The sequence below is a fragment of the Watersipora subatra genome, chromosome 2 (genome assembly GCF_963576615.1).
Source record: "Watersipora subatra chromosome 2, tzWatSuba1.1, whole genome shotgun sequence".
Lineage (NCBI taxonomy): Eukaryota > Metazoa > Bryozoa > Gymnolaemata > Cheilostomatida > Watersiporidae > Watersipora > Watersipora subatra.
In genome coordinates, this window is record NC_088709.1 from 32,213,838 (window position 1) to 32,358,016 (window position 144,179).

General features: G+C 35.6%; 4 protein-coding genes across 9 annotated transcripts; 3 read left to right on the forward strand and 1 right to left on the reverse strand.

Moving 5' to 3' along the window:
* The first annotated feature begins 6,453 nt into the window (after window positions 1-6,453).
* On the forward strand, window positions 6,454-6,879 carry LOC137388133 (uncharacterized). Its single transcript, XM_068074643.1, has one exon. It carries the CDS (start codon window positions 6,454-6,456, stop codon window positions 6,877-6,879), a length of 426 nt encoding a protein of 141 aa, XP_067930744.1.
* Window positions 6,880-11,666: 4,787 nt separating this feature from the next.
* LOC137388869 (kelch domain-containing protein 4-like) lies at window positions 11,667-30,510 on the forward strand. Of its 3 annotated transcripts, none has more exons than XM_068075343.1 (11): window positions 11,667-11,759; window positions 16,085-16,230; window positions 16,868-17,042; window positions 20,741-20,935; window positions 22,061-22,233; window positions 22,628-22,737; window positions 25,577-25,729; window positions 26,929-27,106; window positions 28,285-28,398; window positions 30,034-30,170; window positions 30,356-30,510. In XM_068075343.1, exons 2-11 carry the CDS (start codon window positions 16,098-16,100, stop codon window positions 30,503-30,505), a joined length of 1,518 nt encoding a protein of 505 aa, XP_067931444.1. In that variant the 5' UTR covers window positions 11,667-11,759; window positions 16,085-16,097; the 3' UTR covers window positions 30,506-30,510. The 3 variants fall into 3 exon arrangements, with proteins under 3 accessions (XP_067931444.1, XP_067931443.1, XP_067931442.1); XM_068075342.1 differs by having other exon boundaries at window positions 11,758-11,776; XM_068075341.1 differs by lacking the exon at window positions 11,667-11,759 and adding an exon at window positions 13,101-13,189.
* A 685-nt stretch (window positions 30,511-31,195) lies between these two features.
* On the reverse strand, window positions 31,196-66,117 carry LOC137388870 (src kinase-associated phosphoprotein 2-like). 4 transcript variants are annotated; one of them, XM_068075347.1, is made up of 13 exons: window positions 66,045-66,117; window positions 58,131-58,202; window positions 57,735-57,839; window positions 53,547-53,648; window positions 48,776-48,856; window positions 44,914-45,039; window positions 42,499-42,593; window positions 39,392-39,503; window positions 39,080-39,157; window positions 37,398-37,471; window positions 34,229-34,276; window positions 34,043-34,115; window positions 31,196-31,548 (listed from the first exon to the last, which is right to left on the reverse strand). In XM_068075347.1, the coding sequence occupies exons 2-13, from the start codon at window positions 58,171-58,173 to the stop codon at window positions 31,196-31,198; spliced, it is 1,290 nt and encodes a 429-aa protein (XP_067931448.1). In that variant the 5' UTR covers window positions 58,174-58,202; window positions 66,045-66,117. The 4 variants fall into 4 exon arrangements, with proteins under 4 accessions (XP_067931448.1, XP_067931447.1, XP_067931445.1 ...); XM_068075346.1 differs by having other exon boundaries at window positions 34,043-34,112; window positions 53,505-53,648; window positions 66,045-66,116; XM_068075344.1 differs by having other exon boundaries at window positions 53,505-53,648; window positions 66,045-66,116.
* A 469-nt stretch (window positions 66,118-66,586) lies between these two features.
* LOC137387547 (transmembrane protein 205-like) lies at window positions 66,587-94,641 on the forward strand. The gene is made up of 5 exons (XM_068074001.1): window positions 66,587-66,720; window positions 71,424-71,587; window positions 74,555-74,709; window positions 89,599-89,789; window positions 94,101-94,641. The coding sequence occupies exons 1-5, from the start codon at window positions 66,698-66,700 to the stop codon at window positions 94,201-94,203; spliced, it is 636 nt and encodes a 211-aa protein (XP_067930102.1). The 5' UTR covers window positions 66,587-66,697; the 3' UTR covers window positions 94,204-94,641.
* The last annotated feature ends 49,538 nt before the right edge of the window (window positions 94,642-144,179 follow it).

Consider the following 144,179-nt stretch of genomic DNA (forward strand, 5'->3'; position numbering starts at 1 on the left):
TTTTGATTCTGCTGATTCCGATTTTGAGTACAAAATCGGAATCAGCGTGTCTAATTTACTTATAAAAACAATGAAAGCTGTTTGTGGCTGCTATGCTTTAATTAGGGTAAGGATACAATTATACATATACAAAACCAGTTTTCATGTAAAGCCTTTCATATGCATAACAATAGATCATATGTTAACTTTAAACAAGGAAAAGTTAATACGATGGTAAAAAAACAGTTTACCGTTAACAAGGCTGGTTTTGCCTATTAAGGATGCTTCTGCAGGCAGCACTGAAGCTTTCATGACAACATCCTTTGAAAGGAATGTGTTTTTTGATGCTCTAGCATGTTCCACACTGAGTTGACTTGGCTAAAAATAGCACAATATGCACCTATGAAACTCTATAGCATGTTATTGTTAAAAGACAAAATGAAACTGGGTCAATGTTATTGCGGTTTTAACTTTACAATAATATGACCAAGTACATGTACATATGAAATACTACTTTCTGGTAATATACTAAGCACAGCATATTCTAAAGACAGCATAGCAATGGCTATCTAATACCTGAAGAAAACTGGAGTTGCCTAGATGTGTCCTTGCTTGGCTTATTCTCTGGTCAGCACCACTTCGACTGCTCATAGACATTTCTGATGGTGAGGGTGACTTATCTAGTTCTTTTATAGGTATGTCAACCTGTCTGTTTTTATTTTTTCTTTTGTTTGATCGAGTATTTCTCTGGTATCCTGTAAAGTTCTTCACATTCCTCATAACATTCCTTTCAAGAACCTTCTGATTATCTCCATGTTTATTTTGCTTAGTAATGACATCCTGTAAGGACCCTGTAGGTGTGAAGGTAGCAAAGAGTTCATGGTGAAATGGAGATGTGTTCGGTAGTGATGGAAGAGAAATGTCAGAGCATGTCTTCCATGGTGCACACAGAGAGGTAGATTGCAGGTTACCATCTTGCATAATTCTGTAGCTGCTGCTCTCACCTGTTTCATTGTAAACTGAGTCAATGTCTGATCGAGTCTCTTCTCTATCGAAGTGCTTTTTTTGTATCCCATCACCGTGACTACTGATGTTGGCAATGGAAAAATTAGCATTAGTCGATTCCGCCAAAATGCTTTCATCTTTTGAGATTTCGGTTTGGTTGCGAGTACAAATAACTTTTCTTCCCTTGTTTGGTGTCCTGTTTGTTTTGTAATCAGGCTCAACTTTATTGACAAATGCGAGTTGACTAGTTACTTCAGAAATGGACTTTCTGTTGCGGGTAATTGAAAGTGAAGTGCTATCACCGGCAGAGAAGTTGGTTAGTGTTAGGGGAAGATGAGCGGATGACTCACTATGTACAGAGCTAAAGTGAATTTCATTTTCTTCACAGTTGGCCATAGATAAACACTCTGCTGACTTGGTATATCCTCTTTTGATCGTCTTCTTGACTTTTCTGGTTTTTATTGTATTTTGATTCCCATTCATTACTTTGCGATTAACAGTATTGCTATGTTTCAAAACTAATGATAGATTCTTGATAGCTGTAGTTGCAGACCGAGCTTTTTGAAAAGCAACTTTTTTCATAGAAGGCAATGCGCATCTTTTATAGTCAGCTGTTGAATGTGAAAACGACTCAGCTTTGCCATTTATAATTTCTTGCTTGACTATATTCCGGACATCAGGGTGTTTCCGTGTTTGGTTTCGTTTCACTGTACTTCGGTTAATATCAGCTGAACTAAATTGTTCAAGTTCATTTGTTGGGCCTTTTGATAATTTAACTCCATTTTTCCATATAGAGGTGAAACACAAACTCCTCTTAATACTTGGCAAAGAGATCAGTTTGCCGACTTTCTTTAAACTTGACTTTTTGTTACCTGATGAATCATATGTAGAATTTGTGTTAGAGACTGGTTGAACGGATGATCGTTGACAGTTTGCTCTGACACGACTAGGTAAGCGCTCTTCATGCTCAAAGGCCAGAGAGTAAATATCCACACCAAGCAATTGTTTAAGAAGAAGGATCTTTGAATGAATCACATAGTCCAAAAGAGAGTTGGAGTGTAAGTTAACAATATTCATACTCAGATGAGTAGCTATGAGGCAGCCTGTGATGAAGGACTTATAATTAAAGTAGAATAACAATGCATTTCCATCACATTTCAGAGCTATAACCGTTGTTTACATTGTTATCTTAAGGTAAACATTCCTAATGACCTTACTGTATTAGTTTTGTAAATAGTGATACAACATCTACTAGTTTATTTTCACACTCAGCTAGTTTTAGTGTGGTAGGTGCTAGCCGACCCTGTGTCCCTGTAGACAATCGGCTCATTTTGACTCAACTGGAAACTGAATGATGGGACTTCTAAAAAGACGACCAAAAGGGTCTGCAAGAAATTATTGATGTTTTCAAATTATACCACACACAGTGATTAAAATATACACACGGTTATTATTTATAATGAAAAGTATACTGTAGAACACCATTGATGTTTTCAAGTTATACCACACACAGTGATTATATTGGATTATCTAAATTATACCACACACAGTGATTATTTTGGACTATCTAAATTATACCACACACAGGGATAGTGAGCCATCTTTAAAGTCACAATATATATAGAAGTATAAGTTCTAATACGGAACATAAATTGTACATACTTTTAGTATGTAATAAGTTAGAAATTATTATCTAAATACTCCTGCGCTGTTTAACTACTAATATTCAAAATACTAGCGGCATAAACAGCTACAGACCTCATAAGTGATTAGCAGCATAAAATCAAACAATGAATTAAAGAGACGACGAAAGCACCTTCACTCCTTCCACAAAAGTTGTAATGTACATAGCCATTCTTTCCTGTTCAAATTAAATAACAGGGTATATAGTATTGTTTGTTAATTATTCGTTTCTAGTTGTAGGTTTGCTCAAATCATTTTTCACAGTCATAAGGATTGCGCTAGTAGTTTGGTGAATTTACCATCCTACTTTGCATCTTATACAACCTGATGGTCATCCTTGGTAATACTGAAAGGTTTTTGTATCATCTTTTTCATGTCTTTAGTCTTTTTACAGTAAAGATACTTAGCAGTTGAAAACCTAGTAAATTTGTATTTTGTTTATAAAGAGTGGCAGTCAGCTGTATTGCATCAGAACAGATGAGAAGACCAGTGAGTGACTAACCAGTGAGTGACTTAGTTTTATTTTCAAAAAGTATGACAACTCCATTGTACTGACAGAGTGCCAGGTATGCAACACAGATTGACCTTCTTTGTGTGCCAAGTTATGTTACACCAGTTTATTCTATCCGGTAGAATTGGTAGTCGGTACTCAAATGTTTACACAGCATTTGGAGAAAGTGAGTTAGACAAATTTTCAACTTTTGTTATTTGAGGCCTTTGAAACATTCATAATAATGTACCTGTAGCGGGGTTTAAAATTTGATTCTAACCAACATGAGCAATTACTCAATAAAATATATGCCAATAGAGCCGCGTAGGACTAGACTTTTATCACAAATAGCCGATGTGAATACGAGATATATTGACAGATAAATCACACGTGACATCATTGTGGGCAAGTCTGGGCATGTTTTTTTGGCCTGAGCGTTTTTACGGCAATCAGATTTTTTGGATTTTAATCTTCAAATATCTTGGCAATGAGATCGCCTAACACAGCAAACAACATATCAACTGATAGAGAAAAAAAATGCTGTCTTTTAAAATCAACTCAAATTTGACGCAACCACATCTTTAACGGGGATCTCTGGTTAATGCACCTCTATACATAATCTATTCATCGGTTTTACACAAAAATCACGTGATCCCTGGTTAGCGCGCCTCTTTACAGTGCCCAACAGCACTGTTCCGTTTTAAACCGCAAAGTTGCTGCCGTGTTAAAAAGCACCATCCTAAGTTCTGCAGCCTACACAAAGGTGCCTATACAGCTATACAAATGTACTACTCATTAAATTAATGAATAGTAATTTACATGCGATTAATATTTACTGCCAACGTGTACCAAGGTCACACGAACGTTTGTTTCTTGCGGTCACTGGAAAAACGCAGTTCTCACCTACTAAATTTCTACATAAAAAGGTAAGTACTTCTTATGCAATGTTGTATTGTCTATGAATTGCCACACTTCCAATACATAACCCTTTCACTTGTGTCCATGTACAACTTTAGTTATCGGCCTACTGCCAGCCATTTTGCCGATATTGCTTCATATGTATAAAAAAAATTTTTCCAATTTCAAACTCCATTTGGAACGTATTTTTTGGATTTATATTTCATTTTGCCAACATGTTAACAAGCACTGCTATGCAAAAAAAATCATTGTATCTATACTTTGTGCATTGGTAAAGCGATGTGAAGCTACAAAGCAAAACGATCCTCTACAATGTTCCTTATTCTTACAAAACCATTACTTTCACCACCATCAGAGTCAGTGCTGCTATTGCTATTTTAATTATCTATGTAATCACAAAAATCTGAATCGATTATAATGTCATCAACATAAGTAGTTATTTGTTTTCTAACTCAGACGCATTTAATGAACTTGCACAAAAAATCTTCGTTTTTAAGTTATAAATTCTCGAACAAAAATTTAAAATTAAACTTTAGGCTAATTTTGTAGAGAAATCTTAGGACTACACTGTCACTACCATAAAATTCCTAAAGATCGTTGGTTATGTTATCAACAATAATAAAATTTAGTTACTGGCAATTGCTGGTAAAATCGCAAAAATAAGGCTACGCGGTCGACCATAGAAAACGCATAAATGAGTCTACTTTAGTGAAAGGGTTGAAAACGTTGGATTTGCCACTGTTTGTGATAGTAAACATGTTCATTTCCTTCTGAGTTACTTTTACTTTTTTTAAAGCTACGAGTGCTACAGAACTACAGCTACTACAGAACTTGCACGGGTACTGCTACTGCGTTTTATATCGAAAAGGTTAGTACTTCTTATTCAATGTTCTATTGTCTATGAATTGCCACACCTCCACTACTTAAAAACGTTAGATTTGCAACTGTTCGTGATAGTAAGCATGTTCATTTCCTTCCGTAGCTGACTTACTTTTACTCTTTTTCCAGCTACGAGTACTACAGAACTACAGCTACTACAGAACTTACACGGGCACTCCGAGCGTTGCGATAGGCGACTGTGAGAAGAAAGCAAGCAGCGTATATTACAGAAAAGCACACCATCTCATTCACTTTTAAACTTCGGCATTGTACTACTTCACGCTTGAAGCGGTACAATGCCTCCCAAAAAGCCTACTGCCCAAATGCAAAAACAGATTGATTCCCATAGAGAAAGAGACCGAATTTGCAAAGCAGCAGCTAGACGAGCAGAAACTGCAGAGCAAACACAGCTACGCCCACAACGAAACAGAACTGCCACTGTAGCTGCTAGAAGTGCAAAAACTGCAAAGCAAACACAGCTACGCCTACAACAAAACAGAATAGCTACTGATTCTATGAAATCTACTATATAAACTACATATATGGCCTTTCGCCGTTCCAACGTAAAGCATTACATCTGGGGCATTTTTGGACATTCGTCCCATAGAAAAATTCGGCCCTATACAGTGTTGCAGAACTGTAGTCAAGTGCGAAGTTTTCTGCCCATACACAGCGCCTGGTAGCAGCTGCTGTAGTTAGTGCATCTTGCTCTTGTTGCCGTTTAATCTGCTCTGCTCGAAGTGCAGAAACTGCAGAGCAAACACAGCTACGCCTACAACGAAACAAAATAGCAGCTGCTAGAAAAGCAGAAACCGCTGAACAAACACAGGTACATTACATCGAGAGCAGGCCAGAATAGATGCTGCAGCTGCTAGAAGTGCAGAGACTGCTGAGCCGACCCAGCAGCGACTCAAACGGCTCGGAGCAGCCGCTACAGCAGCCAGGCCTGCAGAAACCTCCGAGCAGATGCAGCAGTGACATGAACATGATGCATTAGTTACAACAGCTGCTCGGCGAGCTGAATTTTCAGAAACTTTCAGTTTGACTTTTCCATTATATACAGTGGTGTGAAAAATAAATGGACCACCTTATAAAACTTGATCATTGCTAGCGCTCAGCACTCAAGGTGATTAAATCCCTCATTAAGCTCTTGATATTGAGTATAACCTATACATAGTATACATCAAAAAAAAGCTTAGAATGAGTAGAACTTGATGAAACTAATTTTAGCTTGAAAAAACAATGTTAGATAAGTTTTAGAGAGAGTCAAATTTAGCAATTATTTTTGGCATTTTCACTCATTTTGAATAAAATTAAACCTCTATTTTATTTATGTTCAAACTTGAAGCAGTGATGCTACTCAGATCAAAGACGTTGTGTGAAACAATCCTCATGTTGTAACGTTTTGCACAACAGAATAATTTGTCTTTGAAGTTGCTAACTTGCTATAAAAGTGAACTTCTAGCGTTGGCGGATTCATTCAGTCAAACATCGACATCATGCCTCGTCATCTTACAGAAGCAAAGCGAGCAGTCATCGTACACCTTTACCAGGAAAGCAAATCACAGCGGGAGATTGCTAAAGAAGTAAAGGTTGCTAAAAGTACTGTTTGTAACACCATCAAACGGTTTGGTGAGCAAGGTGACTTACAGGAAAGAAAGGGTAGAGGACGGAAAAAGACAGTTAGGCTACGTGCAGAAAGAACATTAGTGCGGCTTAGCACAAGAAATCGGCGCCTTAACAGTGTAGAATTGTGTAGAGGACTAAAGGAATCTACTGGTAAAGACGTCTGCCCTTCTACAGTCAGAAGAGTTCTAATAAGAAACGGACTCAAAGGCTGCAAACCACGCAAAAAGCCGTTTCTCACCGAAGTTCACAGAAAAAGGCGTTTAGAATGGGCAAAAGGCATGCCTACCAAGTACTAACAGCATCCCAAACCAACCCAAACAGCCTTTTTCAGGGCCACCAACTTATGCAGAGTTTGTTCACAGCAATTTATATCAAAATGAATAAGTTAAAACTGTAGCAATGTTAGTACGCTAGTTGGCAAAACTATTCTGATTTTCAGTATTTGTGCTACTAAGCTGCCCAAGCTTGAATTTTAAGTGTTAAACTACCTCAAATAAGTTTTTCATAGCATATCTGAATAGAGGAGACTCTTAGCTTCATTTTGATATATAAAAAGTTAAATTTGAACACATTGGCTGGCAGCTACTACAACATATCTAGGGCAGTCCGTTTATTTTTCACACCACTGTATATATAAAAATGTACCTGCCAATCAAATCATATACGTACCAAAATGTCTAAATTAAAATCATCATTGTCAATGTCAACAACATCAGTATTGGAGGTTGTTAGAAGTGATTTCAGAATGAAAAACTGAGAGTAACTTTTAGGAAGACGATGCCACACTGACTTCTGAAGAAATTGTGACAACCTTGAATAAATTGGTGAAGATTTGTGATGCATTGACAATGGTCACAAGTCTAGCCCTTAGCAATGAATACAAAAATGTTTGTAATTCAGCTATGTTTACTGACTTCACCTGGCAACTCGTTTTATATTTATATAGTAATTAGTCTCTCTTTTTTTTAAAAAGCCGACAGCTCAAATTATTTGCTAATTTTAACCATTTGAGAAAATCTGCAAATTCACAAAGTATTAAATCCAGCAAATAATATCCTCATGTAGGGTAATCTATATATATATAAATCTCAGTGTTTGGCGCCAGTCCAAATTTAAAGATTAAAATTTAGGAAGAAAAAATCGCCATCGCAAAGGTTTGGATCTCGGAACTTTCCGGTCGGCAAAGTGGGTTTAACTGCAAAGTATGTTTTCAGTTAAAACCATCAAAATATGGTTTTTAGCTGCAAAAAACAGCTTTTGCTTTGTTGCAAAGAACAGCTGTTAAAATTACTTTGATCCCCAATCATCTACTCAAGGCAAATTTATATATTTTGTTTAATTACTATAAAAATGAAGATTAAAAACATTAATTACATTCATAACATTGCTCTGCATGCTCATCATTAAATGCGCATGTAATGCAATTTAATAATTTTGGCGTTACAAATATTGATATGATATGTATTGATACTGTATTGATATAAGTATTGATATGTTTTATTTCTTAGTTAAAAGCGTGTGTGTGAGTGTGCTTGTATATGTGTGCCTGTGCGTATACATATTTATGAATAGCTATAGCATATATACACTATATATGCTGTATACTATATATGTATATATATACTGTATACATACTTATACACATACCATGCATGTATTTATATACTTTGTAGCTGTATTGCACATTACTTATTGATGTATTTTTCGCATAGAAGAGATAACAGGATCTGATCTAAAGATGCTTTATTTACATATACAATAAATATTAAATCTACACACACATACAAAACATACATTCAACCTGTCATTCCTTATTTTATACGCCACAAAATGCAGGTGTAATATTTTAGATCAGGGGTGGGCAAAGTTTTTTCTCAAAGAGCCAAATTTCAAAGTTGCAAGGTTTTTGGGCACTGCATAATATGTGTATTACAGTATAACATTTCATACTGATAATACAAGCTTGGTAGTTGTATTGTAATTAAATTTATTTATTACAATACTTTTAAAATAGCATTGAATAATGCTGAAGTAAGCCTAAAGAGCTTTGTCTAACTTAAAGGTTAGTGAGATACATGGAATTGTTTATGGCTGCTCATTGTTTCTTGGTAATCTGGCTCTTTACTGCAGCATGCTATTCTCAGGAGCTGACACAAATGATCTTGGGTCAAAGTGGATCTCAACTTGCTCTTGATATTATTCATGTATGAAAATGCCGATTCACGTATATATGTGGCAGAAAACACAGTGTACAACCATCCTCCTATTTGAGCAAGCTGTGGATATTCAGCCTTTGTTGAAGCTTGCAAGTAGAAGCCTTCCTCAATTTTATCTATATCTGTACCTTTGAGGTTACGCAACTCTAGTTGCAGAGATGAGGCATTAACACTCTTCAATGGCAACTGAGTAACCCACTCTCCATTAGGCTTTGCCTTCTGAGGGGCTTTTACCGGTATGAGTTGTATGATGTATTTCAAAGATTGAAGCTGACTAAATCGATTGTTAAACTTTTATTGAAGCTTGTCTATAAAGTGAGTGTAATCAGCTGTACTAGAGGCCTGTTCTTCATTCTCATCTAAAAATGCTTCTAGAGTAAGAAAGTGAAGCCCATCACCTTACACATCCACTAGAAACAATCCCAACTTATGGAGACGGCTTAAACAGCTGGTTGTGTATCAATGATAGTCTTGTTCTTCCCTTGAAGCTTGAGGTTCAGATCATTCAAATGGCCACAGATGTCAACAAGGATGACAAGGTTACTCATATCTTTAGAAAAGCTCATCATCTCTTGAAACTGTCTTGCATTCAGGCTTGTTCATGTATTTAAAAGTGGGGTCAGTTCCTGACGAATGCTTCACAACCTCGACAAAACATTTTCCTTACTTATCCATCTAATGTTAGAGAGTATCTGAAGTAATATGAAGATACCTCTCCACAAGTGGAGAGATATCTTCATATTATCAAGTCCTTTAACGAGTTCATCATAGATAGCCTGGCCAGTGGTTTCTCCTTCTAATCCAACTAAAGAAGGAAGCTCCTCCTACATTTTTTCACCATCAAAGAATATTTAACACAGGGTATAGGAATAAAGCATAATACTATGCTTTATAAAGAAACATACTGATGCTTTATAAAGAAGCATATAGTATAGATGTGTGGGTTAGTAATTTTGAAACAAATATTATAAAATTGGTACATTTTTTCTATTTGGAGTTATGTTCTCTCTTTACTGTCTCTTAACATGCACTTGTATGATTTCAGCTTGCAACGACGTGGTAAAAATGATATTACCAGTTGTTAGTGTACACGCAGTAGCCTACATACCTTACAGAAACTGCTAATTGAGCTACATCCATTATATCAGTAGATTCATCGATAGCTGTGAAAAGTAATCTGCCTGGTCTATATGGTTTAGCAAAGTCATACTGAGATAATCATTAATGCTTTCAATTCTACCAGTAGCAATTTTCCTAAAAAGTGGTAGCCTATTGCCTTGACTTTACCAATAACATTACGCTTATCTGGAAAAAGTGTTTTCATAGCCTCAACCATGCATTATTTACAATCTCAGCATGAGAATAGGGCAGCATTGCTTTTGCTGGAATCTTTGAGACTCGTAGAGAAGCTTCTGTAGCGCGTTTATCATCAGTTGTGAAAGAAGCTAGCATATTTTCTGAAAAACTTAGTGATTTCTGAAGTTTATCTAACTTTTGATGTCTAGCTACAGATCCAAGTAAAAATGCAGTAGTAAACTCTCTGTGCTTCGTCTCATGACGTCTTTTGATGTTCGTCTTCTTGTTAAAGATGGACACCTATTACAGGGTCCACTCATCTTGGAATTCTCTTGTAGATTCCTTTCTATTTCATTTACTTTGTGAGGCTCTCATTGTAACTCTGGAAATGGTTCGTTGACGTTGCCATTGCCATTGCTACTCCCTCTGCATTAATTGGCTTAATTGCAAATGACATGTTCAACTAAGAGACAGCATCTTATATAAGCCAGCATTATGAAATCATGATAAAACTACATGTAATTCCTGATGAAATTTCCAGAGCATTCTAATTTTGTGATCATTAGGTCAACAACTGGCGTTATTACATCGGAAAAGCTACATGTGCATGATGCCATGAATTATGACCAGGCCTGCCAGCTCCCATGCATTGGGCGTGAGAAACACGCAATTGCCCCATGCCTCACGCATTTCACCCCCCTCCCTGTGTCACGCAATTGCCCATTTTACCCAAGCAAACCTGTTTTTTTTGCCCCAATCTTCAAGTAGCCATATGGTGTAATAATATTTTTCGCTGTGGTGTTCTATACGTTATGAAAATTTACCCCGCTTATCAAATCTTCGCGTTTTCATTGCCCCCAAAATAGACTCTCACTCCTTTCCCCACTCCAGGATTGAAAGGCCTTATTATGACTCATGATGCATGTGTAGGCTATATACATGTATAATGCAGTAATAGTGCACTTTTAAATAAGCCTAATTTGTCGCAATGCATGTAGCTTTGTACAGTATATTAGAAGGATATTTTTATATACATTGAAAGAATTTGAATTTTCACAGAGTTAAAATAGCCGCAACGAAATTTGCAAAAAGCTGCACTTTGCCCAGCCCTGTCCTCAATGGTAAGCATAATCTCTCAGCTTGTAGGCGTGATCTTCTGTGAGCAAAAATAACTTATATAAGCAAAATAATTTGTAAGCATGACCTCTCATAGCACACAGTCTCATAGGCATGATTGCTAGATACCTATGAAATGAAAGATACGATCAAATACTATATTTACGGATATACATGTAACAGTACCGTATTGAGGACGGCACTGTGTAGTGGCAGTGTCGTAAAGGTCCCTATATCGCCTGTCTTGACAAACTGTGTTTTTTGCGGAGTTGTCCCCCGGCGAGCAGGGCGAGCAAAACAACACCGGGCAAACGACACCCGCCCTGCTCAACGGGGGACAACTCCGCAAAAACAACAGGTTGTCAAGAAAGGCTAGTCCTTATACGACACTGTGTAGTGGTAGCCTCCGCGACACCGCGCTGGGCTATAAGATTTTAAAAACCATTTCCGGTCAAAGAACAACCTCCTCCACGCGTGTTTACATTTGTCGGTACCCTTTCAGCTGATAAACTTGCGTTGTATTGTTGTTGATGGTGATTACACTAACGGTACATATTATAGCACTGTTAGTTTGTTTTGCAAGTTTGAAGCTACTGTTTTCAGCTAGCTTTTAAGATTCCGTTTTATCGTATGAGCATACAAGAATCGAATATCATAACCATTGTTAACCATAGCTTTACTATTTTAGCCAACACAATGAAGAGCTCCACGACGTCTGGACCTTAACGTTTTTACGCAAATATTAAATGCAAATTTCTAATGTGAAAGCTGACAAAATAAGTTAAAAGGATATATTTTTCCTGATGTCTAATTGATCAGCTTGACTGTAAATAATTTATTGCCAAAATGAAAATTATCTTAGACTGGCTATTAATGACTGAGTTCTCTCTCTAGCGATGAAATGACCAAATGCATAGTAGTTTGAAGAGTTTATGACGGAAAAGATCGTTAGGCAATGTTCCATAACTAATAAAACAAGGAAAAAAATAAAAGAGAATGATTACTTTTTGCATTCGGGGCTACTCATTAATTCAACGTGCTAAATTTCCATTTGTTTTATTCATTTTAACGTGTTACCGATTGATGTGATGTTATCTATAAATAGGCTTGAAATATTGGATAAATAGGTCAAATTTCATGTTGCTTCCATTTTTATTGTATTATATATGCAAAGTTTATAAAACGTTATTGCCAAAAAACACAGAGTATTTCTTTTTTGAAGCTGACGAAAGATTACTAGGCTGACACTATAATAATCCTACCAAATGTACCAAAAGTTAGCTTTAATTTTGGGACCACAGAGCTTATATATTAGCTTCTGGATAACTTTCCAGGCATTCACAGCAGATATACGCTCTTGCATTGTGAAAGGAGCCTATTTAGGCAATCTTATGAGCTTGCATTAGTAGATGGCCTTATGTCTTCTTTTTCAAATCCGGTACTTTTTGAAAACAACTGCTAAGATTTTTCAGTCCATTTCTATGAGTTCCCAAGCCTTGCCTCAAATTTCTATAAAATTCCAGCTTTTATAGTTTAACAGCGAAAATATATCCAAACATTGCTTGAGTATTTTGGAACAAAATTGAATTTATCGTCATATGTGTGGGTGTACATTTTATTTTTTTTACAACATAAGGGTAAACATGCACTCCCATTAGTTGTTAAAAGTGAATTGCCAACAAACTCAGGTATGAATTATAGTGAATAACTTGCAACAAACTTCATTTATAGCTGAACAAAACATTGGAAAAAAACTTCAGACATTTGTTGATAGAAAATCAGTTCTAAAAATTTTGGCAAAATGATTGCTTTGGCTGTTTTTATGTCATCAATATTGTGAAGGAAATCGGAAAGAATCCTTCACTTTAAGATGAATCTCATCAAATCTCGATCAACAAAAAGCTGTGTTCAAGATAGATACATGTATGTTTGCATATAAAGATAGATTGCAGTCATACACACATACATGCATTTCAAGGTGCAAATATGCTCTTCTCTCTCATGCGAGTCTCCTTATATGCTATTAGCTCCGCCTTTTTCCGAGATATTTAGTCATTAGTATGGCGGTTTGAGCCGAGAGTTGGCTCAGATGGGATGCAAGGTCGGTTAGCTGCTACCATACCATTACAGTGCTGACCAGTAGCTTTACAAGGGTGGAAACATTAATGTTGGTATCAATGTGAAAACTAATAATAATAAAATGTGCAAACTATCAGTAATAAATTACTGAAACTACTGTATCTTTACATCACCAAAAACTACTATTTCAGTAATTAAATATGTCTTACCGACAACAAATCATTTCTCTACATTTCACGAAGATTTGGAGAGATCCTTATTGAGTAACAGTAGCTTTAAGTTATGCATTAGCAAACTCTGGATTTACATCACTGCTTGAAGATATTTAACTTACCTCTAACTTGTCAAAGATCTCTAAATAAATATGCATCGGGAGCCGAGAAATACCTCTACCAGTTAATATCTATCGCTTGAAATTAATCTGCAATGATATTCTAGCCTGTGTCTGGCTTCGAAATTGTTGGAGCTTTATATTTTTTATTTCATTCTCAATTTTAAGGCATATTTTTATTTTATAATTATTTTTAACAATGCTGCGTGAAAGCTCATTGCTCTCATTGATATGTTTGCTACATTTGCAGCCAAAATGGCTTTCAATGCGCAATAGAAGACGAGTTATGAGCGTCGATCTATTGCAAGCCGTGTTGAGATAACCGGAAGGATACTCCCAAATAATATGCTATAAATCTGCAAATTTATAACTTGTATAATAATAATCTATGAAGTGCTACAAATGTATATTCAAGCACAAGTGACATAGACAAACCATATTTATAATACATGCAGGAACAAAAATTTACATTTTTGAAACAATATTTGCGTCATTTGCTCGGCCAGTTGCGTTCTGATTGTTGCTTTCGATGGAATGAATATTTTCTGACTGTTGAATACCTTCCGCAATGTCTTCAGATCTCAACTCTTCTGCACTGCAGAACTAGTCGATATTAACGTCTTAACATTATTTTCAGCCGAGCAAAACTTTCACATATTGTATTTCGCACAAATGATAAGCTTTTAGCCGCACAGGCACTAAATGCAACTTTAACCTAAAGCTATTTGTTCATAAACCATCGTGAATGTGAACAGTTTTTTACATTTTTTACTGTTTTTTTTTACCTCAAAGTAACAAAACCGTGTTAAACAAGGAACTACTATTGACCCGATACAGTTATTAATTTTGTATTTTTATGGTGTTGCTTTCTAAGTTTTAACGGAAAAAAAGGAAAGCTTCGGAGTTGCAAAACAGACTTCGATATACGCAGAAACAACGAGAGAATTGTTGCTGATTTATTGTTATTGATGACTTTGTGGACACTTTTCTATTGATCACTTGCTGTTATTGATTTGTAAGGATCAAAGAATGTCAAAGTGGTGGTCAAATGGGGCTGGCGTTCAATTAAAGAGTGGCTTTCTATTTTTCAACCCTTCTCTTATAGTGGTGGTCGAATGGAAGTGGCATTCAAATAAAGGCGGCCTTCAGATAAAGGTGGCGTTAAGTTAGAGGTTTCATGGTATATTTTGATCAAAACATACCAAACATTTTTAAAGATAACATTTTTCTTCTGTGGCAATATAACCAGATTTTGCAACTTTCAATCCTATAACAACCAACACGAAATTGTTCGTGAGAAAAGCGTAATTTTTCTAATTGTAGTCCTGTTATTTACAATGTTTGGCTTTGAGACTAGTTTGTGCACATGACAAAACTAGTACAAATTATAATTCTCAATACGATAGACGCTCCTCTACAATGTGAATAATATGTTCTAGGAACGTTTACATTACCGGGAATTGGTGGTACACGAGCAGTAAAATACATGTAAATCGTATGATTCATTCTAAAGTTTTCCCTTTCGCACTTCGACAAAGAAGAACTAGACTTAATTTTTTTATTTAATGACTGTACAGTAACTATGGTGTTATTGGTGTGTATCAACAACTTTTCTCTTTTTTCTTATCACTTTTTGCTTAATTTAAAGTCCATCATTACAGTAATTTAACAATAATTTAACTGAATGCTTCAATGTCAATATAAATTATTTTTTAAACTTATTTTTAGACTACAAGGTCTACGCTGCAAACAATCATAAAAATAATGTGTCTCAAATAAAGTAAGACAAAAATAAATCTCTACTATAATAAGAGCGGTATCTTTCTGTCTATTTGTCTATCTGTCGTCAGGTTAGTGGTTGAAAAGAGATTGCTTTCAACAAGACTCCAACTCGTGACACGCGGATTGGCGAACTGACCCTCTATCATTTGCACCAATTGGCTGCCTTTTAGAATTTCTGAGTACTTGTGCAATTACTTATTTTCTATGCTTGGTTGACATACCTCAAAATCTCTTGCGGAGCACTTGGCTGTCAGGGTACTGGTATATATAATAGAAATAACCCTATACATCTTTTCTCTTGCGAGTCGGGCAAGAGAGAAAACAATATTTTTGGGCTAACTATAGGATTCTCATTATTCAAATTTAAAGTGAGAACTTGCACTGACCCAAAGTTTTACATCTGTGTGGATTTTCATGTAGTACGAAGCAACAACCTTTTCATAAATTCTTTACGCTATGTGTACTATAGAGGTTATAGCTACTTCAGCAAAATTTGGGTTACTGTGTTTTGATTTTATGGATTGAAAAAGTATATCTTTAAAAATCTTCTGTCACATACAGTGAGTTCAGTTAGCTAGCCAAACTTGACTAGCTATGTTTGGCTAGCTAACTATGCTAAACTAGTAGCAAAAATTTTGTACATAATACTTACGAAATTCTCAAAATAGTAATGCTTATTAGGGGTGACGTAACCATGGGTAAGAAGAAAGACAAGAAGAAAGGGCATGGTGCTGAGAAGACTGCTAGCAAAACTGATAAAAAGTTAAGCAAAAAAGAGAAGAAAGATTTAGCTGCACGAGGAGAGGATGATATTGAGTCCATTCTCGGTAACAGATGACTAATGTATTCATTAGATGTACTGTTAGCAAATACCTGTATTGTAGAGTCATATCTCGACATACGAGCTTAATGCGTTCCGGGACTGAGCTCGTATGTCTCTATTGTATGTCTCTCGTATGTCTTGTATTCTCTCTTATCTCAAAGCAATATTTTTTATATAAAATAATTAAATGCATACGGATTCGTTCTTATCCTCTAATAAGCACCTAAGACAATATAATATGGTGGAAAATATGTTTTCGTTCTTTTAAGGTAGGGAACTGCATAGCGTATATTGTCATTCTGTCATTCATACTGCCATTCCTACTCTTTCAAACACAATGGTAACACTTGATGCATTGTATGAGGTAATTAAGTGAATATTAAAAGCTGCCAAAGATGCACTGTAACGAAAGTGAAAGCTGCCAAGGATACACTGTAGCGAAAGTGAAAGCTCTAAATATGAATAATCGATGCAGAAAGTTTTCCGTCCTGGCCTTGGGAGTTTGCCAATTATTAAATATGAAGCCTTTTTTGCTTTCATATTGCCTTGATTTTGCAGTTTTAATAATTTTATTAATTCAACTTTTTTCAAGCATAGATGAATACTTTTGGTTCTTCTGTACGCTGTATGGTAATTTATAGCTGAACTTACTAAGGAAGATGAGAGAAGAATAGAGGTGACAGTATGTAGGTGTAGTCAGCCATCTCCGAGGAGTAACATGACACTCTGCGCTCATCCTGAGAGACCTGAACTGTTCATGTTCGGTGGTGAATATTGCTCTGGTAACAAGACCTTCCTTTACAACCACCTGTTTCTGTAAGTTACAGGACCTTTACAACCACCTGTTTCCAAATGTCGCAATGCTTTCCCATACAACCACCTGTTTCCATATGTCACAAAGCTTTCCCTTACAACCACCTGTTTCTGTAAGTTACAGGACCTTTACAACCACCTGTTTCCATGTCACTAAGCTTTCCCTTACAACCACCTGTTTCTGTAAGTTACAGGACCTTTACAACCACCTGTTTCCATATGTCACAAAGCTTTCCCTTACAACCACCCGTTTCTGCGAGTTGAAAGAATTTCCTTGACAACCACTTGTTTTGCAAGTCATCAAGCAGGCTTATTTCTTTGAGTGTTTGCTGTAATATAAGTATAATACATACAATATCTTAGCCTGAACTATTATAGGGTTGACTCATCTATACAAACTTGAAATAATGGTTTCATGTAAAATTTTAAAATCAGGTTTGCTATTGCTAGGGGCATATTATTAGCGTGTCTTATAGTCTAGGTGTTATTAATTAAAAGTTCGAAATACTATTTACTGCAGTCATACAAGTAGCTATGCCAAAAACATAGAATTACTGTAAAACCTATTTGAACGTCATGTTGTTGTCTTTTTCTACCCTTTTATTTTAGTGGCATTTTATTAGAGGTGACGTTCAGATAGAGACTAGCGCTGTATTTTTTGGCTAGCTGGTCAGAATTATGGGAAGATTAATCTCGGGCGAAAATTATTAGCCGGATGCATTTATTGATCATCTCGATAGTGTCGCTTTCAAAGTTTAAAAAAAAAGGAAAACTTTGAGTTAAAAAATGGATTTCGATATGTCATAACAATGAATGTTATTAAGTTGTATGGTGTTCCTCAAAAGTGTTCTCATCGCTCATCAAAACACTTCAAAGTCTTCATGTCAGGTTGTAAACCACATTATGGACGATTCGGAAGACAATAGATCGGGGTTAGACCCTAGTGATTTCAAGTCAGGGTGTAGTTTTGATGATTGTGTCGATCAATCTTCTCAGGTATACCGTCATTAAATCCATGGCAACCACTACATCAACATCGAAAGAATTAATTGTTATTGAAATAACAGTCATTATTAGTACTGTTTTGTAGACACTTTTTATGGACCACTTGCTATTATGGGTTTGTAAAACTTAAAGGTTTACTTGCAAAAAATTCACATTGCAGTTATTTGTTATCAAAAGGCTCACCATGTCTTACTCTGTTGTGTTGTAGGTGCAAGATATGTGGAAATGTGATTAAAAGCTCTTTAAAGCTAAAAAACGAACAGTAAATTGCAGCCATCACGAAAACGCCATAGTTTGGAAGCTCTTTATTTTGATGACGTTCTCAAACATTGTAGTTATTTTGACACGTGATGTTATCATGTGAAATGAAAGGCCAATAAAAGGCTTGATATAAAACGTCTCGTAGCACTAGTTTGTGACCAACACTTCGGGTTCTACCAATAAGCTCGTATCAAATATAGATGCTCGCTACTTTACAGTTTTTTTCGGCTTGGTATAATCATCTAGTCTTCATCTGATCATGTGACCCATAGTTCCTGCAAACAGCACAAACAAAACAAGTTCTACAGCATTTTTTTACTATCACAGGTGACCAACAGGCTCGTCATGTTTATCACAGGATGATATGCACTCCTTCGAGCTAAGGTTAACAAATTAAACGAATTTTTACAGTAGGTTTTGAGATATCAGTGCTCAAAATGACAGCATTACGATGATAATAAAATAGACGCGTAATGACAATAGACATGGTTTTATTTAATGTGTTAAGTATATTTGTGAAAATATTTCTACGAATGAGGTTGCATGAAAGTGTAAACAGAAGCCATCGTGTTCAACTACGTCCCATTTGAGCCGTTTTGGAGAGAGATTCCAATCTATGGCGTTTTCGTGATGGCTGCGATTAGCTGTTCGTTTTTGAAAAGCTTGTAATCGATATATTACAAGCACAGACACATTTCCGCATATTTTGCACCTACAACACAGCAGAGTAAGACATGGTGAATCTTTTGATACCAAATAACTGTAATGTGAATTTTGTTGCAAGTCAACCTTAAAAGAATGTCAAAGTGGTGATCAAATGGAGGTAGCGTTCAATTAAAGGGTTGCTCTGTATTTTTCAACACTTGTCCTGTAGTGGTGTTCCATTAGAAGTTGCGTTCAAATAAAGGTTTTATGCTATGTAAGTTGTCATAACATTGTTTTTGGTTTGTTTTGAAAGGTTAAACATTTGGTCAAACATCTACTGACAATCTATTTCAACATGTAAAGTTCACGAATTACGATGTAAAATTAGAGTATAAATACTCTAAAATATTAAAATATATATAAAATTAAATTTAAATTAATTAATAATATCTATTAAAGTATATAATATATAAATAAATACTCTAAAATACTCTAAATATTAAATACTAAAACATTAGTATTTAATTTTACACTCAAAGTAATTTCTATGAAACATCTCTGAAATGTTCCTGAAACTGCAATTTTGCAAGTTAATGTGAAAAAGAGGTGAAAAGTACAAATGCTCAAATAATATATAAATAACATTAATTATACATGTAAAGTAAGTTAGGCCTTGTATCTGTCTAAACACCTCTACTCCCAAACCTACGCATTTCCAGGCCACTTTGTAACTTCTGTCTCCTCGGTTAAGGGAAATCATAACTTCTATTATTATTATTCAATTAAATATAGTTTTTATGTATAATTTAATTTTCTACATTTTGTCTTTATATAGATTTTTATGATGCATTTGTTTCAAAGCAGTGTGATTTACCTTCAATATTTAGTAGAGTGCCGTTTGCTTTGAATCAAAACTTTGAATCCTACAATACTGGTACCTCTCGATACTGGTACAAGCGTAAAATTGATATATCGGACTGTCTTTGTCTGACTGAATGGAGAGAGAATGTAGAGGCTATTCCTACTTGAGATCATACTATTGTCTGCATGAAAAGCCTTGACCGCGATGTAGCAATTGAACCTTACAAAAAACCGGAAATATGAGTTCACGAAAACATGAAAAAGCATCGCGTTTCATTGAGTTAATAGAATTTCAATATATACGTCATTTAGCGTGTGCAATCGAAAAAAAAGGTGTACAGAGTATATAGTAAGAGTTATGAATTGTAAGAGCTTCCGTAGGCTCATGGTTAAAAATTGGATCGCAAACCTGCAGTTGCAATCTTCATGAGTTCAAGTCCAGCGAAATTTTAATGCCCAGATTTTAATAGCTGTAGCTGGACATACCGAAGAATGACAGACAACAAACGGAAAAACATATATAGATTTGTTGATCTATACATGAAAAGTAACTTTGGTTATTTATTTTAATATCCTTCCTTAAGGTTGAGTATGCTCTGCAATGTAACGGGTAAACATAGCTGAATTCACCGGTCAATACTGGTCAATTTTAATTCCAAGATTTTAATAGCTGTAGCTGGACATACTGAAGGACAGACAGATGACGAAGTTTGAAATTTATATATATAGATCACTGCCACTTACTATGGTTCATAGGAATACTTACTCTAACATACTATTTTTATGCCATTGAACGTGGATCCTGAATGAATCAACGTGGTATGTAGAGTTGGACTGTATTTCAAATGTTGCTAGCATTTACCTTTATGCTGTTTGATCAACTATTCATTATTTTGTCGTATGAGTTTTCAATTGACATGCTGATGTAGGTACAACATGAAGAAGCAGGAATGGAGCCAGATAACCTCCCCGAACACACCTCCTCCCAGATGTTCCCATCAGGCTGTCATGCTTCCTCAGGGCGGCGGACAGATGTGGGTTTTTGGCGGCGAGTTTGCCAGTCCCACTCAGTCCCAGTTCTACCACTACAAAGACCTTTGGGTCTTCCATGTCAGGGATTGTAGGTAATACTGGCAAGCTTTGCCTTGCTGCACCCTGTGATGCCCCGCCATTATTATGTTACCGACAGGTGCTTACCAGCCCGTGATTTGCTGATAATTTGAAGGCTCAACATATGATTGTAAAATTTACCAAAATATTTTTTTCCCTATCCACAGTAAGTTTCAACATAAAATGTATAAAGTTTCTATAAGCCTTTGTATAAGTTTTGTAAATAAAAGTAAAGAAAAGTTGTAAAAGTTTAAAATAACTAGTAGGACAATAAAAATAACAAATAACTTTATTCATTATCCAAAGTAAGGTTCAACGTAGGATGTTTGAAGTTTCTATAAATCTTATAGTTTTGTAAATGAAAGTAAAAAAAGTTTAAAATTTTAAAAAAAGTTTAAAATAACTTGTAGGATAGTAATAGAAAACTTATTAGGTTGATTTAAATTTTACTCAGTCTTAGTTGAAATAAACACTCTGCATTTATCTATCACTCTACCTCTTCTACCTTTTTATGTTTCCGTCAGGTGAAGTAACAACGAACCCTCCTTTAAGTTTTTGCATATGGATAGTTAATTTACATGTGTTAATAATTATTTTATCTTTACTGGTTTTTTGTGATTCAGTTATGGCAAAGCTGTGTGAAGTATTTGTCATCACAAGTTTTTGAGCTGTGGAACAAAATTTTTATTAGCTCCAACATATGGTCCAGTTTTAACAAATGAAGCGTAAGAAGTAAACGTCGTGTGTCGAGATTTGACGGTATTAGTTTTAGCACGCTGATTTATTTATTTAAGAGTTAGCAGTTCTTTACAAAGGACGTTCTTATTTAGAATCTTGTATCAACTGTTATCCCTGTTAAATTTTTTCCCAATGGTGGTCAACTTCTTTTTAAAACATTATAATAGATTAATAGGTTAGAAGTACACTTGTACGAATGGTCAATTACTCATGTTTCATATCTGAGTTTTGGCATTAGCTAATGGTTTTGGTAACTGTGTTGTAAGTTCATTGCACTTTTCAAAGTGAAGTGCAATGAACTTCATTAATTTGTTTTTTGGGTTACGACTCCAAAGCATGCAAGTCTGAAAGTTATTGTGATAGTGTCATTGTTGACAGTCTTCTCTTTGATCGGTACTTAGGTGGGAGCATGTACAGGTGAAAGGAGGGCCATCAGCTCGCAGTGGGCACAGGATGGTCGCGTTTCGAAAATCTCTCATCGTGTTTGGTGGCTTCCATGATAACCTCAGAGAATACAAATACTACAACGATGTGCACATCTTTAACTTGGAAACTAGAATATGGACCAAAATAGGTTGGACGCTGTTCATGTATTTTCAAAGTTCTGTCAAGAGATCTATTTATTCTGATCACTTTTTTCAACATTATGGCAATTGTGGTGGATTAATTAGAAACCTACTAAATATGTTTGGAGTTTTCTTTTCCTTTTTGCTTTGCACATCCATGTTTGGCTCTATAGAACATGAACCTTCAGGAGAAACATTTAGATAGCCAAGTTGGTAAAAGTAGGAGAGTCGTTTTAGGATTCAAGGCCTCAGTCTATGCTGTTCCAAAGTTTTAGTGCAATTCCCACTCTCTATTGCTAGCTAGTCTTTGGATATTTCTTTAGAACTAAATACTACTATAGGGACGTGGTAGGAGACAACTTTCCGCATATTTGATGACAGTCATTTTGATTAACATTACAGAGCCATCTGGTATTTCTCCTCTACCGCGGTCTGCCTGTCACCTCTGGTCACATCCAGATTCAGCAAGAATTGTAATGTGGGCTGGCTACAGCAAGGAACAAGTTAAAAAGGTTGTTCAACATACACTATAAATAGCACATTTCTTATTTCTATGCAAAAGGTATCTACATTTTGGTTCTTGATACAATTAGTTACGGTGTTATGGCAGTCATTACTATTGGTCCCCAGGTTATGATAGTTGATAAGACTCTCAGTCTGTTTTTTCCAAACAGGTGGTTCTCAGGCTAGGATAACCTATACAGACATTCCACAGTTTGTACTAGTCATTGCTTTTAACGCTAATCAAATCAATTAGTTACCAATCTGTTACTCTTAATGACTATGTTTCTATTGTACGGATGATGTGAATTTAGAGTTGTGCACACGCTGAGTTACTGAGTGACAAGTGTTTTAACCCTTTGGCTTGGGAAATGACCGAAGTGTCATTTATAGGTTCCGCGAAGAAACGGCTTTTCCGTTGTTTTCGGTAGACGCTTATAAAGCTGTCGCCTATTAGCAATAAACAAAGAATATAAATGCTAGTAAATCTTATATAGTATCGACAAGATGTTGGTCGATGAATTACAATATGAAACGATTATCTGAGAGGCGTAGCTTTGTGCTGAAAGTTAAAAAAAGCGTGACTCCTGTGAAAAAATGGAAGTTGGAAAACCAGTCAACATACGGCTCGAGGTTCAAAATGGAAAAATAATAATTTCTTTGATCCCACGATCGTTCGTGATCTTTTGTCTGATCAGTATGATGATAATTCGGATGATGGAAGTGATTTAACCTCTGAAGACTGAATATACAGAGAAAAGTGATCGTTTTGGTAGCTCGGACGATGCTACTTGCGTTAGCTACGCTGTGGCGTTAGACTCTGCCGAAAGGAATGCTTCTAAGCATTTCATACATAGACCATTGTACAAAGCCGTAGCTTTTTTTGTAGTAGTACATATTTCAATGAATGTTTATGTTCAAAAGATTCTGTTAATAGAAATAAATTTCTGTTTGATCAATGTATGTTCATAGAATACCGATTTTATTGAGTTTTCGAAAATAAATTACACCATCTTCGGTTGTTTATGCGGGGCTTTTACCTAGCCAAAGGGTTAATGGACACTAGCATGTTGCGAATTAAAGTGGGCACTTTGTTAGAAAGATGATGATTTCTTTGCCACAGGTCATAGCGACAAATTCGGGACTGCTTAAATCGAAATGAGATTGACTGGATTGTGGAAAATGTTTAAATCAAATAGATTGCATGGCGGTTTTTTGCATATCATTTGCAAGTGCCATTTCCATCTTTCGTAATCCTGAAGCATTGGATTTTTGGTGTTGCCATTTTGCCGACGATGTAAACTTGCTGATTAACCGCTTCATGGGAACATATGTAGTTTATATAAGCCACTCTGAGGTTATAGTTATCACTTCAAACCATCTCCAGACTGCAAGGCAGTCAATAAACATTTTTCTCAAATATATGGAGGGCTTCTTACAGCTTATTCAAGCTTAATCTCCAAAAACATGATCCAAAAATTGATAAAACAATGTGTTTGAGTGTAATACGGGACATTGAAAACTAGGCTATAATAACCTTGCATTCATCATATACGAGGTCTGATCCAAAAGTTCCCGGAAGGGAGTTGTATGCACTCATATATTTGCTCGATGGAAAAACCCATTGCAGCGTTTGCCGGGAAACACCTTCGGAGTGTTGTCACAAAATTTCAGGTTGCTATGACAACCCGTTCTCACGTGAGCCGACAATTTGTCAAGGTCTGTCAGATGCTTTTGGCGATTTTTTAACAAATTTATCGTCATGTCGAACCGACGGGAACATCGTATTTGGATTAAATTTTGTGTGAAATTAGAGAAAACCAGTACTCAGACAGTTGAATGTTAAATATTGCTTTTGGAGATACTGCTCTAAAGAAAACACAAGTTGAGTGGCATAAACGTTTTTGTGAAGGTAGAGACAGCACTGAAGGTGATGCGAGGTCTGGCAGACTAGCCTCGGCAAGAACTTGCTCGTCAATCGACCGTGTGAGGTCACTAGTCATGGCAGATCGTGGTTTAACCATTAGAGAGATATCTGGAGAGACTGGGCTTAGTTTTGGAACTGTTCAAAGGGTTTTAACTGACGATTTAAACATGAGAAGAGTCGCAGCAAAGTTTGTGTCACGATTGCTAACTGATGACTAGAAGGAGCTCAGGATGCATGCTTGCAACCATTTTGAGGAAGCTTTAAAGAATGATAAAAACTTTCTTTCGAAGGTCATAATATACTTGTTTTCCTTAGTTTCACAGAAAATTTAATGTAAATACGCTGTTCCCTTTGATTAGACATGATGATGGATTTTTTTAATCGCCATAAGCACCTGACAGACCTTGACTCGGCTCACATGAGAACGCGCTGTCATAGCAACCTGAAATTTGTGACAACACTCCGGAGGTGTTTCCCGGCAAACGCCGCAATGGATTTTTTCATCATGCAAATATGCAAGTGTATACAACTCCATTCCGGGAACTTTTGGATCAGACCTCGTATCTGGATAATAGCTTTGCTAGTTGATGTTTGGCAGCTCAAGAGAGACTTTGGAATATGGATACGATATATGAATATCTGGATATGTTCTAATACGATGATATTAATATATAATATGGTGCTGGTCTGTCATACAAGAACAACATTTGCCTCTTAAAAAATTGTTTTAAATTTTTCTAGACATGCAAACATTTCCTTGCTAAGTAGCAGTGAACGATTATACCGTGTTATCTGTCAGTTGTCCTCTCTTTGACCTGTGTCATGTACAGTGTAGGTGTATGCACTCAATTGTAAGATTGTTAGTTTGAGGTTATCTAGCAAATGGAATAAAGGTTAGTTTCAAGTTCTGTATTTTTGCTCAGGAAGTAGAAAAAGGAATTGTGCACTCAGACATGTATGCTCTCACCCTTGAAGACAAGAGGTCGCCAGAGTCAGCACCCTTGAAGTGGAAATGGCAGCTGCTCAAACCGGGAGGAGATAAGCCTTGCCCTAGATCTGGTGCAGCTTCAGTAGCGGTATAGTCCTATGTGCAACATATCTGCATCTGGTTACTTTCACTTTCATTTATCTCCTTCTGTACTTTATACAGTATGTACGTCTAGTACCCTCTGACTTCCTCTTTATATAGATTCTTCTAGTACCCTCTCACCTTTCACTCTATGTACATTCATCTAGGACCTTCTGACCTTTCTCTCTATGTACATAAATCCAGGATTGGCTCGGTTTAAACCGAGTGGTTTAAACCAGCCCGAAAAAAACCAGTTTTTATGGGTTTTTTTTATTATTTTTGTGAAAAACATAATATTTTAAGCTCCATCAGCTGTGGAAGTTTATTTAGGACACAGTAGTAAAGTGATTGCAGAGTTCAAGTCGAAACTACATGAAATCCTAGCGCAACAATGAATTAGTGAATTTCATGTGAGAAAGGATTACTTATAATTAGAAATTAAAACAATAAAATCTTTTTGGGCAAAAGCTTCAAGTTTGCAAACTAATATTTTATTTATTGGGCACAAGCCAAAGTAGTTGGATTGTTATAATTCAGTTTATTAAGTTTGTTGTGTTTTGAAAAGTTTTGAAAGGCAAAGGTTTTAAGGCAAAACGTAATAGGTGTGCTGTCGTAACGCGAGGTCACGCAGATAGGCTTAAAGCTCACGTAGCAAAATGTCAAGCTGAAAACACCAATTAAGACAGTGATGCTAGTATTCAGGTGATAGAAGTTGAGTCATCTGCCACAGCTCAAAACACTAGCAATGCATCTGCATTATGCTCTGCTCTACACTACCACACGACTAATCACTGGGATTAAAGTTTCTACTTATACATAGAGCTGTATATAAAATATTCACTTAATGTGATAAGATTTCTGCTCTGTATTTCATCGATCATGTTTGATTTGTGACTCATTCTGAAATTTCCATATGTTTTCTCTCTCTTTCTCCATAACAACTCCCACAGTGCCATCTTTAACAGATGATTCCACATATGTATGTTCAATACTCAATCATGCAGCTATAGTAAGTGATGTTAATTAGACTTAAAATTGTAAAAACCTTAGTAAAATTATAAAAACCATTAAAACCGGTTTAAACCAAAAAAACCTGGTTCTTTCATAAAAACCGTGGTTTTTTTCAACCCTGCATACATCTAGTACCTTCTGACCAGCCAACTACTGGTTCAGAAACTGTAGAACAGCTAAATGTTGTATCTCTAGCTGGGCAACAATAGAGTCATGCTCTTCGGTGGTGTCGTGGATGTTGAAGACGACGAAGAAACCTTGGAGTCCCAGTTCTATAATGACCAATATATATTTGATATGGAAAAATCTCGCTGGCACCTCCTACAGCTAAATGGACCTAAGGCTCAAGTAACCAAAGAAGCTCAGCATAAGGGTCAGTTATATCTCATGGTTTACTAATAATTATTGATATGCCTAAATTAAATTATTGATATGTTATCCCGTTTCAATCCTTGCGTGCCTTGCAGCTAGAAATCCTGTTGCGATTTTCGAGTCTCAATTGATTTGTTGATATGCATAATTGCATAACCTGGCTCATTTATGTGGATGCTGGCATTTAGAGCAGGGATCGCTAAACATATTATGGAAATGTTTACTTTTCCATATCCATTTTCATAAACATAAATATTTCCATAATTTTATAGAAATGGATACGGAAATTTTGTTTTAGAAATATGGAAATGTTATGGAAATGGAAATAAATTATGGAAATGTTATGGAAGTGAATTATGGAAATGTTATGGAAATGGAAATAATAATTATGGAAATGAATTATGGAAATGTTATGGAAATGGAAATAATATGGAAATGAATTATGGAAATGGAAATGAATTATGGAAATGAATTATGGAAATAAATTATGGAAATGAATTATGGAAATGAATTATGGAAATGTTATGGAAATGAACTAAGGAAATGTTATGGAAATGGAAATAATATGGAAATGGAAATTGTGACATACACGTAATCCGTGATTTAGAGCCTCTGCCTATAAATGCCATTGTATATCTCCATAAGTACTAGTTTATATCTTTCTATAGAAACTAGTTTATATCTCTCTATAGACACTAGTTTATATCTTTCTATAGACACTAGTTTATATCTCTCTATAGACACTAGTTTATATCTCTCTATAGACACTAGTTTATATCTGTAGATACTAGTTTATATCTCTCTATAGACACTAGTTTATATCTCTCACTAGACACTAGTTTATATCTCTCTATAGACACTAGTTTATATCTCTCTATAGACACTAGTTTATATCTCTCTATAGACACTAGTTTATATCTGTAGATACTAGTTTATAACTCTCTATAGACACTAGTTTATATCTCTCACTAGACACTAGTTTATATCTCTCTATAGACACTAGTTTATATCTCTCTATAGACACTAGTTTATATCTGTAGATACTAGTTTATATCTCTCTATAGACACTAGTTTATATCTCTCTATAGACACTAGTTTATATTTCTATATAGACACTAGTTTATATCTCTCTGTAGACATCATTTTTTATTTCTGTAAACACGACTTATCTCATCGCAGAGGTAGAGGACGCAATGGAGACAGATGAGCCTCCTGCAGAGCCCCAACAAGAAGAAGTTGTGCATGATGATGGAGTATTCACATTGAGGATAGGGCCTTCCGGTCAAACCATGGGTATGACTGTCACTCTTATTAGTAGGTCAGCATTGAAGTCATCACAATATAATTGGATTGAGTTGACCCACTTTAATCTATTGAGCTGTCTTCGCGCCACATTTCCTTGTGTCAAGGCCTGGCTTCACACTACACGCACACCACACACACACCGACGAAATGCATAGTTGACACTAGTTATTTTCTATGGCTGCACACACTGATGAAACTAAACGATGCGTCGGTCACGTTGACAAATAGATTGACCAATGATAATTGCCCTCATTCGTGTGAAGCACATGTCGTCCTTGCTGGATTTCCAGCACATTTATTTAGGTATCATCAGGATGTGCAATTATCAGAATATATTATCTAATACGGATATTTAAAACTTTGTAGCAGCAGTAATATTTGTATAAGTATTTTTATTGCTATATTACTATACGAAAATAAATATATATCTACATGTATGAATATTGTAGTTGTTTGTATGAAGCTCTGATGTCAAGGTCGTTCAAAAGCTAATCTTGGAGGCAACTTGTTGTGAAGGAATAAAATTTAAGCGAGATCATTATAATAAACTATTTAATAATAATATTAAATTATTATTATTATAATATACTATTTAAGCCTATCACGGCTGTTAGTTTTAATCTGTAGCCTATCACGGCTGTTAGTTTTAATCTGTAGCCTATCACGGCTGTTAGTTTTAATCTGTAGCCTATCACAGCTGTTAGTTTTAATCTGTAGCCTATCACAGCTGTTAGTTTTAATCTGTAGCCTATCACGGCTGTTAGTTTTAATCTGTAGCCTATCACAGCTATTAGTTTTAATCTGTAGCCTATCACAGCTGTTAGTTTTAATCTGTAGCCTATCACGGCTGTTAGTTTTAATCTGTAGCGGTGGAGAAAAGTGTATCCGTTGATAAAACAACGCATCTTCAACATGTTCCCAATGCATCCCCAATGCTTTGTCTAAGCAAACGACGCTTTTCGTTGGTGGGTGTAGCCTGACATGATCACTATTAACTATCAGTCATGAGTTTGTTTGTGTTAGAATTGTCGAGTCTTTTGATAAACGTGTTCTTGTAAGATTGTAGAAGGGTGCATGTAAATGGTAGTGTGGAGAAAGTTGAACAAACCTCACTGGCAGGTTGTGAATGCTACATTTACAACTGATAAAATGGGTCACTGATAATGGTCCACTATTTATTGATACCAGCTCGGATCAATCTCTTTAGCTACATTTAAAATTAGATTGAAAGCTCTTCAGTGTTGTCTACTCATCTGTGAGCTTGCAGTGCTACGTCTTCTTTAGATCTTAGACATGGTCTGTTCTAGTTTTTTTTACTAAAAGGCATCCAAATAAATGGGACCAACACCACTGGCTCAGTGGCCTAGAACTTGGGTTTTCTCCTGGTAATTTCCATCATCGCATAGCAGAATTTCCATAAAACCAAAAGGAGCTTCCAATTGTAAATTAACTGACGGCAAAATGGCGGAGTCATAAATACTGTTATATTGTTTGTCTTTTGAAGATGCCAGCGAAATCCTCAGATATAAATTGATATAATTTGGCCGTATATGCCATGTGATTATCTACTACACGTAGATACTGTCGGGTTGCTCTTTGTTCTGTAGAAAAGTGTATTTCTAGACTGCGGAGAATCTGAGGCCTCAGCTGGTTCATCATCAATAGCCTATGTACCTAAGCCTAGGATGAACTGCATTCTCGCTCACAAACAAAACATAGTATATTTATATGGAGGATTGTATGAACCGGATGAGAAACAGGTTGGTCGAACAAGTAGTAAATTCAATAAGTAGTAAATAGATGAAAATTCGCTTATGTACTTCATATTGCATCTCAGCGCTCGCTTAATGGAGCATGACCTTTGAACCTTTATGAAGTTTACCGGTAATAGCCAGTGACCAATTCTCAGCCAATGGACAGCTAGTTCTAGTTTCTCTGTTGCTAGGTAACATTGGATGACTTCTACAGCTTAGACACGAGTTCTATGACTGAGTGGAGGCAACTCAGCCAGGGCACTTATGACCAGCAGGTCTGGGAGGAGTCGGACAGCAGTGAAGACGATAGTGAAGAAGACAGCGACGCTGATATTGAATGAATTCGGTTACAAGTCATGCGACAGCGGCAACAATTATAAGATTTGACTCAGACTGCAGGGATGCGATGCTTTAGCCATATACGTAGACGGACTCCAACATTTTAGGAGTTCTAGATATCAAGGTGGCTATTTTCAGTATTTTATAGCTGGTCTTAATAGTATATTGGTTTTCTATCCTTGATGCACATTGACCATGTATGTCTCTTTGGTTCTCAAGTCTTTATAGCAATCTTGTTTTGTTATAGATGACCAGCATCACTGGCCATTTACTTTATAATGTAACTTATGTGCAGATTTCATCGTCTAATGGCATATCTCACTTGTTAGCAAATTACCCACCAGGCTGGAGAGACTACATTTCAGTAGGTCAATCACTTACTGGTTTTGGTATGACTGCCTCGACTACTTACTGAAACACTTTGCACCTCGGGCTATGCCACTTTCTTATTTAGTGCCATCAGACATATTTGCATGGAAATATGCAAATCTGACTCTCATACCCGCGAATTCAAATTTAAACAGCAGTCAAACTATTTATATAAGGAAAACAGATTTATTTGTCGAGCGATGCTAAATATCAATAAAAATAATTGGTATTTGGTTTCTAACTATGTATTGTAGGATTGTCAGACGGTAGTTGTTCTTTTTAAAAACAATTTGCAGCTCACCGACTAGTTGCCAGCTAAACCGCTAGGCAGCAGCATAGGCAGCAGTCAAGAATGATTTAGGCACAAGGCCAATTTTTCCATTGAGAAGGCCAGTCCACCAACCAGAATTTTCATACTCTTTATCAACGATATGAATGATATCACCAGAGCTGAAGGAGAGTTCATGATCGAGGCGAGTCTCGCAGTCCCAGAGACCATAGAACATGTTCTCGTAGTCTTCACTGCTAGCTGTGACAGTCTTCTGAGCTGGCGGAGGTGGAGGGAGTGGTCTGTTCGCAGGTTCCCCGGGCAAAGGTGGCTGAGGTATGGCGCGTCTAGTCCTACCTCCCGAAGGGATTTTAGGCAAAGCCTTTGCAGGTTGGGGTGCTTCCTCCTCTACAAGTAGACATGTATGAATGGAAGAATTATATAACATGTATCTAATAGCTGACTACAAGTGTGGATTACATGCTATGGTTTGGTTAGTTCTATTACATTACTATAATGCATCTTATCTTTCATGTTCGTTGGCTTGTACAACCATTCTTAAAAATAATGGGCTTCCAGCGGCCCAGCCTATTTTGCATTGTAACCCGACTAACAGTAGCAGGAATACTATGTATACTTCTAATAGAACTATTTGTCTGTGCTTACTGTTGCATTGTTTCACAATGTCACAAGCATTATTACAGAGAATTGTAACGCTTTGCAGTAGACAAAACAATTAGGCAGCACTCCAACTTATGCAAACAGCTTTATTGTTTAACTAATCTTCTTACAGTAGCTAATTGAGACCAAGTTTAATTTGTGTGTGATATCTACATTGCATTGACTATGAATAATAAAGCTTAAAGAAAACAGTTTTGTCCAGAAAAAACTGAATATAAACCATGTGCTTTTAGTTAGGTTCGATGATACGTAGGGCCAGTGTCATGGTGTAGGGTTGCTCCACCAGAATGATAAGTGATTATGTCATGACATTATTAATAACTCGGCAATGAGTATTTTACATGAACCCAAAAAATATATCTTTATTAAACAAATAATTCAAAAATTGAGTTAAAGTTCCTTGTTAAATCAATATTGTAATCTTTTTTGGAATGCTCTCGACTTCTCAACAGTCTCTGAAATATTCATGCAATGATGCCATCAAGCAACAATTGAGTATGTCAATGCTTCTAAACCAAAGTGAGAGCCTGAAAGCACCTGCCATAGGGTGTCATTACCAGAAGGATGTATCAGCTGCTGGTAAAGCCCTAGCAGTGCTAATCCTACTAGTCAATCATGACTTAATTGTAAGCTAACAGAACTACATCTACTACTAGCTTCAACTAACTATACTGGAGAGATGGCAACCACTGATGCATATTTTTATAACCAACTACGCTGGCAGCCCTGTGCGCCCGTGAGAGATTGCCATGTGAATCACAGTATGAGCGCAATTACTCTTTGTTGCTGCAAGGTGGTCTAGTGGTGCAGTTGTAGCGCACCTGGCTGCAAAGCAGGATATTAGAGTTGAATTCCTGTGTGATGCATAGTTTTTCCTAGCCACTAACCATGGTGATGAACAGATGGACATGGCTCTTATTATAGCAAAGAGTTTTAGATTGTACTGTTATTTTAAACAGAGTCAGCAGTGTTTACTGCTACAAAAAAGGGTGAGAGAACAGGTGAGGTGGGAGAGAACAGGTGAGGTGGGAGAGAACAGGCGGAGTGGGAGAGAACAGGCGGGGTGGGAGGGAACAGGCGGGGTGGGAGGGAATAGGCGGGGTGGGAGGGAACAGGTGCCATTGGAGGTTGGTTCAAGCCTAGATTTACTAGCTCATAGTAGTCAAAGTGGAAAATCATGAAGCAGTGTTCATCAATAAATAAAACTATGTTGTGATCTTGTAAGAAGTGACAATACTGATTGACTGTCTTTCTTACTACAAGTCTGCATCCAAGTATTAATTATTCAACAAGCCTGTAGATAATCAAAAATTCAAAAAGATCTGATTAGGTTGTCAAAGCCGCAAATGATTTGTTTGATATCCAATTTTTCAAATGGCACTAGGCAGCACTGTAGACTGTAATACTACCAGTGTAAACCAATTGAGAGTGTATATTACCTCTCCCGATATGCATCTATCTGCATGTCGGTAAAACAAGGCCATCAAACCATCACGAACCAACAAAACAGAACTACCATCATGGAGATGGTACATGTAGTTGTTTGCACCCTACTACACACATTAATTTATCAGTGTTTCACCAAACATGGAATGTAAAGAATGACCAATAACTATACGATAAAATCGCAAGTAGTGTAACTGTGGCAGCTGTTAAACATGAAAGAAGCAGTGACAAGCTGACTAGAGAAAGCGAATTCAGGCAGCACTTGCCCTGACATGATTTTAGCGCTATAATAAGAATTCCAGTCAGTGGTAAGACTTTGTATAATCAACCCAATTCCAGCATGGCTGTGTATGAGAGTACGATTTTTCATCATGAAAATTTTGTGTAAAATTGTGTTGAATTGGCGGCAGCAATAAACTCGTGACACTGGGATTTCCTTTCAGCCGATATTATTCACGCCATGACTCACCCGGAGGTTATTAAAATATTTGTGATTAAATGAATGATTCTTATATTTCTTTCAATGGTACAGTATTCAAGCAGTGTCATTAGCAATATTTTAAAGATTATTTAAGGGTGTCCGTATGGAATCTTGAAGCATCCTAAGAAGCTAATATCGATTTTTAGGTTGTAGAATGAATTAAACGAATTACAGTGCATGCTCATAAATAGATTTTTGTTCAGAGATGCAGTTCATACTATAAAATAAAGCTGAAAATAAATAAACCCGCTAGTTGTAGGTGTGACAACATCGCTATTGAATGGAAACACTTACCAACGGCATCATAAGTCTCCTCTTCAATACCGGCCTCATCATATATTTCTTCCAGCACTGGTGCAGCTTTCTGCTGATGAAAAGCAAGACATGTACACTGACAAGAGAAGATAACTTCCCTGAGTAAAGTTATTGCATTGAGGCAACAAGCTATTTAGCCGGGCGCATATATGTAGCTGTACTTACTGCAGAGGGGCTTGCGATTCCAGCCTCATCGTACATCTCTTGGTCGGCCTACAAGAACCAGATAAAGCATGATTAGCATAAATTGAATCATGTTTATGACATCTAAAATGTCAAGACTGAGTGAGACAAGTGCCCCCAATACAAATTTGTAGGATAGCTCTTCAAATTGAATGTTGCTAACTGTAAACAAAGTGTGACATAAATCTCCTCTCTTTACAAGGAACTGTGCTTCTGCTAATTTGGGCTAAAACAAGTACATCTGGATATGCACAACTTTGAATTTTATATCCTCGATGTGTTAAAGAGATGCTGCCTATGCAAGCATATAGTACTGTAGATCATGTAAAAATACTCAACAACTGTGCCATTATTGTGACAGACTTTAAAAGCTTGTCAGCCACAAACCTTGTTGAGTCTCGAATTGCAGAGAGCGTGATTGTAACAATCAGGGCACATATGAGCGACTTGCGGTTTTAGCATGGCAACTTAAAGACATGGAATTTGGCAGCAGGGCACCGGACATATGACAAACATCATGTTAGTTACTCTGTTAACATTTAGAGTGCTTTCGAGTTTTTATGACTTACTCTGAATACACCCCAAAGATTTTGCACCGAAAAACCTTGACGATATCCTATACACACAGTTCTAGCCATAGATATGGTCCTCGCTTTATGGAGTAAACATTGACGAATCCATTAACAAAGTTTTTGCATTAGCTGAACATATCTATATTGTTGTAAGCTGTTTGTTACCGTAGCCTACAAGCATTTCACCTTAATGAAGATCTCAGGCTACATTTTTCAATGATGCTTGTAGAAGCATATGCATACCCCCTGTCCAGAGGCCACAAAACATTTGACCCAAGCGTGTAAATGAGTGAAAACTACAGTAACTCTTCTATCATAATGTGAGAGGTGATTTAAAGCTAAATAGATTGCGCTTGCTTGCTATGCATTTAATGTCCACTGAAAATTTGAAATAGGTTTTAGCAAAGTCCACAAAGGTAGCAGGTATAGATATATAGTAAAGCATAACTTACTACAAACATACAAATGAAATTTAAGAGAAGTTGTCTTCCCTCAATTATTTTTGCAAATTGGTAATGTTTGCTACCTCTCATATCTCAGGATCTGCCAATTTACAACAAGGTAATTCAAGTACCTATATTTCAGTTTAGTTATGGTTTGTAACAAAAACTAGCCATAGGAAATACTGATTACTACTTTTTAGTAAGAGAGAGAGAGCTTGCAATGTTAACTATTAACTATGTAAATGTTAAAGGTTGACTTGCAACAAAATTCACATTACAGCTATTTGGTATCAAAAAATTCACCATGTCTTACTCTGTTGTGTTGTAGGTGCCAAATGTGTGGAAATGTGATTACAAGCTCTTAAAAGCTCAAAAACGAAAAGCCGCCATAGATTGGAATCTGTTTATTTATCTGACGTAGTCATTCCAGTTTGGTTATCGTCTTGTCACGTATGTTCTCACGTGAATTGAAAGGCCAATAAAAAGCTTAATGTAAAACTTATCGTAGCACTAGTTTATGACAAACACTTCGGGTTTTACCGAAGACCCCATATCAAATATAGATGCTCGCTACTTTACAGTTTTCTTTCAGCATTATTCAATCGTCAAGTCGTAATCTGATCACGTGACCCAATACTTGGCAAATAATTTTTGCAGCTCTTTTCGATTATCACAGGTAACCAACAGGCTCATCATGATTATCAGACAATGATATATATTCCTTCGAGGTAAGGTTAAAAAGTTTAACGATTTTTTACGGTAAGTTATAAGATATCAGTGCTAAAAGTGACAGCATTACAATGACGATAAAACAGACGCGTAAAAACAATAGACATGGTTTTATTGAATGCGTGAAGTATATTTGTGAAAATATTTCGACGAATGAGGTTGCACGAAAGTGTAAACAGAAACCATCCTGTAACAACTATGTCCCATTTGAGCCGTTTTGGAAAGCGAATCCAAACTACGGCGGTCTAGTGTGGCTGCGATTAACTGTTCGTTTTTGAGCTTTTAAGAGCTTGTAATCCCATTTCCATATATTTTGCACCTACAACACAACAGAGTAAGACATGGTGAATCTTATGATACCAAATAACTGTAATGTGAATTTTGTTGCAAGTCAACCTTTAAACTATGTAAATGCTTGAGATACGGCGCTCTTGCGACGAGCTCGTATATCAATTTACTCGTATCTCAAATTAATTTTTCTTATATCAAACAACTAAATACAAATTAATTCGTTTCCACTTTCTGAAAGAGGGCAAAAATTAATTAATAATGGAAAAACATGTTTTTAATTCTTTTAATTCTCCACATATGCTCACAATGTAACAAACACCTAACTAATGGTTACAACCTGCAATAAAACGTGCCATTATTATCTGCAGTACTGTATGGAGTTCTTATTTTCGAGACAGACGGTAGCGGTTAACGGTGGTGTTAGAAACTTGACTACATGTTCAGTACGCTACACTTCTGTGAGACTATATATTATAACATAAACTTTAAATTTACTTTTGCGATAAATAAACTTATCTTACAACGCAAAGATAAGATTATTCTTACACTAAACTTAATTCCAATGTTATTTGCATTTTGTTCTTCTCGCCTGGCTCATTTTGGCCCGCTCTTAGACTCATTTTTTCCTTTACTTTTAGTCAACCTTTTCAAATACTTTTGTTCAGACAAGAAAGACTGAGTGATGCTGTTATCATAAGCAGTCTCTTGCATACTCAGCCACCTAGCAGCGGCATTGAGAACCGTGTTGTATACTTGTATTTCAATTTTGTCTCGTATATCAAGGCAAAAATTTACTCGGGAGTTTTCCTCGTCTTTCAAAGTTTTTGTATGCCGGGGCACTTGTAACTCAAAGTAATGCAGTACCTTTCATTAGGCCAGGGCTTGACCAAATTCTAGAATATTATCTTTGGTAAATGAGCTAATGGTTCAACAGCAGTCCTTCCCCTAGGCTAAACTCTTTAGTAAACAGAGGCGAGACGCCAATGCTTAATGCTCTCTCTAATGATGCTAAGATCTGTAGCATATGTTTCAGCAGAAGGCAAACAGAGAATCTACCTTAGTAGATATGCTTCTGGTATTTACAAAACTACAATTAAACACATTCATTCTACCAACCTCTGCATCATCGTAGATTTCTTGAGGCACAGGAAGTGCTTTTCTAGCCTTGGATCCTGGTGAGGCATCAGGTTCTATAACACGATACATGGTGCTAGCATCTCTTCTGAATAAAACTTATTGGCTGTATAAGTGAGCAATTATTATTATAGATGGCAAAAGGCAAGTTATGAGCAACCCAAAACAAGGACAGCAGGTTGCACAGGAAGGATAACCACTTTATTAATCACAACATGTTATAAAAGCAAAAGCTTTACCTGATGTACATGTTTGCATATGGAGTCAAACTAACCTAAATGCTAAACTGCTAACAAAAAAAAACAAGATATAATTCATGTGAATCAGTGAGTAGATACGAGGCGGCTTCCTTTGAATGTTTAATATTTTATATTTGCAAATAAAATATATGACAAATATATATGTCCAGTTTTACTAAAATATAAGTTGAAAATGTGACAGACTTGGCCCGTTTTACCACCATATAAATGAAATATGTGCCAGACCTGCCCAGATTTACAAAAATATAAATAAAATATGCGGCAGACCGGCCCAGTTTTACTAAAATATATATAAAATATACGACAGACCTGGCCAGTTTTACTAGTAGGCCTATATAGGCATTTTGTTACATTGTCTTTGAGTGTTCAACACTCATCAAATTTGTTGGTAGTGGAGAGAATATAAAACGCCTTTCTTTTAAATTTGTACAAGCCACCAATATCATCCATATATTGTAGACCTTATTCATGTGAACAAGTAGAAGCTATGAAATGCCAGGCATCACTAAGGTACAAGTGACTGGAAGATAACTTTTCCTCCAGCCCGTTTCTATCCACCGGCTAGGTTATAAGAAGGAAATTTTAATAAGGAAACATTTCATTATAAAAAGTGTTGCTACCAATTAACTAGGCTAAATATTTACAGAACACAGGCTGTAGTTGATATTTCATGTATTGTTACAGAAGACGGGCTGTAGCTGACATTTTATGTGTCATTACAGAACACAGGCTATTATTGATATGGCATGTGTTGTTACAGAACACAAGCCATATTTGACAGTTCATAACTCGCCAAAAGTGTTATGAAAATATTCTTTGGTAGGGGGAAACAACTCTCTTTTTTAAACATTTAGATAGTAAATTGCCATGGCAATGTTATCCATGACTATTAGCACTTTCAGTTCTAAATAATTGTATTTAATGCTCTCACTTGGTTGTTACTAATATACATTATAACACCTTGTTGCATAGTATCATATGTCTAATGAGTAAAAACAGATAATAAATTATTTCTACCTATATTGGAGTTTCAAATAAAATTGCGGGCATTTCATTTGAAGTGCTATATACATTTCATCAGCATCAAAATTACTAAACACCGGTTTATACTATTAACAGCATTTTGAGAGAAACAGCTTAAATAATTCAACATTTGTGTGCACTGCCAGCAGAGATAAGCAGAACATCGCCTTCATGTACCAAATTATCAAAATTAGTGCACCAAATTTGATGCAAAGCAGAAATAGAAATGTACATATTGGTAACCTGCTGAAAACCTCTGATTCTTTTCTTGTAAAACTTGTAATATCCTGCTGTACAACTTCTGACCCAAAGCAGGGCACAGGCTACAAACTATGAATGGCAGATCTTACGATACAATACTAAGGCTATGCATGCACTCACCAGCCTGCTCATCAAGGTTGGCCCCCGTCACGCTGATGGAGCCTGAGTCTGATCCAGATGATGCATCTTTACTCTTATCTAGATAAACAGAGAGCACCAGCAATGGTGAGACAAGAGAAGATTACTCCACATACATTATGTCCACAGGTACATGTAGTATTGCCAACTGGAGATAGATTTCAAAATTAAGTATTTTCTCAAGAAAAACCACATGCAAAAACCAGACAAGATGTACAATGCGACAAAGTTTCGAGAGTTTGTATCATTAGCATAATATTTCCCTACAAAATGTCTGACAACTTAATGACCAACCAATAGCATCTGCAGGTCTCGACAGCGTTGAAACATCAGGATGTGAAAAATCGCTCCACTCATCAACAGCGGCCAGCCATTCCTTCATCTCTTCAAAGTCTTTGGCTAAAAACTAAGAAAACAGCTAGGAAGCTAGTACATTGAAGAGTACATTTGAGGCGAGGCAGGGTCATACTGGTTTCCATACTAAACGAAGGTGAAAATAATGTAAGATGGTATATAAATACATTATATGGAAAAATTATATAAAAACAATTTAAGATGGTATATAATACTATATTTAGCAATAAAAGTGTCTTCTATAACATTGTCTTCCAACCATAAGGCTATCATTTTGGAATGCTGTGCTAGTCAAGATAGATCTATGTCATTGTAATGGCTGATATGGTAGTTGTTTCCTATTTGTTTTAGTTATCATTTGTCGTTGTTATTTTTCTCCCAAAACACAATAGAATAGAATTCTGAAGTATGAACAATAGATCTACTCTACATACGACACCTTTTAATACAAAATAAACACAATACTACATTAGCCTCTGATCTTAAACTTATTTATGATACACAACTATAGGTAAAGGATAAATAGAACATTCTAGATTCGCAGATGCTTATAGATATATGTCATCATACTTTAGTTTAAAATGATAAATTTATAGACATCTGAGTCTATTGGTGGTAGGAAAGTTTAAAGGTTAACTGATAGCAAAATATTTATCACATTAACAGCAGCGGATTAAAGACATTATAAACATGTAATATTATAGATAGGGGTTTCAATAATAGTTTTAAGTAATTTTAACCAGATACGAGGTCTTATCAACATTTTCAAGCTGTGAAAATGGAATTAAAGATTCGTGATCATAGCAAAATATCGACTGGAAACAGCTGCGATGCTATATAAACAAATTAAAATCGTTCACACAATGTACCCTAGGACACTTATGTATTCGCGGCATCTAACTTTCGCGTTTTCGCGGCAACAGCCTCTCGCGAAAATTTCATGAGCGAAACTAAACTATCATAACGAACGAGCGAAAACGCGAAAATAAATGGCTTTCTTCATTGATATTCACAATAAAATCGTCATATTAGAAATGCAGGCAATTTTCGTGTGTGGTTGGCTCATTGGGCAAGTTTTGCTAAACTCATTATAGCTAATACACCGACTGAGCAGCTTGGCAAAACAAATTAAGATAATAATTTTTTTTTGGAAAAGCCTAGACAAATGAAGAAGATGATGATATTAGTTTAGTCATTGAATTTGTAACTGTTGAGGATGACAGTCTGGTAGGAAAAGTCATAAAATTGAATAATAATTATTGTGGTGATGAATTTTATTACCAACCAAAAGCAATAACAACCCGGTGCCATGGCCACCGCGGCACCGCGTGCTATAAATCCTTGAATTCTAATATTGGTACCAATCAGTCACTGCGGCTTTGACGTCATTGATAGTCTAGGAAACAAATGGCAGCAAGCGATCAAATTACATTATTGATCTAGCCTACACATTTCTACCTGCGGTTCACAAATACAAACTACCGTACTTTTCGGACAATTAGCAGTTACTTTTTTCTGATGATTTGAGCCATGCGGCTTATAGGTAGGCCTACAAGGGTGCGGCTAATCACTGTGGCTTATTCTGTGGCTTTTTCTTTCACCGCTAGGGCGCACTAACGGGAATCTCCAATTAGTGCACTTTTAGCTGTGAAAGAAAATACGAAACAATGCCTCACGGTACTGTCTCGTTAGGCACTAAGTTAAAAAGCGTCGGATAATACGAAACTGTGCCGTTCTGCACTGTTCCGTTTTAAATGGCGTTAAAAAGCAGAGTCCTTAGTTCTGCGGCCTATAGTAAGGTGCGGCTTATGTATTGTTTTATTATCGTTTTTGGAAAATAAAGCACGTGTAGCTTATATAGAGGTGCGGTTTATAGTCCAAACAGTACGGTAGTCCCAAATTGAAAAATATTTCGTACCAGCGAACTGGACCTGAGGAATCTAATGTTTGTTCCACTGCATTTATTTTCACATCACTATATTTTCGCACTCATTAGAGCTGCGAAATTAAGTTCCAGCGAAATTTTACTCTGTATGCTACTCACGAAACTAAATACTAGCGAAATATAAGTGTCCTAGGGTAGATTTTCTGAAAATTGTTCGTTCAAATCCTCATGAAAGCAGACCATTCGTTGATAGGTATTAATCAGATGACTTCTGGGCTCAATGTTACAAATAATTTTTAAATTCCTTTTTTGTATGACAAAGGATTTCTTGCACTTAACATGTAGATACAAGCTGATTGGTGTAATTTTATAACCGCTGCTCGAAACTGAATGTGTGATGTATTAAAACGGTGTATATTTTTCAGTATTTGCGGAATCTGCTTTGACCTTGCGTTATAATTATTTGTCTACCGTATCAGGTAACCATAACAATGCAGCCTGGCAAACAGATGGAGCAAATGCTGACGACGGCCGACAGAAGCACTTTTGCCTCACACATTGGTCAATAATCAGCGTTGATGTCATAATTCATAAGTCTGTGTTTTGCCAAAAGGAATGCTTAGAACTTGCATTGCAAATGTTTTATCTCCAAAACTGGTTTTTGTTTTTCTAACATAAATAATCATTGCTAGAAAATATGATTATGTTGATACAAATAGATACAATTTTAAAATGTTTTCAGTTAATTTTTAAAGAAACTGCATGTCTGTGACAAGAGAAATTAGACTTGATGAGAAAGCCATGTCTATTACGATAGCTATACATAAAATTCGCTGAAACTGTCAAATAGACATCCATTCATTTGGAAAGACATTCACAACGATTCTGCAGAATCTTGTTAAAAAATTGACTAACTAACTAACAGCTAGCTGACAACTGACACGATTGAGAAACTTTGTAAAATGTTTATTGGTGCCATTGTGCCTTGTACACGAGGTGCAAAGAGCCCCACCCAGGCTGTTTCTTTTAATGCCCATAAAAATTAAATAACAGGACATTCAATTTTTGTACAGTTTTAAACATTTGAAAACGGCTGCTTCTAAAGAGGATCAAACTTTGCTAAAGGTTGCTGACGATTGTTAAAAAATCAAGCAGAAAATACCTGAAAAGATCTGGCGCCTGGTGAAACCATCTCAAACGAGCCTTCCTTTTTACTAACATTCTTGATCAGGTGGTAGGCTGGTCTTGCCTCATACTCTGATGAGTAAAATAAAATCATTAGCAACTGGATGCCAACTTCTCTAAGAGGAGTATGCAACTCCAAGTATGCTTTCACAACTCCAAGGAGAAAATATTGCAGAAAAAAGAATCAGCAGGACATACTGAAAATAAGTAATACTTCATTAATCCTTGGAACTAAGCTAAACAGTTTAATTTGCATACTTCAATCTATGAAGTTGGAGCTGTCTTAGTCAGCAGCCTTATTTATTGGTATACTGAAATACATAACTGCCAAATTAACACAGTATTTCTGTATCCTAAAAGTATACTGGAATACTGTGTTAATATATGTATGTCTTGACTCTCTAAACTTGCTGACCAAAGTAAATGTATTCAATAGTTATTGATCTCATTATTGCTAGACCTGCATAAGTTCACAAACTCATCGTCTGCAGTTGTACTCACTTTAAACCATGTGGGCATTTTATAAACAGCTTCCTTTCATGCCTTCCTTCCAAAAGATTTCATTAAAAACTACAACACTTAAGAATTATTTTACCTCCTTTAATTTCTTAAACAGAGTGAGTAGATGATCGAGTTTATAGAAAGAAATTTCATCATATTTAATTTTGATCACCAATTGATCACTCAATAGCAATTGAGAACACAAATTAAAACTGATTATAACAAAGAAAATCTCGATTCATTTGCAAAACCTTTAAAATCAATTGTTTAAAACCTACACTATGCAAGTTCACTGTGCTTCAGTTATAAACCTACACTATGCAAGTTCACTGTGCTTCAGTTATAAACCTACACTATGCAAGTTCACTGTGCTTCAGTTATAAACCTACACTATGCAAGTTCACTGTGCTTCAGTTATAAACCTACACTATGCAAGTTCACTGTGCTTCAGTTATAAACCTACACTATGCAAGTTCACTGTGCTTCAGTTATAAACCTACACTATGCAAGTCCACTATGCTTCAGTTATAAACCTACACTATGCAAGTTCACTGTGCTTCAGTTATAAACCTACACTATGCAAGTTCACTGTGCTTCAGTTATAAACCTACACTATGCAAGTTCACTGTGCTTCAGTTATAAACCTACACTATGCAAGCTCACTGTGCTTCAGTTATAAACCTACACTATGCAAGTTCACTGTGCTTCAGTTATAAACCTACACTATGCAAGTTCACTGTGCTTCAGTTATAAACCTACACTATGCAAGCTCACTGTGCTTCAGTTATAAACCTACACTATGCAAGTTCACTGTGCTTCAGTTATAAACCTACACTATGCAAGTCCACTATGCTTCAGTTATAAACCTACACTATGCAAGTTCACTGTGCTTCAGTTATGAACTTAATTTGTATTAAGGAGAGTTCAGCCAACAAAAAGCATAAACTTGTTATTATAATAGACCCCAATTCAATTGAGTTTAAAATAAAGTGTTTTTTTATTGTCGATTGGTTATTCTGCAGGGTTAAGCATTCAACAAAAGTGCTGCCACTATGAAATATGAACATATTATTGTGGTAAATTTGAATTTAGACAGAATTTTAAAGTTTCTTTTAATATGAAGACTTAGAATTAAGAAGTGTTATTATCACATAGTTCGATTTATTACAACAATCTCTCTGAATGGATTATATAAGCGAATAATGATCACAATACAGATCAAAAGCTTTTAAAATACATATTCACATATATTAGGATACCTTGATCAAAAGTCCAAGTATGAGTGTAACTGTGTCATAGGTAGCTGATATCTAGGATATTTATAGACAATCATAACATAATCGATTACTTGACAGGTTTATCTGTAACACGGTTGACACTTCTATACAGGAATAGATAGGTACAGAATCCGTTCTAAGATCCCCAATACATAAAACCATATTAAAAGGCGCCTTCGGCGCCGCAGGGGTGTTTAGTGATTCCATTAATTTAACCTTTATATTCTCACACACGCGCTTCATTTTTAAATTTGCGTCATTTTTTCACAAACTTTCAAAAGAGCTAATGATAACTCTTTGCTAAAACTGAGTACTTCTTAACTCTAGTACTTCTTAACTCTAGTACTTCTTAACTCTAAACCGCATACATCGAGATAACTCTAGAAGGATCTTACCAAGGATCTAGCACGAAAATGGTTACCTTATATAACTCTTCTATAACGTATACCTGCTATTCAATTCAGCATTCACCTAATAAGTTTTAAATAATTGACAAATGGCTGCTGCTCAATAACTATTTCCATTCCGGTGATTGTGTCAGCACAGACAAAAAACCGTTGCTATGAGTGGCAGGAAATTGACACGACTGTGAAATCAGCCATTGCTGATGTTACCTTTAATATGAAAAGCTCCACTTTGTTTCTTAGAAGCGGCCGTCTCAAAATAATAAAAGATACCCTCATGAATGGCACAGTAACGTTTCTGGTACGGACTCAACATCTTGGCCAGTTTGTTGTTCTCTGAGAAAATGAAGATTAAAACATTGATGAGTGCTGCTCATTAGTAGGTGACAGCAAACTACAGACTACAGACAGACAACTACTGACAGCTTCTGATGGAAGATGCTAGGAAGGCAGAGTAGCTGCCTGTTAACTTAAACCATAACTGTCACGAATAACTTTTATCGTATTTACTAGATAAATCAGACACGCTGATTCCGATTTTGTACTCAAAATAAAGATTAGTCCACTAACCTTCAAAGTCATTTAGGCTTTTTTAAAGCTTTTCGATATCCGTTTCGAAAACAACACAATCGGCATTACAAGCTCCGCCCATAAATATGTGACGAAACCTAGCTTTTTCAAGAACGGAAGTTAGGAATGTTTAGTCCGATTTAGAATAATAGAGATGGGTGTCTTAAAACCCATTATTATCTAAATCCAGCCTGTAAAATAATTTCAGTTTTTTTATGAAAGGGATATAAACTATTTAAAATTGCTCGTAGCTTGTTACATGACGTTTAAATGGGCTGGACGCCGAGAAAAATGAGCTCAAAAAGCGCGGTTTTATCAGAAGCTAGCGTTGTTATCGCGCTTTTTTAAATATGCAATGCTAAATAGCTTATGTACCTTTTAGAAAAGACTGATATTATTTTTAAGGCTGATTTAGAGATTAATGGATTTTAAAACACCCATCTCTATTATTCTAAATCGGTATAAACATCCCTACGTACCTTCTGTTTCTAAAAAGCTAGGTTACGTCACGCATTTATGGGCGGAGCTTGTTATGGCGATTGTGTTGTTTCCGAGACCGATATTTAAACGTTCTAAAAAAGCCTTCATTACTCTGAAAGTTAGTGGACTAATCTTTATTTTGAGTACAAAAACGGAATCAGCGTGTCTGATTTACCTAGTAAATTTGATAAAAGTTGTTCGTGACAGTTATGGTTTAAGCTGATAACAGCGTAATGACCTTAAAGTCTCAACAAACACAAGTTAAAACAAGTTTGTAGTTTTAATCTCTTGCAAGAACTCAGACAGGGCATACTTTCAGACAGTTTACAAGTAAAGGGAGTAGTGTTAGTTGATTGGAAGGGGAGGATGGTAGAACCATAGAGTTATCTCCCCCTAGAGTGATAACTGTGCCTTCAACAACACGAGCGTTTCCGGTGCCAACAAGGAGCGTTTAGGCCGCGCCCCTTTTTTGTGCTAGTCCATCGTAGTGATTGACAGAACGATAACATCAGCCATGAGAATGATCATGAATTTCCACAGTTAAGATAGTAATTATTGCTCATATTAAAGAAATGATGATTATAGTTTATTACTCTAATATATGCTTATTATTTAAAGCAATTCAATGTCTACATGCTTTGCAAAGGCACTGAATAGATAGTGTAAGTAAGTGAGTTAATGCAATCAATGATATACAGCCCCCACATGGGGGGCTGTACATCATTGGTTACTCATAGATAAGATAGATAGTCATACTGGGGTTGTATTACATTGGTGTGATGGGAATCTAATTGACTGCCATCAACTGAAAGTATTGACATTGTATGGTGATAGAGTGATTCATTGACACCACAGTCCACAAACAGCCCTTGCATGTAATATTAGATTTCAATACATATCAATCAAATACAAAGACTAGCTTGAAGCAAAGATGTCCACTAGTTGGTGGACATCTTTGCTTGATGTAAGCAAGCAAAAAGTTTGAAAGTTAGAGTGGCAAATGTTGTTATATGTTAAATAAAAATAAATTATACTTAATTATACTAAATTATAATTATTTAAAAATAAAATAGACTTTTTTATTACTTTATTTATTAAATAATTTTTTATTGTAATCATAGTTAAACAAATTATATTTAGCCATTACTTGCTAATTATTTCACATTTAAACACATTTACACTTTTATTTTTCTTCCTAATTTACATGTATTTCAACAAAACACTTCTTTCATGATATTAAATTTAAAAGTTGTAGTTGTTTGAAAAAGCTTGAAAACCTTTACAGTTGTTTTCTTTTCCTCTTAATTCATTTAAACTGCTTAAAAATATTTTCTCATGATATGAAGTTTAAAAGTTAGAATGGTAAATAAATGTTATATAAAAATAAATTTTCTTTCCAAAGACTTTTTTATAACTCGGGTAGTACAGCTCATAGTTGATGGCAGTCGATTAGCTTCCTATCACACTAATGTAATACAACCCCAGTATGACTATCTATCTTATCTATGAGTAACTGATTGCATTAACTCACTTACTTAACACTATCTATTGAGTGCCTTTGCAAGTCATGTAGGTATCAGGGATTACGTGTATGTCACAATTTCCATTTCCATAGTTCATTTCCATATTATTTCTATTTCCATAAAATTTCAATAATTAATTTCCATATTAATTCAACTTCCATAACATTTCCATAATTCATTTCCATATTATTTCCATTTCCATAAAATTTGCATAATTCATTTCCATATTAATTCCATTTCCATATTATTTCCATAACATTTTCCTACTTCATTTACATAGTATTTCCATAATTCGTTTCCATAATATTTCCATAACATTTCCCTACTTCATTTCCATATTATTTCCATTTCCATAGCATTTCCATAATTTATTTTCATATTATTTTTATTTCAATACCATTTCCATATTTCTAAAATAAAATTTCCATATCCATTTCCCTAAAATTATGGAAATATTTATGTTTATGGAAATGGATATGGAAAAGTAAACATTTCCATAATATGTTTAGCGATCCCTGGTAGGTATTAAATTGCTTTAAATAATAAGCATATATTAGAGTAATAAACTATAATCATCATTTCTTTAATATGAACATTAATTACTATCTTAACTGAAAATGCATGATCCTTGTTTAACCATTTTCATGGCTGATGTTATTGATCTAGTCAATCACTACGACTGACTAGCACAAAAAAGGGGCGTGGCCTAAACGCTCCTTGTTGGCACCGGAAACCCTCGTGTAGTTATCACTCTAGGGGGAGATAACTCTATGGGTAGAACAGCGAGTGAGGCATAACCTTCACATAACCTTCACAGCGGCATCATGAAATAATATGTCTAAGTTCTGCCTGATTTATATTCATCCTAAAACTATTTAACAGTCTAATTAAAACTGATCCCTATTTTCCCGCACAATGAATGCAAAATAATAAGCTTCCATAACATAATAACCAATCCGGCCAAAAAAGATAACTTTAAAATAACCTCAGAGATTTAAAACCTTTTTTGACAAAACAGTGTTCAAAATATGTTTTCATAACCTCAAAACTAAACATAATTTGCCATGCATGTTCACCCTCATTCAGCACCAATTATGTGCCAGGTCAATTGTATGAGTGATATCATAACCAGCAGCATAAAAGAAATGCTGCTGGAAGACTGCCATACTCAGGTTAATACATGCTCAATTAACCGCTAACAAAAATAACAATTAATAAAATGATGAAAATTAATTCCTTGCATCATTGTTCTTAAGAAAAAAATGGCTTCCATGGAGTACTCTCTCAATTTTTCAATATCATTAGAGATTTAAAGTAAATGATGTTCGCTAAAAAATCTAGTCGGTAGGAAAACAGAATAGCATCACAGTGAGAATTAACTATAACTAGAACGTAGCATTATTAAAACCTGTAGAAGGGACCATTTAAGAAACTGCCAATGACAATATCGACCAAACATGAAATTGACACGCTCGCCAATGTGTAGCTTTAATCCTTACCAGGACGTCGTTTTTCAATGTATCCTTGTTTAGTAGCATTGATTAGAGCCGACACTGCCACCTCAGCAATAAGGACATCCTCTAAAACAAAGGAACAGACCATCTTGTGTCCAAAGGTACGGGTACAAACAACTAACTCGCACCGCTAACCAGCATCGCTAACTACCATCACTACCTACCATTTAACTACTATCACTAACGACCATCGCTAACTAGCATCGCAAACTACCATCGCTAACTACCATCGCTAACTAGCATCGTTAACTACCATCGCTAACTACCATCGCTAACTACTATCGCTAACTACTATCATTAACTACCATCGCTAACTAGCATCGCTAACTACCATCGCTAACTACCATCGCTAACTACCATCGCTAACTACCATCGCAAACTACCATCGCTAACTACCATCGCTAACTAGCATCGCTAACTACCATCGCTAACTACCATCGCTAACTACTATCGCTAACTACCATCGCTAACTACCATCGCTAACTAGCATCACAAACTACCATCGCTAACTACCATCGCTAACTAGCATCGCTAACTAGCATCGCTAACTAGCATCGCTAACTAGCATCGCTAACTACCATTGCTAACTACTATCGCTAACTACCATCGCTAACTACTATCGCTAACTAGCATCGCAAACTACCATCGCTAACTACCATCGCTAACTACCATCGCAAACTACCATCGCTAACTAGCATCGCTAACTACCATCGCTAACTACCATCGCTAACTACTATCGCTAACTATCATCGCTAACTAGCATCGCAAACTACCATCGCTAATTACCATCGCTAACTACCATCGCTAACTACTATCGCTAACTACCATCGCTAACTACTATCGCTAATTACCATCACTAATTACCATAGCTAACTACCATCACTAACAACCATCGCTAACTACCATCGCTAACTACTATCGCTAACTACCATCACTAACTACCATCGCTAACTACTATCGCTAACTACCATCGCTAACTACCATCGCTAACTACCATCGCTAACTACCATCGCTTACTACCATCGCTAACTACCATCGCTAACTACCATCGCTAACTACCATCGCTAACTACCATCGCTAACTACCATCGCTAACTACCATCGCTTACTGCCATCGCTAACTACCATCGCTAACTACCATCGCTAACCAGGTGCATTAGCACCTGACTCGTATCAATTTAATAACTACAGTAAAAACTTTCTTTATGATGATAAAAACGTATGAGTTTTCCAAAAATTTAGGCAGCATTTAACCAACTGGATAAACTCGGAGTAATTGCCAACATCAAAGACATTCGACGTTTTCAGTTTCATAAGTGAAAACAAAAGAGCTGGTGAAAGTTAGAAATACAATATAAAATAATTACAAAAGGTAAATAAACCAAGCCAGTTCAGAATTCACCTAGTCAAAGCTAGAGAGAATCAAGTATCTCTATCACCATTTCTACCTCCACACTTAGACTTTTCGAGTGTACCTATACATATATATGTCGTTTTAAAGTAATCAAATTAAAAAAGAAAACAGAGAGTTGAATGTATTAAAACTAGACGGTGGTTACACAAATAAAACTTCCCGAGGGAGCTGGAGCACTGTTTGATGCTTAGCACTCGTCATGAAACAGCATTGTAGCCACTTGTAGTTATATAAAAATTGTCTAGTGATATATGGTAAAGTAACAATACATAGTTTTATTGATTAATATTACTTGACTAATTAAGTTGTTTAACGCATGGTTTATCAACAACAAGAGATGCGTATGTAAATCAAGTTAGTTTAGACCGAAGCTAGTACAAGAGGGTGAGTTACTCTGTATATCACTGTTGTCACCTCTGTTGTGCTGCAGGTGACACCGGCTCACCTCCGTTTTGTGTCTCTAGTAATGCATTATTAAAAAACTCTGTTAATTATTCTTTCATTAATAATTTATACTTTTTACATATAATTTAGTTTTTTAAAATTTTGATTGTTATAAGCATTTTTATTTAATGCATATGTTTCAATGCCGTCTGTAATTACTTAAAGTATCTAGTGTTAGGTTTGGCTTGTGATACGAAGTCAACAAAACACAGCATATTCTTACACTAACATTATTTCTAATAAAAGTGTTTGTAAATGGAAGCAACTCTCGAAAGGGTTTAACTTCGCATGTGAATATTTGACTGTTCAAGCAGAAGCAATCAAGCAGAAGCAATCTTTCAGATTGGTTCACATAGGTCGCTGTTCACACACAAAGCTGACAGAAAACCAATCAGATGTGCGTGTGAACATTGGTCTGAAAGACATATGATGCAAATGATTGGCTAGGTTAAGCCTTTTCGCTCAAGTGGACCAATATGAGTCCCCACGGTGAATGGGTGAAACTACGCAATGTTAAATGTAAACCAGTCTCTAGTCAAAGTGCAAAGGTACAACATAAGGCTGCAGTTCTAAGACAAGGGAGACAACTCACACTGGTCTAGAAAAAGCTAGGGGAACTCTTGGCAGTACATATACATATATCAGGGTAGAAAGTTTGCCCCGTTAAACAATACAGACAGAAGACTGGTTGGTTACAACGGGTTGTGTCTGAGTGGTTGGCAGCAAAGCATTAGCAAGAGTTGTGTGCACCTGGCACTTTTGTACTACATAAAGAAGTGTTACAAACATTAAGTAGCTGAGAAGTAAAGCATGGCGTTACAATCCAGTGTATTTTGTAGGTTAAAAACGAACTTGCACAAACCTTTAGTAGATTTTATCAGAAAGTGTCGGCATTTTTTTATCATTTGTGATTGTTTTTATATTTGAGGTGATCTGACTGCCAGGATGTTTTAAGATTAAAATCAACAGAACTTTATCGCGGTTAAAATGCTCAAACCAAACAAAAATGTGATTATGATGTCTATAGTTGCAGAGACCGGACAGAATAGAGATACGTAACTCTGCAACTTGAAAGCAATAGCCGATATCAACAATAACAACAAATGATGTCATTTCGCATGTATTTGTCTTCTGTGTTCTAATTGGATGCAATTTTTTCAATTTTAATCTAGAAACATCCTGGCAGTCAGATCACCTCAAACTTCAAAAACTACCGTAAATGATAGAAAAATACCGATAGTTTCTGATAAAATCTACTAAAACTTTGCACAAGTTCATCTTTAAATATTGTATTTGTGTTCATCACACCAGACTCACACCGGACTCACACCGGACTCACACCGGACTCACACCGGACTCACACCGGACTCACACCGGACTCACACCGGACTCACACCGGACTCACACCGGACTCACACCGGACTCACACCGGACTCACACCGGACTCACACCGGACTCACACCGGACTCACACCAGACTCACACCAGACTCACACCAGACTCACACCAGACTCACACCAGACTCACACCAGACTCACACCAGACTCACACCAGACTCACACCAGACTCACACCAGACTCATCCTAGTTTAATCCTTCTATACAGTTTCAAAACGTAAAACTATTGGATTGGTTGTGAATGGCAGCCCAAAATACCTGAATATAAAATATTAATAACATGGTTCACACGGGTTGGAAAAGAAAATATGTATAAAGCATAGGCTAAAAGAGAAATAAACTATGCTAAAAGAGAAATAAACTATTACTGAAGTAGACAAATTGCCCAAATAAGGTTATTTAGAGTAAAATATGACATCCAGTTACTTACTTCACATTGTTATCATAGTTATCACGAACAGAAAACAGAAAATAACTGTTTGTAAGTTTATCGACACAGAATGAAGACTCGTAGTAGACCTGCTAGCAAATCTGTCTGCATCTAGCAAAAGCAGGGAGTATAATCTCAACAGCTGTTGTTTCAGTCAAGAATAATTGTAACAGCAATAAAGAATGTTTCACTTGAATCAAATAATCACTATATTTCCATGGTGTAGGTTTGGAGTTGTGTGCACATTGAGTAACTGCGTGATAAGTGTTTTAATGGACATTCACATATTGCAGAATTTCACAGGCGCTGTGTTAAAAAAGATAAGGAATTCTATACCAGAGGTCATAGCGGCATAGTCCTGTCTCACTTAGCAGCACTTCTTTGAAATACGAATGACGAAAGCGTAGAAGAAAATGTTTAAAATGGAGTAGCTTGCGTTGCATTTTCTTGCGCATAATTTGGAAGCAATGTGTTTATCTTTCGCACGCATGAAACATTTGATAAAAGTTTGCTGGTGACAGAACTTGCTCAGGTTTTATGCCATTTACATCATGCAGACGACACAAACTTGTAGATTAACCACATCATGGAAACAGTGATGGAGAATCTCCATTGCAATAGGGAGTCGTCAGCTTCTGGTAGAATTTTCATATCACAACACACAGTAGAAGCTGGTAAGATTTCAGTCCGAGCTGGTGGAGATTTGAGAAAAGTTGTTGTGAATTGATTAATAAAGAAATACAGAACTGTGACTATAGGATTTGATTGCAGATAGTTAATCATATCACAGACGACAGAACAGCCACCATGAGGACTTACAATTTGTCATAAGCAATTCGGTGGCAAGGAAATAGCGTGAGAAGAAAACTCCGCTAGCTACTCAGCTTACCAAATGCTGTGCTAGGGAAAACCCTCCCACACTCAGTAAGTTTAAAAGTGCTGCGTGTGTGTTAGGACCTGAAACTTGGATTGCGTTTTTGAGTAAGGCAGGGTGTTTGGAGTTAAGCAAGAAGGGAAATGTTAGAACACACCACTCTGCCAAGCACCCGCAGAAGATTTTCTCTTCACTGAACCTTTCGAACTGAAGGAACCAGATCCTCCTTTGCTGTCATCCCTAGTTTTTGGCAGGTCTGGTACGGTGTCTGCTTCCTCTTTGGTCGCTTCATCATAGAGTTCTACAAGCATATCACAAAGATCACAAACTCAACTCGTAACGAACTCAGGATATTGTACTGATACATGGATAATAATAATAATAATAATAATAGGCAATGGTAAGAGAGGTCAATGGTTAATAATACATAATAGGCAATGGTAAGAGAGGTCAATGGTTAATAATACATAATGGGTAATGGCAAGAGAGGTCAATGGTTAATAATACATAATAGGAAGTGGTAAGAGAGGTCAAGGGCTAATAATACATAATGGGTAATGGTAAGCGAGGTCAATGATTAATAATACATAATGGGTAATGGTAAGAGAGGTCAAGGGTTAATAATACATAATAGGAAGTGGTAAAAGAGGTCAAGGGCTAATAATACATAATGGGTAATGGTAAGAGAGGTCAATGGTTAATAAAACATAATAGGTAATGACAAGAGAGGTCAATGGTTAATAATACATAATGGGAAGTGGTAAGAGAGGTCAAGGGCTAATAATACATAATAGGCAATGGTAAGAGAGATCAATGGTAAATAATACATAATAGGCAGTGGTAAGAGAGGTCAAGGGTTAATAATACATAATAGGATACTTGTGATAAAAAGGCATAAAGTCAATTACTCAGACTACAACATTGCATAAAAATAACTTTATATACAATAAAAATCAGAATATCCAAAACAAAAATACAAATGCAAACCCACAAGAACAATCACTGAGGTTTTAAAAAAGACATCTGCTTAAGACAATCAGCTATCAGGATAAAAACATATTATTGGTTGAGTTTAAACTAGACAATTCTAGCGAACCAAACCACTTACGGTAAAAATCACAAATAGACCACAAGTCTCACTGACTGAACTAGCGGTATTCTGATGGGTTTATTTGGCTACTTGTCATAGTTAAATGGCCGATAGGAAATCAAAATGGTTTGTCAGCATTACCATGACCAACACAATTAATGAGTATTTTGGTTTACCAATAATATTGGTACATATATTATATGCACGCATGTGTAAATTTTTATTGGCCTCAGTAATCATAAAAATGATGTTTTTATCACAAGCCAAAAAAGCCTATTGTGTAAAATTAAACAGATATGCAACTACGAGACCAACTATGTCACATGCTGTCATCCAATATAAAAACAGCGCTTTCAGATTTGTCAGATGAAAACAAGCCAGAAAATTACGATGATTATAAAGAACCGCTGACAAATACTAGAGGTGCTGAAGTCAAAAGAAACCGGCTGTAAGCTTAGAAACTAATTTAGTCATAACCGAGTTGATTTTCTATATCAGTCATTTTACAAATGATCAAATCTATAAAGCAATGCTGACGTAAAGATGGGTAGAGAATCGTGTTTGCCATGTTTGAACTGGTGTTTCGTTATTTCAAGTCAACATTTTAAGAATGGGACTTATTCACTACCAGCACTGGGCTATCCAATGTTCGTAAAACTAGACCAATGTAGGCAATATTGCTAGATGATTGTGAGAAAAAAATAAAACCCTTGATAGCTCCATACGTTCTGCAGAAGATGCGCTCAACCTTGGCAAAGAACAAAAGTGCCAAATATGGGGATTAGAAAAGTTTTCTGATTAGTCATAAGGTTCACACGTGGTTAGTTAGCATTACTCAACAATCTTATAGCAGTAAGTGTAACCTCAGCCCTCTGTTCTGATTCTGTATGCAATCAATAATTGGCATATTTGAGGTATGACTGAATATAGGATTAACAATAATGGATTTATGGTTGGCTCCCTATGTCTTTATCAAGTACAAAAAAAATGAAGCTGTTGATACCCTCACTTTGTAATGAGCCACTCTCACATCTAATGGGCCGATATTACATGCAGTATAAACAGAGATGAACATACAATTAAATGATAAGGAACTAGGCCTGAGACCTCCCACTCAACTGATGACACTGGTTACATAAGAACTGAACATAAGACCTCCTACTCAACTGGTGACACTGGTTACATAAGAACTGACCATAAGACCTCCTACTCAACTGATGACAGTGGTTACATAAGAACTGAACATAAGACCTCCTACTCAACTGATGACACTGGTTACATAAGAACTGAACATAAGACCTCCTACTCAACTGATGACACTGGTTACATAAGAACTGAACATAAGACCTCCTACTCAACTGGTGACACTGGTTACATAAGAACTGAACATAAGACCTCCTACTCAACTGGTGACACTGGTTACATAAGAACTGAACATAAGACTTCCTACTCAACTGATGACACTGGTTACATAAGAACTGAACATAAGACCTCCTACTCGACTGATGACACTGGTTACATAAGAACTGAACATAAGACTTCCTACTCAACTGGTGATACTGGTTACATAAGAACTGAACATAAGACCTCCTACTCAACTGGTGACACTGGTTACATAAGAACTGAACATAAGACTTCCTACTCAACTGATGACACTGGTTACATAAGAACTGAACATAAGACCTCCTACTCAACTGATGATACTGGTTACAAAAGAACTGAACATAAGACCTCCTGCTCAACTGGTGACACTGGTTACATAAGAACTGAACATAAGACCTCCTACTCAACTGGTAACACTGGTTACATAAGAACTGAACATAAGACCTCCTACTCAACTGGTGACACTGGTTACATAAGAGCTGACCATAAGACCTCCTACTCAACTGATGACACTGGTTACATAAGAACTGAACATAAGACTTCCTACTCAACTGGTGATACTAGTTACATAGGAACTGAACATAAGACCTCCTACTCAACTGGTGATACTGGTTACATAAGAACTGAACATAAGACCTCCTACTCAACTGGTAACACTGGTTACATAAGAACTGAACATAAGACCTCCTACTCAACTGGTGACACTGGTTACATAAGAGCTGACCATAAGACCTCCTACTCAACTGGTGACAGTGGTTACATAAGAACTGAATATAAGACTTCCTACTCAACTGGTGATACTAGTTACATAGGAACTGAACATATGACCTACTACTCAGCTGGTGACACTGGTTATATAAGAAATGATCTTCAACCTCTTGAAAGCTGGTGCTTTTATTTACACGTCGAGAGGTACGATCATCACGCATTCTTTTTTACACCTGTCACATCAAAATTTTTAAAAAAATACACATTGCATAGCATGATCTTTCAAAGCTCAAAACTGGTGTTTTGTCTTTTGTGCGAAAACTAATTAGTTTGTCTTTATTTTCATTATCACCCCGATGTCTATGCAAATGATGGAATTGAGAAACTTGTTTTACGTTTTTGAGACCCAAAAGACTTTTTTTAACAGAAATATTAAAATTGACCAGCATATTCTTTTGATGCTGTTTTAGACCAGCAGTATCATATTTCCTGAATACTTCAAACTCTCACATAGTTCTATTTGTTTAATATAATTACTACAAACAGATTTCCAGGTAAAATCAGCCAAGTCACTAAAATGCAAGTGTATAACCGTTCTCACAAGTGTGAAGTTGATAGAGTCTAAACAAGTTAGAATACGTAGCGGTAAACATGAATCAAATAATTTTCATAGAATTTGTTTATGCAAGAACAAACCATCCAAAGAATATCTAGACGACCCTGCTCTTACATCAAGATGGCCATGAAGATTAACATGCATTGTCCATTTAATAGATGAAGCAATTTAAGATTGGATGGCTTCCATATTGCTACGAGGGGCCTTTACGGGGAATCAAACCCCAACCTGTTTTTCTAAGTCTAGACAGTCTATAGTTGAGTCCAAAAGATAGCTTTAACCAATTGACCTACCTTCATCAATACTGTCAATTGACCTACCTTCATCAATACTGTCAATTGACCTACCTTCATCAATACTGTCAATTGACCTACCTTCATCAATACTGTCAATTGACCTACCTTCATCAATACTGTCAATTGACCTACCTTCATCAATACTGTCAATTGACCTACCTTCATCAATACTGTCAATTGACCTACCTTCATCAATACTGTCAATTGACCTACCTTCATCAATACTGTCAATTGACCTACCTTCATCAATACTGTCAATTGACCTACCTTCATCAATACTGTCAATTGACCTACCTTCATCAATACTGTCAAAGCACCAGTCCTCCAATCTCATCTTCAGATCATTGGCTTTAATTTGTATCGACGGATCTTTAAGTTGTGATAAAAAGGTCACCACCTCTGAAAACAAATGACTATATCCAAGCTTCATATAGGAGGAACGTCTATGATTTATAAACTAGAAAACTATGAGAGTTGAAGTGTTTTACATTGATTAGCCATGGTATTAATCGCAATCCGACTTGAAGAGAAAAGACTCTAGCTACACAATTGATTTAGGTTCTGTGAAAATATTTAAGAGAAAGAAGTTTGCTGGAAAATATAAAACGCAAAATCCTAATGAAACACACAAGTATCAGTCTGCCAAAATATTGAGAAGGTTGCATCAAATGAGTAATCTCTAGCACTCACCTTCAAGCAGAAGTTTTAGCTCTGGTTGTAGTTGGTCAGACATCTTGGTTTGTTTATCCCGCACAGAGATTACTAAAAGAAATGTCAATATATAAAGTTTTCTTGCTTCAGTAAAACTGTTTATGAAAAACTCCAGACTAGTAAACCAGTCAAGTGATTGTTTCTGAAAGCCACTAGCCAGGGATTGATCACAGATTAGGCAAATAGTATGTTTACATTTGATGAGCAGCCAATGCATTAAAATATGGTGTTTTATCCTTCCCAAGTTGACCATAACTAAAAAAGATTATAGTAAAAAGTTTCTGTCGTTTGTTAACACAGGAGTTTTTTTAAAGTTTTTACAAATCTATGTATATAAATCTCAAGTCTTTCATTCGGTGTGTCCAGATATAGCTATTAAAATCTAGGAATGAAAGAGGCGGTTTGTGCTGGATTTGATTTTGGAAGCTCTCATTCACCAGGCTATATATCCTTTCCGATTGAGCTACGCAAGATGCATCCATTCTTTAAGCAATATGAGTTGTTATGTCAGCTAAAATACGCATATATATAGCACTCTGGATTATGCAATGCTCTAAAGCTTGCTCTCACTGCTCTTATTAGTAGGTTTAGCAATACTAGCTTACTCAAACTAGTCATTGACAATGTGCCAGTTTAATGGCAAGTGGCAGGCAACTACATTAACTGCCACTGTTTATAAGCTGATTTTCAATACCTGTGCAACGCCGGCCATTCCGCTACTTCATATGTAGTCCTGGCTCAGTAGTTATGGCTATACCCAATCTCTCCATGAATTTACCAACAACAAAGTACATGGATGTATATCCCCAACGCTTGTCAAAGAGTTTTCATTTGTTATATTTTATTGTTTAATTGTATTACACAGTTTAGACAGTCTTCTATACATGTAATATTATATGGAAGACTGTTTAAACAATTCTTGTGATCTTAGGTATATGATGACAAGCAGCATAACATAGATGTAGTTTTAAAAATACATGACGCCCCCGCAAAATATAATACAATATTTAGCAAAACTTGTCTGGACTGTCTCAGTTTAAAGTTTTCAGTGTTATATATGGAGGCAATCAAACCAATTTTAAAGAGAAGTGTGAAAATTATAGAATTTATTCAAAAACTGTTGTATGATAGGACCAAACTAAGAGTCAGTTTCAACTAGGTTTTATGTAGCTTATTGCATTGACCTTTTATAATAGCTTAAAAATCTTTATAACAATAAGTATGTCAACACAGTAAACTCTGGGTTACGGCATCCCTGCCTCACACCATTTTCCCATCATATGACATCAACAAAATTCTCTTCGACATTCAAATTTTAACAGCATTGCTCGATCTTTCTTGTCGAATTAATTTGAAAAATGTTTGGATAAGGTGGGCTAAAAGTTATAGTGAAAGCGAAGAAAAAAGCGCCAAGCCGGAAGCAAATACTTAATAAACAGATAAAACGATGACAGAACTAAAGTTAGGTTTAGTAAAATATTAAAGCTTCTCTTTAAGTGTGTGTTTAGTAAGCTAAATTTATTTAAGTTAAATTCAAAGGTTGTGTTACGTAGCATCAGAAAAATTTAGTGTACTAAAATCGTTGCTGTCATTGCGGTCTCTCTCACCCCACCATTAGCCACTGCTATCTGTCTCGAAGGTAAGAACTACATACAGTATTGTACATAGTAATGTTACATTCTATAACATTAGCAACTACAGTTACCAGACTTACCATGCTATTCTATTGATAATTCTCGATATGCACAGTATGCATACAAAATGTTGGTGCTTTCACCAGGAGGAGGGGAGTGTTGGCATTAGATAATTACTATGGGTCCCTATTCTATACTATGGGTCCCTGTTCTATATGACATCTTCGCCTTACGATCCCAACACCAGAATGAATTTACCGGTATGTCACATGGCGGGTCCACCATATATAAAAATAAGGATGCATATCTGTCGATGATTCTTTTATAGACTTAGAAAAACATTTAGCTAAATATATAGGATCCTAGTAGGACTTCCCAGTAGGTTTGGAATGACTTATTGCATCCAGGTTTACCCTGAACCTCTGGTTAGTAGCTAGAAGTGAGAAAGGTAAACATGTACAGCCTCTTGCCCCAATACTTAAATATTTCCTAGCAACATGAACATACACAACAAACTGACACATAAGTGGAGCTCATGACATGTTATGAAACTGTTGCAGTTTTCACTGCCTATTTTTCTTGACAATATAATTATGGTGTAAATAATAAGCTGCGCTGCACAGAATATGTAGTTTAGAGACTTGTAGTAACTCACTCGATGACTCTTCTCAATAATGTGTCACATTCATCTAAACCAACGTTCAGTACTTTAATACCGATTTAAAAGCCAGTGGAACATTTAAATTACGGAGGCAACCTAGGCCAAAATCTTTAGTGGTGATAATAAATGTATCAAATGCATATGACAGATAGTTTATATTGCAAAGTGTAACATGATTTTGTCTACAGGGACATCTGCTTATACATCTAGCTGACTACCAAAGTATAGAAAAAGTATATCATTATTTATATTTTTGTAGTACAGTAGACGCTCCTATAACGTAAATAATCCATTCCAGGAACGTTTACGTTATAGAGAATTTACGTTATAAGAACAGTAAAATACATGTAAATTGCTTAATCTGTGCCAAGATCTTTCAAAACTCACCTCTTTGGCCATGCAAAAAGGAAAAACTTAACTCTCTTAATTTGCGGGCTGTATCGTAACTGCAGAATTATTAGTTTGCATCGTCAACTTTTTTCCTTTTTTCATCAATCTCACTGGTTTTATAGACCATGATTGCGATAAACGTACAAGCTGATAGAGACTGCACATTTTTGTCGTTCATTTACAACGATTTGCTTATTTTTCTAAACAGCAAAGTTTATTCTGCAAAATAAAGCTAATAACAAATATTTTGTACACCTAAAATAAAGCAAATCAACAAAATCTTTCTACTAAAATAGTAGTTCTACCTGTTCGTTGTCTATCACTATCCAGGGTTATGATAAAGATAATTTTTGACGACACTCCAACTCGTGGCATTGAGACTAGTAGATCAAAGCTGTAACACCTGTATGAATCGATCGCCTTTGTATTTATGAACAATTGCGCAGCTATCCTATTCGTCTTTCTGTCGGCACATTTAACGATCTATTACGACGAACTAGAATGTCGTGAAAGTTATATACAATAGATATAACGCTAAATGTGCAGCGTTTTTTCTTCTGCAAGAGTGGCAAGATAAACTAACATTCAAGTCGACTTTGAGAACTCACCTGACTTGATGTTTTACGTTATATGAAATTTTTACGTAGTACGAAACAAAACCTCCACAAAATTTTTTTACATTATTTGGAATTTACGTTATAGGAGGTATATGTTATAGGAGCGTCTACTGTATAGGGAATGATATACTATCTCTATGGCTACCACTGAACATTAGGCCCTGAACAAAAACTGGGTTGCCTTGAAAAGGGCCAATGAGAGAGTTGAGTAGAAAAGCCTAGAAAGCTACTTATCTTCAGCTGAAAAGAAGAGGATTGTAGGAAGCCAAAAGTGCTGAGTAGATACTAGGACTCAAGAACCAGATTGAATGGTAGCGTCACACTCTTATGTTAAATACTTTGTGTAGGTTAACAAAAAAAGTACACATGTTGCAAAGACTGTACTCAAAGGCCGGGTACCTTTGAAATACACACAGGGCATCTCAAAAACTATGATTTTTCCATCAAATGTTTATTTCAACCTTGGTTTATTCCCTTTCAATTTTATTCTATGGTAGCACAGCAGTCAATCAAACAAACCGGGTATGAAATAATTTGTCTAGAACCAAAATTTGCAGGAGTTTCAATGTAGCCAGTTGGAACAAATTTTATTTTTATTGGTAATTACAAAATTTTCTAGGGCTGCAGAATAGAAAAACAGCCGGACTTATTTCTTCCCTCTTCTTCAAAGTAAAGTTCACTTCTGTATTCGAATGGGTTGTAAGAAAGTATGTTTCTTCAGATCTTTTGCCTTCAATTAATACTCAAAAGTTAGCAAATCGTGTGCTTCCTGTAGACAATCAAATGTAGTGGTATCAATTTTTCAATTTAAAAATAGAACCTCCAACTCCCATGAGTAATTAGAAGCCCAAAGTTAACTAGCTTTAGGAATTAGAGCTACTAAAAAATGGATGGCAAAATAGGATGATCTGGAAGCCTTTTTGTGTAAAATCGTTATGCCATATCAATTACAGTGCAAAGCCTCGAAGGAATGCGCAAATATGATAGAAGACAATATTTTATGCATTAGTATGTTTATAAGAGTATTTGAGAAGTATCAATAGTAGATTTTACTAGAGTTTTATGACCTACTTTTTAAAAACTGACTGCATTTTAAAATTGCTGTGATTCCATGATTGCAACTAGTAGAGTTTAAATTTTCACACTGCGTAGTAAATTCACATGGACCATAAAAATACTACTAAATCTTTTGAAGTTACATTTTATTTTTCATGATTCATTATAATCCCATAGAAGACTGCAGTAAAACTTGTTTACAATTACTTTAGATACTTTAATACTTAATATAAACTCAAAAGGAAACTCAAATTTTACATAACAATATTTGGCAAATGTAAGATAAAATTAAATCAAGAACCGGTTACCTTTGTCAATATAAATAGATTTCATACATACACATCACCAATGGCACATCACTCATCCCAAATAGATTATGAAAACATCCGTAAGCAATTAACTTCTTCACACTCATTCTTTCTGAGCCACAAAAGTCATCCACACTAGGATGTGTCAACATGTTTTAACCAAAGTCAGCAATAATAGCATTTTCTATCGCGCCATGCCAGTTAACGATCGAATGATAATAACCCACAGAACTTTTACCTAGGCAGTTGCTGTACAGTAGCACAATCTACAAGATGTAAAATTATAGTCTAACCTGAGCAAAGCTATACAAGCCTTAACATACTCTTAATCAGGATTGTGGGAACGAAGGCAAAGTCAGTTTATCAAAGTAATACTGAATTATTATAAAATTGCAATATTTGCTTCACTATTATTGTTTTTGTTAAGATTTGCTATGTTTTAATCACTATCTGTAACTAGTAATGTGGACACACACTCATGAATTTATAATCTTTTAGATTTCACGGTGTGGTGAGGTATAACGAGAATCAACTTGTCAATAAACTTCTAAACGGCTCACTACATCAGTGCATCTTAATCTAACTCTCACAATCCGGTGTTTTTAGAGTTTTCTCAAAACTCTACAGCAAATATAAAAATTAAAATACTAGAACAGCCAAAAATTGAAATAGCATCAGACCTAAAAGCACCACCAACAACTGCGATTACGTAGCTTTGAAGCAATACTAGCTAAGATGACAAAACTTGAAGCCTCCTAATCTGGCAGCTGATGGTTGTTGTATCTTTTCTTCAAAATGTCACTTGTGCTTTGCTTTCTACTGCGATAAGCACTGGTTCCTCAGAGTAATTTAGGCCTGTTTTTCTTAGACCTTTTTTATGCCCCTCTGTCTTTCTTTTGCTTTTGAGCTTGGGTTTTTGGGGTAGCTTTTGAGTAATCAAATGTGCTCTGGTTGACAGTCTTTTCTAAAGGTTCGATGCAGAATTCTAAGTGAGCTGCTACCCAAATCATTGTCAAGGAGAATATTGTTGTGTAGTAAGAAAAACGCAAAAATACAAAATTCAGATGTAATTTTTTTTGAGAACATGCTACTGGAGATGCAATGATAGTAAGCGCAACTATGCTGTATATTATCAGATTTCTGCAGATTGAACAAAGCTGCCAGCTTTAGAAAGCATCAAAGAATGCCAGTTTAAATGAAAACTAGACAGAGAAATAGAGACACTGCAATCAGTGTGAACGATGGAGAGAAAAGATGACTATCACCATAGCATCATCTTGAGCCACTGAGATTGGTTCGATATAGATTGAGTGTCATGATTATCAATTACTAGCAGCACTAGGCCCCCTTAGTAGCTTCAGAATAACATATGAAGTGATACAACTGGCATGAACATGTCTCTTTTTCCATTCCCTTAGATTTGCAACACTAACTGGTCTAACTGGAGAGTCAATTAGAATGAACTCTCGAACAATCACCTGAGAAATATTACATGTGGTGAAACCAAAATTTCCTATGCTGATGTAATTATGGTATTGCATGGTAATGCATAACTCTTACTGTTGAAATAATTAGGCCAACTCATTTGGCAGCTTTTTCATTATTATTTTGGGAGGGTTGTCGGCATAAGAAATTGCAAGTTTATCCATATTCCAAATAGCATTCTTGACAAATCTATGCTTCTTATAGACCTTTCTTCAAGTTGTTGTGAACTACGTCTAAGTTGGTCTGTTGAAGCTCGTTGCTTCATCAAAACTTATTATTTCTTAAGCAGTTTCTTATTGCAGCTGCTGCATATTGAGAGATCTCAAACTGATTGCAGGTTCTGGGCTTGAACTTGAACTGATGAAACTAGAAGTAAGAAAGACTAATGAGCTACATAAAAATGCAAGAACATCGAAACATGATTCCATGAAGTGATAGTGAATACAAAACAGCAGATTTGCAGAATAATCTTTGACATAATAATCTGTATGGTCAGTATATTGTGGCTTGCTTTTTTGAGAATAATCAACAGGAAGTTAAAGGCAATAGCCAGAACCAGACTCTTAAAGCTTTGTGACCCTCAAGATGGTGACCCTGAAAAGGACCATTGGGAGAATGCCTACATGGTGCTACAGACTGTAGTCCAAGTCGACGATCTTTAATAAAGCCATCGGCTACACAACAACAGAGGCCTGTCCAGCTCATGCTCGAGCCTCTGTCTCTTTGCCGGCTGCTACAAAGTTGCCATTGAGACGGTGAGTGAACTGGTGATGGCAAGGGTCCCATCTCTGGCTGCAGTACTTGATTGGTGACGCGTCTGCAAAGACCGGCTGTGAATGCTCCAATAGCGTGTGGTCCAGCTTTCTTTCCCTCCAGCCTGGTCCATCTTTGGTCCAACTCTACCAAGCCAAATTTCTTTTCCTCCATCCTAGTCCATCTTTGGTCCAACTCTACCAGGCCAGCGTTTTCCCTTCAGCCTGGTCCGTCTTTAGTCCAACTCTACTACCAGACCTGTTTTAGGCCAAATACAGCCAGTCCAGTCTTCCGTCTTACGCTGCCGGGTTAGTCTTCAGTCTAATTAATAAAATATTTCCAATTCACCACTCAGCTTTTATGCTGGCCCTTGTTTGCGTAAAATCAACTATCATAGAACTTATAAGGGGTTGTGATTATACCTTTGATAGAATTATATATATATTTACCTCAAATGCGTTAACGAGCCAAACTACGCATGGTCAGCGTGTGCCACCATACCTAGACGTACACAAACTTTTATTATTAAAATATTAAAAGTAGAGTAACATCCTTTTATACTTATGGTTTATGCCTACATGATATTTGAGTAGTGTATTGAGATGGCTCTTTATCCCAATTTCCACACTACCAACGCTTTCTCTACTAAGCCTAATGTCAGTAATCTGAACCTGGCCGCAGTTTATACTAACAGTAGTGTAAAAAAGATATTCAAACAAAAACATTAATGTCTGATGTAACAAAAACGCTATCATTGAAGCACACACAATAACAAAACAATGGCAACGAGTAAATACTATGTACTTTGTGACGTAGTGTAAATAGTCTTTAAAAGATTTCTCTCAACTTTTTATAGCTGTATTTGCAGCTGCTCTAACTGAACTGCGTGCCAACAAGTTAATCCAATCAGCCACTCAATACATATACCTTCAAAACACTACGTATTTGTCATATTCTCAATAAGTTATAGAAAAATAAGTTACGATTACTTGTATTTCAGAACTGTTAATGGTAAAAACGATTTTTCCGGTTACAACTTCCTCGTCTTCTCAAAACATATAAAACCGCAGGGCCAGGATATAGCCTAAGATGTATATAATTGTCAACTAAATTTACTCGAGTGTCCGCCTTGCGTGCCCGGCAACAAAAACTGGCTGTATAAAAAGTGAGTCATCTGCCACGCCTCTTGTGCCGACGAGCCGACGAGCCAAAAATTTACCTAAAGCAATAAAGCGTCATTTAAAATGCCGACCGCTTTCGTAAAGAATAAGCCGACCTTGCTGAAAAAGAAACATACAAACCAACTGTTAAACAATGGCTTTTTGTTAATCAGCTAAATATCCGTTGTCAAACAAAAGTAAGCTTTGCAAATTTTAATGAAAAAGTGTCCATACTTATAATTCTCGTAACTACATTATCGATAATGCAAACTATTCTTAGTCTGATGCACACGATCGGCAATCATTTGGCGTGATCACGAACGTGACTGTTGACGTTAACAACAAGGCACGCTTGACTTAATTCTGGTGCTTCCCGAGTGCAGATTGTGCATACGTGCAGTACTAGCCAAATCAATGAAAGTTGCATCAAACACAGGAAGCTTTTATTTCGACTAAAATTTTGTGGAACCAACGTGAAAGCCATGGCCGTTACAGGAAGATATTTGTAAGTATGATTACCTTAAACAGAGCTTACAGATCGTTGATACAGTCACGCTAGAATATTAAGTGAATATGAGCCTTTTTGATGTTTTCATATAGCACTACATGATTTCCTACTATGACAGGCTGTTTTAGGGTTGTTCTGCTGATGTTTTTATTCAAACCGATTATATTAAGCCTGGACACCTTATTTGCGTAGAATTGACAGAAACATTAGACACTGCCTCTTGTGTGATGCAGTTGACATATAAAGTTTTGGAGACAACTTATAGGGGGGAAGCGGACTGCATCAACAAAGGTAGAACAATTCAAGGAGTTATTGAAGGGTAAAACATAAACTAGGCTAACGGGCCTAGTTTATGTTTTACTTGAGCTATAACCAACAGTGAGAGCGGTAAGCTCAGGAGCAATGGTGAAATTGGTTGCTTATATTGCAAACTGGTAGAAAGTTTCACAGCTAGTTTTATTACATTTTTACATTTATTAACAGTTTTTACTAAATTGTACTATTCATAGCAAATTAACAGCAAGATGCCGGTCTTCATATTTTTATGGAAACCTATAGAGTACTGAGCAAATCATACAACAATATGTAAACAAACCAATGGTAAGTTTGAAATAATATTGTTGAGCATTTGTGTTTGTTCATTAATTCAGTAAACGAATTGTAAGGATTGTGATAAAAAAATTTAATTATACAGTATTTAGTTTTGTTTAATTTTGCAATCAATATGAAAGGTTGTTATAGTAGGAGCTGTGTCCCTCATTGCTAACAATGTAGAAGAGATCAGGAGAAATACAGATTTTTAACAATGGTTCCACATCAATGGCCAAAAGAGCCCTGCTGACCTTGGGTCAAGAGGTAGAACCTGCAGTAAGCTGTAGAATTCTATTTGGTCCACTGGCCTTCCTTTTTTAGGCCAACTAGCCTTGAAGCCCCGCTGTTGATGAGTAACTACAATAGCCAAAAATTAGAAGACGACCCTGAAAAAAAGCCAAACAAAAGAAGACGACCCTGAGGTCAAAAGACACAACCCCGCAATGTACAATCGATTTGAAAATTTCAGCAGTTTTCTCAAGCCCTCAAGATCAATCACCTCTCTGCAGCAAATAGCTAAAAACAAAGCCTAGAAAACACAGCCGCAAGGACCATCTACAGTACAGATAGAAGCATCAAATAAATCTATCATCAAAACTACGCAACTAGCCCACTATTCACAAAAGACGCAATCTCTCATACTAATAATGGCTTACTCCGCGTTGGTAGGAGAATCAGCAGATCATCCGCACTCAGTGGAGATGAAAAACAGCCTATAATAGTCCTCAAGAACTGCCATATAAGAACACTGCTGATCAGAGCTGCTCATCAAAAAAGACACCATCTCGGCACAGCCTATTTCTTGGATGCTGTACGAAAAAGTGGCTTTTGGATGATGTGCGCAACACGAACTCCCGAAGACCTCATTAGCAGTTGTATGCTATGTTGAAGGTTGCAAAGACCGGCAGAGACATAATTGATTGTAAATCTGCCAGCTGAAAGGGTAAAAAACACATCCCATCGACAGATATCGGGGTTGATGGCATTGGTCCCATTTCTGTAAAAGTACAAAGGACAGAGCTAAAGCGATGGGGTGAGCTGTTTGCAAGGCTATATTCGAGGGCCGTATACATCAAGGTGATAGACAGTCTTTTTACTGTTGCATTTATGAATGTGCTCGGTTGTTTTATGACCACAATACTCTATGATATTAGTACCAATTTTGTTTTTAAAACAATTGAAATTCAAAAGTAACTGGAAATACTGACAGATAAGAAAATAAAAGAATACATGAGACAGCCTCATATAGAATTAAAATATGATCGCAACCACAGCAAGTCACCAAGGAAAGATGTGGGAATTGCATATTATGAGCATTCACTCTGTACTAAATGAGATTTCTAACAAATATTTTGGATAAATGGACACGAGTCTGCTAAGAACTGCCCTGTACGAAGCAAGTGCCACTATCAACAGTAGACTAATAAAAGCAGTCTGTTGTCAGTCCAATGATCCAGATGACTCAATCATCACTCCTAATGACTTAGTGGCACAAAAGCCATCACAAGTTGTTTCACCACTAGGAAAGTTCAACACAGCAGCGTAACACAACACCTACAACAGAGCCCGAACGGACAGAATAGAATCTATTGCTAATGAGTTCTTGCGTATCTGGAAAACAAAACAATTATTTATCATTACACAAAAATGAAAATGGACGGCTCTGAAAGAGACTCTTGGAGAGGGGGAATATAGTTTTGCTCGCAGGCTGCGACAAACCAGAAAAGCAGTAGCAGATAGCGGTGGTGGAAAAAACCTATCTAAGCACTTGGCCATTGTTTAAAACCATTGTTTATAAAGTCGTCATAAGATTGAGTAACTAATACTTTGACCGAAAGGAGGTACCACTTACCACGGCAACAACTGTAAACATACCTGTGTAGTAGCTTGTGCTTTTGCGAAAAAGACCTGAGATTCAACCACTTACTTCAGAAATATAACTTTTGTTCCCTTTTATAGATGTTTACTGTTATCTAGTTTTTTTATCAACAAATTATACTTGGTATTTTAATCAGTAATTAAACTAGTAATTTGTTGTATTATTCTTTTTATTTAGTGTAGTTTCGTGTTAATTCGGAGATGTGCTGTTCAATGGATTTGCTAAAGACGGCATTTCATTCATGTTCACATATATGCTATTGCAATCTTTTGGGGGGTGTACGATACTAACTTATAGTAATGGCAATGATTGGTAATTTATTGAATGCGATACGATCAACAGTTCAATGATTAGTTCGAAAATGGCAATTGGTGACAAGGTTTAAATAATAAAAATCATGGTTGGCATTTAATTTGGTGGCTGTAGTTGACTGTCTTCCTACGTCTGACAATGGATATACCTTTGTGGAACTTTATGTTGCATAAATACCTGAAATGTTTAGTCATGCAATACCAGATGTAAATCATCATACAGACATTGAAAAACAAAGTCCGTTTATAATAGATCATATTTAAGTTTCTCTTGTCACAAGTATTTATTGTATTTGCCAGTATTTACGCAGGTATCCAATGTAGCTAGCCAGCCTTGTGGGTTAATCTGGCCCGCATCTTGATATACATATATATAAATGATTATTGAACTCAGCAAATTCTATGGAAAGATATTTCCAATAATATGAAAACTTTAGTAGGAGACTTATTACATTATGTTGCTGTCTATCTATACTGCAAAAAACAGCAATGGCTTCAAAAAAGTTAGTCTGGTCAACAATGTACATTGTACCTGAAGTCTGTGTGATCCGAAGTGTATGAGGGTCATTATTCTAAGATCATCTAAGTATAATGTCAATTTTACTTTTCATATTAATGCCTTTATCTACTCTCAATTTTCTTTCGATATATATTTATTTTCTCAGAGGTTTTTTGGCTTCGCTCTGTCATACACCTGTTTTGCGTGTAACATGTGTCATGGGAAAAAGTTAGCGTACTGCTAATGACTTTTTTTTAATGAAAAACATAACTTAACTTCGTTTTTAGGTTATAAAGTATTTTGGAGTTAACCGATAGCCATCATTCATTCATAGTGTTAATCAAAAAACATATTTCTAATCACCAAAAATTAGTAAGAATAGACAACCACGCTGCCATAACAGAAAACAAGCTAAAGCATGTCAGCCAACAGTGCGTAACCTTTACAATAACACTAGTTAGCTGTATGACTTTTACTTACTTTATCTCAAGTTACTATTGGCTCATGCCATACGAGATCTTTATAAGTAGTGAGTGACATGGTCGGAGATCTGCTAGTTGGGGTGTCTTGATCATTCCTTGTAGCAACCTTAATGATAACAGGTCGCCGTTTCTGTGAACAATATATATTTTCATATCTATTGTACTGGGTGACCTAATCAAGCATTCATTTTTGGTGATATTGTTGCACACAATCATTTAGAAAGAACATGCAAGCCTAAAGGTGAAAACACACTAGGCGATATTCAGCGCGATATTGCACAGCGTGGCGCTAATCTGCGCTAGAACAAGCTCATGCAGAGCGATAACGCTAGACATTCTCTATCACAACTTGAAAACCAACATTTAGAGTCAATCGTTGCGCAGATTGACCGTCTTGAGAATGGTAAATATTGAATATAATTAAAAAAAATTACTAAAAAGTAAACTATATTTAAAGTTTAGAAAATATCACAGTTAAAAATAAAGAGTCGTATTTTTTTATGCTTTAATGTAGTGTACAATCTGTGAAAGTGAGATAGGCCTAATAACAAAAGCAAAAGTTGTTTACGTCGTTGCCAAGACGGCGCCATATTGACTTACCTAAATTTATTAACAACTCCGAAGAAAATGATATGGAATTGTATTGGCAGTTTGTGAGCGTGCCCACGTTATCGTTTGCTGGTGAATCGCTCAAGTGTGTTTAGGCACACGCCAGCGAAATCTCCGCGCTCCTCATGGCGCATGCGATAAAATTGCCTAGTGTGTTTGTACCTTAAAGATAAGCTGCAGTTCCCATTGGGAGACTCCAACTGCTGTCCCTGACTGTTTGGCACCATTTGTTTGACTTTATACTGTTATGGTTACCGGGTACAAATTAATAAAGATAACTCTTTTAGTATTTTAGAACAAGACGAGAATATGTTTTTGTTTTCTTTTAGATTTACTCAGCCTGAGACACTTCTCGCCATCATTACAGTTGTGGTGATGTATTTCCTGTCCCACCTCGATTCTGCCTCTATGAATGATGTTATTCTTCGATTCGTTCACTTAACCTCATTTTCTCTTTATGTTGGGATGTCCTTTTGGATGACATTTGTGGCAGGTGAGTCAGCTAGCCTACATGATTGCAAAGGTTACCCACAATTCCAAGCAGGGTAGCAGGCTTAATCGTAATCGGCAAGTTCCAATGTTTCTTATAATTGTTCAAACCTATTGTTCTATGTGTACTAACAATGACTACATAGACAGCCAGTTGATGCTAAGTGTAGTTCTCAGTGGTGACTCTTTCTTTACTTATGACTCAATACAGAATGTAAAACCTTAATTTATTCTCTGACGCACTATGTTCTGTTCTTTTCAATCATTCATACCATCTTTTGTAAATATTATTCAAGTGATGCAGTACTGTTTAGCTTAAGCATCAGTTATTTTTGGTTAGTTACTTTTCATTTCCATGAAGTTGTCTGATAGCGCTAATAACTTTTTTTTGTTAAATTTTATTAGATAAAGCTCTCTACGGCGTTTGGTGATATTCTGTAAAACCTCTAATTTAATGCCATCTTTATTTGAACGGCACCTCGTCTTGACCGCCGCTTTGACGTTCTTTGATGTTTACGAACCCATAATAGCAAGGGATCAGTAGAAGCATCCTCAAAATCGTACTAATAATGATTAATTTACATTAATAACAATTAATTCTTTCATTGTTTCTGTTTGTATCGAAGTCTCTTTTACAACATCTAAGCTTTTCGTTTTTTAAATTAAAATCTTGAAAGCGACCCAAAGAAATAATTAATACCTGTATCAGGCTAATAGTAGTTCCTTGTTTTACGTAGTTTTTATACTTGGACGTATGCGAAAAACGGTTTACATTTACGATGGTATAGGAATGATTAGTTGCAGGCTAAAAGTTGTGCTTAGTGCCCATTCAGCTCAAAGTTTATCATTATTTTTGCGAAAGGCAATTCATGAAAGTTTTGCTCTGGTAAAAAAATTGTTTGGACACTGATATTGACTAGTTCAGCAGTGCAGAAGAATAGTTGAGGTCAGAAGACATTGTGGAAGATATTGAACAACTAGAAGGCATTCGTTCCATCAAATGCAACAATCAAACTGCAACTATGCGAGCAAATGATGCAAAAAATTTTGTTTCAAAATTATTAATTTTTGTGTCTGCATGTAATATAAGTATGGTTCGTTTACGTCACTTGTTCTTGAATATATCTTTGTAACATTTGATCAATTATCATTTTATAACTCACAAATTTGCAGATTTATAGCATATTATTTGATATAGCATAGTTGCGGTCATAGATATAGTAAACCCTACTATATCTATGGTTGCGGTAATCTGATCTAACAATGGATGGACGCTCATAACTCCTCATTTATTGTACATAGAATGCCAGTTTTGGTTGCTAACTGTAGAAAACATATTAAAGAGTGCAAGGAAATTTAATGCAACATTGGTAAATATAAAATAAATACAAGCTCTCAAATTTAAAATGAAATAAAATTGCAAAGAAGGCCACAGGCTATAATATCATCGCATGTTAATTGTAAGCAATAGATATCAATTGGTAAAGATATTTCTCGGTTTCTCAATGCATATTTATTTAGAGATCTTTGAAAAGATGGAAGCAAGTTAGCAGATACATTGCATCCAAAAGGATTAATGTGGCTGCGAACGTAGGAGAGTGCAAAGTATAGGTGACATTCACTTCACCCGTAAAAGGGTTAAACTTCTCTTCCTAAATTCTGACGAACTATTTGAAAAAATACAATGCCAGCCTCTATTTGAACGTCACTTTTATTTGACTGTCACTATAATAGAGAAAGGGTTAAAAAATAGACCGCCATGGCGTTCAAATAGGAGTTTTAGGTTATGTAAGGTGCGGGCATAGACCTATCTACAAATATTCAGTATTTTAAGGCCAAAGTTTATTAATCAATTTTACCTATATTAATCACATAGAAATATATTTTATATATGAAAATTATGATAAATTGACTATACCACTTTTAACATCTTCTAATATAGGCCTAAATAGTTTTGAATAAAATAATATTTCCATATGTATATATATTAATCTATTTTTGTTAACAACCGTTAACTCAATGTGTATCTAAAGTTTTGTTATTTGCATTTAAATAATATTCGCGTCTGTTTAACTAATATCAAAATGACTGGAAATTTGATTATATTAAAGAAAAAACACCTATTTATAAGTATTGTAACAATTTTGATTATTACAAACATACTATTTTGGGTTGGAAGTTGATAAAAGAATGTAAGACATAACTAGGCAATGAGGTGTTATATGAGACTTTCTATGAAAGGTTTGTTAGGTTTGAACTTATCGCGTGAAGTTCGTGACATGAAGAGATCGAGTCTAGGATCCAGTCGTGTGAAGTATGTTGGCATACGAGATCCTTACAGGAACTTCTTGACCTTTACAGCTGGCTTAGAAACAGTCTTGACCTTGACTTAACCCCAGGCTGTAACTTTAAGCCAAATCATCCGGATAGGGTTATCCAACAAGCGTCGTTAATTTTTGTGAGATTTTAATCATTCTTGCAGGCTTCTAGTCTTATAATACGAAGGGGTATCTTTTATTAAAATATGAGCAGAAGTAGATAGATACTTTTAGTACAAAAACTACCTGATTTAGTATCGGATAATTTATAAGCAAGAGGTTTATAAAGAAATCTTAACTCTAAGATCATCTCGTTATCTTTGTTTTGCAATAGACTTGGTTCATAGTTCTATAGAAAAGTACTAAATGTATTCTGTGGAACAACAAGTCTTCGGTATGATCTCCAGTTTGAGGCAAACCAAAATAACAAAACTGAGACCATATCGCTACAGGGCTAAACCAAGAATGATTTCTGATCAGAGTGGGGAAATAAATCCCAACTATTCCCATGAGTGTTAGTCCCGGAAGTATAATTGTTTCTGTTAACTGAGCATTTTCAAGGGTAACGCTGCCAGTATCCGTCATAAGTTAACATTAGTTCTGGTATGTTCCGCTCTGGAGTTCTGGCTTTTAACATCTGATATTATTTTTAGGTTTGACTATGTTTAAAATTCTTCCCAGAAATCTCTTCAGCGCAGTCCAGTCCGTGCTCTTTGCCAAGTATGTAGCCTACTGCGTGCTCTTTTCCATCATCGCCCTTGGTTCCTACTATATGCAGGTCAAGGCTACTGAGGGATTCCTTAGCAAGGTATTGTCATCATTTAACCACACTTTGTCAGCCAATAGAGAAGCACCAGATATCACCAATACTTAATGTCTGCAGTTCATCAGAAATCTTTGTAAACTGACTAACAACACTTATTCGTTACGTTTTCTGGGCTTTTTACTTTCTGAGAGAAAATATGCTTGATCAATTCTTTATGTCAAAAGCTACAGCAAACTATGATCAAGGTCAAGTTCATGATTTCACAGACCCGCTTTACAGAAGTATGGGAGAAACTCTTTTTTGATGCTAATATTAGCAATGTCGTACCATGATCTAATGCCGCCTGAAATTCACTCATACAGCTGACTTTTTAAAGCAGCTTATTTTACTGAATTAAGACTTATTAAAGAGTTTTATTAAGTTTTTTTCTGTGACTTTTTTGTTTTTATTTCTCATTTTTTGAGCACCAGTCTTGAGACGCTGATCAAGCGTACAATTTCGAGCACATCGTCGATTTTATTTATTCAACAGCTTCTTAACTGATCGACTAGCAGCTTGAAATCTAGTTGGTGGGCAACAAGCTCTCGGGCTACATTCAGCTCTTGAGGTTCGCCAACTACAAAAAATAAAATATCTGATGCAGAGGTCATGATGTCGATAACTTTGCTTTATATGAACAAACTTCAATATACTCAAAGTTTAGAATGTTCTGTTTTTAAAAAAAATTCAAACTATTGAACCAGATTCATTATGATTAGGGAGCGAAGAGCTCTCCATCTATGAAAATATTTACTTATTAATTTACAAGTAGTAGTCATTGTTGTATGTATGTTTGCATAATTTTCATTTCAACAGCGAATTTATTGCAGCTACCAATTTATTAAAAAAGATTATCTTTTAATATGTTTGCATTATTTCACAACTGTGATATGTATGTTGATTTGAAAGGTTTAATGGATAAACAATATAATAGGTGTGTATGTTTTCACCATATTTTTACAGGAGACAAACTGTGTGTATGCTCAGAAAAAACTTCTACGCATCATCAAATGTATCACAACTGGTCAGAATAGCAAAGAACTTGCGTAAAGCTACCTAAATCTAATCACCTGTTTATGTGCCAGCGGACAGTTCTCTAATGTTAGGGTGTTTCTAGCACTTACTTCTTTTGCATTTATGATTCACGTCTGGCGTGGAGCTAATATGTCCTTTTACGATTCATTAACTGAATGGGAACGTTGGCAGAAGTTGTTAGTGGGTAGAGAGAGATGCAGTTCGCTGATAAGTCTTTGTCTCCCCCGCTTTGATTGGAAACCTTAGATAACATCACCAGTTAGCTGGCTCATCTGTAATGTCTGTTTGTGGGTTAAGTTCCTACATTGGTTGCTCAGCGACTTCCTTCAGTGACCTCTTCAGTGACCTCATCAGTGACTTCCTTCACTGACCTCCTCAGTGACTTCTTCTAGGTTGAAAAACTGCTTCATTCCTCAGGTGATAGTGAGTGGCCATTAAGCTGAAATAAACCAAGATTAGAATAGCAAACCATTTCAAGCCGCAACTAGCCACTAGTGTTGATTACTCTGGTGCACTCCTACTAAATTATGACAGATCAGCTATGAACCTTGTTTTCTACACTTGTTAGAGGTTTGATCTGTTGCTGTTTCAAGGTGATAGTATATTAGAGTATTGTGTCATAGATCTAAAGTTTTATCTATTTTTAGCAAAGAAGCTTTGGGGTTTTTCAACTTGAAAAATAAATATTTAAACATTCGTGCAGTTAGACTGTTAAATTGGTAACAGACAAATTATTGTTTCAAGTTGTGACTCCTCACTTGACAAGCATATAAGCCACTTTAATATTTACATGGTCTAGATAGTGAAAACTTATTCTGGTTTAATTGGTCTTTTTGTACATGGTAAGATCTTTGAGTTGTGCTCTCTTGACTGGCCTAAACCAAATCATTTTATGCAAGAGCCTTGATCTTTATCAATAATTAGCATGGATTTTATCCATTAGTTTTATATGCTTGAACTTATCTCATACTTTGATCGTGTTTAATGGACTTTCATTGCAGTAAGAGCAAAAAACTGCCATTAATTATTATTTTATGAGGTGACAAGTCCCAGCTGGATCACACACCCACAGGAAATACAAATCACTAATATACTCATTAAGTAGTTTTATGTTACACATTTTGGCATGACTCGCTCCTTAGCAGAGCTTAAGTAAAAAACTCCTATGAAGTTCAACAGTGTATACGTGACAATGAACATCTTGATTGCCGTGGGTGTATTTCTCCATCATATCTGCGGAATGCATTTAACAAAATAGTTTTGGATTTGTTTATATGATGTTTATTTACTCATCATCTGGAACCGAGTAGACAAATCTCAATCTGAATATGAATGAATCTTATATATCTCTTCGTGTCACTCTGAGATTATAGAATTACTAGCAGAAATATACTTTACTGTTGAACATTTTGGGCTCATCATCAGAGCAGCTAGACATTTTTCACATGTTTATGGTGTTTTCAAGATATTTCGGAATCCTGTGATTGGTTGACAATTTGGCAATGCAGTTGCTGTTTTTTCTTGTGCTCTTTCATGTTAGTCGAGACAAGCTTGGTGAGGCTTTTATTAGAATTTTTGTTTTATGCGATAAAGGAAGTCCGAGAAAACAAACATATTTTCTATAAGATTTAAACTATATTGTCAGAGTATTTTCCATTTTAAATCAAGCTCTGTAGTAACTTAATTCATATACTCTAGTGTATAAGCCTTTCTTATATTTTAATCCACGTATGACCTGTTGGTCATTGTATTGGTGCCAGAAAACTATTACGAATAATAGCGTAGTCTGTGCTTCATTATGAATTATACATAAGCCAGTTTTAAAGATTGCTCGGGGGTGTAAAACAGTTCCAGGTCCCAAGAGCATCTCTAAAATGCTCGTAACAGTTGTCTCTATATAGATTGGTGAGGGTTTTGGTGAAAGAATTGGACTGTGGGATTTCTATTGTTTGTTCATACAGCTTTTATAGAGACTTTCTACCCAAATTTTGATTTTCGTATCACTCCGTTTTCTTGGAATCCATCCAACTGGATGTCACTTAGAATTCAACCTTTGTTTCAACCTTTAATATGTTTTAGTTTTGCCATAGGGCTCTTGCATTCATCCTTCAGAAAGTGAAAGGACGCAATTTTTCCTGTAACTTTCATGTGCAGAATGTTGAAAGTTAAGATTAATCATTTTTGAGAAATATGATTATTTGTCTTTCAAGTTGCTTGATATTTTTAAATGTACATTTTTTGATTTTTTTATCCAAGAACAATCTGTTTATTGCAAAGAATATTGGATACTTTGTAATTGTTCACTCAGTGAATTTACTGTTTGCTTTTGGTGGAGAAATTAACTGAGTTTTTGCTGGTCAGGTGCTAATAGTCAAGTGCACCCGTCAAATTAAGAGTTATGGGTTCGTGGAGAAGATAACTCAGACATAAGATCATAGCTAGTTGTTCTTCAATTGTGAATTTTTGATTAAGAAATCAAAGAGTGTCTGCGTGCAATTCAGTTTAGACTATAGCATCGTTTGTGTATTATGTTGTCTGTAGCTTAATAGTTTGTTGATTAATGACTGTTTTAAGTGATCGTCATCCGATGCCTTCACATGTTTTGCTATCTTATTCAACAATTGAGAACCTGGATTCATCTAACATCAGATAATTTTATCACTGTTTTTGTTACAAGATCTTTGCTGGTGCATCTCTGTCCGAAGACCTGCATAGTTTCATTCTGATTTTTCTAGCTTTATGCAACTCAATATTCCATACAAGTGCTCTTGTTTAGGGTTGTTCCATCTTGTCTAGAGTTGCTGAGGGATTAATCCGCTGGTCAGAGTGTTCTCAAGGTTGAGAGTTGCACAATAACTGGTATTGCAGTGGTTTCAGAAATTTATTCCGTAGCTCATAGAATCTTAGTTTAACTTGTGAATTCATAACTCGCAAGGTTTTCTGCATAAAGTTCTTCGAAAGCAGTATAACCATTTTATTACAAATTCTGGTGGTTTAAAGGAATCCAAACAGCATTAGCTCACAAGTTATAATGGGTCGTCTTTATATAAGCACTGCACAACTTCCATTTCAATTCAATTCCCAAATCCTTCCATTTGTGGAACATCTTTAAAACTCATAATCAAGTAGACATTGTTTTAGCCTCCTTAATTTTTGACCTTAGACTAGACACCAGACTAACCTAAATAAAGTAATTTTTAGCTTGAAAATATTCATTGCTCTGACTTCAATTCGCTCAAAAAATTTTTTAAAGAGTGAGTCTCTGCTAAGTTACTCCTAAGTATATTAATGTGATGCCTCATTACTAAAACTTCCTTCATAAACAATATCAGCCAGCTGCAAGTTGATACAATTTTTTGCAGATTTTTCTGTTTAACCTCAAACATGTGGAAAGCATCTAAATTAACAATACAGTTACATTTAAACTATTTATAAGTCACCTTTAACAACATTTACAGGAATATTATCACAGTTTGTCAAGTTATTTGATAAGGCTTCATTTTGCTAGAGTCAGTTTAAATATATTTTATGTCAAAGTCTTTTAACCAAGTGCTTATTATATTTGCCTTCTTTATGCGTTACTTGTTTGTATTTCTTGTTCATTAGAACATTAAGAGCAGCAGTTGCTTTGTGGTCTGGAATCACTGACCTGCCAACAACAAGTTAAGGTTCAATTTCTAAAACAGCCACTGGTGGGGACAGAAATAACATCCAATCTTGAATTGCTCTCTGCAACTAGGCATGTCTTCAGTCATTGACTCAAACTGCCATGCGAAGATTGCAGAGAAATTTTTGTGCTACGATGCTTTTAAAAAACACACAGCCTCCACTTGCAGTAAGCTAACCAAACATCACACACATCTGAATTTATTCAATGTTGTAGTGATTCATTTTTAAATTATAATTGTCCAAATCCATATCTATATATATATTTCTCAAAGTATGTTGTTTGTTTGCATTCCAGCCATAGATCACAAAATCTTGATATTGAAATTCCGCATTCTATTGGATTTGAACTTACGATGAATGCATCGACAATTTTCTAATCCGCGCGCACTACCGTTGAGCTAGAATGCCATAGTGATCAGATAGGTTTTTTATAACGAACACACCATGCGCGTGCTATAATTATTTTAGCCTTGCGTTTATGAGTTACGATGCTTCTGTTCAGAAATACATGTATGTTGGGACCAAAATATATGCAAAACGATGCCCTTTCCTCTTTTTTCGTTAGGGCTAATTTATTCAGCCCCACGATATCGACAATAATTTATCTCGAACTTAAGATTTGGCCATTTGTGTACTTATTATATACAATGGAACCTCGGCTCTTGGATGCTCCGGTTCTCGACCAACTCGGTTATACACCAAAGATTTTGAGATTTGTTCGTCTCGGACCTCGGACATAAATTAGAGAGCATGTGCATTGAAGTTGAAACAACTCCGGAAACAGCATGCAAACATTCGTTACAAAACGGAGAAGCATTTTACACTCCATAGATTCTTTACAAAAAGGGAGGAACCATCTGGGACGAAGCGATTCACCGAATAGATTTGCTAGAGAGATAACCCCTACAGTCGTTACCATAAATTGTTTTGGAGGAGAATTCTCCTTCAAATATTTGAAGTAAGCGGACCATTGCTGTATATATTTTCCTTTTCCTATGATTTTTGATGTAGGCCTACTGTAACTGATCTGTTGCAATTTTCTGCTGTTTCATTATCAACTTCAGCAATTTTTGTCAATGTATCTTAACCTTTAATGTTTTTAACGTTTCAAGAGGAAAACATTTGGAATGTTTACTTTTGTTTATTTTTCCATCGTCATAACTAGAAAACCTTCTATTAAAATTAAACACGATCTATATCTACCCGTTTTTATTTATAGTATACAGTACAGTTTGTGGTGTAAAATGTAAAATATTTTACCGAAGTTGATTTCTCGTCTTGGAATGGATTAAAATTTACTTATATTTTTTTCTAATGGGAAAAATTGTTTCGGCTCTTGAACAATTCGGTTTTCGAACCGAGGTTCCACTGTACGTTATTAAAAGATATACGTCGCTGAAAGTTATGAAATTTGAAATTTACAGTGGTTTGAAACATTTGCAATTGTTTTATTTATTTTTAATTTAGTTGTCTCTCACAAAACCTTTTCCTCATGATATGAAGCTTGAAAGTTACAGTTAGTTGACAAAATTTGAAAGCTTTTACAGTTTTATTTTTTTCTCAATTTATTTAAACTACACAAAACACTTTTCTCATGATATGAAGTTTGAAATTTAGAATGGCAAATGTTGTTATATGTTAAATAAAAATAAATTTTCTGTCCGAAAATTTTTTTGTTACTCCGGGTAGCACAGCTAGTCTATCTATATATATATTTTTCAAAGTATGTGTGTATGTATGTGTGTCCCTTCTGCTATAGCTGTTATTAGAACAGCTGTGGCTAGACAACGCTGATGCAACATCATGGCGTACCATCATGTGTATGTATATATATATTATATATTACATATATATTATACAAAAGCAATTCCAATCTGCGGAGTATCAGAACAATTTTCATTCAACTCGAGTCTCTTTAAGAAAAGTTGATAATTTCATACATTTTCTATATTATTACAGTTTAAACATCAACTAAAGCCAGTTTAAACATCAACCTAAATTTTCATCATGTTTTCATCTGCTTCTATTTAGTATTGTTACAGCTACATTGTATGTCACCTTCCGGGATTGGCAGTAGATTGATGCTGCTATTAAATTCTCTGTTCATATGGTCATCATCAGAATAAATACATAGCTGAATTTCTACCACTATTAGTTGAATGCCAGGCATTGCCCGAGTAATGAAAAAGTCTTTAGACGAAAGATTAATTTTTATTTAACATATACAGCATTTACCATTCTTCCTTTTAATCTTCTTATCATGAGAAAAGTGTTTTTTGTGCAGTTCAAATAAACTGAAAGAAAAAATAAAACAACTGTAAAGGTTTTTAAATTTTCTCAAATAACTGTAGCTTTTAAATTTCATATCATGAAAGAAGTGGTTTGGTGAAATAAATTAGGAAAAAAAAATAAAACCATAAAGCTGCTTAAATGTGAATGTGCAATCATTAGCAAGTAATAGCTAAATATAGACTGTTTTGATACGATTACAATGGAAAATTATTTGATATACAATTATATGATTTTAGTTCATTTCAGTGTTGGCATCATAAGGTGAATATATAGTAGGCTATAGAGTGGTATAGAAAGCTATAGTAATTATCTAATGCAAACACCTGGCAAAAATCATCAAAATCGCCATCATCACCATCAATATGTTAACCTTAGTAACTACAGTTACCTACAATAACTTGAGTGAATTTTGTAGTTATGATTTGCAAGAAAATTTAACATTACAAAGTACTTTTGCAGAATGTAATGTGGAGAGTTTTCACCTTCAAGACAGACGTGTAACATAAACGTCAAATCTACATGTAACTTAAATGAATTTAGCAAGTACTGAACACATACATAAATGAAGTTTTAGTATGTATTTTAATAAACTTCAAACTTTGAACTAAACTTTTATCACTTATCTGTTTGCGAATCCGTTTTTACCATAACGAATAACGCTAAACTCACCATGGCGAGTAACGTATATTTCTTAATAACGTATATAATCAGTACACAAATCGCCAAATTTTAATTTCGAGAGAATTTTGGTTGATATCGTATGGCGGCAAAACAAATTCGCCCTAGAATGGCTAGGACAAAAAAGCATCGTGTTTTATAGAGTTGGCCAAAAAGTTTTTATAGCAGAGGTATCGTAACCCTTAGGCACAACGCATCAATTAATACGTCATTTAACATGTGAAATCGGGAAAAGGTTATACACTATATAATAAGAGCCATGGAATTCTAAGATCCTTCATAGACTTGTGGTTAGATGGTTGGTTTACAAACAAGCGGGAGCAATCTTCGAGAGTTCAAATCCAGCACAATACAAGCTTTTCGTTGCAAGATTTTGATAGCTATAGCTGGACACACCGAAACACAGAAAACACACAAACTTTGAGAAATATATATATAGATTTAATCAGGTGTCATATCCATTTCTAATCCAGTTGACGGTTGCATGCATACGTGACATAATGATAGGCACACGCATGCGTGTCAAATAATGTATGAAACTTCTCCGTGCTGATTAAATTGCAACTTTGGTAGTGTCAAATTTAGCTTTTCGAGGACCATTCTATAGTATTAGTTGTGTGAATCCTTCCGCTTATTGAAGTTTATGTAAATTGATCGATGGAATGTGCACTTCTCTTGTCAAAAAGATTAGGTCAGTCTTTAGATTTCCTTATTGCAACACATCCAAATACTTGATTTATGAACCATTGCTAGCTTCTGATTGGCTGCTGCTTGTCACTAAACGGTGTTGTCAATCTTTTCCCGTGTCAATTTTCTTTACGTGTCTGTCAGACGGCTTATCTGGTCGGAACTAATCAAGTGTCACGGATTTTGTAAAATGGCATGAATTAAGTATTGGGCAAGAGATTAGAGCAGAATCGGGTTGAGGCCAGCAGCAATGACTTGCATGCAATCGTTTAAGTAAGGGAGGACATTTCTTGCTCAGATAAACATTCTTGCTGTGGTACACTTTGCGAGTGAATGAGAGAACTGTGACCTGTCTGAAGGCCATCAGGCCTCGATGTGCATAGTTGATTTAATCTCCGAGTTTTTGCCGAGTCAAAACTGCTCTATGTCGGAGCAGATATAGGAATGTACTGCAGTATGTTTTACAAATTCAGAACCTTGTAGGTAATAGTGCTATACATAGCGTTAAAGGGTCACTCACTTCAACCTTTAAAGATCTTATTAAAAGGTATAGATATTTTTTCTATCATTTGAGATTTTTTTAGTTGGTTCAGGAGATGTAACTGCAATAGGTTTTAAGATTAATATCAACAAAACTTGATCGCTATTAAATCGCTCAGAAGAAAAATACTTTTGCGAAAATATTGTCAATAGTTTTACTTTTTGTTTGTTCTTCGCATTACGACATTGACTCGCGTTTAAATGCGTATAATTAACATTTATTTGTGTTCCAGTTGCAGTCTTATGCATCTCCATTGAAATATATTTTATTTTGTATTTGCTCAATATTGTTTGAAAAAACTTTGAAAATAGCCTCAGGTACATTGCTATATATGTTTCAAATGCTTTAAAGATAGATTGGTCAGTAATTGTCCGAGTTTTCCCTCTAAAGGCTATGTAAACATCTAAGTAACTAATGCCAATGAGACCTTGTATTTATCACTACTGAATGCCCGGGTAATAAAAGTCTGCGCAGAAAATTTATTTTTTTAACATATAACAGTAATTACCACTCTAACTTTCACACTTCATATCATGAGGAAAATGTTTTGTGTTTGTCAATTAATTAAGAAAAAAGATAAAACAACTATCAAAGGGTTTAAATGTAAATGTGAAATAATTAGCAAGTAATAGATAAATTAAGTCTGTTTTGTTACGATTACGATAAAGTATGATTTGGTAATAATACAATTAATATGAACTAAGAAAACCAAATAAAAATCCTGATTACGTTGAATTAATAATAACAATTCATGCATAAAAGAGTCTGTGTGCATGCGTGTGTGTTTTTCGAGCATGCACGCGCAGCGAGCTTTTCATTCCAAGATTTTAATAGCTATAACTGAAAAAGCAGACATCCGTACAGACGGTGACAAACTTTGAGATATATATATATTATTTATATATAGACTAATATACAATATATGCTAGACTAGTGACATCATTTGCGAAGGAAGTCTGGGCACATCTTTTCCTTCTGAGCTTTTTTACTGCGATCAAGTTTTGTCGATTTTAATCTTGAGACATTCTGGCAGTCAGATCACCTCAAACAACAAAATCTCAAATGATAGAAAAATATCTATATTTTTTGATTAAGTTTTTTAAATTGTGACCTGGGTGACCCTTTGAGGTCAAACTTGTCAGTTTGACTCATTTTAGGCTTTGTCCTTTTCATTTTTTTGACTTTTTACTCACAACAACCACTACACTGCTTCAGACAGTCTTTATAAAAAAACCTTCCGAAGATATTTGCTCATTTTATACTATAATTCCTGCTTTACTTATTTCCTATGCACCGTCACCATGCACTCATAACTCGCTCTAGTTTTTTAGGGATCCACGATTTAAACCTGAAAGAGTAAGACCTTAAGGATTGTTTAATATTATTTTTCAAAAACTATTAAATACATAATATGTAAATATTAAGTGTAAACAAGTAAACTATTTGAAGAAGGTTTGCTTTCTTGTACTGATTCAGAAATCTTTGTTTTTAAAAAGTTGCACATTGCTGGTTCTGACGGGGTATAGATTGAAATATTTGCTCATCTTTGACATTGCGTGTTGTAAAGTTTGTATGTAAGATTATCACATATACGAACTTTATCACCACTGGTCAGCGTCATTCAATGTAAATTAGACCATGAGACAAAAATTACCATAAAGAATAGTAAAGTAAAATTATGCGTAGTGGAAGAAAAAGTTCTTTTTTCATAGAGTTGTTCTATGATGTGGAAGTGTTGGTGTCTGGTATAAGGTGTAGTAGATTTTCTGTGCAAGTAGGAATGTAATGAATAGTCAGGTGAATAGGAGATTTAATCTGAGTATTTTGACAGCTAATATCTAATAACAATATCTATCATAGGTAGAGGTTTGTCAGGATATATTATATTCTAACATGATGATTTTGCCATATTTTTCACATTTCCATATTTCTGCGCTGAAAATCAGTCACTTTCATAAGATAAGATAGAAAAGAACATTGGCCACAGGTTTTGTGTCTATGTACCCTGCAATCAAAAGTATAACTGAAATTTTGCATATTCTGCACACGACCTGAACCTGTTGGTTCTACATAGAAGTATGATAAAGAATACCATGGTACTTAGGAGTACAGAGGTAACATGAGAGAATGGAGGCGGGATGAGATCATTTACTGGTACCAAAAAGTCCCTGAGAGTTTTATCATCATTTTGCTAAAAAAAATTATTTCCTTTATCCCTACTCAATGGGTCTACTATAATATTAGTAAATATAGCACGATATTACAATACTATAATTATGATATTATCTGCTATTAACTAATTATATTCTCTACTAATATTCTACGCACTGTACTTTGGTCTATAACTTATAATAATATACATATACATGTATATAAATATATAAATATTAAAGTATGTCTAGCATCGGTCCACAATAAAAGCTAATTTGTTTGCCATTACCTATTTTTTTAATTTGTAATTTTCAAATGTGCCATTTCAATTTCAATTGTTTTGTTACACTCGTATTTCCGGTCTCGGTAAATCTGTAAAAGTTTATTCCTTCACATGAAAATTTATATCATCTGGAGTAGGAGTTGTCCCACCATTCTCTCTCTGGTTGGTCAGGCAAAGAAAGGTTGATATCTCATTTTTAAGTTTGCGCCAGTATCGAGAGGTATCAGTATCTTCCATCAAAACTCTGAATACAATGAGCCCTCTGCTGCAACAGTGATCTTTTTATACACACACTTTGGTGAACTCATTGTTTATTTTGTTCTTAATTTATTCAAAGTGCAAAAAAACACTTTTTTCATGATATGAAGTTAAAAAGTTAGAACAATAAATGTTGTGTATGTTAAATAAAAGTAAGTTTTCTACGCAACGGCTTTTTTATTACCCAGGCAACGCCGGGCATTCACCTCATACTGTATAACTTATCATGCTGTCTACTATAATACTGTTGATTAATCTTTGTTGATAGAAATTAAGATGCAAGAAAGCGTGTCGTTGCTAAGTGTCCCACTCGGGCTGGTCTTGATTGGAGCAAGCCACTGGCAAGCAACATGGCTTGCTCAAGCAACATGGTTGAGCAAGCCATGTCGGAAAAATTAGTTCTGAGAATGACAGTAAAGGTTTGACTTTATTATATTTAAGGATTAAATGGCTTCAATAATAGGTGATTTGACAGGCTATCAGCTAACATAATTATTATCTTTTGTCTATAATCATGGTGGGTGTATCTTATCATTACTACGCGTATGGAACTCCTGTGTCATCAAAGTATAATGTTCTAAAAAACAGTTGTAAACTATAATTTTTAAAATCAACACCTTTTAATCATTTTTTGATAAAGGTTTGTCAACAATTTTTTATGAAAATGGCGACATCCGCTTTCTAAACTGATATTTACAAAAACTGATGTGTTGTGGCACTTACACCTGGAATTGTAAATAAAATCGTATTGTAAATCATAAAATCATAAAAAAAATTGTAAATCGACCATATAGTGGATTGTTGAGTGTTATGATTTAAAACAATAGGTTACTGATTCGACCTAAATCTTGTCATATGAAGAATTATCACTGTGATTTACCAGTTGTTTATAGAGTCCACATATACGAGAGCAGCCGTGGTCAATTGGTCTATTGACCTGCAAACAACAGGTTGAGGCTCATCTCCCAATAAGGCCACTAGTGGTGACAGGAGTGACATCCATCCTTAAATTGCTTCATGCAATTGGCCATGTCTCCAATCGCAGAGGTTACCATCGCGATTGGATCGTCATCGCGAACTGATATTTTTTTAGTTTTTCGAATTTTTGGTTGAAGTTGTACATTTTACATCTTTATACGTGGTATTTGATGTTATAAATATCAGATTTAAAAATATCACATGTCAATATCACATACATATGGTCTCATTGCATCAGCGCAATTAAGTTGTGTGCGGTTTCATGTTATCTTTATTGTGAGCCCATCTCCTCTTCCGTACCCTACCAATATGTCCAGTGTTAATCCTCTGTTGAATATTTGGTAACATTCAGGGCAGGACTAGTTCTTATTCCTCCTCAGCTATGTAGTAACTTAAGAACTGTCACTGGAGCAGGGACTACATTAGTTTAATTAAGGTACTCCACCTTCATAAATCCCAAAATATTTGCAGAATATGGAACATCATATATAATACTTAACTTTATAATCTCGTAGATAAATGCAATTTCTATCATTTAGCTAACAAATGTTGTCACTCGATTTGTCATGCAAAGTCTCATCGCGCATTTTCAACTTGTGACTGCTCGAGGTGTATTTATTAAACAGAAATAAGCCAAGATTACAAGAATTAATTCACCTGGTAATTCTTTTTTGTGGTAAGGTCAGAGCCAGTTCAATCGTTTCCATTGATGAATGCCCATTTGCACTGAATTATTAATAGATACTGCAATTCTGTGTTTGCCCCATATGGGAGACTTTTTTGGCAGTTTGACTCATCCTTGACCACTGGGAGACTTTTATTATACCGGAGTGCACTAATATCTCTAAAATTTGACAATCGAGTTACTCAGGTACTATCAATCTTCATATGTACCTCTCTCTCTGATCACAAGAAAAAATGATTTGTTTATCCCGTCATAGTCCTTAAATGTGTCCGTCTGTTAATTAGTATAAGTGCATTCTGTGAAATTTATATTTACCTCTCAATGCGCCTGATCCATGTCAAAAGTTCAGTTCTTAGTTTTCCAATGTTATGATAATTTGCTCTGTACGTGCATGTATATATTTATTTACACCCATAGATCATTATTTAATGTTTGTGTTAGTTTGCTAGGCTTGTTTTTATTAGTATATCACAAGCTTTTGGGAAAGTTCTGAACAGCCTTTTAAAATGAAGGGTGTTGATCACATCTGAATTAATGACAAATGGAGATTGGAATTTATGGAGTGAAAGCAAACGCAGTCCTAATTGATATTCTACAATATAGTTGAACAGCTCCGATGTGCTGAGATTAATTTAAGATTATGAATTCAACCATAGTTTTGTGTCACATTCAATATGTTCAGAGCAGTATTATGACTACAAAAAACTTTGTTCTTTTCATTCTGTAGGGTCTTGTTTTCTACGTCGTCTGTAAAGATCGTTTTGTTGATACTCTCTCATTTTGACAAACGGAGGGTACAAACGGAGAGTAAAAACGGAGGGTAAAAACGTAGGGTACAAACGGAGGGTACAAACGGAGGGTACAAACGGAGGGTACAAACGGAGGGTACAAACGGAGGGTGCAAACGGAAGGTACAAACGGAGGGTACAAACGGAGGGTACAAACGGAGGGTGCAAACGGAGGGTGCAAACGGAGGGTGCAAACGGAAGGTACAAACGGAGGGTACAAACGGAGGGTACAAATGGAAGGTACAAATGGAGGGTATAAACGGAGGGTACAAACGGAGAGTACAAACAGAGGGAACGGATCTACATATCATTGTTATATACATACCAGCCTAACCATAGCATGTTATCTACATGCCAGTACAACCGTATAGCATGTTATCTACACCGTAGCACGTGGAGGACAGATGCAGAGTGTAAACTCTTAGAGCATGGCTGTTTGTTCTTGTTCAGAATGTTCGTGTTACGCAGTTGTTAACTTGCCACCGGTTATATGGGAGTGTCACATGTTTTCACACTAAAATCTTGATGTCTTCGTGTATACTGGACTAAAAATTAGGTAAAACAAAATTATAGTTGGTAAATATTTTCTTATAATTTGCACAAAGTTATCGGAATCGCTTCATAAGTTTCCTTTTTCATTCAGAATAAATCTTTTTCATGATATAACAAGTTTTACCTCTTGTCTTGTCACCTCATCTAGTTTCCTTTAATTTAAGTAATTTTTGTGACAAATCTCGTCATTTAATAGCCTAGTATTACAAGAAAATACATTCAGAAAAATACGTTTTTCTTTTCTCAATAATAATTATGAATTTATGATAAAATTGTCAGCACGTTGTCCTTTCAGATTTTGGGGCTGCTCATCTGTGTGGGTGGCTCCTTGGTTGGCTGCGCTGTTTTTCCGCTTCTCTCCAGCAAGCTCGCTGAAAGGAACCAAATTGAAAAAGATGAAAACATCGGCCGAGGTATTGGCAATGACAACGAGCCATGTAAAAAGTTGAAGGAGACAAATTCTACGTATGCCGCTATCTATACCAGGTTTGTGCCATATCTTGCAATAGCCTGCTATTCTTGAACTTACAGGTGCTATACAGCTTCAGTTTCAGCACACGGTACGTAAGCTTTCAGGTTCCCTAAGTATAGGATTTACGCATATGGTAACCTTTTTTGACAGATTTTACATTACCTTTATTGAAATTTCGTTCGCAATATTTTATCTAGCACTTTGTAATACAGATCATCGACAGTTTTGGATACCATTCATGTTAGTGGAGCACAGGAACAAACTATTACTCTTCACTGATGAAAACAGCCAAATACAAAAATACTCTAGGTTTACTGCGGGAAACAAACTGTGAAAAAAGAATTTAGTTTCAAGAGATTGAGCTGCCTGAAAGGTTTCTTGGAAAGTAGAAATTTGCACTTGGGCCTTCTTTTAATTGTTACAAATAAAGGCTGATACACACTATATCACAGTATATCGACAGCAATCCCACAATACATCGGTGATCGTCTGTAATAACATTGTCCACACTATCACAAACTCATTTAGGTTTACATCAGCGAATAATCGCGGCATAGCATTTTCATTATACAATACGGTCATCAAAATATTACTTCCGTAGGAAATAGCATGAAGGGAAATATACACATGTATGTTCAGCAATCTTCCACAGCCAATCACCATCAGTGTTGCACATTGAACAGACTGTTGTGGATACACGGCCAAATATTAGAAAAGTTTGACAGCTGCAATGTTTCCTGGCATATCCGCGTTGCTTTGGTGATGGCATCGGTTTACAGTGCAGATGGTCTATGAATAATTGCTGATAGGACAACCGTAACATACTGCGATACATCGGGTACCTGCTTTGAGATTATTTGTGTCCATGTATAACTAGTTGTTTACGTTTAGTCCAGTTGACATCGTCAAGTCCTGTTGTCATCGTCAAGTCCTGTTGTCATCGTCAAGTCCAGTTGTCATCGTCAAGTCCAGTTGTCATTGTCAAATTCTGTTGACATCGTTAAGTCTTGTGGTCATTGTCAAGTCCTGTTGTCATTGTCAAATCCTGTTGACATCGTGAAGTCCTGTTGTAATCATCCAGTCTTGTTGACATCGTCAAGTCCTGTTGTCATCGTCATTTGAAAGCGAGTCTTAAATGAACTCTCCTGCACTGAAAATGAATATAATTGAATTGAGAATATGTTTACCAAAATCAACAATTTTGCCCAATCACATTTGCCTCAGCTTTACCTCTGCTAATGTAGACTAACATGTTCATTTCGATGCAATGCATTGATTAACCCGATTAACCTTCAACTCACTAACGCGTTGTTTATGCAACAGTCTATGCAACAATACGTGTCTCGCCAGGCTATAAACTAATGCTAGTCACTTACCATTAATATTTTTGAAGTTTTGTCACCAATTAACAAGCTGAAAGCACCCTAAAAGTTTGCGACTGCTGACACTGTTCTGTAGGTCAGATAAATATACCGATGCTTTGACACTATTGGTACTGACGGAATGTACTTTGTGTGCTGTCTAGTGATCCACACTGGTATTGTGGTTACCATGGATGAGCATCTCTCATGGATAGTGTCACTTCTCCACTTGTCACGCTAGGTCAGCCATAGTGTATAGCTTGTCAGCAGGTTGTTGATTTATAATAAATTAATAATACAATAATACGGTTCATAATTGAACTATTGATTTCACCAAGTTGCTTTCCTTGCAAACAATGGAATACACTGTAAAGGCGTATTATATGAAAAACTAGACATTTTGTGGACATAAAACTAAAGCTAGAGAGGAGTGTTTAGTACAGTGCATCAAGTGTTTCAAACAGCAAGATAAACACTCCTGTTATTTATTGCTAATGTTTATTGCAGGATATTTATCTACAGAAGATGCATAACAATTGTGAAGACTTTTGTAGGCAGTTTATAATTTATTAGTTCTCTCACGAAGTTTCTATTTTAGAATTGTTGAAACGTGCTATGATCGTTATGGTCTACATAATTTTACATCTTGACCTAGGTATGATTTTTAAGCCTTGTCTGCAAATTGTGCGCGAATTCTGCGAAAGATTGCATCCGCTTACTCAGCAATGTTAGTTCATAACATAAGATTAATGAACTTCTATTTTTAATAAGTGGCTTTAGAGATGATGGGTTAATTTAAATATTACTCAACAGCTGCCCTCAACAACAGATTACTCAAGTGTTGACAAGTGAAGTATATTTATATATGGCTTCCTAATCGCTCTTTCATGTGTATAATGAATGGAAAAGAAATAGTCATTAGCTATTCACAATCAACTACATCATTTAGGCTAATATAGGTCATGGTTTGACCTAAAATATCTCAAATTTGTTGAATTTTTAGTCCTGTCCTGTTCTTGTTACTATTTTGATTGGTAAGATGTCCAGTTGAGAAGTTGTCTTTTCAGTTATCTTTCAGCTCTTACCATTATCATCACTTTATACCTTTTAAAGCTTTAATTATTTTTTTTAGTTATTAATGAACAAGTCCATCAGCTCCCCAATTGTCAGTTAGTCATCACCAAATAAGTCATTAAAGAGTTTGAAGGAAATCCTCACTCTTCGGTTCAATGGTCTGATTGCAGGATGTCTAATAGTTCTTTTACATAGTTAAAACATCACAGTTCATACAGTACAATTTTTATTTTGTATTTATTTAGTCATAGAATTTCCCATTTTTGGAAAGAACAAAAGCGTCTAGTTGTGGAGACTTTGACCACCTCAGAGTATAGTAAATGTTGTCTGTTTTTGTGCTCGATTGGAAATGCTGCTGTAGGCAGGAAGTTGGAAGGTTTGAAAGCGAGGGAATCGCTAGCAGCGGAATTAGCTTATCAATTATCACTGATGTAATCTCGTCATCACTCCAAGATCTATTTATAGTTCAAACACTTGAAAAAGTTGATTTGTTTTTATCAAATTATGTCAGTCTTAAACTGTATGTAGTCCTCTTAGGCAGTCTGTTGTAAATTTGGATCTAAATGATTTAGTTTGAATATCATAAAAAGCCTTTGAGGCAATTTGATATTCTATCAAGACAAAAGTAATTGTTTTACGTAATAATAAATTGTTTAGCTCTGTACTAGATTGAATTGCATTAAACTAATTTATATATCATGTTTCGTGTGTTCCCGAGTTGGGTGGAAAGATGAAGCATTCTGGGCATAAAGTTTGCTGTTCGGAGATTTCAAATGTGTCATAATGACATCGTCTAACAAATCGCATGCTAGTTGGTTTGAACAGTCTGTAAACAAATATTTATTCTCTTTAATTGACATTTCTTAAGGATATCTACTACATAAACATAATATCATTATAATTAGTTTAATTATATTTAACTTCTTAGCTTGAAATTGGTGAAAGGTTTGTTTTACGGTGACTTGGAAAGTTTGTTTTACAACACTTTGGAAAGTTGTTAGACTGTAAAACTTTATTGCTGACGTTTGCTTTCAGTAGCGAAGTTGTTGTGATACATTTAATTTATTTAAGATGGGTATATGATTGGTTGTAAGTTGCACTAGTTTTAGCTCATAGTCTTCTCTAGAGGTTACTGACCTGAGTGTTGTTATACTTTCTCAATCACTATGCTCAAGCTTTGTTACTTTAGGATAATTCTATTTCTTTGTTTATGACATTCATGCCTAGTATTGATGGAATACACAGGAAATTGTTGGAATTAATTGTCACGGTTGTGCTCAGTCAAAACATGTAAGTTATGCTGTTGAAAAAAATTTCTGAGTGTTTTTACCAATCCTTAAATAACAGCAAGTTTCACTTAAAGATATTTTTGTTTTTGTTTAATCCACTCCGCTCTTTCTAAGTTGTTTCCAATGCTAAAATAATTTTTTCAATAAAACAAAAATTTTTAGATTTCCCTAAATTTTTCGCCAACTTTTGGCATTTCTCCCTTTCTCGGCTTTGACAGTGCCTATATCAATTAGTAAGAGGGGATTTAGTTCCTTGTATTTCACTACTATATCTGGTCATCTGTATCACATGGTCCATTTGAGTATAGTTATCTTATCAAGCCTTTTTGCTGTTTCAGTTTTGGTCTGGCAGTCACATCACCTCTGATATGTTTTATAAGTCTGAGTCTGTCTATATAAATTACAGTATTTATACCTTTTAAACACCGTTCATTTTATATTTTCTACTCTGTGCTGAGTTTTATTCAGTTTTTTACCATTCTATACACCCTTAGTATAAATTATTTCTTTCCTCATTCACAACATTGTTAATATTATCATTACTGTCAAATGTTGTTATCCTAATGTATTCAATTAATATGAACTACTGCATCCGTTTCAGGGTTGTCTGGCTGCACGGACTGTCAGCATTAACCAACCTCATCTGTCTAGTCGGAATGACAGTACACTTGGCTACTCTCAGCTACAACGTTACTTTCCACTAAGCTGATGTCACTTTTGGACGATTGTCTGATGTCACTTTTGGGCGATTGTCTGATGTCACTTGGGCGATTGTCTGATGTCACTTTTGGGTGATTGTCTGATGTCACTTTTGGGCGATTGTCTGATGTCACTTTTGGGCGATTGTTTCTGTGTAACGATTTGTTCATTATAGATAGGCATAGATTATTTCTATTATGCGATGTGTGTTTCTAAAATATCATTAAATTTGTTTTGCAATTTGATAACTTTGTGTTTCATTAATGTTTTCATAAATTGTTTTTTTGCTGTTTTAACCTTTGATTCAATACTTTTCTTTAATGTAACTACATTTTAGATTTACTTCTTGCTAGTGTCATTTTACTCCATCTAGTCAACTCTATTAATCTGTAGCAATACATCTAGGGAAATACCTTGAAATAAAGTTGTCTGTCGCCAGTCAATGTTAACATTACCAGTAGACTATCCCTATTGAATCTTAAGATAATTTTTACTTTAATAAGAGCCAAGTTTTTCTCTTCGAAGCTACGCCTAGAGGTGAGAAAAATATTGCTTTCAACAGGATTTGAACCCATAGCATTCAACTTTATCACACACACCTTCACCAATCATCCACTTTCTAGTATTTCAGAATAAGTGTGCATATTTTATATTCTCAGTAATTTAGTGACACGCCTGAAGATCTCTCCGGGTACCCTGGGCTGTCATGGCTCTAGTTATAGATAATATGTCCTAATAGAAGAAATAATACAAGTCATTACGTTGTTACAAAGTGTCGGACGACATGCTTCTGAACATGTGCATCTATTTTGCCTCTCGCTCTCTCGTTCTCACTCATTTACCACTGGAAGGACAGTTTATAAGACCGATGTTGTATATCCTTTTGAATAGCTGGGAAAAAATGAGGTGTCAAAGGTGATGAAATTAGGGGTATCGTCCTAAAATGAGTAATTTCAGTTTTCCTACTCACCTCCTAATGACCTGGCAAGTAAATTCCAGGCTTCCAATCTGTGTGACATTCTATAGCTCATGGTAAGTGTAGTATCAAGAGGTTAGGATGGAGTCAAGATTAGGGGAGTTAATCATTTGATAAATGTTATGTATAATTGCGATTTAGCAGGCTGTCATGATTGATGGTTTATGCGTTGAACAAGTGTATTTACGAGTTGTTTGCTCCGGTATAAAGATAACAACTCCTTAGAAAAAAATCGATCATCGCTTCGCAGATTTTTATCAAGCTAAAACATTCTAGGAGTTATCTAATTAAAAACCCCAAGTTGCATTTTAGATTATTCTCAAAAGGATATAAAGAAGATAATAAATGTTGAGAGACAAATCTGCTAAAAATGTTATTAGATATGCTGCCACTCATAAACTTCTAAGACCTGTGACATAGAGCTACATTGTAAATATATGGTAAACCATATAACATATAACTCTCGGAATAAGGCAATGCAAAAGGAAATTAGCATGTTACTTTTAAGGCTTGTTCACATTGTATCGCCGTATGTTGGCATCATCTTCTTGGCAATTATTCGTCAACCATGTGCACCGTAGACTAATAGGGCTGCTGAAGCCAGGTGGATACGTCAGAAAAAATTGCAGCTATCAAACTTTGTCGCCAATTCATCGAGCATCCACGACAGTCTGTGTAATATGCACAACCTCTTTAATGATTATTGGCTGTAGCAAATCGCTTGATCTATATTTTCTTTCATGACAGTTGCTGCCGGACTAGTATTTCGTCATTTACGGGACTACATTTGATAATTACAATGTTATGTCATGGACTATTTACTGATGTAAATGCCGGTGTTTGTGATAGTGTGAACCTATTATAATAGACAATTGCTAAAGAATTACTTGACACACAGTGACATACGGCGAATAGCGTGAATCAGCCTTTAGAGGCTTTTTATATTAACATAAATACAACTGCAGTTATTTTAATGATAAAATAAACGATACAATAAACAATATAATAAATAATAATGCAATAAATAATAGCCAATAAAATTAATACCGTTCTGAGAGGGAGAAAGATTACTGCGTTTCAAGTGACCTCGCCTTACCTTCACATTAACATAATATTCTGTCTCATTTCCCATAATAGTGACTTTCTAGTTTTCAATAGAATAGATTTAGGACTATTAGACGGTGAGATTATGTGCCATCAGACGAAATCATCAGATCAGCGTACCAATCCGTGATCGCCTGCTCAGCAAACAGCGGATTACAAAGGAGTTTGCATATGCTAATTACCCTCCTTATATCAAATACATCTATAGCCGGCATGTAGCAATGGAAATCAAATATGCTTATGATATCACTACAGAAGAGTGAACCATGATTTACACCCAAAGTACATGCCAAATCTTTAAAAAGCTATCCGAAGTTCATCGTCGTCGAATTAAAAGTACATCGTGACATATCCAGGAGCTCAATGTACCTACAAAATTATTTTGTGAGGAATTAATTCTTTTCATTTGAAGAGTTGAAAAACTCCTATCTCATTTTCTCCAGGATTTATGATTCAAAGCTTGATCAACATTTATGGTTTGACCTGTATAAATAGGAGAAATTTTGTTTTAGTTGCTGCCGAATTACTTTGCAATCGAATAGGCCTACTTGCTCAATGATACACAGGAATGATGAAAACAAGAGGGTTTTACTAAGGCCAACCTGACCAGGAGTTGAACTGGGGACATCTGATCGGGCCAATCACTCATCCAAGGCTGGTCTAGTTGAAATATTTTTTAATTGATTGTTGTGAAACTTGGCGAGCGTTTTGGCTGGGGGATAGAAGGAAATTTTGTGATGCCAAAAATTTACTTCACCGGAAACTCGACCAAAACCATTAAAATCTTCTGCTTGTGGATGATTGTGCTATCACTAAACACCCATTCACGCTTTTGGCCAACAAATGATCAATGACTGTGAGAGCACCTGCGGCCTAGTGGTTGACCTGCAAACAACAGGTTAGAGGTTCAATTCCCAACAAAGGCCACAGGTTGTGGAAGGAATAATATCCAACCTTAAATTGCTCTCAGCAACTGGATATATCTCCAGTCATCGAGGTTCCCTTGCCAATGAACAGATATGTCCAGCCAAAGTCACAGATCCATTGTTCGTGCGGGGAATGCTGTTACAACTGTACTGCCTCGGCTTGCGCCGCCTCTGCTGGAAGGGATCAAATCACTGAAGCTATCTAATCAATGTGCAAATAATAGTGAGCCTATTCGTTTGCATTTATTAAAAATATCATCAAAATGTCTTTTTACGATGTACACGGCTTGCGTCACAAAAATTGACCACTGTTCAATCAATATAGCCAGCAGAGGTAAAATTCACCTATGTGAGCTTCAATTACTATCAAGCTGTTTTTGGTTGTGCTCAAGGAGGCGATCTCCTTTTGTTCAGTGTAAAAAATGTGTTGCCAGTTTATGAAAATAGTAACCATTTGTTTTTTAGAGTATCAGTTCACATTTGTCTTCAACATCATTTTTGTAATACTAGAATGCATGATCGTGATCTTGGTCCTTTTTTGTGAGTGGCTCAATATGTTTACCATTCTAACTGTTACAAGTAGAAAACCTCTGCGCTTCTGCTATTAATCTGTCAAACTAAATAGATGCCTAATTTTGTAGTTTATGTTTTATTTTGTTAAATAACCTCTAATAATAATATAACAATATAACATTTAGTGGTAACAAGTATTTAAAATGGTAATTTACTACATTATGGAGAAACTCTTTACAATAGCTGTGTAACAAGTATAACAAAGCTTCATCTTTACTGTAATAAAATTTGTGTTTGTCTGTCTGTCTACCTGTCTACTTGTCCAAAACCACGGAGGAAAGTTGAGAAAAATATTGCATCTTACTGGATTCAAACTCACAACATTTGGCTTGCCACCACTCCATCACCTGCAGCAATCCATCGTATTAAGGCATCGCTGAGTAATTGTACAAATAGTGCCTAAATCTGACGATCTTTTACAGTGCACCAGACTGACGACCTTTTACAGCACACCAGGCTGACGATCTTTTACAGTACACCAGACTGACGATCTTCCACAGGACACCAGAATGTTAGGGTAGCAGCCATGTAATAAAAAATGGTTTTACAGTAATCATAACGACTCTCCGATGATCTGGGATGAAAAGCCAAGTCAATGAGCATTTGGCATATGGCAGAAATGCTTTTTATATTTGTACAACAAACTTGGCGTTTGAAATGCTATAATTTATTCAGTAGTAGGAAGTCAAATGTTCTCACTCACAACTGTTGCATACAGGGCTGTTACTTGTGCTTATCAGCCAATGTGACATGAGCTAAAAACATTATTTATTTGGCATTATAAATAAAAATAAATAAACTCGCTACTATTTAGATTGTACAGGAATTGGCTCCGCAAGTGACTCTGTTGCTCACACTGGTTAGCTTTACATTTCAGATGACTCTTAGTGATGTCACTTGTTTTTAAAATGTTTGCTTTCTCATACAATAGTGTCAACAGCTGTCGCAATGTAAATGCACCTGAAAATATCTACTCATTGCCTTACTTTCTCAATACTGCTAAATCACAAGTTTCTTGAACTAGACAACTGACTGATTAGATTTCAATATGAAGCTGCCTCATCTAAAACGATCCACGTAAACAGCAAATAGCTGAAGTGACCGCCAGCAAGTTCTTCTAGTAAAGCAAAGTTACTGATTGCAAGCAATTGATCTTTACCTTCTACTAACGTTTTTCAAATCTATTTCACTCACAATTGTTTGAGTCAATTTGTAATTTGATAAGATATGCTCATGGCTAGCATTTAGCCACAATTACCATTGACTGCTTATATAGAATGCCGTTGTTGAGCTGCAAAAGTGGATAAAGTTTATATACATGGTATATAGCTGAGATATATATGGTATATATCTGAGCTATATATATATCTCAGATATATAATAGTTTATATATAACTATATATTATTTATTTAAAGTGGGCAGTAGCAGCCATACATTTTTATAACAAGATTTGACACCAAAGCAAACACTTTCAAATCACTGGGTTTAACTACGCAAGCCATTTATCCGGAAAGCCTTGGTTAACTGCACTTTTCAGAACCAGTTTATATCATAAAAATTTGCTGACGTACACCTGATTCTGTAATGGGATATCGCCTCCCAGATATAAATTAATGTTCAAGGTCAATAACCTTTGGGTGTAAGCTTCTTTAAGCTGTTCAAATCACTATTAGTTGGTCTACCCAAACCTCCTTATATTAGTATTCCAAGAACTTGCTGGGCGGTCTTCTAGTTTGAGCCAAGTTACATAAAACCTCCCAAAATATTTCGATATAATTGTGGTTTGATTAGGAGAGCGTGTTTACGGATAACGCTAAATTCTTTTTCAGTTTATGTCCTTAATGGCTACTAATGAAAATTTTGTGGCCCAGTACTCGGTGTAATTGTCTTTTGTTAAAATTCTGAAGAACTTAACCCTGGATATTAAATATTTTTAATCTGTAGTGAATGTGTTGGGCTTGAAAGAGCGAGTACGTCTCAGACGAGGTTGGTTCACAATTCTTATGGTATTTGACAGATTTGGAATTCTTAGCTCCTAATACCATGTGGCAATCATAAGTGCTTATGCAACTTGTTTTACTCGTGAGAATGTCATGGCTGTATAAATTCACTTTTTGGTGTGACTCTCTCCCTGGTTAGTCACCCAACACAGTGGCATGCCAATCATAAAGTCAGTGGAGAGGCATACTTTTACAGAGGTTTTAACTTGAACAGTCAAATTGATAGTTAGGTTGGCGGCAAGACTCTGGAATGTTTAAAAATGCTTTCCATATCCTGTTGCGGGTGCCATAATCAAATGGAAATCCTTTTTTTCTCAAAGTTAGCACGATTCAGACCTTGCCAGATTATCTAAGGAGACTGCGTTGGTGGAAGAGTCTAGGGTGCGGTTACAGATAATTATCTCTCACTAATGGACATGGTTTGGCTAATAGGTCACTTTGTACTGTGTTTGATGAGAGGTCATTTCATTAAATCTGAGGCCCTATTCACCTCAAGCCAACTGCCTTAGCAGACCTACTATGTATCCCTTATTACACTTACTATATACCACTTATCAGACCTACCATCTATCAGGCCTATCGCTTATCAGATCTACCACCTATCAGGCCTATCACTTATCAGACCTACCAACTATCGCTTATCAAACTTACTCTCTATCACTTATTAGACCTACCACCTATCTCTTATCGGACCTACCAGCTATCACTTATCAGACCTACCACCTATCCTTTAGCAAACCTACCATCTACCACTTATCAGACCTACCATCTATCACTTATCAGACCTACCACCTATCACTTATCAGACCTACCAGCTATCATTTTTCAGACCTACCAACTACCACTTATCAGACCTACCATCTACCACTTATCAGACCTACCACCTATCACTTATCAGACCTACCAGCTATCATTTTTCAGACCTACCAACTATCACTTATCAGACCTACCAGCTATCCCTTATCAGACCTACCAACTATCACTTATCAGACCTACCAGCTATCCCTTATCAGACCTACCAGCTATCCCTTATCAGACCTACCAACTATCACTTATCAGACCTACCAGCTATCCCTTATCAGACCTACCATCTACCACTTATCAGACCTACCAACTATCACTTATCAGACCTACCAGCTATCCCTTATCAGACCTACCATCTATCACTTATCAGACCTACCACCTATCACTTATCAGACCTACCAGCTATCATTTTTCAGAACTACCAACTACCACTTATCAGACCTACCATCTACCACTTATCAGACCTACCACCTATCACTTATCAGACCTACCAACTATCACTTATCAGACCTACCAGCTATCCCTTATCAGACCTACCAGCTATCCCTTATCAGACCTACCAACTATCACTTATCAGACCTACCACCTATCCTTTAGCAAACCTACCATCTACCACTTATCAGACCTACCATCTATCACTTATCAGACCTACCACCTATCACTTATCAGACCTACCAGCTATCATTTTTCAGACCTACCAACTACCACTTATCAGACCTACCATCTACCACTTATCAGACCTACCACCTATCACTTATCAGACCTACCAACTATCACTTATCAGACCTACCAGCTATCCCTTATCAGACCTACCAGCTATCCCTTATCAGACCTACCAACTATCACTTATCAGACCTACCAGCTATCCCTTATCAGACCTACCATCTACCACTTATCAGACCTACCAACTACCACTTATCAGACCTACCATCTACCACTTATCAGACCTACCACCTATCACTTATCAGACCTACCAACTATCACTTATCAGACCTACCAGCTATCCCTTATCAGACCTACCAGCTATCCCTTATCAGACCTACCAACTATCACTTATCAGACCTACCAGCTATCCCTTATCAGACCTACCATCTACCACTTATCAGACCTACCAACTATCACTTATCAGACCTACCACCTATCACTTATCAGACCTACCAACTATCACTTATCAGACCTACTATCTATCACTCTTTTTTGCTGCTAGCATTAATATTCTAATAAAATGTTTCAAGGTATAATGTGGATTTTGTCTTTCATTTTCTCAACGCCAAGATTACAGCCAGGTAGTTTTTCTTTTTTGTCGTTGAAATTGTAAGTATGGCTGAATACCTATAATTTGCACTGATAAGATATTAGACTGAGGGTCTCTAATGCGCAAATATGTTAAAAAATATTTAACACCAGTACTTTTTTATACAAACGCTCTTCTGCCCAAATGTTCATGCTTTGGTTGCATTGGGTTCCTGAAGGTATTTAGGTATGATAAGTTTTGGAATCGTGTTCTTCAGCTGGATTAACTTAAGTGCTCATTAAAATTAGCAAGTATCATTTGATAAATCCTCTGTCAGCCCTGAAAGCAAAGAAATGCTCTCCTCAAAATAGTTATTGAATGAGTATTATTACAAACTAGTAACCTGATAGTATAGTGTGGCGTGAGAAATCATCATCCGGAATAAGTATGTGCACAATTATTCCTAATGGTGACAAGGTAGTCTAGTGGTGCAGTTGGTAGTGTGACTGGCTGCTGAGCCAATTACCAGGGTTGAAATCCTGTGAAAGGTAATATTTTTTCCAGACATCCGCCCATGGTGTTAGAGGACTGAAAGATGGATGAACAGACCTCAGATGATAGTAAAGATTAAAATCAATATATCAATATATGACTCCACATAGGGTAAGTATTTTCTAGCAAGCCTCTAACATGATGCTGTACATGACTATGAGCTATTAGAAACCGCTTAGTCGTGTCATTGAATAATACATGATACTTTTTCCTTTATGAACAACAAAACCTTCACTTCTTAAACACTCCCCATGCTTCCTGGCTCTAACCCACTTCCAAGCTTTCTTTTTATTAATCTTTTATTTTCTCCTTTCTACGTCTCACCCAACTCTCACCCATGTCTCACCCACTTCTCCGCTTTACTTATCATTACTATAGTAAGAGCAGTGTCTCTCTGTTCGCCTGTCTATTTGAAGCCTCCTTTCCAAAGAAACCTTTTGCATAGCATCAAGGCACACTACTACCGCACCACTCCACCACCTTGCTGTATTTAGGAATAATTGTAATGATAGTTAGTGCACGTGATGATCCCTAACGTTGCATGGAGCTGCCAGGGTACTAATTGTCTATAAATTGTCAACTAGTGTGAAAAAAAGGCTCAGGTCATTGCCTCTACTTTGTTGGGTTTGCATAAAATGATGCAAATCTTTTACAGTTTCTTTAAGCATAAGCTGCGCATGTAGAATATTGTAAACATATCTACTGTTGAATAAACTATACGGTGAGCATATTTTTTTGAACTATGCTCTCAAACTTAGAGTTTTTTGACCACTCTGTTTTCAACAATATAAAACTAATATGGTAATTACTTTATCAATTACAAATGGTCCATGAAAGAACATATTACAACAAGTTTGCTAAACCCCATTTTTTGTATGGTAAATGTTAGTTTATTGTAGTCTACACACATTACTTATTTATAAAAATCTTGCTCCACAACTTCAAGTGATATATCGAACCGCATTAGACTGAGCACTGTCAACGGGTCCTGCATGACTCTCGGGTGCCCAATCAAAACAAAAGCTATCAACATTCTTCTACAATTGTAAGGGATATGCGATTTAAATTCAATCTCCATACGCATACTCCATCGCATACCACCTACGCATAGAAAGTCAGACAGGGCCTATAGGCATAACATTTGTTGAAGATTTGGATAGCGGTCTAATGTATGTCCATCAGACTTTTGTAAACTGCAGAAGTAGCATTAGCTAACAAAACCTCAACTTTTTGACATTGTCTTGATGCCTTACCCGTCCTTTCTCATGGTCTTACAACTAAGTTCATCCTATCTGCTACAACTGAGATTTTGGTCTTTAAACTTGTTTTTGAAAGTCTGAAACATGTCATCATGAATGACGTATCTTGGTTGGTTATTGGATGCTATCATTTAAAAATCTCCATATCTTTGAACACTAATCTAGTTTATGAATAAAAGTTAAAAGCTTGTGGTTTTACGACAGGGATTATCTTCCCATTAATATGAACAAACTGTTCCACTTGAATGCTGAAACGCAGCTGTCACTCGGCTGTCTCCATTAAAGGAAACTGCCCTTTCTTCGGAAAAACAACAACAAAGTTTCCTCTGCAAAGTTGCGGCTGCTCGGCAGCCTGTTCAGAATAAGTGTGCTGTGGAACTGCAGCTTTAATGTAGATGCTTTTCACATTCAGTTCTTGTTGACGTGAAGTGAATTTGTTTTTATGTATGTATAACTCTATGTATGTATAACTCTATGTATGTATAACTCTATGTATGTATAACTCTATGTATGTATAACTCTATGTATGTATAACTCTATGTATGTATAACTCTATGTATGTATAACTCTATGTATGTATAACTCTATGTATGTATAACTCTATGTATGTATAACCTTTTTATTGGAATTAGTCATCATCAACAAAATGATGTTTGTCATTACATGCCAAATAAAAACATATGAAAAGACAAAAGTAAGGAATTATCAAGTGAGTTAAACAGATGTGTTTTAAAAATTGGTAATTCAATAGTTTTCGTAGGAGTCAGGATAGTGAACTGAAGGCTGGAGTAACAGAAGGTTTACTAAGTGAAGAGGATGCGCAATGGTTATGTATTTTTATGATGGTCATTTTGACTGCTGTGGAGTACTGGCTGTCTAAATATTTTGATTCACAAGTCATCGAGCATCGTCGCTTGTCATCGCGCAATAATGTTGGTTATATAGATTATATGACCAATAACTATGGCCATACATATCTGTTAAAATAGAGGCCATAATCTGAGCTTTTTTCGTGACTTGGCAATGTGTTGACAATTAGTAAAGTGGAAAAGTGGGGTGAGACATGGGAAAGAGAAGATGAAAGGTTAATAAAAAGTATGCTTGGAAGCGGGTTAGAGTGAGGAAGCATGGGGCAGTGCAAAGGAGTGGGGATTGTTTCATTTAAAAAAAAGATATTATTCAGCCCAATGACTATGCGGTTGCCATTAACTCCACAGGATGCTAGTAGCTCGCTGGAAGATACTCGTATGGAGTCGTATCAGACATGATTCTAATCTATCTTCTGCATACTTCTAAAACTGTAATTGTCTTGTCATTTTGTTTCGTACTATCAAACTGAAGGTAATTGATAAATTCCCGAGTTTATCACATTGTCACTATCCATGACATAACTTACCTAACTTACATAACTATACCATGACATAAACCATTTACATGCTACGAAGATGCTACAAAACTTTGTAGCATGTGACACTAGTGATTAATTCCTACGAGGCTGTTGCACTTAAATATATATAAATTATAGCCATAGACTGAGATCGCTCCAGCAGAGATTATAAAGAATTTCGATACTACATTAAAGATCAATGCTATCGTGAAAACATCATGCGTAAAAATATATCTTATGTTGTTAAAAAGGAGCCGTCAGATAGCAAAGCAAGAAATGAGGCAGCTCGAAACCTCAGATAACAAAGTGTTTTTTTATAAAAACCAAAAGGAAAGATACAAGCGCACATATTTAACGTTCTACGATTTCTACTAAGAGCTTTGAAAAGCTGTTAATAGTTGAGAAGTCATAAGGATGATTACAAAGCAATGGTCTCACGAAGTGCCAGGGGCTGGCATACAGTCATCGCAAGTCTAACATGAATGAGCTTTTAGCATATTGACTTGATTTCAATCATAGGCAGACTTAAGTTTTGCTGACAGCATGTATTCAAAAGTTGAAGTGATGTTAGTTTTACTTTCTGACAAAAACTTTGAGGGAGGCTAAAAATACTCAGATGGTCATAACCAACTAAGTGGAAGAACTTATTTCTGGTTAAATAGGTGAGAAAAAGGGTATAGAACCAAATTCAGCAGTCACCAATTCTTCAGCCAAACTGGAAGACTTCTTCAACATCTCTTCATTCACTTCAGCTTTAATCGGTACACTGAGTGAAAAATCTCTATCCGTGTACTTGTCGTTGCATAAAGGGATTTTTTTCATGTCGCAGAGCCAGACATTTAGTTGGTAAACTTATGGGTCATTTCGGCATAACTTTTCAGCTTTTCTTCCAGGGTTACGAGTCAAAATTGCTTCATAAATCATTAAAAATAAAGGAGCTTAGAATTAAATTGCCTGCAAAGTTTAATTTAGCAAACCGTGTTATGGCTTGTGCCACCTATGATCTTATACGAGCAACTCTGTCACTACATATAATCCATTATTTATTGCCTCTTTGTTGTACTATATTATAAACATAACAATAACAATTATTTTACCCATTCCAGTTGTAATATAAATATTAGAGTTTTTTTTAAATTCCATCAACTTCCTGGAGTTCATATTAAATGAATTATATTGTTTTGTAGATCTCTGTGAGTTTATTGGTAAAACAGTTAATTTACTGGACCAATAACGTGATTTTAAATAGGTGGTCACAGCTCAGTAATAGGTAAATTCTCTAGTAAAAAATGACTTTGTTACAGTCTGGCTTCGTACTGGTTTTGGATGTGACCTTGCCGCACACTAAGCAATGATATCTGTGCACACTTGGAAACCAAACACTATTTATAAATTAACTCACTCTGACACCGTTATTACAGCATAGTTTACGCTGCCTAGAGCTCAGCTGTCACTTATGACGTCATGTCAACTCCCGGGTGACCCAACTTAGAACATGCCAACTGGTACAACCTTGCTCAAGGGCTTTGAAAAAAACATGCTTATTTTTGTAAGCGATTGTACACGCAATCCCGCTACCACCTACTGCACCTAGACTGCTTGGCCGAGTCAATTCCCAAATAAACTGTAAGGAGGAAAGTCCATCGGAGCTCAACCATTCCCTTGTTTGTCCTACAAAATGAGCAATATTGTTTTAGCGGAAAACAAAAGAACAATAGCTCACGGCTGGCGGTGATGAATTTTTGATTGAAGATCCTTTTTGCGGCCACAACAAAGCTAAAAAGACAATAAACTTTTTTCACAGTTGTGGTTGCTGGGGAGTTTGGTACAGAGTACAAATTATGACCTGTTGACAAAGTACAAACTATGACCTGGTAGAAATGTACTTTTATAGTTGACTCAATACCAACATTGGCAAATTTTTTCATTAGTCGAAATCACTCACTCAGTGATGACTACGGAGGCGCTCAACTAGGGAGCTGTCAGAAATTATAAGACCACACAATAACTCATGCCTTTGTTCATCTTGGCACTCCTGTTGTAGCCATTTTAATCCAATAAATACTACATATTGCACTCTAGAAGATGCAGATATTTCTCCTTTTTCTAGCAGAAATAAAGCAAAAGCCTTTCAATTTCATTTTATAGCAGAAGTGTTAGACTAAGGGTCTATTGATATATCTGTCTGTGATACAGAGAGTGATATATCTGTGATAGAGTCTGTGATATATCTACAGTGCCTGATCACAGCCACTTAGCAGACATTCAATGGCTCTGTTCAGGGCTACTAATTATTGCAAGAGCTGTTAGAATTGTGTTGCAATAGTGTCACAAAATCAATTAGTTGAGAATACAATATGGAAATAACTAGGCTATCTTTTGGTTTTGTCATGGTCAGATGCATAAGCAATTTCATTGATAAAAATTGATTGCCAATCGCTGCTTATTGAAAATTTACTCCATATTAATTGTTAGAAAGTTCTACATCTAATGGTATATGGCCTGTGTTGGTTTTTAGCAAAGTTAAGGCAGTAAATCACTACTACCAGCAAATTTCTCTTAAAATATAGGGTGGTCTCAATTTCTGACAGCGCTGTAGGTTAAAAAAACACTAACGATAGCTAAAGCAGAAGAAATCAAAGATCTACTATAATCATGCACAACTTTGGGTAACGGCGACAGGCCTGTATTCACTGGTTGCAAGTTGGGGCGGCTAATGTTAGACGACTAGTTATGAACACTTGGGGATATGGAGGGGGTGGTGTAAGCCCCCAACAGGTTTCTCTCATGTAAGGCCTCAGCCGGGCCTCTCAGATGAAGTTTTAAAAAATGCTATTGGAAAGTATCAACATTTTTCTATTTTTTGAGATTTGTTTTAGGTGATTTGACTGCCGTTTAGATTAAGATAGGCAAAACTTCACCGCAGTTAAAAGGCTCAGAAAAAGACATCTTTTTCGTTTTCTTTTAAGTTCATCCGGAGGTTTCCACGCTTTCGATGAGACATGGCCAAGCGGATGTTTGGTAAAACTTGACCTGTTGCAAACCTTAATAAAAGTCGTTAACAAAAATATTTTGCCGCTGATGATGATAATAATGACGCTTAAGATCTACTCAAAGTTGATGTTTGTCTCTATGGCTTGGAATAAAGTGATATTCTACCGCGATAAAAACCGTCTCCATAGCCGTTGGGCAAATAACTTTCGAATAAATGATGTTGAGGTCGAGTTATCTGAAGCAATTTATCATTGCGTGGGAACGGACCAAACAAATCCGTTCGAGTTAACGTCGTGTTCGAGATGAAATGTTACATTTTATCCGAGGGCGAGTTGTCTGAGTTTGACTGTACTGTACTTTTGACTGTTAGCCGCGACAAATTCCTAAAAAGTTAGGGCGGTTCAGCCGGCCAGCCGCCCCAGGGAATACGGGCCTGAACGGCGATGCAAATATCGCTCGCAGTATTCAAGTCTAGATCAATGCCCTATAGGTTGTTCCACAGGTTGTGACTTGCTAAGAGGAATTGTTACCTACGTGAGAGCAAACTAATAATATGATGACCTAAAGGGTATGTATGATAGTACATCACCATAGCGTATTCAGTTATGTTTTTGATCTCCTGTACGTTTCACAGCCTTGCCCTGAAACTTAGATCAGTACATTTGACCTTTGACCTTTCAGGAGTATTGATATTAGAGGATTTAGATGGATTGTGATATTTAAAAATATAAATTGCCTTGGGGTTTATTCGTTTGTACTACAGAGTTGTGGTGCACTATTGTTGGCTTTTAACATAAACCAATGCATACTACTTACGGAACACTTACTGAGCAATGATAAACTAGTTCGTTTGTTTCCAAGATTTATGAGTATCTACCCAAAATATGTCGACCAAAGATCAACATGCAGTAAAAAAAAACAAGTTAAAAACTTATTTTTGCTGATAAATGAATGTTGATTGACCTTGAAAATTGTTCCACGTCCACCACAGATGGATTCCTGGCATGTTATCACAATGTCAGTCATTGTTAGCAAACTTGCTCACCATACCAACAAAAACAGACCTTTGAGGTTATCCTGAGGCATTCAAATAAACTTTTAGTTGGGTTTGAGACACAAAACTTGTTTAGTGTTATAAACTGATTCTCTAAAATCAGTTATTCTATGAATTATTAGTTGTCAAAGTTGCACAAACAGTTTGGTTTTGCTTAGCCTAATAAAGCCATGTTGTGCTTATCATCTCGGGTTTTTCCTTTTTACCTTTTATTCTCGAGCTAGTATCCCTTTGCATCAGGAACTGATCAAAAAAACTAGGAAGCTTTCAAAAATTAAGCTTTAGGGTTATGCTACCTGATATGGACAGTTATGACCAGTGTCTAAATGCCCTTAATGCTGAAGAGCTAAATTTGTTTTTAGATATTTGCTGTTTAAAACACTCAAATCGTATCTAAAATCTGCCTGACAAACCATTACATTCCTACTTCCCTAAAAAACCACTTTATCATCCAGATCTTTTAGATCCACATCATACAACAGTTTTATGCAAAAACGCTTTTTCTTTCAATACTCAAAAGTCACCTTACTTTCCTATCTTTTGTTTTTGTCTCTCTTTGCATCTACTGTATCTACATGTATATATTCTAAAAAACAGACAATCCTATGAGGTAACTTTTTTTCATAGACAATAACACAAAGCCATGAAAAAATTTCATATTTAAATTGAATAATATAAATGTAGAAGAAAAGCATAAATAGATAACTCTCTCCTATACCGATGTAAAACCTGGTTCCTATATACGCCGCAAAGCACCAGTGACAGCACCGCAGGCTATCAGCGGTGAAATGTGAACCTACGCGCCAGGTACCGCTGAGTACCGCCAGTAGTTGACGACGGTCGATGCAAGAGTTTAGCGCTGTTCAAATTTCGTGAAGAGCCACAGGTAAAACTTCCCAAAATGCACTGTATAGGTGAAGGACAGCATTATCGAAACGGTATGGCGAGTGAATATTTTTTATACGGTTGTTAGCGATGCAGCTTTATGTGAACAGAAGCCGCCGAGCCTAGCGTCCCAAGCGTTTTGCTGCGCAAGATTACTGCCAGGGTCTCGTAATCGATATGGAAACCAGGCTTTAGGAGGAATAAACAGATAACTCCTTCGTAGACAGATGTAAAGAGGAATATTTATATGGTTACATTCTGTTTTGCTTGTCTCATTGTACTGTGAGAGATCTGGTTTATTAAACGGTGAGAGATCAAACGCCAGAAATTTTTAGCATATTCACCAAATAGCTTTGATTTGAGCCAAAGAATCTAGCAAAAAATTAAGCTTCTGAAAATTAAAATACAATCGTACTGATATAGTTTTGGTATATTTGCAACAATAATTCATTTTTTTAGAGTGTGAGATGGCTAAAGTATAGCTCTTTTTGCTGAAGACATGCTGGAGTTTCCTTTAATGAAGTTGAAATCTTTCAATTGAAATTATTGCAATTGTGATGAATTAGTTATATCTAAGATTTTTTTAAATCAAAACATAATTTTAAATAATGTTATAGGCTACGCATTATATCAATGGCTTAAGTGCTGTATGGTATCAAAATTCATCTCTACTGAGCATACCAAGGTCCAATACAACAGGATGCAGTAACGCAACAACAACAACAATAACAACAACAACAAAAACACTTATTCCCTCCCTAAGGACTTTAAAAAAGATCCCATACATAATGTTTTGTCAGGGATTCAGTACACTTTTTAGTCAATATTGTGTGATATATATTTCAATATATTTTATAATATTTTGAGTAGGCCTAATGATTTTTAGTTACCATTTTACAAAGACCTTTTTGTGTCCAAATGCTGGCTTAAGATTTTTACTTGGCTAACGTTTCTTCTTAGTACTTCACTTTAAATTTTGGCAGTTTTTAAACTTGAAGACCTGAAAAACTGAACAAAAATGAAACTACATGTCTATAGACCGCTGACCGACTGCAAAAAAGTTTTGAAACCATCTCACTGATTCTCGAAGTTGTTATATATGCTAGTACCCTGGCAGTCGGGTATACCAAGAAAGGTCATCAGGTGTAATAAGTATCTGCAGAAGTATTCCAAAATATGGCGAAGCAATCGGTGAGTGCATGTTGTAGAGTGTTGCTGTAAGCAGCCGGAGGTCACGAGTTCCATTCCGGTTGAAAATAGTCTTTTTTTCTGCTACTGTTACCTCCAACTGTTACTATGGACAAACGGACAGACAGGGTTTTTATTATAGTAAAGATAAAAAGATTCTAGTCATCTGTTGTAAACCAATTAAAATTGGCATTCTAGATCTTCTAGATAAAAGTAAAAGTCAGCATTCGCACCAGCAAAAATCTGTATGATTTGAAGCTATTTTATTGGTTTTTCTGATGCCTTTAGTTGTTTGCATTCAGTGTAAGTTCTCCTGTTCAAGCTAATCTTCTGCCAACCACTCCGCCATTCTCACCATTAATATGACTATTATTATTATTCAAAACTTTTCTGAGATAAATGGAAGTTTGATGGAATTTTAAAACTTCAAATTGTATCCTATAGTGATGATGACCGGATATGTTAATGCTAGGTTTAGTTTGTTGATGCGAATTGATCTATTACTGTGCTGTAAATTATATAACTAGTAAGTACCCTGGCAGTTTACACAGCCGTAAGAAATTGTTAAGCGTAATAACTAAGTGCACAATTATTCTAAAAGCAGTAAATTGGTTGACCATTGCAGGTGGTAGGGTATTGCTCTAGGAAGCTGAAGCTTGGGAGTTTGAATACTATCAAAAGCAATCTTTTTCTAATCAGACGAGGCTTTAATTAAAGCCAAGTTTCTAAGTATAGTGAATATTCGCAGATTTGATTTTCACAGAAGTTTTCTACCTCTCTGTTTAGACACTCGTGTTTAAAGACTGTTTATACAGGAAGCCATACCTATTTATGCAGTTTGTTTATGTTCGAAGGATCTAATCCGATCTATGCCTCAACAAATATATATCACTTTTTAATTAGTCATTAGCAAAAATGCTCTACGCAGAAATCGACAAAAACTGTTCGGATTCCAATCACATGCCCTTGAAAATTGTAAAAAATTGGTTAGCGTTTTTTTGTGATTTTTGGAGTACACAATGGTACATGATAACCAAGCCCTTATTGATAACCATATCCATTACTGAAAACCATAACCTGGGATCCTTGTAAACAGTTAATGTTTTTAAGCAATTATAACCAACCCTTTGTTGTATCATAAGCATGCTCAATAAATACTAAATGTTTTTGTTGGTCTCATTCCCAGGCATTTTTTAATTGAAATATTACTACATATATGTCATCCAGCACCCTTGAGATTAGTTAGTAGATGATCGGTAACTGCATGTTTATGAATATGCGTTGGTCTCAATGATAGAGATCATTACAAGTACCCCAGAGGCGTACACATAGACATATCTATACCTACCTATCTATTCTATTTACCTTTTATCTTGTTGTAAAATTCTATCTACATTTAGTTCAAATCATTATGATCTCTAAAAACAAATTATGCGCTGTTTCTGTTTAATTTTCTCACTATGAAGTTTTATTATAGTTTTTTAAGCGCAGTTATATCGCTAAATTTAACACTCTATGCTAACTAAGACTGAGCCTTATACAAATATAACCCTTGTACACAGTGACCACAGCTATAAGTTCAGCTTTTCAAATTGAATATACTAATATATTGCATAACCACGATATTTTTGTAAATTTAATTTAGAAAGTTTAACTTTTTAAACTAAATATACATATATATTGTAGTTATAAAATACATTAGTACATGGTGTAACTAATTATTATAAGTATCATAATTATAAATAGTACTAACTATTATGAGTATAGTAACAATTATAAGCAAGCTTCATTTTCTAGAGTGAACATGCAAATATATCGTGTAGCCCCGGTATTTTTGTATACTCAATCTAACAAGTTCAGTTCTCTAATTGGTATTTTCAAAAGCTCTATGTATTATGACTGTAAATATATATTAGTCAAATTTAAACAGTGAGCTTAACGGTAAGTAAACGGTTTAAAGGTAATATTATTTAAATATGCAGAACAAGACATTTATTGATTGACAAGATTATATTCTAGTTTATATATTTCATCACTAGGGAGTTACACCATGTGTCATGCCTCTAAAGATAATCCCCAGTTGCTTCGTGTCTTAACCTTACCTGGTCTTATCTCAGTTGCATCAAATTGAATCAGTATGATTTTTATTTAGAGGAGCACCTGTTGTGAAAGCCAATAGCGAAGAGATCAACTTGGGTACCTGCCACAGGTGCGTACTTAGTTGATCCTTTCACGGACTATGGACTTCTGTCTCTAACCTGCTTTATTTTAACTAAGAAAAGTTACTAATGCAAATGCTGCGCCGCAAGAAATCAGTTATCAACTCAATTGCCTTAACAGAGGCAGCCTTCAGAGCCGATCAATTCGAGGTCTGACGCTCTTCTGTCAACATCTATGGCTAATATAACATTATTATGTTATATTACATTATGTATTATTATGGTAGTGTAATTGTTCAATAAATATTCAATTCTACAAAAAAGCATTTCAAATCGATTTTATTTTTTGTGAACAACATATATCAGCCAGATGAAATCTATAAGCTCTAAACTGGCAGTAAGCTGATCACAGTTTTCTGAAGCAGCAAGTCTGAGACGCCTTTGAAGCACTTCAGGATTAGAATCTGCTCTCTATGAAGAGAGCGTTGACGAGACTAGATCTAAGCTTGTTTATGATTGCTGGCAACCTCTAAGTACATACATATATCTTCCTCGTGCCAATATATTGGGTGTGGTGCTATTCAAAACACGCTGCAATACTACGTTAGGTGGCTCTCGCTGACTTAGAGGCGTTCATTTCTTAAGCAGGTTTGCACCAAATTAGCATAACGATGCCCGTTTGCCAACTAATTCAAGATAAAAAGAAGTCCTATGCAAATGGTGGACATTTCATTATCAGGTTTTGCTGGCTCGATCCTGCGCTTAGCACCAACTTATGGCTATTATGGCACCAATCGGTGCTTTAGGTGGACTTTGTCGCTTGATAATGGATGCATTTAGTAAGAGATTGCAGAGATATCTGAGGCGTTTAAATGTAGTGATGGTTCTCTTATCGTCAGTTTGTTACACAACTCAACAATAATGCAAATGCCTCGCGCTGCTACAGCAAAAGCACCATCACATCAAACGAGAATTAATGCTGAAGTGAATAGAGGCAGTGTATTAGGATACACGTAAGACATTCGGTTTCTAACCTTATGTTCTCAGAGTTTCAGGAGAATTTCTGTAATTTCTGCTTTGTTTGGGATACATATGGTACACAATAGCCAAGGTCTAGTGACAGTAGACAAGCGCATGTGTGGTGATGCATCACCGAAGGCCGGGGGGGGGGGGCTCGATCTTTCTCAATATTTTTATTTATGTTTAGGCTACCTTAAAAAATGTTTGCTTTGTAACACTTGCTTTATAAAATATGCTAATGATGTTTGTTTTGTAACACTTGCTTTATAACATGCTAACGTTGTTTGCTTTGTAACACTTGCTTTATAAAATATGCTAATGATGTTTGTTTTGTAACACTTGCTTTATAACATGCTAACGTTGTTTGCTTTGTAACACTTGCTTTATAAAATATGCTAATGATGTTTGTTTTGTAACACTTGCTTTATAACATGCTAACGTTGTTTGCTTTGTAACACTTGCTTTATAAAATATGCTAATGATGTTTGCTTTGTAACACTTGCTTTATGACATATGCTAACGATGCTTGCTTTGTAACGCTTGCTTTATGACATATGCTAACTATGTTTGCTTTGCAACACTCGCTTCATAACATATGCTAACTATGTTTGTTTTGTAACACTTGCTTTATAACATATGCTAACGATGTTTGCTTGCTGGTCATTGAATGTGTAACACTGTGTTGATAGCATATTGCTCAGTGTAATACATAAGTGAAAGTCCAAGTTTATTCAAATGAGAAGGAACTAACGAATGCTTGTCGTCTGCTCGTTTCAAAAGAGATTTTTTAATGCTTAGTCCGATGTACCAATCTATGCTAATCTAGGGTAGCATAGAAAAGTGCAACTACATGATAAATTCATGTTGATGAGCTATATTGTATTTAGTCAACGTTAATTACCGCAGTGAAACCCACTTTTCTGAATGCTAAAACCAAAAAATGAGCCATGTTTCATTTCAGTTTGAACATTAATAAAATCTTTTACGGTGTATGCCTCACCGTCTTTCCCAGTTGCCATATTTTTGTAAATTATTTACTATTTTTCCAAGCCTCAGTTCACTTCGATACGAATTAAGCAAAAGTCATAAAACTTCCATATGTGTCCTTACAAGTACAAACAAATCTCAGTCATTGTGATTATTAAATTATATCACTTTTATTATTCATTTAATACAAAGGAGATTTGTTATTTATAGGCTAGGTCATCACAACTGCTACCTACACGGTACGATATGCTACAAAGTTGCACTTACTAATAATTTGATACCGAAAATTATTTCTCATGCATCTCATATCAAGATGTAGTGAAATCTCTACTTCCGATCCCCTAAGAATATGAATACTCCACTGTCAGTAAATATTTGACCACACATCACAAATGATTTTCAATATAAAACAATTGCAGTCTTTTAAATTTTCAGAGGTAGAAATTAAATATTAAACGTAAAAATAACAACAATATAAAAATTAAGTTTGTTTAAACTTTATCTGGTTTAAATTTGAGCAACTGCTCTGAATGTCTCTAAGAAGACTTTTTCCTTCAAACTGATGGCAGCTGCATTTGCACTTTGGTGTCCACAAAGTATAGCAAACATCTCTTTTTATTGCTTAGAACTACAATAATTTATTTTTTCACTGCTTCATATAATGAGTTCATTTTGTTTTTATGCGTAATTTCCTGCATCATTTATTAAGGAATTAGCATTGGCTATTTGCACCACGGAAGAATGCTTGCTTCAACATTAGAAAGCTTTTACATAATGAACTAGTGTCAGAACAAACTAGCTTAGCATTAAGGGGCTGACTGTAATTAACATGGTTAAGGAATTTGACTGTAATTAACATGCCTTTTTTTATAATTTTTCAAATAGCAAATTGCGGTATATTTTAAAGCTCATCATTTAGTTTGTTGTTTGGTTATTTTATTTTGTTTTACTGTTTACTGTTTTACTGTTTTACTGTTTTACTGTTTTACTGTTTTACTGTTTTACTGTTTTACTGTTTTACTGTTTTACTGTTTTACTGTTTTACTGTTTTACTTTTTTACTGTTTTACTGTTTTACTGTTTTACTGTTTTACTGTTTTACTGTTTTACTGTTTTACTGTTTTACTGTTTTACTGTTTTACTGTTTTACTGTTTTAGCTACATTATTCAGTATTGATCCTAAAAGTTTTTATTCAGTGGTTTATAGATAACTTAATAAAATACAAATAAAGTTGTCAAATATATTATTTATCTCCCTATAATCAGTGATGTAGTGCTAACCTTTTCTAACTATAACTGTAAAGCTGAGATAAGTGGATGTAGGCAACCAAGAGTCGCAACGCGACTCTACCGCCACGTAGAGGCGGTTGAGTTGCGACACGTCGCCCCCAGCTGTTCCAACCACCACTATGTGGTGGTTAGAACAGCTGGGGGCCTGGGGTGCACTGTAAGCCCCCCAGTGGGGTCTGGGGCAAAGCCCTGGCCGCCAAAGCCTACAGGGCTTTAAAATCATGTATATGATTTGAAAAATGAGCTCATCTGTAGTAATAAACAAGTTGAATTAATGAATCAATGAAATAGAGCTATAAATATACCTTAAGAATTGGCAAAGTCTAACATTTTTTAACCCTAACTATAGTTATACTTAGAAAACACACAAATCTTCTAACCATAACTTAGTTAGGGAGAGTTAGGGTAGCACTACATCACTGCCTATAATACAAATGTAAGGAAATTAACATCAAGAGCTGAGCTTCACTGAGCTAAATTGATAAACAACCCAGTATTAGGACATGAAACAAAGACGCCCTAGTAACTAATTAATGATGGAACTGACAGATTTTTGTGGGAAATTACTTTTCCTCAAAAATTTACTAATTTCGTCATTTTTTTGCTGTAACGATCAGTTCTGGCCGGTTATTTCTAGTTATGGAGCAGAATTAAGGCGTATCTCCCTTCATCTACAGATATTGCAAGCTCTCGAGAAGGAACAGGAACAGCTGGCGTGAGCTATATAATTGGTGCCATGCACCAATATGCTTACCAGTGGATTTAATCGACTTACGTAATTGCCCATTATTGGTCTTTGTTGAAGCTACTCGCAGCTACCAACATTCCTTGACACTAATAAACGCAATATGTCACGCACGCACACGCGATTCAAAAATGTATAAGCTTTTGTTGACAATAACATCTTCTTGTAGTTTGGTTTTGGTTTTATTGCTGCAAAAAAGGGTGTTACTAGCGATAAGCTAATGACAAATATATCAAAATGACATGGAATAAATAATTATAATAACAATAATAATAACATTAGCTATTCTAATGATACATGCAGAGTGGAGCACGCTCGCTTTTTGTTTATCCCATGCTTGTCGAACAACATACAAAATTTTCATTTTTAAATCAAATTTAAAATTAAACACACATGTAGTTAAATTTTTATTATCATAAAATTCATTCGCATCTGCTCAAAGCTAGGGTGGAAGGCTGGAAGAAAACTAACCTCAGACAGGGCTAGAACTCATGATATTTTGCTTAGTTACCCAACACCCTACCACCTGCACCAATCAACCATGTTCCGGAATATGCGAACACTTAATTGAGCAAATATTCCTACTCTGTGTTTGATCAGCACACCTGCTAGTCACTCACGGCACGCTGGAGGATCAGAGTACTGGTACTAAATAATATTAAATTCATTTTACAAACTAATAACCATATCACTCGAGCATTTTAGATTATTTACAAAAATCTAAAATTAAGTTATTGTAACAGCTGGAGAATTCCCCAAAAAGTATTTTTCTAATATTAGATGCTTCAAGCAGATGAGCAACTATTGTATGTACCAAACTATTGTATGTACCAAACTATTGTATGTACCAAACTACTGTATGTACCAAACTACTGTATGTACCAAACTACTGTATGTACCAAACTACTGTATGTACCAAACTACTGTATGTACCAAACTACTGTATGTACCAAACTACTGTATGTACCAAACTACTGTATGTACCAAACTACTGTATGTACCAAACTACTGTATGTACCAAACTACTGTATGTACCAAACTATTGTATGTACCAAAACTACTGTATGTACCAAACTACTGTATGTACCAAACTACTGTATGTACCAAACTACTGTATGTACCAAACTATTGTATGTACCAAACTATTGTATGTACCAAACTACTGTATGTACCAAACTACTGTATGTACCAAACTACTGTATGTACCAAACTACTGTATGTACCAAACTACTGTATGTACCAAACTACTGTATGTACCAAACTACTGTATGTACCAAACTATTGTATGTACCAAACTATTGTATGTACCAAACTACTGTATGTACCAAACTACTGTATGTACCAAACTACTGTATGTACCAAACTACTGTATGTACCAAACTACTGTATGTACCAAACTACTGTATGTACCAAACTACTGTATGTACCAAACTATTGTATGTACCAAACTATTGTATGTACCAAACTACTGTATGTACCAAACTACTGTATGTACCAAACTACTGTATGTACCAAACTACTGTATGTACCAAACTACTGTATGTACCAAACTACTGTATGTACCAAACTACTGTATGTACCAAACTACTGTATGTACCAAACTACTGTATGTACCAAACTACTGTATGTACCAAACTACTGTATGTACCAAACTACTGTATGTACCAAACTACTGTATGTACCAAACTACTGTATGTACCAAACTATTGTATGTATCAAACTATTGTATGTACCAAACTACTGTATGTACCAAACTATTGTATGTACCAAAACCAACTGAATGCCCAGCATGTCACAGGTAATAAAATAATTACTTAATGAGCTTGAGTAACTTAAGATAGTAACTTGAGCTAATCTAAATCTTTACTATAATAAGAGCTGTGAAACCAGCTCGACATTAAGCGCAATAACGATACGCGTAACGTCAAGCTAGCCAATAGTATTTTTGCAAGCGCTGCATAAACATGTGCAAAATTATTAATAACGCCTGTGGGCCTGTCTGTCTGTCTGTCTGTCTGTCTGTGGGCCTGTCTGAGGGCCTGTCTGAGAACTGGAGGATCAGAGTTGAAATCTAGTGCCAAGCGAACTTTTCGTTCCAAAAATGTTATCTGTAACCAGACATTCAGACGACAAACACTGAGATCAATATATATATATATATATATATATAAATATATATGTATATATATATATAGCTATGACGTGTTTCAATTATGGGCAAAACAACGCTGACCACATTTTCCAAAATGATATCAAAAAGAGAAAGAGAGAGTAATTAGTGAAACACAAAGAAAGAATTAGAAGAGAGACTGTAGGAATCATTGAGACACTGACAGCATTACTGAATCCCAGTACATTTTTTTGAAATATTAAAAAAGCTCCTAAGATACTCGAGTGATTTTGGGCAAAATGCAGACTATTTGTGGCATTGAATAAATAATGACTAGCAGTTATTACATTGTTGTCGCTAAAAAGAAGAAATGTAACGTTTCATTGATAGAGAATGTGCCTAATATAGCATATAGCAAATTTGTAACTTCTGTCAGTTTGTTCAATAGTTACTCCTCTGGTTGATAAGAGACACCATTTATATTTTTATACTAAAAGAAATAAAGTCTTTGGATATGCTATTTTATTGTGGTAAATATTAGCAGCCTATTTTTATTCAAAAAGAATAAACAGTGAAATTCTTGAATATTATTTTTGTGGTATTACTGTTAGGCAGCCATAGTGCCATTGCTGTAGTTTATGTCTACAAATACAAGCAAAATAACACAGCACTTAGATAAGTATATTTAGGCTTTAAATGTTTATTATTTTGATAAATCATTCATAAGTTGCTATTTGAATAAAATATTTCAAAGAATAAAATTATACACTGCAGCCTTGGCACTTTAATAATATGTTAGTACAAAATTAATTTCAATTAATTTTGTCTGTCTGTTAGGCTGGGTAAACACTACGCACTTTCACATTTTTTTTGTCAATTTCATCAAAACTTCACACGGATATGCTCTGTGCCTTCCGCCAGATTGCCAAAAATATTCAATTTCAAAGCTAGAATTGGTTCCTGAGAACCAGCCTCTCAAGCACCCACACGCGAACTATCTGACTAAAAAATGGAAAAAATCCTATGCATTGCCCAGCTTACTGCTAGTAAAGTCGTGAACTGTAGCTCTTGCTCTTTGATATTTTGCTTTTAACAATATTATAGGAAGAAAATAATATTTCTGCATTCCCATACTAAAACAATACTTTCAAACTTTTTAAATTATAATTTGTGTACATATTTATGTAAAACAGAGTTTTGTCAAAAACAAAGAAATGCGCAGACAACTTTGTGAGTATTCTATAAGCTTGCTCACATCTTACTTTATAAATAGTTAAGTCATAGTCCGCATCTAAGAGACTAGGATTTACTAAATGTAGAGAACTATGTTGCGTATTTAATGTTGACCTATATTTTGCTAACAATGTCAGCATCTGTCATGATACACTTTTTATTACTGATCACTGTGTCATATCATTTTGTTATTTCTTCCTTAGGTTAAGCCATGGCCTGATGGTTTAAAGATCTTGGTCTGCCAACAATTTCTGGATGGTTACTGATGGTGGCAGGAAGAGTATTTAAACTTAAATTAATTTTTGTGTCAAATCAGAATGCTGACTTTCTTGCGCTCAACTAGAGTTCAAAGGAATGAGAAGATGATAAGGTAGAGTTGAGTTGATGACATCATAGAATATTACTGCAGTAATCATAATCTATATTCATAAATCCTACTTTGTCAATTTGTCTGTCTGTTAGTCTACATAAAAGCTGAGCGCTACCACATTTTTTTAATGATTTAATTCAAACTTCACGCACATATGCTCTGTGCCTTCCGTCAAGTTGCTAAAATATTTGGTTTCAAAGCTTCATCCAATTCCAGAGAACCAGCCTATTAAACATCCACCTGCGGGCTGTCTGATTGAACCATGAAGGAAATCCCGGGCATTGTCGGTTTTGCTGCTAGTAATAAGTATATATGCGCAGTGACCTATAATAGGGGCCGTATCCATCTATCTGAAGTCACACTTAGAGGCTGGGCAAAAGGAAGTGTTCTTAACTGGATGTGAACTCACAAACTGCACCAACCACACTTATTCCCCTACAATCTTGTTGGAACAATTGTGCAATAAGTTATTACAACTGACAATCTCTCATGGCATCCGGTTCTGCAAGGGTACTAATAATAATAGTAATAGTAAAAATAATAATAATAATAATGGGAATAATAATAATAATAGTAATAATAATAATACTAATAATAATAATAATACTAATAATAATACTAATAATAATAGTAATAATAATAATAGTAATAATAATAATACTAATAATAATAGTAATAATAATAATACTAATAATAATAGTAATACTAATAATAATAATAATAATACTAATAGTAATAATAATAGTAATAATAATAATACTAATAATAATAATAATAATAATAGTAATAATAATAATACTAATAATAATAGTAATAATAATAACAATAATAATAATAGTAATAATAATACTAATAATAATAGTAATAATAATACTAATAATAATAGTAATAATAATAATAATAATAATAATACTAATAATAATAATAATAGTAATAATAATAATACTAATAATAATAGTAATAATAATAACAATAATAATAATAGTAATAATAATACTAATAATAATAGTAATAATAATAATACTAATAATAATAGTAATAATAATAGTAATAATAATAATACTAATAATAATAATAATAGTAATAATAATAACAATAATAATAATAGTAATAATAATAATAGTAATGATAGTTAGTTAGTAATAATAATAGTAAAATAGTTTTTCCTCGTGACTGGGAAGAAAAACTCTAACAATAATAGTAATAATAATAATAACAATAATAATAATAACAATAGTAATAATAGTAATAATAATAAACAAATACAAAAAGGACAGCTCTAAAGATCGACAGAGTAAATAAGAATGCTGTTGATAATGGGAGTTATGGCTCCTTGGTGTAAGTGTTGAGAGTTTGGATTAACAATAGCTGTAGCTTCCGTCAACACGAGGCTAAGGCTGGTCACCTTTTATTTACAGATGTGAGGTTTTAAAGTATATATAGCAAATATTTAAGGAATATCGCCGAAAGACTGTAAGTTTGAGGGGTGTATTTTGTAACGGCAGAGACCAGTTGTGTACATTGAAGAACAGCCAAGTTTAGTGCAGATGAATACAAGAACAGTAGTGATTCAGAGAAAGCTATTTGTATACTTTCTGCATATAGTCGCTCCATTAATAAGTAATATTTATAGATAAATAAATATTTATTTTCTAAATATGTAATAATAATAGTGTTCACAGAGTTAGCCTTGAAGTTGTCACTGCCTTTTAAACTTTTGTAAAAAAAATTTTAAATGGTTCATAAAAATGAAATAATTTTTTCACCATTTTACATTATTGTGGTTAAGTTTGAAAGCAATCAGTGAAAAGTTGTCTGCTCTTTTTTATTATAACCTTTAATGTCAATATACTACTGGACAAGCTTTTAAAGACGGCAATATTAAAATTGAGCTTTGATTTTAGAACTAGATAACATGAAAGCCCAAAGGATCAAACTAGTACAATGTATTTATAACCGACTGACTACTGAGGAACCGTCTGGACTGGCGCTTTCTATATGGTAGCTGTTAGGATAGATAGGTTTTTCTATCAGGCATTTCTCATTATTAGCCATTACGACAAACATACCATCGAAACCCTCAGTGTTATATTCAAACAAACAGAAAACTGACTATTTTGAAATAGAAATGCTTAAATTTTGGTTAAATTTTGACCCAATTCTTCGCAAATAATTTCTGCAGCACTTTTCGATTATCCCAGGTGACCAACAGGCTCGTCATGATTATCAGACAATGATATGTACTCCTTCGAGAAAAGGTTAAAAAATTAAATGAATTTTTACGGTAAGTTATAAGATATCACTGCTAAAAGTGACAGCATTACAATGACGATAAAACAGACGCATAAGAACAATAGACATGGTTTTATTGACTGCGTGAAGTATATTTGTGAAAATATTTCGACGAATAAGGTTGCATGAAAGTGTAAACAGAAACCATCTCTCACAACTACGTCACATTTGAGCCGTTTTGGAAAGCGAATCCATTCGTTTTTGAGCTTTTAAGATCTTATAATCACATTTCCACATAATTATTTTGCACCTACAACACAACAGAGTAAGACATGGTTAATCTTTTGATACCAAATAACTTTAATGTGAATTTTGTTGCAAGTCAACCTTTAAAGAATGCTGCCGTGAGTAGCAATGAAAGTTACTGGATTATTGTGTAAGACTGATCACCCAGCAACACATTGGGAGAGGCTATGCTGTCTCTGATGTCTCCCAATCTATACTATTGATGTTTGTGCTGACTCATTGGCATTCAGGCAATCACTCAAGCAATTTTTGCATCATATGGACATGGGCCAATTACTATTAGCCATCCATATTAATAAAGCCACTTGTCATTGTGTGCCGATGTGGTCACACTTTTTGACCAATTTTGTCTGAACTTCACACACGCATCCTTCGTGTCTTCCGCCAATTCGCCAAAATATTTGGTTTCAAAACTCTGTTTGGTTCCTGAGAAGCAACCTCTTGAACACCCTCCTGAGAATGAACAAAATCTTGGACGACGCCGAGCTAACCGCTAGTACGTTTTATGAAGATCAACAATTTTTTACCCATTGAAAATATTACAGATTATAACCTTTTTATCCTGAGTGAACAGACATACAATGTTTTCCATGCAAAATATTAAGATATTTAAAGGTATAATACAGCTTAATGATTTGTCTGGAGTCATAAAACATTTTTAGTTTAACATGAAAAAGGTACTGATACAATATGCAAAGGTTAAAGGTCATTCTCAAGAAATACCTACTTTACAGATTAGCTGCCATGTTAACAGCTGTTCAGCGCCTAAGGAACAGTTGCTCTACATATCTCATGCGGTGATGTTAGCCAACGTGTTGGCAGCGACTACCTCTATTGCTACATGTATATAAAAGGCAGAGATAAAGTTTACTTTCTCAAATGACCTTTTTGGTTTTTTTGGAAATGTTTTTGATTGTCTCTCCGAAAAAATATCCATAACCCAAATTCAACCTACATGCACCCACACCCACAAATTTACAAACTGTTATATTTGTTGTACCCATTATGAGTATAATTTTATAAATACTTTTCAAATGTAGCCAAAATTGAAAACTTCGTGTTGGTACAAAAGCGCAAAAATATTTTTTGTCTGTAGACATTTGCTACAATGAAAAGTTGTGAAATGTTTATATAACACGCATGCTCTGATAAAATCATGACTTCTTGTTTTTTAGCTGCTCCACCAAAGCTTTTAATTGCTTGTGCGCTCTCAGCTCACTCATTCGGTTTCACGCGTGATTTCATTGACTCTTTAATAAGCTTAGATTGGCTGTCTCCGTTGGAATTGACGTCAGAGCAGACTTAAGACTCCCGACTAATGCCCTAATAATGGCCTCGCGTTTATGATTCGTAAACTTTTGGGATCTCCGATAAGACTGAATCTCTAATGCGTATGAAATGAGAAGGAAAGATTAAACTGTAAGATTTTGTAAAAAACCTCCTGAATTGTGTAACTGGTCTATCCTTATACAATGCATTGGGATAGAGGTGGACTTTGACTGAGTGAAGTACAAACACATTCCAATCATTCTTCGCATTCTTGGCAGTCATTTCTGATTTACTTCCTTCAGGGTGACTGCTCAAGTTAATGAGCTACTCTTCTGATAAACTCACTACAAACATATTTAACGAATGCTGAACATTTTTGTGAAATTGTTTGATCCTAGCAAACAGTTTGAAATTCACAAACGAAGCTGACAACATTGGTTTGAAGTTTTACGAGTTTATATGAATGAATTATGTCTATTTATAAACAGTTTAAAATCATTCAATAACTTACTATCGATCCCAAATTTTGAAACTACTCTACTCCACTGGCATACAAAAGTAGGCTTTCATCCAATGGTTTGTTGTAGACAATACTTCCAAACCAAATGATAGCTGAGTGTGTGACAGTTTTGACACTGTCATTTTGAGTATTATTGTGAATGGAATGACTTAGAAGCCACTCTTGAAAACAAATAATTTCCTTTGAAGAGTTTGCTAGATGAAAAGTAACAAAAACCATCTGTCTCTTTTTAGTACAGGAAGCCCCCAGGTAAAGGCTTCCAGGTAAAGGCATGGTCGATCAGAGGAGCTGAGCGGATGGTCGGTTAACTTTGCTAGTCCTTCCACAGAGTCTGATGATCCACAGAGTCTTTTCTGCAACAGCTTCAGCTAAGTAAGCAGCTTTGTTTCGAAGTCAAAGAAAAACATATTTTTCTTTTTAAAAGTATTTTTACTAACCAAATTTACAGCCAATAGTTTTTATTTTTTATTTGGATATATTTATAGCCAAAACCTTTATATTTAATAAATTTTAGAGTCAAATTTTACATAATGTCAAGAACCAACAAAAACTACGAAGGTGTAAACCAGAGAGAGTGACTACAGACTAAAAATAGGTTATACAAATTGTCATTAATATTACTGGGCCTACAAACAAACAATAATTTGTTCAATTATTGTAATGAGATTTTCACATAGAGACAATGACCAACCTATGGCTGTTTGATTTTACAACCTATACCTAGCATATGGCCGTTCATCTTTACTACCTTTGACTTTACGACCTATATAATATGTGGCTGTTTGACTATACGACCTATATAACATGTGGCTGTTTGACTATATGACCTATATAGCATGTGGGTGTTTGACTATATGACCTATATAGCATGTGGCTGTTTGACTATATGACCTATATAACATGTGGCTGTTTGACTATATGACCTATATAGCATGTGGCTGTTTGACTATATGACCTATATAGCATGTGGCTGTTTGACTATATGACCTATATAACATGTGGCTGTTTGACTATATGACCTATATAACATGTGGATGTTTGACTATATGACCTATATAACATGTGGCTGTTTGACTATATGACCTATATAACATGTGGCTGTTTGACTATATGACCTATATAGCATGTGGATGTTTGACTATATGACCTATGCAACACTCGACTTGATGACTCTAAGACTGTTTGGTCGACTGTGCTACTGACAAACCAATTTTTTTTTAACTTTTAGGGTTTCTGACAAACAAAATTAAAAATGATGTAAAACTGTTAATGCATTGACCGACAGCAATCTGAGAGAGCCAACAAAAGTCAATCATAGTTTGTCAAGCACAAGAGATGAAACCTTTTAGCAAGGTTATATTTTGATTTGGCTAAAATCAAAGTTTCTATTTTTGTACAGCTATGTGCTAAATATTTTGTCGGCTTTACTCACAATAAATGATTTTTACTGCAGCACAAATTATTTAAGATAAATCTAACAAATGTAAAGAAAAAGCAGTGCGACTTGTGGAAAAATATTATAGTTCGAATAACAATATAAAGGCAGGTAACATTATTCTCTAAATAGGAAAATAAATATTATAAACTAAAAATTGTAGTGTATAATTAATCTTAGTGTAACAGCCGCAACGGCATGAAATAAGGCAGCTTTACATCCAAATCAACTTGAAGCCATTCTGTCAGAACCAAATGAGGTCATTAAATGATGAGGCAAAACGAGAAGGTAGACTTAAGCCTGTTTTCCATATGACAGCGCAAGGCGCGCAACAAGGCGCACGACGTCGTGCGTAGGCCAGCTGTGATATGGAAACATCAACGCACGACGATCGCGCGACGTGTGTACGCTGATTGCAAGGATCTAACAGAATGGATCCTTGCGATGGATGCGCGCGATGATGTATCCCACAATACACCGCTAGCCCTTTTCAACCTATCCCACAATTCAAACGGAGGAATGTGTTCCGAAGAAATATGTCTCTCTTACGAAAAAGTAAGGAAGTTATCCACCCTGTCCAATGCAAGCATGGCACCTACGGGCGATATGGAAACACTGCACGCGGCCCAAGAAATGCATTGCGCACGATCATTGCGCTGTCATGTGGAAACCAGGCTTTAGGGTAGCACCTTCAGAACATGCTTGGTAGGAAACCGTTTTCAAAGACTGGAGACTAAACGGAATAAAATTTTTTTTTTTAATTAGCACATTTGTCAGTTTTTTCGCATTTTTATATACGGTATGACGCTAAAAACATAAAAGCAGCTATTGTATAGAACATCCATAACTAGTAGCTCTACTACCGTGAAACCATTTATGACTAAACAGATGGGAACCTATAACACTGTCTCCCCTCATGAGAGTTCAGCTGGTGGCAAGTTAATCAACCATGCTATGAGCTCTGAATAGTACATCTTAAAGGCGTTATAAACGATGTCTAAGATGCACCTCCCTCCATACTTATATTCACTTTGAATGACCTCCACGGCTTATACAATGAACCTACAGTAGCTAGTTACGTCGGTTCCTGATTTATTGCAATAATTAACGTAAATTATGAGAAACAAAAGTTTCAAGTGGCTCGTGTTGACATAACAATCAGTGTGAACAAGATATCTCGTGAAATCAGAGCTTCGTGTGTGACTATCCAAATGACGCCAAAGCGTCATCCGAACTTTATTACACAAACACGCTAATCAGTGTTATTGTAATAGTAGTTACTCAGCTTTGCTATCGACGTTAATATTACGTGTATATTAGTTTTTTTAAATATTTGCATAAGCCTTTGTGTACAAGATTCATTATCGAGCTGTTTTACTATGATGATTTGGCAGAGTTTATTAAGTTTTACGGCTACTGTATCACTTTTAGATTGTCGCAGCTTATCTAAAAGGATCTACTTGTGAGTTTCCAACAGATACTTTATCAGTACTTCAGTTCACCGGTGTAGATGTACGTCAGATGTCACATGTTACGTCAGGATTTGATCTGCTGCCTGACTAATGCGATGTTTGACTTTCGACTACTCCGTGGCTATCAAAAATGGCACACAAATAAAAAAATAACAAATTCAAGGTTTTAAAATGAAGTTTTAAAGTGTTTTCATGGTTGATTAGTGATGAGTGTATTACTTAGTTTTGGTGTTGACCAAAGAATAAATTTATATCGAATCGACGGTGGGAACATTTGTTTTTGATTAGATATAAGGTTCACATGTACTAAATAATAACAAGCAATTGGTCACACAAAAATCCTAATAAATAAAATTTGCTAAATAAAGCCCATGCCAACTTTGATTGGTCTTTTCATTGCAACAAATCCTTTTAAGCCAATCACCGATGGATTGCTACCAATGGCTTTTTTTGGACTATCTGTTTCAAACAAATTTTAAAAGTTGGCAACAGTAACGACATGTCAAAACTCAGCGTTTGATCCAATTTCTACTTGTGAGAAAGTGTATGAGAATCTTGAAAGCCTCGTAAACATAACAAGTACGTGATTTGCACGTGATAGCAAGTGTGTCCAAGTGTTAATTGATCACTCGCAGAAGGTACCGCTGCATGCCAGCATTTATATAAGCTATTAGCACGCCGTCATATCATGAGAATATTTTACGGCATGCTTTTATTATATAATAAGTTATTTATTATGGTAAATGTTTTTATTTTCACAGTTTCAAGATCTTTTATAGGTTGTGTTCTCATTTTTTACATTTCAGTTACAGGTTCTCAATTCATTTCAATTTACCTGATATGAACAAATTGCATACAATATCTAACAATTATTTTGGAAACTTTATTTTTGACTGAATTAGTGACCCTCCACCTAATATCGGATCTCTTAGCAGAGAAAAGTATTTTAAGCGCTCTATGTCAAACGGTTTATTTGATTTAGATGGCTAATTGCTGCTTTTTTGATTTATGATTTTTGTATGGCATAATTTTGAAAACTATAAATAAATTGAAATAAAATTATAAAGTAATACATATATTTATTTTACAGTCTTAAAAAGTTGTGAGCTGTTTAAAACAAACAAGACGATAAAGGTTTTGCGTGATCATGAAAACCATGATCAATTTCATAATGTTTTGAGTCATGTTCCGTAAAGGCTTTTGACAGGCCAATGTATAACCATAACAAATACAGGTCGCCAAATGCTGATATATGCTCTAGCGATCACATCGAGAATGTTTGTCAACGATGATATGTTTTATAATGAGTGACTCGATAAAGGCAAACATGCAGTATCAAGCAATTTCAACAAGAAGGACGTTACAAATCACTCGCAAAGTTACGTGTTGTGAACTCAAATGAAGTCACTATATATAAAAACTAATTTATTGCACCATCAGCTGCCAGTCTGAGAGGTCTTATGGTAAAGTCCCATCAATAAACACTTAGTGCCAGGAATTTCCCTATACAGCCGCGTGACTTCCTCCAAGTTAAACTATAATATTGATGAACTGGTTAAATCTTATAGATTTATCTATAAACTTGACATAAACTTTTTTTTATGATAAAGTACTTTTTCAAGTTATACTAATTTATTTTATTTTAATGGCAGCAAAATAGTATTTTTGCCCAGATGAACAGTCCAGGCAAGCTGTCATTCTTCTTGGAGGTGATATTAAAAACGTTATCATTTGTCAAACAAAACTCAAGTTCGAACAAGCCTTTCTATTTTTAGAAGCCGGCTATATATTGAATAGATAAGCTGCTATTAATACCCGATGATATGGGACATTACGCAAGAACAAGGACTATAGCTAGGCATTTGACAGCACGCGGTCAACCTTTATAAGATTCAACGCCCTCCGCTGCCGACGTACGCTACCACAGCTATTATTTAATCTATGGATCTTTTTTAGAGTTTAGCTTACTAAATTTTGATGAAAATAAAAATCTCATACTACGAGTTGTCTCCTTTTTAATAATGGCAGCAGATTTGATTCTATGGCAGGCGGTAAGTCCAACAAATTGATATAGTAAATTAGAAACTTGTAAAGTAAAATAAGAAAAATACCATAAAACTTTTATTTTACACAAACCATTTCCTCACACCATCAATATTCATCTGCATTGTCTGTACGCCTCCCCATTATTCGTTGCCCTTGATTTCAAACAAATGACGATGTCAAGAGTATAATTATAAGGATCTCGTTCCATTGTAATAATGAAATCTCCGGCTAGACGCTTTCTAGCTGTGTTCTTTATTAAAAACTTGTAAGTCTACTGGCAGCCCCATGTGAGATGATGTGCCGGTCATCAGGTGTAATAATTATGCACACAATTATTCTGCGCTGCAATGAGATGGTGGTGTGGTGCAGATGGTAATGGGTTTGCCTATAAATTTGAATATCTAGGTTAAATGTATGTGTGGCACAACATTTTTTTTTAACTCTCCAAGAGTAGCTTTAGACGACCGAAGAGAGGAACATGGCTCTTATTATAGTAAATATTTTGTGTGGCACAGGCCAGTATTAACATTTAAAAAAGTCACACAAATGGCATAGCTGTATTATAAAGACTAGACGTTGCGGGTCAAGATATCATAGCTTATAATTGTCGATGCAAAGTAACTGCCAAAAGTATGGACAAGCTGATGAACACTGGCATGCATTCATCAGCTAAATCTTTTATAAGCTAAAGAGCAATGGTGTGAACACTTTTAGAATCGATACAATAAGCAGCCCACAAGTTGCTTCATTCTAGTGTATGTCAGTTGGTCAGTTTTTTCTCAGCTCTCCCTCTCAGCATATTCCGGAACAATCTCCAGTCTCCCATGGCACACTCTCTGGCACGTGCAGTTGACCAGCAGGGCTCAGAGTGCTGCAGGATGATTGACATGGGAATTTTAAAAATGTTATACAATAATAACTTGCTTATACTTTAATTTATATCGAAAGCTATTCCAGCCTCTTCCCTCTATTACTGCTGAATGCACATCTTTCTGGATGTCTACGTAATATTTACTTTATATAAGCAAATCTGGTATAATCTCAAAGTGGATTGTTTTCATATCTCTATAGCAGCTACAAATACAAGACTTCACATAGGTTGTCATGTTATATTTGAAAGGTTAGGTTTAAACTAAAACACGTTTAACTAAAATTAAACTTTCCAACTTTTATTGAACTCAAAATTCAATATTATGCATATCGACAGACAATGGTACACCATAGACTCATATACTTAGCAATGCATTTTTAAAAATCAAGTGCAATAGAAATGCAACCATGGCTATTTTGGTAATTGGAATATTATACACAACATTTATTGTTTTTCCATGCCCTGAATAGATAGTTGGCTACATTTACCTGTCATTTACCTGCGTTACAAGCATGAGAAACATTTTCCTGTGCTACAAGCGTAAAGAACATTTACCTGCACTACAAGCGTGAGGAACATTCACCTGCCCTACAAGCGTAAAGAACATTTATCTGCGCTACAAGCGTGAGGAACATTTACCTGCGCTACAAGCGTGAGAAACGTATATAAATTGTTCTCTGAGGAAATAAAACAGTGTTAAAATAAATTTGTCTGTTTCGAAATGAGTTTTACAAATTGCGACTTGCATGTGGTCCGCCTTCTTCAATAAAACCGTTGCGCAGTGGAATGCCAACTCATCCCAGAGGGGAAGGTGAGTATCTAGGGGTTAACACAGCTAATGTCCGGCAATGGTTACCTGAAGCATTATCATTGCTGTAGCCATGCGCTTGCAACTGGCTGAGAAGATACAAGTCTGACGTGAACTTTGTCTTTATAAAAGTTGAACTATCTGTTTTTAAAATTCTACATTATTCTTCATTTTAATATATTTTTATAATCTCTATGAATAACCTACTATCCTATCCTAATATCCTACTTTGTAATTGCGTGTGTGCAGGTGTGTGCATGTGTGGGTGCGCGTGTATGCGTGTGCGCATTTGTACGTTTGTGCCTTTGCAGGGTTGTGAGTGTGCAAAACATCATGAGTTTTTGTTGAACTGTAAAGACAATCTCAGTGATTTATATTTTATTTGTCTACTAGTAGTAAAAGTCAAATAGCATAACAAGTTCAAATGCAATTATTCTCTATCTTTATTATATCAGCCATAATAATTATATTAGCATTTATTGCATTTAACTGCGTAATAACCTTTTATAGTGATAGCTGTTACACAGAAGTACAGCTAACGCCTGACGCACACAATATTGCTGTATATCGGAGTTGCCCTCTCGGCGATTGTTCATGGAGTATGTGCTCAGTAGACTTACGAATATATGAAAAATTCCTCATGGTATTGCCTGGGTCGATAAATCGAGTGATTAGCCCAGTTAATTAGTACAGTGGAACCTCGGTTTTTGAACGACTCGCAGTTCGAACAATTCGGAGTCCGAACAAAAAATTCAAGAGATTCTTGCTTCGTAGTTCGAACAAAAATCGGAGTTCAAACGCCTGTACGTCGCGTGAGTGCGTACATGAGGGTGGGATGCTGAGCGGCGTACGGGTGTAGATCGCTCTCTCCGTGACCAACTGTTGTCGCATTGTCCGAGATTGAACAAATGTGTAGCAAATGGGCCGAGTTACAGAGTTTCGTCAAACTCCACCACCCCGATAAAGCTGCAGCCACCAGAGTCATCAATGACTTTAACGGCACTATCATGAACTACTTCCGAAAAGTGCTAAAAAGAAGGCAGAAGTGTAATTGGATAGATATTTTAAAAGAAAAGAACATCCTGTAGCCGAGTAAAAAATCCTATTCATAATTCTTTTCTTTATCCTTTTTTTTATTTTTACACGTTCATGTTAGCGTAATCTTTCATATGGAAGATTACGACAACGCGAACGTATGATTAGCCTGGGTTACATTTGTGTTTATGTTATTTGTGTCTTTGCCATTTTGCTTAACATTTTCTGAGATATACATTGCTTTTTATGTGTTGGTCAGCATTTTAATGTGCAATTTCATGCATAAAATAATGTATGAAATACTAAAAAGGTAAACATTCAGGGTGTTGGAACAGATTAAAACTTATATATATTAATTCTAATGGGAAAACCTGTTTCGGATCTCAAACAACTCGGTTTTCGACCAACCTTCTGGAACGGATTGTGTTCGAGAACCGAGGTTGCACTGTATATCGTGCTTCTGTTCAGTTTTTGTGCATACATCCAGATCGTAAACAAATTTCAGAACAAAAGTAAATCAAAACCTCTCTCAGCTGGTGGTGAATCTCACGTACGTCACATCTGGAGTTTGTTGGCAAATTAAGGAGCTCTCTCGTCTTGTTTGTTACAATAAGTTGCCTATTAATTTAATAGGATTTATTGATGTAGGAAAACTCTACTGCTAACTTATTAGGAAATAGAGACCAGCTTGTGTGACGCCTTTTATTACTGCTAAAATAGAACTTATCGATAACGATATTCGGTCCAACCGACTATTAGTAAAATCTTACACCCTGCGAGCCACTCTTAAATCTGAAAGCTGATTCACACTGTAATGCTGTATTTTTTACTACTTGCACCGCAAGCTGATGAAGTTGACAAGGTAACAGGAATAATTATGTCGACAAATATTGCAGATGTCAAACTTTCCCGATATTTCTCCGAGTATTCACGTAAGTTTATGCAATATGCATCACTTTTTAATGGTGATTGGTTGTCGGAGATTGCTTGATCTATATTTTCTTCATAAGAGTTTCTGCAGGACCAGTGTTTTATTGTTTCGGTGGCTACATTGTATAAAGACATTTTGCAGAAGTAAACACAGATGAACTTGTGATGGTGTGAACATTGTTGTCAAAGACAATCAACAGTTTAGTCTGGGATTACAGCTGATATATGTGATATGGGGGTGATATAGGGCGTCCTGGGCTTTAGCGATGGTCTTTCTACCATCAAAGTAACAGACGCATTGCTTCTTGTTTCTTTCATCGTAAAAACTTTTGAAAAAAAATGTTACATTAAAATTATACTAGCTTCACTAGCGGATACATTTTAGTCTTGAAAATCTTTTTGAATTAAGCAGAGGCAGTAGACTTGCTTTAAATAATTGCACAGTTTAAAACAGAATTATTTATTTAATTAAATAATTATTAATATGTAATATTGTAAAGGTTTTGTGCGACCTTCACTTTTCCTCCACTAGTACAAAACACGGTGCATGAGTTTATACATATATTTCTGCTTAGTTCATAAGTTGTACAAGAATGATCAAGTAACAGGCAATTAACAGGCCCGGAACAGCTCTGCCTTCTAACTCAAATGTTCATGCTTATATAGCGGGTAGGCCCCGCCTCTGCTCTACTCGGCTGGGCCCGGCTCTGCTCAGCCCGCCCCGCTCAGCTCTAACTCGGTTCGGCTCGGCTCAACTTGGCTTGGCTCCGGCTTGACTCGGCTTTGGCTCGGCACGGCTTGGCTTCGGCTTGGCTCAGCTGCAGGTGGCACTTGACACCAACAGTTGACAATTGACACTAGCAATTAGCATTTACAATACCCTAGCAATTAGCATTTGCAATTGACACTAGAAATTATCATTTACAATTGACCCTAGCAATTAGCATTTACAAATGACCCTAGCAATTAGCATTTGCAATTGACACTAGCAATTAGTATTTACAATTGACCGTAGCAGTTAGCATTTACAATTGACCTCAGCAATTAGCATTTGCAATTGACCCTAGCATTTAGCATTTACAATTGACCCTAGCAATTAGCATTTACAATTGACACTAGCAATTAGCATTTACAATACCCTAGCAATTAGCATTTGCAATTGACCCTAGCAATTAGCATTTACAATTAACCCTAGCAATTAGCATTTACAATTGACACTAGCAATTAGCATTTGCAATTGACACTAGCAATTAGTATTTACAATTGACCCTAGCAATTAGCATTTACAATACCCTAGCAATTAGCATTTACAATTAACCCTAACGATTAGCATTTGCAAATGACACTAGCAATTAGTCTTTGCAGTTGACACTAGCAATTGAGACTAGCAATTAGCAAATGCTTTTGATTTTGAAGAATACGAAGCAGTTAGCACTAAAAACTCTGTCACTATTATTTGCATTTACGTGTTATTTGGATATAGCTCCCTTCCAAAGGGAAGAACTTGCATCATTTGCATGCTTTAGTGTATATCTTTAAACAATTTTGTTTTGCCAAAACTTTAAACCCAGATAGTTAAGTGCAGAAAGACTATGTAAGAGCGCTGCTTGGGCCTCTGGAGACTGAGGTTGTTTTAGCATGACCAAGAACCAGTGGGCAGTAGCAGCCATATTGACTCACTTCAAATGACATTCGAGGATGAACATTTACGCTGGTAAGTCACGAGGTAAAGCACGCATAATGTTCTTGCTTACCTGTATATCCTTTCCAGGAATATTTCCACTGCATTTTATGTATAGAATATGCATAACACCGTTCAAGGCAAACAAGGTATTGTTGGTGTTTCCATGTAGCTAATGGCTGGGCATATAAAATAATTATTGCCAAAATAGTGCTTTAGTTCAGTCTTTAACCTTGATAACCATGAGATGTCTCTTTAAAAACTTTATTAATATAAATGGACAGCGCCTTAAACATTGATATTGAGCATACCTACTTTTACAAAGATCCCTTTATAAAATCTGTAACTTGTTTGCGTCACTGCTAGTGACGCAATTGTCAATTATTGTTGCTAATTGCTGGTTTTAGTTGCTAGTACACTGGCAGTCTAATGTGCTATACGAGATCGTCAAGTGTAATAAATATAAGTACAGTTAATCAGGAATACCGCTAGGGCTGTTAATTAGCACAGTGGTTCGAGTGTTCGTCCACCATGCTGAGAGTAGCGAATTCAAATCGTAGCCATGCCACAATCTTTTTTTGCAACCCCAACAGAAGCTTCGGATGGATGTGGCTGTTTTTACAGTATTGATTGCCAGTGTTAGCTGATAATAACAATTACTATTGCTAATCGCTAGTGACCAATTTTAGTGACAAAATGCTTGTGTTCATTACTAATAGTAATGTAAAGCCTGGTTCCCATATCGATTGCGAGGCCCCGGCGGTAATCTTACCCAGCAAAACACTTGCAGCACTAGGCTCGGCGGCTTCTGTTCACATAAAGCTGCGTCGCTAATAATTGCATAAAAATGTTCGCTTGCTATGCCATTTTGATAATGCTGACCTTCACCTGTACAGTGCATTTTGGGAAGGTTTCACCTGCAGCTCTTCGCAAAATTTTAACAGCGCTAAACTCGTGTGTTGACCGCCGGCAACTACCTGTGGTACTCAGCGTGTAGGTTCATATTTCACAACAGATAGCCTGCTGTGCTGTTGCTGGTGCTTGCGAAGTATGTGGGAACCAGGGTTAAGGTGTCAAAGTTATTGCTAGTGATAACTGCTGATATTAAATGTTAGTGCCCATTGCTGCCGTGTAAAGGAGAAACCAGCTAACGAGGTACCTTCGTTTGGTAATATGAGCCCATAGTCTATTCCTATAGCCTCAGATCTTGTAGCCTCAGCACAGAGTCTAAAACTAATTGTTGTTGGTGCCTGGAAGTGTGATGTCAACAATTCTATGAGTCAGCAATTAGGGAGATCAGGGCTATCTAGTATCAACAGTACTCGAGTAGTGCTAACTATAGGTTTTATAGTCATCTACTGGCAGATTGATGGCATGGTCACACGAGCACCGAATCGACGTAGGATCGGTTCGGTTCGGAGACTGGTTCGGTTCGTGGCACATGTCATACGGCATCCGAAGTCACTTCGCTTCCTAGATACCATACGTATAGAGACAGGAAACAGTTTCATTAGTAGTTTTTATGTATTTGAGTTAAATATTTCTATTGTAAACAAAAAACTTTGAGGAACAATTACAAATTATAATTACACAGCAGATTTATCAGAAGATCGTTCAGCTGCTCAAAATAAATCACTCGATACAAAGGTTTTGCCAACCCTTCCCATCAACGTAACTATATTTTTGTATTAACATATGAATGTTTTTCTATGCTGAGTACATAACAAACAAAAACAGTCTTTATTATAATACTGTGGTTTTACATAAATAAATCAGTCAACGATACTTCATCAGGATGAATATGACACATTACTTATATTCTACACGAAAGAAAATCACAACCATTCTCTAACATTTATGCAAAACTTAAGTGCAACATCTTACGTTTATGCAACACAATCACAAGTCCGGGTGAACCTTATCGTAAATTGCTTCATGTTGTTTATTTAACGAAATAAAAGTATCGTCCCATTTCTTTTTTAATTTTACTCACACGCGCGTAATGTGATGCGTGCTCGCTAAAATTCTAAAAATTTTAACCAGCCAATAAGAGCAAGGGTTCGGCCACGAAATTTTGAGCAGGACTGAAATGGTTCGTTTCGGCCAGAAGTGTTTTTGGCCGAACTTTTTACAGCTGAGAGCGACGTCGTTTTGCGTCATTGTATAGCCTCAGTCTGTCACACTTACAATAGACATAGATGTCTATTGTGTAGCCTCAGTCTGTCACACATACAATAGACATAGATGTATGTTGTATATGTGAAGCTTGTAAAGACAATTGCTTCACTCCATCTTCCCTTCCAAGACTTTTCAAAAAATTTATAAACGTCCGACTTAAGAATTTTAAATTTAAGATTTAAGATTAAAAATAACTAGTCATGTTTCACAAGCTCAAGAAAACTTTGGCAACTGTCAGCATCTGTGACTATACCAATATTCAAAAACTTTGTAATCTGACAAATCTTCAGCGATAAGCATTCACACTCACGTCTTTTTCGCAACCTTTATATGTTTATTTCTAGTTTAAGATAATAATTTTCAGTTTCATATCGAGTAAAGAAATTATAATTACAAATAAATACTTGTATTGACAAACAAACAGTTTCTAGTTATTTCTTACAAAATTGAACTTTGCTCGAAGCTGGTACTATTAGCTAATCGGAAAACATCAATAGCTTAATTTTTATGTCGCTTGAAAGAATTTAACCAACTTTAGTGCTTGCTTGCTGACCAACCATCAACTTTTGTATCTAGGGTTCAAAAGGTCGAACACTAAGACAACCAAGGTTCAAGAGTTCAAACACTGAAAAGGTCAATATTCAAAAGGTCAAACACTGAGACAGCCGAGGTTCAAGAGTTCAAACATTACAACTTTGTTATCTAAAAGTTCACATCTGCATGTAACTTGTTTTAGAGAACTTCAACAAAACATAACTTGTATGATTTGGCATCTTTTCACAAAAGTTAATATTGAACAGCTAAATATAATATAATAAGTAAAATATAATAAAAGTTAAATGTGTTCATGCAAACCGTAGCTGGGCATGATTAGAAAAGATTTCATAGTCACACAATAAAATTCCAAATGGGGCGGTCTTTAATAATAAATGACGAATAAAAATCCACTTTGCTCAATAGTTGGAATATCCATTTTATTTTAAAATTTCAAGGTTCAATTTCAGGGGGACTGAACAGATAAATCAAAATTGATGTTAGCATGTGATGCATTTCTTTGCATAAGCTACTCATAAACTGGAGTTTGCTTGTTTTTCAATCTATATATATACATGTATATATATTTAAATATTTATTTGTTTGTCTTTCTGTTGGTTTTTTCATTTTTATTTCTGTGTATAGTTAGAGCAATTAAAATTAAAAAATTAACAATTAAATTCCTCTCGTGACATCTAAATTGCAAGTCTACCAACAAGTGGGCCTAACTACGTTTTTACCATTACTAACGCTTTTACATAAAGGTATGTCCTTATCGCGGTTGCTCACGCTAAATATGCACTTTTTATTATTAGGCAATATTACCTTTTACAATTGTTATTTTTAGTATTTAATTTTTTCACCATTACCTAGTTTTTTTAATTTGTAATTTTCAAATGTGCCGTTTCAGTTGTAAATGGGTCGTTACATTCCTATTTCCGGTTTCGGGAAATCTGTAAAAGCTAAATGCTTTTTACGTGAACAAATGTATTATCTGGAGTAAAAACTGCCTCTGCATTCTCTCTCTTTATTTGGTTGAACAAAGTACCAGACAAGACAATCTGATATCTCATTTTTATGTTTCCAGTATTGAGAGGTACCAGTATCGTTCATTCCATAAAAATTTTGAATACAACAAGCTTCTAATGCATCAGTAAACTTTTATACACGCAATTCTGTGTACTCATTGTTTTGTCTTAATTTATTTGAGCTGCACAAAAAAACACTTTTCTCATGATATGAAGTTTAAAAGTTAGAATGGTGGATGGTGTATATGTTAAATGAAAATAAGTTTTCTGCACAAAAAGTTTTGATTACCTCGGCAATGCCGAGATTCATCTAGGTTACTAATATAATTCGATGTGGAAAATTCAACAATTGCTTGATGCTTCATAGCTATATTTGTTTTGTAAGTGGGAGAGGTATATGAGAATACAAATGGGCATAAAATTACTGCAACAAATAATAATAACATATACGCCTCATATAATAACATATACGCCTAATATAATAACATATACGCCTAATATAATAACATATACGCCTCATATAATAACATATACGCCTAATATAATAACATATACGCCTAATATAATAACATATACGCCTAATATAATAACATATACGCCTAATATAATAACATATACGCCTAATATAATAACATATACGCCTCATATAATAACTACAAAGAATAATAAAATGTAATAACTAAAGAAGAATATGATTTCCTTATGGCCAATGAGCTGTGAGAAATCGTCTCATCACAATATCGACAGAATGCTAACTACTGCTGACAGAATGCTGATTATCATAGCAAATACATGTATTATGCTTCTCCTTATTTATGGTTTCTATAAGATTTTATCAAAAAGTATAAACTTTTTTCTACCATTTGAGCTTTCGTTTATTGTTTTAGGTGATCTGACTACTGATGTTTCAAGATTAAAATTGACAAAACTTGATTTTAAAAACTAAACTTAAAGTTAAAAGGTTTAGAAAAGACGCGCCCAGACTTGTACCAAAATGACATCAACTGTCGTGCATCATGTTGTCCCTCTCATTATTGACATTGGCTATCAATCAATATTAAAATTATTAAAGCTATTAAAATAAATAGAAGTTTAAATACAAAATATTAGTAGTAGAATACTCTGAGAGAACAGAGCGATTCAGCCACTGTTAAAAGATTGATTCAAGATATATATTAAGTATGCTATAGCATACACAAGATTAGATTAACATCTGATCGCTGTCAGGAGTTTAAATCAAGAGTTACGACCAGCGTATAAGTACCCTTAATGCTCATGAGCCAACTGGTGTTTTTACTAGATATTTTCAGTCCAAAATACTCAGATCGTACCTCTAATTTGCCTGACCATTCATTACATTTCTATTTCTACAGAAAAGGCACCACACTTTATATCAGGCACCAACACCTTACCAATCCACATCATAGAATAGTGCGAAATATAAATAAATAAATAATAATGTACGAAAATAACTTTTTCTTTCAACGTTCATAATTTAATTTGATATTCTTGATAATTTCTGTCTCATGGTCTAATTTGATTTTTATGGCATTGACCGCTGATAATAAAATTCTAATCCACATGTATGAATCTCTATGAATTTTTAGTTCTAAAAAATGCAGATAATGCAGCACTAGATGCTGTAGTAAAATTAGACATATAAAATCCTAATTAATTGGAATACCTGGATTTGGATTTGAGATTTAGAAACAGAAAAATTTTAACAATGATTTGCTAAAATAAAAAAATTCAACCATAAAATTATTTAAATGGCTAACTTATAGGTTAGACAAAAATATTTTCAAGTTGAACCACTATAGTAACAGCTACGCATTCTCAAAAAAGAGGAAGGGGTGTCCTAATCAATATTCAACACATGGCTGGCTTTAGACTAAATACTTTGGACACCCAAATGTCAGAGATAAGCAAAAAAACTGCGTATGGTGATTCAAAACTTTCACACGCATCCAATCCTACACGGGATAAACGTCATTAGCAGTGCGTAAGGACATTTTATGATCTCTTGAGAACCTCATAACAAAACTGGGACTGTTATTGACCTTATACATGTGTCTCATACGCTCCCTGGAGAGTACTGCCAAACCAAGCTAGGCTGGTGGACTCGGATCACGTTGTTGTTGTTATCCTCGCATGCTTTCTTTTAGTAAGGGAAAGTGTGTTGTTGTTTGCACGTGTTGCAAAAGTGTGCGAAAATCTCAAAGGGGTTGTAATGCCATTTCGCTTAAAGCCAAATTTTTTCTGACTAACACGTTGGGTGTTGGACAGCGACAGAAGACTGGTAATGAAATTCTCATGCAGAAAACGCTTTCAAAAAGCATTTTCTTTTGCTAAAAAAAACTGATAAAAGGGATTATTTTTAATTGAAATCTGGGCGTCAAAGAAGCAGGTTTGGCAATTTAGTGTGAAATTGTTAACTGCCAATAATTTGAAACTAAAATTACGGATGTGTCAGTTGACAGAGCCGGCACCACCAGTCACCCTTTTGTCTTCTATTCATCTCTATATTATTTATGAGCCGGCTTTATGTAGCACTATCTAACCAACTAACAAATGCGCCACGGACATCCTATATTTTGACTCTAGTTCTAGTTTTTAACCAACCGCTGTCAATCAGGATTAGCAGCCTGCAGAACCCTGAGTAGGGATTCTAACCTGTATATCTAATACAAATGTATATTTCCTACTATTAGCCTGGCAGTCCCATACGCTGTCAGAGATCATCATGTGTGATAGCTATGTGCACAACTATTCTTAGATATGGAAAAGTGGCCGAGTGGCGAGATGATACCACGCCTGCAATATGGAAAATTGCAGGGATTTCAGGGATTCCGCTCTTGCATGGCTTCAGACGGACTGACACGGCTCTTATTATAGTAAAGATTAGAGGTTGTCTCCCTCTAGACTAGAGCAAGGCTAAGAGGCTAATATGAAAGCCACGCACTGACAGAATAACGAGGGAAAAACGCTTTTAGTTTCATATGTAGATTCATGGTACATTTTCTTGTGAATGAGCAATCGAAATTTTTTTTTAATGTAGCACTAAAAAGGTCTAAACTAGGCACTCAATACAAACAGAAGACCAAAGAGATGTGTGTGAAGCTATCAGAATCTATATGAACATTTGCTATGAATCCAGCTGTTATGTGAAGTGAAACACTGGAGGTGTCTAGAAAACTGTATATGCTGTATTTTTCTGCTAGTGTATTATTTTATTTTATGTATATATCCTTTCTGTGTACAGAACAATAGTTTTTATAAATATTGTAGTTTATAATGAATGCCATTTTTTATTAAGGAAGGTTGAAATTAAAATTCTAACAGTTTTGTACAAGAGTAACTTTTTCATGTTTGGAATTATGCTAAATCAATTATAAATATACTATTCTTAATATTCCCTTTGTATGCTGAAATGTGCCAATGCTGACAACTATACATTTTAAGGGCAAATTTAATGCAAACATATTTAGCCTAGAATTGTGAGATTGAGTTTTTTATATTTTAGGGCAGCTAAACTTGCGAGGGTTTTGCCGTTTTATGTTATATTTAAGTAAACTTGATGAAAGTAGAACAAAAAGCTAACTAATGTTTCACTTAACTGATTTTGAAGCTTTTACAAAATCGATGTTATATTAAAGGCTGGTTCACACTATACCGTCAGATCTCGGTGTTGATGCCACAATACTTCGGTGATCGTCGATGATAACAATGTTCACACTATCACAAACTCATCCGCGTTTGCATCAACAAATCCTCCGTGATGTAGTGCTCTCATTTAGAATTTTGAAATTTTCGCGGATAAAATGAAGAGGTTTTTTGCGTGCTCAAATCAAATACTACTTTTGCAACAACTATCATAAACGGAAATAAATAGATCACGCTATCCGCTACCGCGAATTACTATCGCCGAAATGGCTCACGTTAAAAAGGTAGTCATCGATACTCGACGAAAGGTCGGGAAAGTTTGACAGCTGCAAACTTTCCTGATGTGTTCGCGTTGCTTCGTCAATGCCATCGGTTAACGGTTCACATAATCGATGAGGAACCACAAAAGGAAAAGGACTTCATACGGAGATATAGTATGAACCAGCCTAAGTGTGTTAATACACAGGGACAGCTGATAGTCTTAAAGTCCTTCGCATTGAGTCTCCAAAAAGTTGGCTGCGATAGCAATACACTCATTAAAGTGAAGATTTGTTGTTGTGATGATTATAAGGCTATCTTAAACAAAGTTTTTTAAGAAGTTTCAAACAAAAAGGAAATGGCATGATAATTATGAAGTATGAAATATATATTCATCTAAATTGGTGCTATAATGAGAGCTGTGTCAGTCCATCTGTCAAAATCAACTATTAAAAGTTGAAAAAAAATCTGTATTGCACAGGATTTGAACTCATGACTTTCAGCTCCTTCGTCCAACACTCTAACACCAGCATCAATCAACTGCAATAAATGTGGTGGTAGTTATTTGGTGCGCTTTTGTTGGATGCCTGATGATCCCTCACAGCACAATAGATGGCCATGGCTCTAGTAATTATAATGACAAGATTTCATGTTTTCATTGATCTATATCAGTACTCTGGTGTACCGCGAGAGATCATCCAGTGACAAGTATTCTGAAGGGCTGAAAATTGAATGATTAATCTGGTAAATCTGGTAAGCTGAATGTCATAAGTTTGAAGATGACATGAAGCAATATTTTATCCCAACCCCTGATCATGACTCTGAACAGATTAGCATTGTTCTTAGTTTGAAGACTAGCACCCTG

What these genes read in the sequence shown, in the direction of transcription:
- LOC137388869 (XM_068075341.1), top strand. Translation starts at nt 13,137, where the DNA reads ATGTTTGCATATAAAGATAGATTGCAGTCATACACACATACATGCATT. An exon ending in TAGAATATGGACCAAAATAG is followed by an intron (nt 22,234 to 22,627) that starts GTTGGACGCTGT and finishes TTAACATTACAG; the next exon opens with AGCCATCTGGTATTTCTCCT. An exon ending in CTGGTGCAGCTTCAGTAGCG is followed by an intron (nt 25,730 to 26,928) that starts GTATAGTCCTAT and finishes TTGTATCTCTAG; the next exon opens with CTGGGCAACAATAGAGTCAT.
- LOC137387547 (XM_068074001.1), top strand. Translation starts at nt 66,698, where the DNA reads ATGGCCGTTACAGGAAGATATTT. An exon ending in GCCGTTACAGGAAGATATTT is followed by an intron (nt 66,721 to 71,423) that starts GTAAGTATGATT and finishes GTTTTCTTTTAG; the next exon opens with ATTTACTCAGCCTGAGACAC. An exon ending in TATGCCGCTATCTATACCAG is followed by an intron (nt 89,790 to 94,100) that starts GTTTGTGCCATA and finishes CATCCGTTTCAG; the next exon opens with GGTTGTCTGGCTGCACGGAC.
- LOC137388870 (XM_068075344.1), bottom strand. Translation starts at nt 58,173, where the DNA reads ATGTCTGACCAACTACAACCAGAGCTAAAACTTCTGCTTGAAG. An exon ending in TGCGGGTGCTTGGCAGAGTG is followed by an intron (nt 48,857 to 53,504) that starts GTGTGTTCTAAC and finishes CCTTTGTTTTAG; the next exon opens with AGGATGTCCTTATTGCTGAG. An exon ending in TGGAGCTTTTCATATTAAAG is followed by an intron (nt 42,594 to 44,913) that starts GTAACATCAGCA and finishes TTTACTCATCAG; the next exon opens with AGTATGAGGCAAGACCAGCC.
- LOC137388133 (XM_068074643.1), top strand. Translation starts at nt 6,454, where the DNA reads ATGCCTCGTCATCTTACAGAAGCAAAGCGAGCAGTCATCGTACACCTT.